Source organism: Haemorhous mexicanus, chromosome 3 (genome assembly GCF_027477595.1).
Source record: "Haemorhous mexicanus isolate bHaeMex1 chromosome 3, bHaeMex1.pri, whole genome shotgun sequence".
Classification (NCBI taxonomy): Eukaryota; Metazoa; Chordata; class Aves; order Passeriformes; family Fringillidae; genus Haemorhous; species Haemorhous mexicanus.
Window position 1 is genome coordinate 72,743,687 of NC_082343.1, and position 130,460 is coordinate 72,874,146.

At 42.6% G+C, this 130,460-nt stretch overlaps 1 protein-coding gene across 2 annotated transcripts; it reads right to left on the reverse strand.

Annotated features, from left to right (window-relative positions):
- Positions 1 to 4,670: 4,670 nt before the first annotated feature.
- On the reverse strand, positions 4,671 to 115,693 carry SOBP (sine oculis binding protein homolog). 2 transcript variants are annotated; one of them, XM_059842338.1, is made up of 7 exons: positions 115,526 to 115,693; positions 106,184 to 106,322; positions 104,162 to 104,347; positions 91,909 to 92,060; positions 52,510 to 52,605; positions 17,213 to 19,167; positions 4,671 to 4,810 (listed from the first exon to the last, which is right to left on the reverse strand). In XM_059842338.1, the coding sequence occupies exons 1-6, from the start codon at positions 115,619 to 115,621 to the stop codon at positions 17,215 to 17,217; spliced, it is 2,622 nt and encodes an 873-aa protein (XP_059698321.1). In that variant the 5' UTR covers positions 115,622 to 115,693; the 3' UTR covers positions 4,671 to 4,810; positions 17,213 to 17,214. The 2 variants fall into 2 exon arrangements, with proteins under 2 accessions (XP_059698321.1, XP_059698322.1); XM_059842339.1 differs by lacking the exon at positions 52,510 to 52,605.
- Positions 115,694 to 130,460: the final 14,767 nt, after the last annotated feature.

Below are 130,460 nucleotides of genomic sequence, written 5' to 3' on the forward strand. Positions count from 1 at the left end.
ATATTGAGTATCCTTGGAAAACTTATTTCAGTAGGACAGTGGGTGAAGTGGCTGGGACACATCTGCTCCAACAGATAGGTGATACTTTAGAGATCTGAGAACAGCTTGGAGAAAAGAGAGTGTCAGGGGCCTAAGTTACTATTTCTTCTTCTTCCTTGTGGCCACGTCTGTTCTTTACATTGTCACAGAACTTCAGATACCAGCAGGTCTTGACTGGCCAACATGCCAGGCAGAGGGGCACTCCTGTACGAGATACCCTGTGCCCCTCGGGGGGGCTGCAGTGCCCTGCAGTCAGCATCCATTGCGCCTCTGAGGAGCCATGCTCCCACCATTCCTGGAAGCCAGCAGCCAGAAGCTGCTGTTCTGCTGTGCTTTTTCACACCTCTCTGTGTTTTGCTGGTGCTTCCCATGTTTTGAGCAAAATGCCCCAGTATTGCTCAAGGTAGCAATGCATTTCTTTGCTCAATACCATATAAATGACAACTAAAATGTATGTAAGCCTATGAAAAGCTGTTTTCCCCATTTAAAAACATTTCAGCTGTTATGTTCAGTGTGAAGCAGGTTCAACTCAATTCTGGATTCTCTCTCCTTCTGCTTCACATGTGTGGATACTGAGTACCACCTTTCCTTACTCAGAGATCCCAAATATCAAGTCAACTTCCAGTGAGAGTGGAAGGCAAAACAACTTAAGAGACTGCTTCTTTTCCGAGTTACACCTCCTTAAATCCAGAGCAATTCCAGGGGAATCAACCTGAACCAGCATCAGCAAATTTGCTCTTAGTTTGCACGCAGAATGTTTGTCATAGTTGTTATTATTAAATGATGTCTTTATATTCCAGGTCTATTTTTAAAACAAAGGCAATGAAGTTTGGGCATCCAGTTCTATATATGGACACTCCAAATGGCATTGAAATGCCTCATGCATGTGTTTGGCTGAGTGTTGATTTGAGTGTCCAAATATGGACCTCAGAATGGGATATCTCACTTGGATAAGCATCCTTGCAGATTTGGCTCACAGCACTTATTTGAACGAAGCAAATTTATTTCTATAATTTAGCACGGAAAAAGCACAAATTGTTTTCATTTTGAGGGACATCCGTATACACGGAATCGGGCCACTCAAAAAACTGTCATGTGTAGTAGCTCTGAAAAAAATAAACCTCTCAAAATCATCTAAGACAACAGGAGAGGAAATTAATGCAGAGTCCTTGCAGTACACAGACCCCCTTTTATCACAAGGGCAAAATTCTCGCTGACAGCAAGAATTCAGTGCTAGCAGAAGGCCCCATGCAGCTTGATCACAGCAAACTCCCCTCTGCCCCGGCAGTGTGAAGGGATGCACGCACGGCCAGCTGCTCTGAGACCCGAGGCAAAGCCGCCTCGCTCTGCTGATGGAGACTGTCTCTGCATCCCAAAATTGCATGTAAGAGCTGGAGCCGTGGCTGCTGCACCCAGGAACCTTCCCCTGTATCTCCCAGTGCACAGGATTTTCTTTGTCTGGCTGGTTGATGGCAAGTTCCCCAGGAAAGAGCTTGGCTTGGCTATTAGGTCTTAGTGCTCAATAAATAATGTCAGCAGCAGGAGAGCACCGATCCGCAAGTGTTTGCTGGGTTCCCGTTAATTGCAAAGGACCTCTACATCCTTTGTGTAATTCCATTCATTTTGTTGGCATCGTACAAGGGATGGATTTGGCCTCAGAAATAAAGCAGGTTTCTCTTGAATAATGTATTGTACCATTTGGTCTGCATTTTCCTCAAGGTTTATGTATACTTGGATATTCCTCCCCATATATGCAGCTGGAGATATTTTTTCAATAGCAAACAATGAACTGATTCAGCTGTTCAAAGCAGTTGTTCACATTCTGAATTTTGGGGCAAGATGTTAAGAAAGTATAAGGTGAGCAAATTCTCAGGAAAGCTAAGGCAAGTTTGTGATCACTGGAAACATGTGAAACAAACTCTAGCCTAGATCACTTTCTCTACCTCTGCTGTCCTGATGATTTTTGACAAGCTGATTCCATTTCTGGAAAAGAAAACCAGTTCACCAGAGAGAAAGATTTCTCTAAAGAGTCTGTTGTTTTTCAGAAGAGTGAAAATGTGTGCTAACAATTCTGGACCACTGACAAAAGCAAAATCAATACACACGGCCTTCGTTTTACAGCCAAGTTCAGATGAATAAATAGAGATGCAGCAAGCTGTTTACTAGGGAGACAGGCTTTACTCTACATGCCCTTCCAAACAGGCATGCTTAGGCTGTTGTTGTTTGCCTTACATGGCTGGTTAATGAAATCAGTCAAATAGTTCCAGAGCTCACCGGACATTTCCAAGCCCTCCATCAGCAGCGCTGTCTGTGCCGGCCAAGAGCTGGGAAGCAAATGCTGTTGTGTGAGATAGCTGTGGCAGAGGTCTGGGAGCACTTGGGAGGAGTTTGGTCCTTTGAAGAACCTCTGATTTCAGGGGGAGTTCATGCACAGAAAAGCCCCATCCTCACAAAAGGCAGGCAGAATACTCCCTGTACATTGCCCCAGAGGCAGCATGAGAAAAATGTGCTTGCACAGATCCTCCTGAAATCAATGAAGCTGCAGCCACTGCATCTATCCAGGGATCTTCTCCAAGATCAGGACCCAACTCTGCACTGTGCTAAGTGCAGGGGTTTTTTTCTCCCCATGCCTTAAACACTGCAGAAAGTGAGAAGTGTCAAGGGAGGCATGAAGATGGAAGGGACGTGGATACAGCTTTCAAGAACAACTTACACATATTTTTCTGTGGCTGCAGACTCAGGGGTCTTCTTGACTGTGACCAGGCAGGTATAGGAATGAATAACTGCATGCACAAAGAGGGGGGGGGAGAAAAAAAAGAAAAATAAAACAACAGCACATTTAAGTGCATTTTTTTTCTTGGAGATTTATTTTGTTTTAATAAATCTGACACCAGTCAGGGAGAGAGAAAAGCGCTGCAAGACCGAAAGGAAAGCAGAGCACGCTGAGGGTGCTTCAGATTCTTGCTCTCTTGAAGATGTTGCATCAAAATGTCTTTGAGCTCTCTCCCTAGACTCAGGAGTTGTTGGTTTCCCCTCCCCACCCACCCCTTTTTTTTTTTTGTTGATTTTTTTTTCGTTTGTTTGTTTGTTTTTTTAAAAAGCGAGCTTACTCGCCCGGTGTGATTTCCAAGCTTTCACAGCTCTAATAAATAAGGAGCACCTGTAAAACAGTAGCTTGACTTAAGTGAATCTGTACAAAGGAAAATATAGAAATACAGTATATACATAGTGCTCATAGTGCACCATCACTACAAGGCTCTGGTTCAACTGCCTCTGCTGCCCTGCTCCCAACACCACTGACACAGAGACTCTGCTCCCTCCTCTCTTCCCCGCAGCAGCCTTATAGAAAAGGTGTACTCTGAACACTCAAGAGTGAACAATTGCTTTATTCGAGTTAGTAAACAGTTACACTGAATCACAAGGTGATCTGAAATTTTTTTTTAAGTTTTTTTTCTTTCTTTTTGATTTTTTGTGGGGTTTTTATGCGTTTTTGTATTTTTTTTCTTTTCTTTTTTTTTTCTTTTTTATTTGTCAGAATGGGATACTCCACAACTCTCTTACCAATTCAGTGCCAGTATAACATGCTCTAGTGTACTTTTGGACTCTTGGCTACAACTGTACAAGTGCACACAAGTAAATTCTACCCTGTTATCCTCCACCCACTGATTGAGGATCAAATTGCACATTTCTCTTAACCATGACAGGAGAAAGCAAACAGTGAAACAGAATCATGGGGGATCTTTCTCACTTTACCCTTGTTTTCATTGGTTTGTCCATACCATTCTAATTATCATGAAAGGGCTATGCATATGGAGAGATTGTCTCACTGCCTTCCTGGATCACTGAAAACCATCAGGGTTGAAATTTCATCCAAGTCTTTCGTGACGCCCAGCAAATATTCCCCTCAGATTATTTTACACCTTGAGGGAATTTTGGTCTTTAGTTCAACACTCTTGCTCTGTTCCCAAATGGGGCGCTATTTAGGGGAATTTAAAGAGAAAGCTGAGAAGAATAAACATTTACTGAGTTCTCTTGGCATTCAGTCTCTGAAAAACCACAGTATAAACTATTCATGCTGCTTCTTACATCTGTCAAATCAAAAATTAAAAGCCATAAAAGTGTAACACTGAAAATATGGCATTAGAAAGGATAAAGGTGGCCTTTGTAAAAATAACAAGGAAAGTATATTAGCCAATAAAATATTCTAACTCTTCATTTAAAAGTGCATCATGGGTAGGACAGAGATGACTCTGAAGTGTTGCTACTCCAGTATTACCCCTTTCCCCCATCAAAACTTGAATAGGTCCAAAACCATACAATGCAAATCACGATTCTTAGTGTAGCAGCAAAACCACAGCAGTTTTTCAAAGGAAAAAAAAAATTTAAAAAAATCCGTATCATTGTCCAGTCTCAAATATCTGAACTTCGAAGTCAGTGAGGGAAAAGTACCTATGTTGGTCCATGTGGTTTTTGAAACCCGGGTGAAAAATCCCCCCCAGCAAGAAACGAAGAGGAAAAAGCGTTCCGAGAGGAGAAGAAGGGTGGTCGCAGGAATGCTGAGCACACTGTGTGGATCTATGATGTGCTGTCTTCTGGGTCAAAGGCACCCGTGGGACCGAGACTTCCTTGGGGGCTTCATGACAGGAAGCTCTTTCTTTGCTGGACTTTCAGCCAGAGGGGTGGTGAGCGGACCAGCTGGTGTCATTCGGTGCAGTGACGTGGTTTGCTCTGCTCCCTTTCTCCATGCAAGGTACCCTGTCAGTGAGCGATCCTGCAAAGCAGACAAGCAGAGGGGGTCAGGGAGAGCAGCAGGAGGCTCACTGCAGGCAGGCTGGGCACTGCCTGAGCTCACATCCCACACAGCCTCTTGCTGGGCAGGCAGCCAGGCCGTGGCACAAGCCCACTGCTCTGGCCTTGCTGGCCCCTGGTGCCTCAAGGGCCATTGGGACACGCAGCCTCCAAGGTTCCTGGAAAGGAAGGTGGAGGAACTCCTGTGATTTAAAGCTGGAAGCTGATATAATTATAGTTAATTCTGAACAACACCCTGGCAGCTCCTGAGTCTTGGTGTTTCTAGTGGATATGGGAGATACACCATTGATTTCCCTTGTCAGCTGGCCACATAAGCTACCTAGCAGCAATTATCCCCTCTGTCTCCCTGCACAGTGAGCTTTGGACTTTATCTCCTTGGACGGGATCTGCTGTCCCCTAGAGATTTGGACTAAAACTCTGCAGTACTTATCAGCCTTAGTTTTGGTGCTGGGGCACTCAGTCTGCTCCACGATCTCCCCTTCACAATGGCTCCTCTGCAATCCCTCTCAACAACGTGCCTGTATCCCCTTGCCAAACCTCCACCCTCCTTACAGCAGAGACTGGAAGGCACATGGAATATGTTGACCAGCATAAACTTCCATGGCATGGAGACCATGATATCTAGGTTAAGGGGTAACGTTTGTGCTTTCAGGCAATGTGCCCAGTGAGATGAGCTTCTTTGTGTGTACAGAGATCTGTGAACAAGAACTAGACTGAGAATTGGGATCTATCCACCTACTAAGGTGAAGTACACAACTGCTTTCTGTCACATTTTTTGGCTTGAAGTCTTGGTGTAAAAAGAGAAGCCGAGAAAATTAAAACTGTAATGTCTGAAGCCTTACACTGCTCTCTATTTCCATACATCAACAGAAATGAATTTCCAGCCCTCACTAACCAGTCTCACAGTACATGGTACAGCACAGACCAATAAGGGATTTGGGAGGGAAGGCATAAAGATGTTCAGTGGCTCTTGATGCTTTCTGCCTGGAGCAGAGCTGTGTAAGTTCTGTCTATTTTCCCCTGGTGCAGATGGACTCAGTGTAACAGGGTGTGCAGAAGGGCGAGAAGGACCTTCCCTGTTGACTGGCTCATATGGCAGTAATCACTTTTGATGAATGCATCTTTGTAGCAATCAAGTTACAAAATAAAAATCCGTATCAGGCATCGAAGGCAAAGTTCTGTAAAGAAATGAGAACACACCAGTCATCGCTGCTTCGGAGCTCAATGCTACGCACCTCGTGCCAGCGCTAGCGTGCATGACCAGCACAATAAAGTCAGCTATTTATATCTCCCCCCAAAAAAACCCCAAATTACTTTTTAGGAGAGAGACATATGCTCTTCACCCTAGCTGAACCTGCCTTCCACACACATCAAATATTGCTGATCAGATAGAAAAATTGCATCAACCACAGAAGAATTTTCATTAGGGTAAAGCCATGGAGCTGAACTTATGTGAGCTGTGCTGAGGTAAGCACACTGGGTTTTGCTTGCTTTCCAAAGTCAAGTAGGGCTGGGCTGATCCTGGGTTGGAAGACCACCTAGAAGTTAGAGGCAGGCTGTAGTTCAAACCCAGGAAGCAGTATGGAAAAGATGAGGGAAAGAGAACAAGTAGGAAGGCTCTTTTCTGCCCTCTTGTTAATGTGGGGGGAAGGAGGATAACTCAACTGGATGATGACCCAGCTCAAGCAGGTGGCTTGGAGGTTCCTCTGTGTGGGCTCAGATAGTGATGCAGTGCTTCCATGCAACAGGAGAGAGCTGCACTGGTGCCCTGCATGGCTGTTAGTCAAAACCTGAGCAATTGGCAACTGTGACACAGGCTGCACTCACCCACACAGAGCTTCCTCTTTGGCTGATGCCCGACATGTGAGGATTTAAGTCCTTGCTCAGAGCAGCACAGAATTAGAGCATGGCAGGTCAATTTGGCAGCTCAGGCAAAGCCTCCCCACTCTTTGTTCCCTGCAGTTACCTAGCTATTTGCAGGTGCTGTTGCAGAGCTACAGCCCTTTTGTTCTGTGGTAGGAATCTTGGTCCTCCCTCGTAGAGCCAAATGCTGGAAGTGTTCCTCACTTCCCTGCCCTCCATGCTGAGGAGCTGGGTGGCTCAGCTGTGGGGAGATGTCCTTCTTCTGCTCCCCCACATCCAAGCACTGATCCCAGTGTATCTGCTCCCAGCACTGCCCAGCAGCCGAGCCCGGCAGCATGCTCCTGATGGCCTCCAGAAAGAGCTGTTTTTCCACAGTGTCCTCCCCAGTCATGTCCTGCTCCCTCAGAGGGGCCATGTCATTGACATGGCTTTGGACTCATTCACACATCCAGATGCACACACAGTTTTTTCCATGGTTGCTTCCCTGTCATTCTATGCCCCATTGAACATTTCTGTCTCCAGATTCACATCTTATTGTTCAGGAAAAATCAGAGACTGGGTGGGGAAGGCTGAAACAACCGTTGATGTGGACTGGCATGGCAGAGTTTCCATGATTTAGCACAGCACTTAATTCACCCAGACAATGAATGCTGATGTGCTAAAAGAGGCCTGGTTCATCTGGGACATGCATGGCCCTAGAGTAAAGGCACTGCAATTATTTTCTCAGGGAAACTGCTCTGAAGATAAACCACAAGAGTGCAGCTAAAGTCAGCATGGGAGCAAGCTCAGCCCTGGAAACACTCGGGAATCATCTGTTACTTGTAATAGTTCTGTAATTTTTTAATTTTTTTTTTTTTTTTACAATTCTTAAAGCAGTTCAAGCTTCTTCATTAAAACCTTCCCCTTTGAATACTCTATGATTTATCTTTCCATGAGCTAACGGAAGGGATGCCACATTGCAAAAGACAGGGAGGGCTTTTAGCTCAAATGGGAGAACAAGCTGAGTCCTTAAGCATCAATGCTGGATTTCAAAGATAGTGATTTCCTTCTGCTCTGACCTTGTAAGCTAAAGATCATCCTCAGCTTTGGGTCACCTGTGGAACACACGATCTCCCTTCTACTGAAACATGAGCTGCAAGCTGAGCAAATGTTGTGACTTTAGGGAATGCATTGGGGAAGAGCCCTGGGATTTGCCTTCTATGCCTAGGGAGAAGAAGTGGTAAAGACACCCCCAACTCTATGAATTGTTGCACCATTTTCTCCAGGCAATTACTGACAGGGGGAACCCTGGTTTATATTTTGGGGCATTCTGAGGTATGTACATGGATCATGCAAAGAGGAAAATGCCATCAGGGTTTTGGACTTCTAATCTCTAGCAATTAAGGAAGCAATCCCTATGGCAGACCACAGAGCTGGCCAGGGCCAGTCCTGATTGTAATTGGGTGTATCTCCACAACAGCAAGGCAGCCCAGTCTCCCCCAGTTAGTGCAGCACCAGTGTGTGTGCCAGCCTTGTGAGTAGTGTGCTTTGCCCCACTGGTGTGCAGATGTGGCAGAAGATATGATTTTCCTCTGGAAAAAAAAAACAGACAAATTTTAAACAAATTCTCCCATTCTAAGTTGGGATAAAATTGAAATTTTGCAAGGTACTTTAAAAAAAAAAAACAAAAAAGCAACACCCTCCCAACCCCCCAAACAAACAAACAAAAAAAAATCCAAACCAAACTGAACCAAACAAAAAAAAAAAAAAAAAAAAAAAACCAAACTGAAAAACTGAAATAGAAGATCAACCAAATCCAGACAGTTTCTACTCTCCTTTCCTGAAAACAGGCAACAACTGTGATGCGATAACCCTTCTTTAAACCTCCGATTTTGTCTGAATCAGAACAGTAACTTCAACTTGCATTTCAGCAGTCTCCTGTGAGCCTAAACCACTATTCCAAGGTGCTTCCCAGTTTTGTTATTCAACCTGATCTCTCCAGTAAAACCAGTAAAATAGCCAGAGAAAGGCAGTTTAACTGTTGGTGGTGGTAAGGAGGAAGGTGAGGACGGGTGTCTTGCTGAGCCACAGCCTGTACCTCCCTGAGAGAGTTCCCCTTCTCACCTGGGCTACACCTGGGCCTGGCTTTTTAACCTGAAACATTATTGTGGGCCACAAAATTATAACAATTACAATTACAAAACTTTCTGAAGCAGCAATGAACCTTCTTAGTGAAAAGTTTCAGCATCCAGTATCAGGAAGCAATCAACATTTTCCCATTTTCCCATGAACAACTCCACTGTCCACAACCATCCAGGACTTCATGCCTGGCACTGTCCTCAAGGGGTTTCTCCCTGGTTTTCACTGCCCTTGTTCTCGTTCATTTCAAGTCTAAACAAGAGCAGATGCAGACTCATCCAATAGCAAGGGGGCACACACAGGTGGCAAAAATGTCACGTGGATTATCTTGTGGGAGAAAGAAGAAGAAAAGCTCATCCAGAGCACATAAGGAGCAAGTGGGTGAGACCTGGCATAGACCTCAGTACAGTGTCAGGCACCTTAGGGCATCTCCCTTATCCTCAGCACTGAAGTGGGTGCTAAAAAACCTGGATTGGGCCCAAACACTGCTTTAGATTTTCTCTATTTCTCACCCCAAGAAAACAGGAACAATGTTTTTACCACCAAGATAACCATTTCAGCAATAATTGGCAAACTGCTTCAAATAAAAATGAACTGGCATTTTAGCTGATCTTTCAAAATTAGGGTCACAATTCAAATTTTCAGTGACTTCGTCATGTATTCTTTCTAGTCATGTTCAAGGTTCTCTCAGTTGGAGAATTCCTGTGGGGAAGGGCTTTTTTTTTCTCCTCTTTTTGGATAAGGAACTTAGAAGTTGCAGCACAAGTAGTTCATGAAACCTTATAAATATTTGGAGCATAAGCAGACGACACAAAGTTTTGCATTTAACCACGTGGGCTCCAAATAAATAGCTGAAAATTGCCTTAACCATAGGTTTCAATATCAATCACCTGATGATGGGATGCAGATCTTTCCAGAGAGGTCAGAATTCCGTAGTTATGTCACTCAACACTACCCAATCCGGAAACCCCCTATTTCTTAATTTTATTTTTTTTTTTTATATCTGCCTTAATAGAAGATGATTACATTATACTGCATGAAAGCCCAAAACTGGGACTGGGAGATGGAGCACAGCAGGGAGTAGGGGTGTCCTCTCAGCAAATGCACTTCAGCCTCTTTGCCTTTTGATAATTTGTTATTGAAGGTTGGCTCGAATTTAAGACAGCACTGTTTCAGAAACACTTGGAAAAGCAAGCCAGCTGCAGGGCGGATATCATTACAAATTGAGACACATGTTGTACAGGAATACCATTCTTCTCAAATACCAAAGTTGTGTCTGGGGAAGCAAAGCCACGCAAAGGAGTCGGAGGCAGGACCTCGATCTGTAACGTGCCGAGGGCCTTCAACTTGCATTAGAGGCACCAAGCACTGAGTGCACACAGTACTGAGCAGGATCAAGCCCAGATATTCAATCAGCTGTAATTTTCATGGTAGAAGCAAACATTAAATAGTTGAGGGTTCTGCAGAATGTTAGAGGTTACTCCAATTCATGGCTCTCACGAGATGATCACACACGTTTCCAAAGACAACTTTCAGTCCTGCGCGTGCACTGCAGCTCATTATCAAAATAATGTCAATAAGGTCATCATTAGGAGGTCACAGCTGTGAGGCTTTGACTGGTGGAGGGACTCAGAAACGTGCTTACCTTTATGGGACCAACAGGAGAGACTCAGCAGGTAAACTGGAAACAAAATTGCTTCAGAAAGTCTTGCTCGCCACTGTCTGATTTCCGCCTGATTTCTTGCTCAAAGGGCTTTGTTTCTACTTTTCTTCAATCTTCCACTGTGTTTTCTTAAGCAATAATTTAATTTTATCTTAAAACCTATACCTCACTGCTTGAGTATGTCTAACCAAAGTCCTCAGAAATGTTTTGCTCCTTTCTCTGCCACTTTCAGGTACTGCTTATAATTCTGTTAAATAGTTTATAATCTTCTCACAGTAGTTCAGAGCTCACTGCTCCGCACTGAGGTTGGCCATGGTGTTTCAGGGTCAAGCTTCACAAAGGCTGTGAGGTGCTTAGCTCCTCATCAGATTTCAGTGGCAATCAGGCACATACCATCCAGCATCTTGGCCCCTACATGTCAAGGCAATCGATGTCCAGATGATGTTTTTACAAGTGTTTTTACAAGAGTCTGCTTTACTATGGTCTTTGTTGTTAGGGACTCTGTATTTAATTATGAGTTGTGCTTTCCTTCCCACCCCCATAAAATTTCCCTGTACCACTGACTTGGGTAGCTCGACAGCACAAGGACAGGCTGATGAAGAGCTCAAGTCTCCCCACAGGGCTGTTTCACACTTAACACTTTTCAGTGCAGCCAAACCCGCTTTGAACCAATTTAAATAAGAGAAGCATTTTAGACCTTATAAGCATGAAAGTGCCTGACCAGTCTTTAAAGCCTGGCAAAGAATTATGAGCAAGCCATTGTTTCAATATGAATGTGGGTTGCACCAGCTTAGGGAATGCATGGTGCTTATTTCAGTTCAAATTATTTTAATTTCATAAGACAATTAAAACAATTAATGGCAAGTAAGCACCAAAATTATCTCTGAAATTGGTGGTCTGAGGTCCTGGGAGCTGTCAGGTAGGCTACAGTCCATAGGTGTCACAGGTTCTTCAGGTTTCTCTGGGTGTGTCACTGGAGCTATGCCTTTTTTGGCTGTCAAGTTCTGGCCGTGTGTGTTGTTTGCCAACAGCCCTAGATGATTATTACCTTTACAAATCAGACTAGGTGTAGTTATTTTCTAAACTGAGTTCAAGAATCAGATTTCATATTTGAAACATGTGCCCTAGGAGGTTTTATAGAAAAGCAGGAGGAGCCCATCAGAAATCAGCACTTGCTCCTTTGATTCAAAGAGTGTGCAGTGATCTATGGCAGCGTACCACGAGCCTGCTATTTACTGCCACTGAGACGGAAGTTAGCACTCCCACACCCCGGCAGCAAGATGTGGGAGCTGAAAGCTACCCTGGAAGTATGTCATTTTATACTTCACTATTTTGAGAACCTTTTTTTTTTCTTTTCTTTCTTTTTTTTTTTTTTTCGCTGTGAAATCCTTTTTCTGATTTAATATACCTGAGAAGGTATACCGGCAATTTTGAAACATAAGATCACACTGCTAGAGTCGGGCAGCTCTCAAAGCTTCAGTTCCAAGCAAATGTGTTTAAGGTTTTGTGGTGTTAAAAGTCTCTCCTCTCCCCCTTTGGATAAATGGAAAATTTCTGTAGGCTCATAAGAAGCCAGGTGAAGGAAAACTTCTGAAGCAGAAGAGTAGGTGTTAAATGTATGAGTCCAATTACTCTGATGATTTAAATTAGTTTGGCACCAGTGGAACTATATCCAGTTAAAATTAGCTAAAGCTCTGGGCTGTAGTACCATGTCAACAAAGATGACTAACACAGAAACGTGTTCACATACAGAAAAACTGTTTTCAACTACATCTTTAAGGTCAAATTTTGTCAGAGCAAGCTGGGCAGAGGTAAGAAAGATGTTGGTAGATAGATACCACAGTGACAGAGGAGATGTAAAATCTCTAAGGCTAAAAAAAAGGAGGTTAATAGCTATGCTCCTTGCCTCAGGAATCCAGACCAGAGTAGGAAATCTCGTGCTGGATTATGGACAGAGGAGCTCAAAGTGGGATATATACTACTTCTGCTCTGAACTGGGTGCTCTGCATGCTGTATATTTTTACAAGTACAGTGCATGGACTAGACAGCTAAAGGTCTGGGTCTTTCACACAGCAGATGCTGACCCTGGGACGTACAGGTTGGCTCTGTAGGTGGCCATACACCTACTATTTCCATTACTTCTGAAAGAAATTCTGCTGTCACAAGCAGGAAAACTCCTTCCTTTCCTGACCCCTCTGTCCACAACACAGGATTACCCAACACACACACATACACACACACACAGAAGCTAGTTGTGAGTTTAGCATGTGCCACTTCATTTTCTCATTTAGTTTAACATAACTATCATGTTAAATCCAAGCAGACCTTAGTGTTTTCGTTTCTTTGCTTTAGGAAACATTGACATCAAAGCTGGCGGGTTAAAACTGATCCCGCCAGGGCATAAAGCATGTAGGCAGGCAACACTAACACTGCTAATTTTAGAAACTCACATTGCTCAAACTTGAAAATATAACACTCAACAGAGTACTCTTCCTAGCTTCATTCCTTTATCATAGCAGGACTTTGGCACTGAGACATCTTTTGATAGTTTTTCAAATTGCATCAAGTTAAAACAGCTTGACAGTCCACATCCTGATGGAGAAACTAAACTTTAACATCAAGGATTATGTTGCTGATTAGCACTTTCAATAATCAAGTAATTGGTACATTAAATAATCCAGAAATTGGCAACTTGCCCAAAAAGGTCACGCTTGCACTGATTCCTTTTTAGAGAGTCCATGTTGCTGTTACACGAATTCAATCTGTCTGTCCAGAACTCTAGCGTAAAAATATTTGGCTAATTTCCTTCTTGTCACACAATTTGATGGGAAATAAAATCCAGGAAAAGTTGCACATTAGAGCAATATGTTCAGATTTTCCAATTCAAGTAGGTGAGAAGCAAAAGGGAAAAAGACAACTGACTGGACTTTTTTTCTCCCAGGTTAGTGTGGCCTATGCTATCAATACAAACCTCCAAGGGCCCAAACCAACCCACTTGTTAGTGCAGCTTCTATCCTCCTTCTAATTTATTAGAATTTCTATGAGGTTGGAGTCTCTCTTAAGGTATCCTCCCCACAACTGGACTGTGGAAGAAGGGTTTTATCTCTCTGCTTCCTGAGGCCTGGGCAGGAGGAACTAACCCATGGGCATGGCAGAGGTCAGGGCTGCGGGGGCAAGAGGCTATACTGATGTTCTCCTCTCTCTATTGTCCCCTCTGCACAGACACAGACAGGCTCTGAGCTCTGCTCAGTCCTCACAGGCAGAAATCCCTCAGAGGGGAGGGCAGAAATCTAAGGCAGAGCCCTTCGGCTCTCCCAGACTGGCTATGACCAGCAATGCTGAAATAGCAAAAGGGCTCTGCATGAAACCACAGAGTCCTCACCTCAAATCAATCATCAGAGCTGCACAAATCACTTGTGCGTGCCTTGAGACGCTCAAAACCCACCCGCATTTCACTGAGGTACCCACTGGAATGAGATGGTTACCATGCTGTTTACTTCTGTAGAGTATTTGGAGCATCCTATTTCCCTTGGAGCACATAAGGACCCTGGTCTCCCATATCTTCTGCACAGAGGCTACTACTTTTCTTTTCCTGGAGGAATGAGGGGATGGACACAGACTAATAACCATCACCATGCCGTGCTACGCTGCTGCACAAGCCCCAGGGGTACGGCAGACACCTAGGCTGGGCTTCTTAACTTCCAGAGTCTATGTGGACATCTAGGTCTGTGCCAGTCACCCCAAGTTTACCTCATTGCAGGCAGAAATAGGCACTCCTAGGGCACAATTCATCTGAGCTGTCGTGGTTGTTGACTCTGGGATGAGCTCAGCTGTCTCTTTGTAGTGCCTGCTTCTCTAGGTTAAAGAGAGTTTAGACAATTAGCTCAGCTGCATCTTTGTTACAGATGTCTGTATTGGGTGAGATTAATCTTGCTTGGCAACCTGAAAACTTTCCTGTAAGACAGCCCTTACAGTGAGGCAAAGAAACATGAAAAACTCAGGACGAAAGGGAAAATCGCTATTGCTGAGGATAACCACAATGGCAGTTATTGACATTTAGAGAATGCAAAGGGCTGAGGACAGTAACTGAATGATAAAGAATCCTTGTCTTTACAACGCAGCTTGTTCAGTTTGCCAACTTTCTCTCTCAAATACTGTCTGTGATGTCATGAATAATCTTGTCAACAGGCAAAAATACACACCTCACTAAAGCCAGAAGTCTCTCTGAGGGTTTAGGCTCTGGCTTTGACTGACACTAAACTCTTCTTGGGACTGGGACCTTGAAGAGCCAGCACTGCTGCAGCCTGGATGGTCCAGGCAAGCAGAAATAGATGCTAAGAAGCAGCCTGTCTTTGACTACAGAGTAAGCACACAAATGTGCAAGTGTTCTAGCACTGTCTTGAAATAAGCAGCTATGAGGAGCTTCAATGAGGTGGGAAAGGAAGGGTTAACCATGGCTCTCCTAAGATTTAATAAAAAGGATACAGCCAAATAGCGGCCTTCTCACGAGATCAAATCACTACCCCTAGGTAGAGGCATGCATACATTTATGAAGGGAATCTTTCAAGCTCCAAAGGTAACACAGGGGTTTGCAATAAAGACATGGGTGCTGAGGGACATACATTCCATACCTCAGGGGTGGGTAGGAGGATCCCCACTAATAGGACCTAGGAGCGTGTAAAGATTTTAAATATTAATTTGACTTTCAAGTTCCTGTATATGCTGATTACTAGTCCAAGAATGTGATAGTTGTCCTCTCTTCTTATTAGTGTATCTTTTATATGTGTCAGCACATGCTGAGAGCAAAGAATAATGGTTGTATTCCACCGAAGAAAGTAAATAAATACTGTTGGTGATCAAGGGAAGAAATGTTTCCAGCCCGGCAACTAGCACAGGGAAGGCTGTATTAACAAATGAGAAGGCAGTCCTGGCTATACTATATATCTTTGATGGTGCAATTAGCCCACACTGATGGAGCAGGGAGATACTGCAATGGCCCAGATTACACAGCCTGCTGCTGCTATCTGTGGCTGTAGGTGCCAAACACCACTGCAGTCATTATTTGTGCTACCAGGAACAGGGATTTACTGTAGGCTACAGAATATTCCACGGATTGTAATGAAATCTGGCATGTCACCAAGCCACATCCGGCAAAGCATCAGTATTTTACTGCTGAACAGATTTCTTGCAACACCCACCATTTCCCCTTTTCCTGAAAGAAAAGGGGAAAAGCACATTCTCCGTGCTTGTGAATCTAAATAAATTCCATTACATTAGTTTTGTTAAGGAATATATTCAGTGCAGGTAGCACAGTGTGCAGCTGCAGTGGCAGCTGCAGGTTGAGCTCTGGGGGGGGCAGAGCCCAAGCCTGAGCACCAGGCAAGAGGGTGGGAATGGGCACTGATCCTTTCTACAACAAAGGACACAGGGTGACCAGACACCCCCAACAACTCCCCTGTGCTTAGACTGTGAGGGTATACAAGGCAAAAAACCCCAGGGGTTCCTTTGTTCTGGATCCCTACTCAAAGGCATCAACTCGAGCTGTTGTTTTGTTATTTATTTATTGCACCATGATGAAATTATTCTAATGATTGGGATATCTGAGAACTCTGCTATGGCAAGCCTGGGGTTGAGCCAGCGAGGAAACCTGGTCTGATTGTGTGAGTGTGGGGTGTGTAGCTGTGGAGGGGCTTTGTCCCAGCTCAGGTGGTACAAGAGTGACTGCCAGAGCTGTTCTTGGATGGTCAGACAGGGAAGATTCGTTATAAAGTTTCTCACTCGCAGGTTTGAAGCATCAGACACATACTAAACAAAGAGTTTTACAAAGGTGCTACGCTACCAGAGGGATTCAGTAGGCTGGAAATTGGAAACAAAGGATGAGAGGTTTCTGCATCTGGAGCACTGCCCTTGGACAAGCCATGGGGGTTGGTGGAGTTACCCATATCTCTGCCTTGCTTTGCAGCCCTACCAGGAGCCACAAACATACACCAAGCACAGGGCTGGGGTAAATCTCAGCTGTTTTTCTAAGGGGGAGGCCTGCACCAAAGGCAGATACATCAGGAAGGGCAGTAAGGCCCCATGGCAGTGGTTTTGCTGCAATAAGCTATAGTGGGCAGGTCCCAAACAGCAGGCAGTCCCTAAGCACCAATACATGAGAAAGGAAAGCCCATGGAGAGGAGTTCAGTCTCTCGAGAACAGCTCAGTGGAAACCCAGGATGCAGTCTGGAGGCAGACCAACGTGAGATGGTTGGAGGTGACCACTTGCTAAGTCCATTGGATCTGAGCTAGCAGGAAGCTGCTGGGTCATCCGGCTCTATGCTACGCTGCAGGGCAATTTCAGTCATTGTGAAGGCTTGAGCTGCTGTGTAACTCTGCTGGAATAAGTAAGCAGATTAATGGCCCAGACCTGTACCATATTCTAGGCAGAAAACCACTGATTTTGACACACACAGCACAATAACTTCACAGCCAGAACCATCAAGATATGTTCTGTGAGCAAAAGTGTAATGAGGCTGCTGATGAATGGAGTACTGACAAGTACAGATGCAATACAACACAAAAAACAGTACTACAACACAAATACCAGTAGTTTTCTGAAAGTGCTCATAAACTGGAATTTGTATCTTTCCGTTTCATAAAGGCCACATCCACACGAGTTTGCCCTCATACCTGAAAATACCGAATTCTATTCACACAGAAGGCAGTAGTGATTACACGAACCTTTACTTATTCTGATTTCGAATTCGGAGACACCTCCTTTTCAATGGTGGCTCCAGATCCTCTGGCCCTGTGCTGAGCATTGGCGTTGAGATAATGCACGGCGCAATAGCAGTCTTTTCTGCTGGTTTTGGCACAGGCTGGATCACGCAACCTGTCTTGGGCAGCATCCTCAAAGCATACGCATGGTCCTCGTCTGCTGGATTGTTAAGGTTCGGGTCCTGTTTGTCTCCCCCAGCCAGGGGCTCCTCCCCAGCCTTCTTGCCAGCCTCTCCCTCAAGGTGGCAGTTCGAGGCGCAGTTGTTCTCCTTCACGGACTCCAGCTCGCTCACCGCCAGCTCCTCCGGGGACTGGGGCTTTTTCGGCTCCTGGGGCGGCTCCGGGTTCTTGGAACCCTCTGTGCTCTTTGTGCCATTCACAATGACGTTGCACACCGCTGCGCCAGCTTCCAGTCCTGGCGTGCCAGAGGCCAAGGAGACGGGACAGCAGTGAGCTCCGTCACTGCACGGTAACGTTTTTGAGTCAACCGGGCTGCAGTTGTCCCTGCAGTCACTGCAGTTCCTTTTGTCTGAGCTACCAAAAGCCAAATTTACAACACTGTTGGGTTCACGTTCAACTTTCACTTGGGCGTGTAGAGCCCTGTGGATGACATTGTGCAGCCTAGACCGGTGGCCTACTGTTAGGTCTATCACACCGTCCTGTGGACCCTGTAGCACACTGGGGAAACCAAATTTACTGTTCGCTGGACTACAAGGTCTGACAGTCAAATCAACAACTTCATTTTTACTGTGCTCCTGAAGCACTTTAGCTTGATTAAGGGACTGGCCTGAGCAGCTCGGTGATGAGTCAGAGGATTTGGATGATCCTTGCTTTGACTCTCGAGGGGATGAAGAGCTATTGGTTGGCTTTGCCCCAGGCGTCTCGCTGGAGGTACTCGGAATGAAGCTTTCGCCGTTGCTGGAGAAGCCGTTGGGGGGTTTGGAGTCGTTGATGTGAGGGATGGGGATGGGAATGGGGATGGGAACGGGCAAAGGGACAATGACAGGATATGGCACTAGTAGAGTTGGGGGTGGCACCAGTGGGGCAAGGGATGGCAATCCAAAGTTCATCATCTGTGGCATAGGCATAGGACCATTTGGCATCATGCTGACAGGGGGGAAGGGAAGACTGGGCAAAGGAGCTCCGGGAGGGGGAGGCGGCAGCAAGCCAGGAGGATTCCCAGGCATGGTAGGTGTTGTGGGGGGATGGATATGGGGGGAAAGCATTGGCCTGTGCATGGGGCTAGAGGTGGGACCCATATTTCTGGGACCACCTGGTGGGGGACCAATTCCAGGAATCATTGGATTTGACAGAGGGCTGTTAGGATTTGAGGCATGGTGAGGTGGCCCACGAATAAACGGTGGACGGATTTGCTGCATAATTTGCTGTTCCATGAATATGGGCAGAGGAACTGGCCCACGGTTTGTCATCACCATGGGAGGACTGCGAGGAGGGACACCAATTGGAGGCACAATGCTAGCAGGTGGCTGGACAGAAACTGGTGGAATATTTGGATTCTCACTGATGGGAATAGGTTTGGGAACTGGAGTGGGGATTTTAGTGACAGAGCAGTTGGCAGTGTCAGACGGAGAGGCAGTGGTAGACGCTGATGGTCCAGGGCCTTGAATTTGGCCAGCTGCAGACGCTGGGGATGGGGCTTTTCTCCGAGCATCTGCTAGCGGTAGATTCCAAGAATCTGGAGTCAGCAGCTGCACCCCAGTGCCTTCTGCTTTATTTTCGACTGGAGGATGTAATGTACTGCACAGTCCAGCTGGAAGATTGGCCTGTGTCTCTTTGTAGAAAATGTCCATTTTGTACTGATTGAGACATTTTGCACTGCAGAACTGAAGCCTTCTTTCCCCGTCCCCAAAATCGAGATACTCTTTTGTGTGTCTTATGTGCTTACACCAGTCACATACCTACAACACAGTAATAAAATCAAATCAGGTAAGAAAAGCAATCTTCTCTTCATAGTGTTATTTTAAAAGCCATTTTTCAGTTGCTAAACACATTATTTTTCTAACAGGAAAAAAGAAGTCACATTTGTGAAAACTGTACCTTTTTTTCCCCCCCCACATATTAATGAATTGAATGCCACTCCCTTTCCTGGCTCCCATCATCTCAGCTCTACCTTATACGATGCTTTATATGTCTTAAACCCTAAGCACAGAGAAGAATCCTCAGCTGGCATAAACTGTTATAACACACATATGTAAGCATGCAAAGTCCATATGAGTGTGGCTGTGATCACTGCTTGGTGGTAATCTAAGCATGCCTGTGCCATCTGAGATGCAATGCTACACAAGGAGTGTGAGAACTGGAAAAGGACTCAGAGAATTGCTGGAAATGAACGCAAACCATTCTCTGCTGAACTGCAGCACACAGTAACATTTAGTATTCTACCAAGGGTATCAAATAATAGGTTAGAAAGAGTGTGATATTTCAAAATGGCATCACAAAGCAAAAAGTATCATTGATTCTTTGCCCTTCGTTCCAAGGAGAAACTTGGAAAAAGTTGGGATATTTGCGTAAGGTTCGAATAGTCCCAATTTGTGATGTTTCAGCAAGCTGGAATTATTTTCTGAGCTGCTTGCCCACTCTTGTGTACAAGTCACTTTGAGTAAAACTTCTTGGCAAGCAAGGACCTGTTTAGCAACTTCTCAAATACTACGGCAAAAAGTTTGCATTGCAGGCTCAATTTTATTTTGTTTCTCTGCTTTCCATTTAATCCTTTTTTGTGTTGCTATTGGTGTGGTAAAGGCACAGCCAATTTTTTTTAAAAATAAGGCTGCAGAACTAATTAAGCTGTGAAAGGTTTTCCCAGTTGTAAACCACTAGACACCAAAGTTCAAAAAATAGTCATTCTAGGCTTCAGAATCCATTACTTCAGAGAAATTATTGTGATTTCATTAACACATTAATTTTGCAACACCAACAGCTCTCACAGATGGTGAAGACATGATCTACAATTCAAATATGACTCTTGTTTGCACAAATGCCTTTCCTTCATATGGCATTTTAAACAAGAATTAATATGAGTAATCTTGCCATAGCTATAAACAGATAAACAGATGTCAGATTTTTCAGTGCCTCACTTTTTTGACAGAATTTTACACACACAAAACCCCCCCAATTTTGTCATTTACATTAGTTCTCAAAATACTCCACTGACAGGGATTTTTGGTGCTTTCTATCAGCATGTTGAGCCTATGACCATGTCATAATATATCCTGGTATTGTTTGCTCTGCCTTTTCCAAATAGCCCATATTAGCTTGTTTTGAAATGACTCTATCTTTTGTACAAAGGAAAAAAATACACTAAAGACCCAAAGAAGACTATGATTGTGAAAAGACTGCATTAAAAGGATAATTAATTTTAATAACTATTGGCCATATAAACAATTCAAAACAACATATGCTGGGCATCTGATTACCCATCTCATTTAACTCTCAGCTTTCCTTTAATATAAACAGTGGCAACATTCTTGAGTTTTCAGTAATATATCTTTAATGTATATAGACACACACACACACACACACACACACTATATGCTATGGCTATTAGCCCATTTAACTCCTCCACCTTTTGGCTGTCCTGCCAGGTCACTGTTTGTTTCCCTCCTGCTTCCCTCCCCATTCACACACAAAGGCACACGCTCCGTCTCTTTTATCCCAACATTTAAACCAAGCTAAACAATAAGTTGAGAAGCAGCAACCCCTAAGTCAGCCCTGAAGTTTGCAAATGCAGGACACAGATTTTTAGCTTGGGCATGCAGACACTGTGCCCTGTAAGATAAAGCAGAGGGGCTGCTGGTGCTGCTTGACGCATGTGGCATCAGCAAGGCTGTATTTCCAGCATGGTGCCCCATGGCAAAAAAGGAAATTTCCTGGCGCAAACAAGTTCAGCTCTGCATTGAACACAGAGTGACGCTGTGTCACCCAGTAGAGCTGCTGCATTTACCTTAAAGTCATTTCTGAGTAAGAGCTCACTGCTGTAGCCACAAAATGCTACCTGTTTTGCATCTATGGAGTCAGGATGTACTCCACCACACTCCTCCTGCTGCTCTTGCCCCAAGGGCTGGCAAAGATGCAGAGGGTCTCTACATGTACCCCAGGAGCTGTAGAAAGAGATACTAGGAGCTCCCAGACAGCTCCTGAGGCAGGCTGGGGCAGGATGAAGCCCACCCTGGCCCATCACCATCTATTTGCAGTGGAAAGACAAGGAGGAGAGTGGCCTCAGAGGTGTCTGCAGAAAGGGATGGAGCAGGACTTCAGGAGCACCTGCAGTGAAGACTTGCCCTTCCCCTGGGACAAGGAAATAAACCTCCTTGTAAGCTCGCTGCCAAAGAAGAGCCTGAGAAATATGAGAGAGTAAACCCAGCCTCCTTATCTTTCTAGGAAGAGCCCCATCTGTGACCTTAATTAAAGGGACTGAAAGAGAAATACAGCCCCGCAAAAACTTGTGACATCTTGTCTTATAATTTAGTTTTATTAGTTAGCATTTGAAAAATTCACTGAAACACTCCACTGTATTATTGCTGCATTGATTTGTTTATCTCCAGTGGGCTCCTGTGTCTCTCCTGGCTAAACAAATATTTTCTCTTCTTCAGTAAAATATTTAGAAATCCTGCTTACAAATTCTCTACAGATTTCTCCAGTTTTCAATAATTTGGTAAGGAACAAGAAACTCTGCCTCACTCACATATTGATCACAGACCCTTCTGTATATTTTACCACTAAATAAAATTAATTAAAGCCAGAGAAATTAAAGGCAGCAAATCTATTCCTCTGAATACCCTGCATAGACAAAATATTCAATAATTATCTCACTGATTTCATGCAATATCTCAAAGTGTTGAAGCTACAACATCAGTGAAAAATGTCCATCTTCTGCATTCATGTATTTCAAAATTTTCTTTTGTTTTTTTTCCTTTCATTCTTTCTATTTACATAAGCAATCAGTCTGTGCTTAGTTAAGATAAAAAGTATAAAAATGTGGGACTCATATGCAGGTAATATGCAGATAATATGACACCTCACAATACCATACTAAAAGGCAGAAAAACAGTCTCTACAACAATGAGGAAATTAGTAGAGGAGAAAAAAAATATCACTTAAGAATTAATGAATCAAGTCTGTCTTACAGAATTGATCATTTAAGATGAGGTCAATGAATTTATGATACAAATGGCTATATCACTAAAGGTGATAAAATGCAGCAATATCATTCATTTTACATCTAACTAATGATGTGCTCAGAGTAATTACAGATTTCTTCTAAAAGCCTGCACTGATTAGTTCAGATGTGATAGGTAAAACATATATATCTCTCCATTCAATAAAATAACTTTTTTTTATCTGTAGAACACACAGCTGATGTCTTATCTTTTTAAGCAGTTGCATTTTGTACAGAACATCACTGTTCTTCACAACCAGCTCAGAATTTCTCTGCTCATGTATTCCTTTTCCTTCCCTTTTCCAGCCTCATCCCTTCCTTTCGTTGTACAACCAAGAGAAGAGCTAATGAACTGTTGCAGAGTGCTTATTATTGACACTGCCCATTGGATTTGGTAGTGCTTACACATGGCAGGAGCTCCCTAGGTTTCAGTGGGATTAGTCACAAGCATTAATGCTGTAGGATCACATTTGGAGGGCCTGACCCAGCACCAGTGGAAAACAATGAAGCTCCTCTTTAATGCAATCCATCAGCTTTGGGTCTCTTGCTTAACACTGGCCCTGCTCACCCCGGAGTCATCAAGAGCTTTGCTCCCAACCTCAACAGCAGCAGAGGCACAGACAGGGGTTTTGGAAGGAGCTGCAGGAGAACTACCCAGGAAGAAATAAATGCTGTGAGATTGAGTTACAGACATTTCCTAACAAACATAGGCACAGCCACCATTTTGTACATTTCTACCAACAGGAGGTTGGACCAGTGGTGGTGTCACTGACAAGGAGCATGAACATTTTCAAGATAGAGGGTGAAAACTTGCTAACAGATCTCCTATGCACCTTCATCTCCCTTGGAAAACACTTCTAGGACTGCTCTGCGAGAAGCACACTTCACACCATGAATGCCAGAACAGGAATCCTGAATGACAGAAAGATCAGTATTAAGATAATGGCCTATCTCATTCAGCTGCAACGCAACAACCCTCAAGAAGATTAAATTTACCTAACTGGGGCATATCCAAGGCTAAACAACAGAATGAACATTCCTTCAGTACATTTAATGTATTTATATTTTGGTGGCGGGTTGCCAGCATGCTACTTATAAGCTCAATGACTGGGTATCATTTATCTGCTTTCCTGTGAAACACACAGCAAGCTACACCAGGAGACAACTCAGAAGACACTGCATCAGCAGAAACACAACTCGTGCCCGATATGGGAACACTGAGGAAGCCAGGACTGAGGGATCCTGTAACGCTCAGATGTCTCTAATACAGAGCGGGAATAAAGCCATTCCTGTTGGCATCCATATCTTTATTTTGATAGAAACACCCAAAGTGGAGTCCAGACATGGCTACGAGGCTGCCTCGCAGGCACAACACAGGATCCTGCTGTGCCCGAAAGGGCCTGGACTTCGGGCACCAGGTAATTAACACTTAAATCAACTGCCTGTCAAATGCAGGCACAAAGTTCACACATTGGTGCAGTCCACCACTAACTTTTGAAGAATAATCTAGTATCAGACACTACTTCATCACAAAATACACTTGGCAAAACCTGTGTGCAGAGGTATTTACATCAGCCCTAGAGAAACCAGGAACAAGTAGCAATGGAAAAACCCCTGCGGTGATGAAAGAGACCCTGTGCCTCTTACACAATGCTTTGGACAACTACCAGCTCTATGGCAAAGCTTAGCAAGAGGACAGAAAGTGGTCACTAGGGCAAAGACGTGCCATTTTCTGCTTCTCCAGAACCAGAGGGTGACTGACAAAGCTCCTCTCCTTGTTCAGGACAATGCCACTGGGGTATGCCTTGCACAAGTGAGGGCTGAATCACATCTGAGGACCAGGCTTTTATCAAAGATGCTGAACAGATGCTGAAGATTATCAAAGATTCGCTTCTTGGCATAAAATCCATGTATTCTACTTTGCTGAGTAGTTCCTATTTCCTTTTCTCACTGTGGTATCCAAGTGCTGTCTCTTTATATACATTCAGGCATATGTTCTGACTCCAGGAACACCACTGCACATTTCCTATATCCTGTTCTGGCCCTGGTTGCCTTTCCTTTTAGCCCAGACTGGTCCTGGAAGGGTCTGGGAAGATGCCTGAAGTTTCCAGTACTGCCACCCAGCCAGGATGTGTGAGGCATGGAGGCAGAGGCTCCCACCCCATCCCAAAAGCCACAAGGTGAGGACACAACGCCTCTCCCCTCCTGCCTTGCAGCCCAGTGAGAGCCTGACACACCAGCCATATCTTATTCCGCAAGGGCTCAAGATTTTTGAAGTCTGCCAAACATTGGACACAGCAAACATTTAGAAATTAGGAAGTGGCTAGAAACACACATACAGAGGTTTCTAGCATACAAGCCAAATGAGTCACAGCTAGTGTTCTAGCACACAGCTCAGTCACGCCCTTTGCAGAACACCCAGCAGCACAGACACCAAGGCACCCTGAGACCCAGGCCCCCTCGCAAGGCTGTGAGCACTCCCAGCAGAACACCAGGGGAAAATTCAGTCAATCAGAAGGAAAGAAACCTAGGTCTGTGTGTCCTGCAGGACTATGTACCTAACTGTCTCTAAAGGAGTGTGAAACCTCTCTCTGCTATCCTTGACAGCTCCCCAAGCTTATTGGGCAATGTGGCTATCTGCAGCCTCCCTTCTTTTCTCCATTCATCCACCAACAAGGCTTCTCTTCAGAGTAGATCGCCTAAAAGGTGATCCCCTCATAGATCCCACCTGCAATGCTAATTCTGCAAATGGCCCTGTTTCTGCAGTCTGTTGCCTGATTAAGAACAGAAAAACTTCAGGGCAAGAGCTGTACCTCAAGTGTCAATGTATCCAACACTTGTGAACACAGAGAAGCTCTGGAGCTTCCCAGTGGAGCTTTGGGTCAGACTAAGACTTCCTGTAAACATCAGTTTGGGTCTGTATCAATCTTCACCTCCTCTTCTGCTCACCTTCTGAGGATAACCTGCTGCAGAACAGCCCCTCAGGAGCCAAAGCCCCCATCAGGCTCTGAGGGCACTGCTCAGTTCTTAGCACACGCAACAATTTGTTTGACACAAAGATTGTTCCAAGGTATTATTTAGCATTTCCTGGCTCAGAAAAAGACAATTATGAAGAAGAGCAAGGTAGGCACACTGCCATGCCAGTTGAGAGGGTGGGCAGGTGAAGATCTGCAGAAGGACACGACCATGCTCAGAAGAAAGGAGTCAGAGTGAGGAAGAGGGGGATAATGTGCTCCACCCAGAGATGATGGAGAATGGCAAACTCCTTGGAGAGGTAAGTAATAATCAGCACAATATCCTAATGCTGTTGTGCTTTTTTCACAGCTAATTGAGTTATCATAAAAGGTATTCAGCTGCCAGCACCCAGCGCCAAGAGATAGAGTGGGTGCAGCCTTGCCAGAAGCTGCTGTCGCTCACCAGCATGTCCCACATTTCTCTACTTGATCCTCCTCCAAAACACCCACGCTCAGGCTTCCTCCTGACACGGACCAGGTAGCCTGGGGCACAGCCAGGTCCTGGGCAGGGCGTGCAGGGTCTGCCTGCACAGCACTGCAGCCGCTGCGTGCCGGCCCATGGGGCTGGGGGCTCTGTCTGGGGGTCCCTGGCAGGCATGCAGACTGCCCCTGAAGGGGGAGGGCAGTTCACAGTGTCTGCTTTGAAGACAACTATGACTAAGTCCCAGCTGTCATGACTGGGAATTGATGCTCTTTCACTACCAAATGTCAAACAATACTGTAACAGGCATAATTCTAAGTGTGGCTCTAAGCAGTTATCCAGCCTCGATCACCATTTTTGATGTCTTATTGTAAAACATTCAGCATGTTTATTGTGGCAAGATTTTTCTATCCAAGATGGCTTGTGATAATTTTTTTATACTGATTGTTCCATTTGAATTGAGTGATTATTATAAAAAACAAAAAGAATCATTCCAGCTGAAACCTGCTGCGAAGGAACCCCGAGGCAGGCTCTAACACACTGTGAATGTGGTTACAATATAGCTCATAGCGATGCTAGGTGTGAAGGAAAACAGATTTTTACAATGTTTGGAGCTTTGTGTAAAAACAGTTGACAAAACAGAACACTGCAGTTGCCTACAACTTAAAACTGTCCTGTGACAAGTTTCTCTCTGTTAAAAAGATAGCAAAGCTTGCCTGCCTGATTGTTTTTTCTTTCCCTGATGTTACCCTCCTGAACATCTTGTCCTTTCAAAAATCTTTACCAGTTTTCTGAGTGAATACTGATTTTATGTCATTTAAATGCAAGACTCACTCTGTCTCCATTTTTCATCCTAATTATGCAAAAGTCTAAGCTACGTGAAGCATAAGGAGAAAAAAGAGTTATTTGGTAATTAATGGCTAATGATAAATTGATTCCATTTTTTGAATCATTGCAGTTGTCATCTGTGGTATTTAAAACATAGGGCTTTTCAAAGCCCTTGGGTTCCTTTGTGTTGGGGGGCTTTTTAATGTTCCCAGTCAAGAAGAATGAATGTGAGTTATGCTAATGCCCGATGGAAATCCAGGTTGGGTCTTATTTCATCAGAGTGACTACATATTTGATTTTGTATATAAGCAGCTGAGCTCTGTGTTTTCACCTTCAGTCTGAGGCTTTGAAACCACAGAAGGAACTTTGGATCTAAAAGCACTGGTGAAGCCCAAAATATGATGGGCGAAACTTCAGGGAAAATGACTGTACTGTGAGGTGGGGCTTGCCAAGAGGGAAGTTCTTCTCCCCAGAAACGTTCCTGGCTAAAATAACACAGAATGGGACAATAGCAGCATTTAAATCTAAATCTAATCTTTAATGTAAGGTTTTTACAGGGGTACTATACAAGAGCAGATTAAAGGGCATGTCTGTATGGCTGTTCCAGTACTGGCTAAGTCCACCACTGCAGCAGTGACAAAAGTCCTAAATAAAATGAATGTGATGCATAAGATAAATGGAGGGTAAGAACAGGAGAGAGAGCTGGGGGTTGAATGCCCTCAATAGGTCAGACAGTCTGTCTCACACATTTCAGAAACATCTAAAGAACGCCTCAGTCTGAATGCCCTTTCCAAAAGGGCATACCATGCGTTTCCCATGCCTTGGAAACCTCATCCCACACCAAGTTCATTGGACTTTGAGCATGCAAGAGTCTGTGGGACAGAGCAAACCACAGTTCAGGCCATCAAGTCCTACACTCAGATCCTGAGCTCTCATCAAGCCTCATCACACAGAAAGGCCAAGAAACAGTTCCTCTTCCAGACTTAATCTAGTCTGACAGGAGACCATGCAACTGTGTCTGTAGCCCTCTTCCTTGTGAGCATAATTTGAGGGATCTGTGGAGTCAACTGACTGTCTCCACCAAGCTGCCCATGGCCCTTAGTTCTTGGGTGGCAGCATGAGAAGCCAGCTTGGCAGAGAAGTGGTGCAAACATCTGCTGGTCGGTCAAGAAGTTTAATTTGGATTAGGTAGGCATTGATCTCCTTGATGTCCAACACTTGATTTCCAGGCCAACACTTCTCATGATGTGCATTCCCAAATTCCCCTGCTCCTGAGATGATGGTGGGAAACAACTCAGCAGCCAGAAACCAGAACTACATCAAGTAGGTGAAGGTGGGGTCTTGGTGAACTACAGCCTGTGCCTTTCCACAACAGGAGGTTTTGCTTTATCATCCTTAAGCTGTTAGTGCCCCAGCAGGAGCTTCACTTCTTCCTAAAGATGATACAAATGAACTTCATCAAACTGCTGTCACTAAAGCTGTGCAAGGTATCAGCATGGAGAAGCATTGCAAACACCCTGAGAGCAGGACAAGAAACGTTGGCTTTGAATACTCAGGAAGTCATTAGAAAGAAATTAGAGCTAGCATCTGGAAAAGCATTTCTGGGGCTTAGAAATACTTCCTCAGAGTGTCCAGGCCCTGTTGTCTCTTTGGGGCAGCAGGGGAAGGTTGCACTAGGAAATACCCTCCTTCCTCTTCCTCAGAGAGTGGAAATGCATTTCTTTCCTCAGAAGGACATTCACCTCCATGACTTTGGAGAACTTTCTGTATAATCTACATTCCCACACGTTCAGCTACAGGAGGCAGCAGAGCAGCTTCTCCATCCTTGGGATGGCCAAGCTGCAGAGTCCCACCCAGGCTGACAACAGGGCCAGCACTTCTGTCATGCCAGGAGCTCCTCACTCCTACACAGGGTCTGCTCCTTTGGAGAACTGGACTAAACAACCACAGAAGGTTTCTTCTGCAGAGCAGCTGCCAACAAGTGCAGTGAGAAAGAGAGCCTGTATGCACTAGGCACTGCAGCATTCCCTGCATCCAGCCCCAGCAACTGGGAAAAGAAAGGGATCAACTGACACTGCAAAGTCTTCTATCAAATTTTTCTGAGAAATAAAGATGTGGTTAAGCAAAAAAAAGCTTAAGGGTAAAAATGAAAGGTGTACTTCCCTAGGCTCCATCAGTATTGACCAAAATCTTTCCAAATGAAAAATCTGCACCCTTAGGAATCTCATGCAACCAAGTCTGCAGATGACTTCAGAAGCCAGATGAAGATTTACTTCTCAAATTAATTCACTTTTTTATTCAGCATCTGAATAAACATGTTCACTCATCTTGTTTTCTGATCAAAACTTTATTCTGATAATATGGCAGACATTGTAAGGTGGAAAATTACCCATCTGGCTAGAATTTATATCTAGTAATATCTTATATGTATTTTTTCCCAGTATATTTTCTTTTTTATATTCAAGAGGATATAAAAATAACAATAAAACCCCCTGTTACTACTCCAGTTGCTCATAGATTGGTTGACAGAACTATAAATGTAATAATGAGGAGGTTTGAGGAGCAGGTTAATGTTTTTTGCTAACATATAATGCTTTTAGCCTAAGGCATTGCTGGGGGCCAATACCACTTCACCTGAAACCAAAATCACCACTGAACAGTCATTAAATCACTCAGAGTTCAATGTAATATTACTGGGTCTAGAGAATAGTACTGTAATCCAGATTTTAAATTTCATTAGTCCATAGAATAGGAAGCAGAAGTGCAATCTGAAACCTTGGGAAATCTTTATTTATTACCCCTTATTTGTAATGAAGGGTTCTAAGTCCAATTTCTCCCTCTCACCTATTGCCATTTTACAGTGGCGTAACTCTCTCAGACTGGTGGGCTGTTTCTTCTGATTCATGCCTGTACAGGCAAGAAACTTACAGAATTCAAGTCCCTGGGTGCTTTGAAATATATATACATATATATATATGTGTGTGTGTGTGTGTGTGTATGCGTTTGGTTTCCCCCTATCTACATAACTCAGAGATCTTCAATTTTTATTATTACATGGTAATCTTTCTCATGCAATAATTTTCACAAACCAGGACCCACTACGCTGTAGGAGGTGCTGTAACATATACATAACTGTGGCACAGGCTGCAGCTGAACTAGCTGGGTCTCACAGTCTACCTGACACAGATTCCCTGCATGTTTCCCCACCTTTCCCAAACATATGAAAATCCTAGAGGGACTGCATCCACCACTAACTTGACAAAATAACATTAGGAAAAGATTGACTTGATTAGGGAAAGACTGACTTGACCATTAGTAAAAATGGATGAAAAAACCCCACAAAACTTCCCAGGAGAGGTGTTGCTGGGTTTAGGCTACAGAACTCTGAAAGGAGTCAAAGCTGTTTGAGATTTGAATGCGTGTGATTCACACTTTGAGAACTGCTGGTAATGGTACACACCACCCTGGGTCTCGGAGTATGTTCAGTTTGAAAAGCAGCCCTCTCTCTCTGGAAACCACATTTGATTAGAACAGCCCTGGGCCAGATCCAAAACCTGCCTGGATCAGGGAAACATGTGTCACATCAGTTTCAGCCCAGGACTGAGACATGTCACATCTCTTGCAGATTGGGCACAGAGAGTGGAATTCATTTTCCCATTTCCTCTGGAGTTGGGGGCTGGAGAAGACGAAGCCAAGTAAGGGAAATTGCTCTGCCGCACACAGAGGAAACATTCTGAGTCCTCTACTTTCTCTTGCTGCAAGGCACTGATCCTGGCTGAAACCCAGAGCCCATTGGTACAGACCCAGCTTCCCTTCCCCCTCCTAATTAGCACAAAATCACCAGTGGAGAGAGCAGATTCTGAGCAACTGTTGGTATTACTCTTGGTCACTCCCATACAGAGCAAGGAAGGATGAAATAATGGCCAGGGAATAGAAGAGAGGGAGATTGTAACAGTCTGCACATCCCTCAAACAGGGAAAAGAGGGAGAGGGAGAGGGAGAGGGAGAGAGGAGAGGAGAGGAGATTACACTGTTTCTGGTAGGTAGGATTTGCTATGAATATTATGGTCCCTAACTATCTGAAACCACGGGTTTTCAGGATTTTAACCTTGAAAATAATAAATGAGGAGTTACAAAGCCTAGAGCCAAACATATGGTGAACTAATGTGTGTGAAAACTTCCTTGTCGTCTTCTTCTGCTAATGCCTCTCTTGTTTTACTAAGAACATTCCTGCAGAGAAGCCAGGCTTCTTTTGACAGGAGCCAACAGCTGTGAGGGTGATGGGCAGCAACCAGCTTAACTTATGTGCAACACCTGAGGAAGGGAGGGCCAGCCCTTCAGACACCCTGCTTGCCCACTGTGATGCTCTTCTCAGGCCCGAAACATTTGCTGGTTCTCAAGAAATGCAAAATGTGTCTTCTTCCTTGCTGATTGACACCTCTTTCTTTCTAAGGAAGGCATGGAAGTGAAAAAATTATCTTTCCTATTCCAATGAAAAGGTCTTACTTATCCCTCTGTTTGGAAAGTGTTTAGCACTAGAACATACCTAACACTAAGCTATTTACATAAATCAAACCTATTCTTAGCAATCCTGGGATCCATCTGGGACAACTCCACTGAAGCTAGCGTTGATTTTCAATCTGAATCATGTAATTGAGAGTTGAATTTGGCACAAAGGATTAATTTCTCACCAAGGAGGGTACATTACAGCAGAAGGCATCAGATGCACTGCTCAGTGGAGAACACAATCAGAGGACCCTTTAGCAATGCATTGTGTTACTGTAGATGGCACTCCTTCCTTGCCTGGGTGCACGATGCACACTGCCACTGCACAGATTCTATTATGTAAATGCATCATGCCAAAGCCTTTCATACTTACAAGACCATGCAGATGATTTTCTCCTTGCATGACATGCATGACAAAGCAGCTATGTGGAAGCAGCACACCAGGACAAAAGAAATCAACATATTTAAACCATCACCCTGCAAAGCTCTCAAGAATGCTTTGCTCTTTAGATTCTTCCTCAAAGAAGACCCAGTCTGTCTTTCTCCAGCCTTTTTCCTCTCCTGGGTCTTCCCACAAAACTACTTCTGACAACAATTTCACAGGGTAGAGCACCACTCGATATATTCATCGGACCTGCTGAGACCTGGCTGGCAAATGAAGATCTGCAGCCACCACACACAAAGACTCCTAACTGTGCATTTGTTCAATGCAACTCAAGTGTTTGTTTTTCTTTAAAGAGCTTTCCTTTACATTTATTTTAGCACCCATCCTGGGTCAAGTGCTCCTCGTCCAGTGACTTAGAGGAGTAGGAGAAGGAAGGTTACATAGCTACGGCATGTAACTGGCATTAGTCATTCACTGCAAAGATAAAACTGCTGAGCAACTTTGGACAAGGAGAAAGGCAGCCAATGAAATAATGCAAATAGCACAATTTTAGACATTAACTTTGATTGCCCATCTCAGGTCTGTGAATAGACTTTGGCATCTCGGGAGGGTGGATCACAGCAGGAACCTAACTAAGGCTCTGAACTGGTCCCAGCAGAACTCTGTGTCCATCCATTGTCAGAGGAATGAAGGGAGACCAAGCAAGTCTCTACAGCTGGGAGACTTCTGTGTTCTTTATTTCCAGTATGTATCTTTGATTCTCCTTTTACACTGGGAGAAGGCTTCCCCAGATCTGTCTAACCTGCTTGGAGCAGGAGGGTTTTGAAATGTGAATCAGGTCCTCTCACAGGTGTGTACGACACCCAGTACAGTCATTCACACAGAGCCCGTGCCTTGATCCACCACCATCATGCAACCAAAGTGCAGCATCCCTGTGGGGCTCTTTCCACCCTTTGGGATCAGAAATCAAGCAGGGCTTTGCTCACACTCTGACTTTAGGATTTGGTTCCCTGTGGCTCATTACAACTGCACACTCGTACACATGCTGTTATACGGGATGGTATATGGAGCGGCTTATTGCAGGATGCACCACGGTAGGGGGGAAAGGAAGATGGAGTTAAGTACAATGTATTTACCATTAGACATGACTGAGAATATTGGCTGTTCTTCACACGTACCAGGCACATTTGTCACCCTGTGCTATAGGAGGGGATGTGACTAAGAGGTGGGGACATGCCAGTTAACCTCAGGCACTTGTCCAAGCATGGCGAGAGATCTGAGGTATGCACGAGGGTTGAAATTCCATTACAGGTTTTAAATAATTAAACACTACATGTTTGGAAGCTCATTCATTCCTATTACTTTTTAAATAATTAATCTGTATTTACATCTAGTGAACTTCACGGAGCTATACACATAACAAATTTGAGTCAAGTTGCAGAAGAGAGATTGTTCCTGTCTGACAGCATTACAAATGTTTCTGTTGTACACAGTAACTTCAGCTATTAGGGATCAGTCAAAAGCCAAATCCAACCTAGATGCTGTACACCACTGGGGTTTTTTATCAAATTATTCACAAGTAATCAAAACACTAAGAGCAACTGTAAATCCCCAGAGGATAAAAATGTGCTTCTTACATCTTAGAATAGTAAAAACCAATTCAAGACAGTGAAATGAAAAACTGCATTTTTTTTTCCTATTGAACATAATCACTATGTTCAAGACAATGCTGCCAGTTCCCTGTAACCTGTAGTAAAAAAAGTCTGATTAAAAAATACTGATCTCAAAACCTAGAATAATATGTATAACAGAGTAACAGGCTCTTATAGGGAAAAAAATCTTTATCCAAAATCCTTGTCTTCCTCAACATATTATTTCCTTCTATTTGCTTGTAGTTCAAGCTGAACCAGACATTAAACACCCAGCAGGTTTCACCTAACTGAACTACATGTGATGCACCAAAATGAATAACCAACACTGTTGAAACCTCCAAAACAATAGCACTGAAATAGATGCTTGAAACCATAGCTCTGCTGTGGGAAATGAATTTGTAGCAATGGCATCAGGATTACATGTTTATTACACGTGTGATTTCCAGCTCCATTAGCCTCTGTTTGCAAGTAAACAGATATATATGCATTCACTTATGCAATTCTAGCTGGTATTCCTACAAATTCAGCCCAAAACAAAGTTATTGCCTTTTCAAATAGCATTACTACTAATAGAAATGCTGCTGGCCAAACAGTTCCTTCAATTATAATAAGTGGAGCAAAGCTGCCATCAAACTGAGATCTCTGTTACACCTGCACAGTTATTCTGTAAGTTAATTAGATTGCACAGGGCTAAATATGGACTTAATGTGCTCTTCAGAGGCCTCATAATGGCAGAAGACATATTAGGGAGAGAAGAAAGAATCCAACTTGACTTTCAAATCCCAGGCTGGCTTTGCAAGGAAGGGAGCAAAAACATCTGTACTGTAGGTGAAGCAGTCATGCATTAGAGATCACGGAAAGCCCATGTCACCTTGGAGAAGAAAGGTTTGCTTAAAAAGTACCTTGCAACCTTCTTACTTAGTTATTGTTATTAAAAAAAAAAAAAAAACCAATGCAAGGACCTAAATCAAGGGCAGGTGTTGGATCCAATAATGACAAGTCTCCTGTTTGCGCCTTTGACCTGTGCAGCTCTAATTCAGAGTCCTGAGGACAGAAGCTGCACATTTCTGAATGGCAGAAGACAAACAGGGCTGCAGAAGAAGGGACCACGAGGTCAGGTTTCAGTGAAAGCCAGGCTTGTGTGCCAGGCACAGAGATCAAGGAGTGACTAACTCAAAGCACAGGAAGAATCAGTGCTTCAGATGTCAGCTGTTTCAAGGATTACAAGTCCTCCTGTTTCCAGTGTCAAGGTAATAATCGAGCAGTGGATGTGCGAGGATCCTCGCAGCGATAGCTGAATGTGCAGCCCTCGATTTGGATTCGGTTTGGAGGATTTTGTTTCGTTCTCAGACAAAGCCAACAGTGCCAAGTATTCATATTTCAATGCTGTTTTAAGGATCAAAACCCATCTTAATAAAAAGATGAGCAAGATTCAAAGCAGAAAATTATATGGGAGCTTCACATACAGTAGGTGGAGAGGCAGGATTCTGCGACTTTTTGTCAGGGGTATTCATTTAAAGATTGGTGCTAACAACAGCTTCTTTAAAATGTTGTTGTGTGTGTCCCTTCCTGTCCCATCCCCCCATATTCATGTTTTCACATAAATCCTGAATTTGGCATATTACTTTATTGTGGAGACATGTTCTGTGTACTGGATGGCTTATGCAAATTAGCCAAATGTCCTATAAATTAGTCTTGAAATGCCTGGGATAATGAGCTGCTTGCATGGTGAGCCGTGCACAGTATTCAAGGAAGGACTTTACAGGTTGGGAGAGTAGGAAAACATTATAAATGTGTCCAGACTGCACAGCAAGGCAGGATGCCTCCCTGGCACTGTGCTGCTCACCTCAAAATGTAAGGCTGACTGACTAGAACTGAAAAATGCAATACTAGGAAGCAACAAAAAATTGAAACACCCCACCCCCCACTGCCACCCCACTTATATCATGGTAGGCAGGTATGCCCCCAGCTACTGAAACCCAAGCTTGCAGATCTTATTAGTTGACTTGGACAACATATTTAAACTTTTGCAGACTGGGTTTTCTGCCCTGCCTAGTTTGGATTCTCATTGAAGGTCTTTTGACATATGTTACGTATGTGAATTGTATTGTATTCACTGCTTTCTTTTGGAGATAGGCATTGTCTACCAAAACTCATACCTCCCTTGTGTTCCTTGCCTGAGATGGAGAGAATGCTTCAAAACTACACTCCCAGTTGTATTTTAAAAACAGATGTTTTATGTCACTTGCTGCTATCTTGTGAAGTGTAGATTTAAGAGCAAGCTTTGCACACAGAGGGCTGGTTGTCTACTCCTGACTCAGGTGATGCTCTCTGAGGCATGTGAGGTAAATGGCAATAAATTAGATGACAAATCCAAAATACCCCACTTGCCAGTGGTGGCAATTGCCAGTGTGGTGTGTGTTCAATTGGCATTCCATATTGAATTTGTGTGTGGGCACCTTCATTTGCAACATCACAATAATTAAATTATATTAGCATTCAGAGGCAGGTGTGTGAGAGAAAGTGCTGTTAGGATGCCTTTACTTTGCATTCCTTTATTTTATTGTTATCACAGAACTAAAGTGGGGAGGGTAAGAGAAAGAGGCTGGACAGGGGGGAGGAAAACCGGAGATGGGTTTTACAAATGGAGAGCTCACCTTGCCTCCCTCCCTCTCCTTCTGGTTCTTCTAAGGCCCCACATTTTCTGCTAAGGATCCTGTGGAGCAATCCCTCAAAGGGAGCCATTTTATCCCTTTGTCCTGCAACAACCACTGTGCCCTCCTGAGCACCCTGCCTTGGAAACATCTCTTTTCACTATTCAGAGAGAGCATAGGAAGCTCCTCAAAGCACTCAAGAGTGCAGTAACAAATCTGGCTCTCTGCTGTCAGTGCTATTGGGATATGGCGAGTGGCCGGGCCAGCTGCTTGGAGCTTTGTGCTAACCATGGCTAACCCTGATTCGGGGGCATTTTATCCCCTCTGACAATTGTGCAGACAAAAGGGATGAGGTAAAGGCAAAGCAAGCAGGAGGAATTCATCGCCGCAATTCCACGTGAGCTTCAGAAGTGCAATTATGTTCATTTTATGAATGGAAGCAGAGACAAAGAGAGATAAAGTGACTTGGCTGGGGTCACAGGGAATATCTGGAACAGAGCTGAGGAAAGAACAGGCATCTCATTAAGGACTGATCTAATACCATGCACTGGGGCAATCTTCCTTGCAAAGAACTCAGGGCTTGGTAATTCTGAGAAATCAAGCTGTGAGCAGTGGCAGGTAACTGACAGGCTTTTAGAGAGCAAAGATCACATTTAGCAACATCTGGGCCTTACAACATTTAGGGATGGGGACTTTCTACAGCTAACAGCACTTACAAGCCAAAGACTACAGGAACGAGCAGGGGCTTAAAAAAAAGTTACATGATTTATCATGGACCTGAGGAAGATAGTTAAATTGAAAGAAACAAAATAAAGTAATGGAGGAAGAGAGATATTCAGTGGAGGAAGAGAAGCCTAAGAAAAGAATTGCAAGTAGCAGGAAACTAAAATCAAAGGTCAAAATAATTTTAAATAGAAAAATAGCAGGTATACTTCAGTGAAAACAGCTCAGCTGACAGGGACAATCCCTGCCTCACTGCACTTTCAAAAAAATTGTACCAGCTTGCATGAACCTTGGGCAGAGGAGCTGTTTGTGCTGGAGACAGTCACAAGAGGAGCTGCCCAGGAGGCAGAATCCCAGTGCAAGGGTACCCAGGCAGGGAAGGGGCAGCAGCTGTGCCCACCGACGAGCTCCACCTGTTCCCTGCTCAGCATCTGCAGCGAGTGTAACACCAGCAGGAGCTGTTCCAATAATGTTTTAAACCTTCCTGCCCTCCTTTTCAGAGCTCCAACATGTAAATTCAAATCCCTGGACATTCACAAGCAATTATTTTCTAACAATGCTAGAAGAAAAGCTTCCAGTTCTACAGCTTCAAAAGCCCCTGCCCAGACATGCTCTGTGGTTGACCTTTTTCAAGACCTAAATATATATGAGATACCTAAATAGGATAATTGGCCAAGCATAATGTTGGTGTGAGCAGGAGGCCTTATACCAGAGGTGACAGAGGCCCCCTCTAAGCAGGAGAGAAACTGCAGGAACTCCATCCTTGCTGGTTTGCCCCCTGCGTTCAAAAGCGTCTCTGATGCTTGCTCCTCTCCTGCTTTTGTGGGATTTTATTCATGTGCATCCCAGTGTCAGGTCTCACAGAGGATGTACTTAGCTGTACAAACTGTGCCAAGTGAGCTTACCAGAATAGCAGTGCTGTGCAGGAGATGGTACTTTTGCAAGGGCAGCCCCAAATTTCTGTTTTCCACTGCTGCATAAGAACAGCCTATCATGCCATAAAAGATATAAATGTTTTGTGGCCTTGCAGATAAACTAGACAGATGATCCATCATCATGGCTCTGCATCACCACCATGGTGAAGGATAAGGAGTGAAAGCTGATGGCTTCTGCACAACAAACAAACAAGCACAGAGACAGTGTTTGCTCATTTCAATGTGCAAAGCTGACTTGTTTAAATATGAATATGTTGCTTATAGACAAATTTTAGTGACAGCAGCCCCGTGGCATCTATCACTGTTTGCACTTCTGCTAAAAATAGTTTGTGTTGTCTTTGGATTTATTTAGATGCCACATCTGCAGGTAGTTCTCACTCCTTCCACCACATCTCTACCTGTTACCATTTCCTCCATCCCCCAGGGTACATCATACTTAGGAAGAAGCTAACCACACAAGGTTCATGTGCTGTTACCAACACCTGAAATCACTTCCCTGACCTCACCAAAAGGTTGTGCCTTTTTCTCTCTCATCTCCTCTCAGTTGTTCTCCTTCTCTGTCATGCTTACAGGCGAGGGACACCAAGGCACAGCTTCAAAATTCCCCCACTGAAATGCCTTCACTGAGGAGTGAGGTGGTCTAAAAGGCAGCACAAACTACAGAGACTGCAGAGTGGTTTCTCTCAGACCAGATCATGATAATCATTGCTTCTCCATTTACAGAAAAGTGAGCGATTTTCTCTTCCCCCTGTGCCAGCCTACAGCACGATACAGATGCGCTTTAGAATCAAAGCACTGTCTGGAGGAACTAACAGAACCTTTTCATTTCTAGGTTTACACTGTATATTTACTCAGATGAAGCACCTGTCTCAAATTCAGGGTGATCTGCCTTAACTCAGGCTCCTCCCAGAACTTATTTGGGCACTGTCTCAACACCTACGAAAAGGAGCAAATCCCACCCAGGAAATAAACAGCAGAGAGAAAACATAAAATGTGAAGTCTAAACACTACTGGTTTCCTCCAAGAGCCACAATCCAGGCACTCTCTAAACCCCTCTTTTAAGACAGAGCTACATGGAGTTCCTGAAGGTTCAACAAGGTCCAGGCTATTTTTGATTTGCCTTCTTTCCAGTTTTTGAACCCTAAGAGCACAGGGGTCCATGCCACAGCAACCCCATGCCCACAGCACCTCATCCCTCTGCTGCATCTGCCTTCATGGATGGATTTTGGTCCAAGACCAGGGCATTGCACATCAGGAATGTGGCACCTCCTGCTGTGTCAGTGCACCATGATACTGATGTGCTGTCACTCTGCCAGTCTGAAAATAAAAAGTGTGTTCCCCATACCATGCACCATTTTGGTAGCTGGGCACCTAGGAACCAAAACAAGCCAGCAGACCATGAACTGCAGCTCCTATTGGTCCAAAAACCTTCAAAAAGCCATTTTGCCTTCTGCACACAACCTGCCCTAGTGGCAATCCTCAACATTTTACAGCTGAATTATTTTCTCTGCTGTGTTAATCAGATTTGTTTCCAGCAGGTTTTTCTAACAACACAGGGGGAAAATCGGGCCAAACTCCTCTACACAGGAGCTTCTCCAAAACTCACACTGACACAGCTGAAATGGAGGCAAAGAGTAGTGGGATCATAGTAAATTCCATGGAGACAAGCACAACCTGCTTTCCAAATACATGAGCAAGGTACTGCAGCTCTCCCAAGCGGGCTGCTGTGGTCTTCCTAGCCCCTGCCTCAGCTCCAAGCAGCAGTTCAGAGATACCAAAGGAATACATCTCACCAGGGTGGGATTGGAGAGAAAAGCCATCAGACAGAGGTCACTGCAGCTGTGTGGTGACTTAGGGCAACTGAGATTTCAGCAAGATCCCAGCAGAAGGATTTTGATAACGAATATAGACAAATATTTCCATTTATGCAAGGAGCAAATCAGCAGCCTTCCCTTTCACTGACCACAGTGGTCTTGAGCTAATATCATTTGAACTTTGGACAGCTTGCACTCATCTGGTCCTTGGCCATGCCTTTCTGCTGGGGAGAGTTTCAGCTCTTGTTTGTGCTGGAGGAAAAAGGGAACTAAAGCTGGACTGCTGGACTGCGCAAGCACACGAGCTATAACCCCTCATTAAATGTGCATGATGTGGTGACAAAGAAGGAACACAGTGCAGTGGCAATTGCCAGAGCCCTGTGGCAATACAGCAAGCATAGCCACTGGGGAGAGCAGCGCTTGCTCAACACAGTCCCCTGCAATCTCTCGGAAAGGAAGAAATAGGATATGCATAAGATAAAACTGAACATGTTTTCCTGGCCCTGTGCAAGCCCTGTGCCTGTAAGGGTGTGCCTGTCCCTGCCGAGGGCCCCATTCCTCTCTGGGCACATGCTCTGGGAAAAGCCCTGTGGGCTGCAGGTGCAAGCACACCTGAGAGTCTCACCTGCTTGCTTTGCTCAAGGTGCTTCCAGTTTAAGCAAGAGACTGGATCCTGAAGGATCCAGTGAAGGATCCAGTGATTTTACATGAGATACCATCCCAGAGATTTATTAATACAAAGTGAAAAATAACAGATAAGAGAAGCATTTACCATTTCTATCTAAAGAGTCAATCTCTTGGCTCTTTAATATTTCAGTTTCCAGCACCCTTTGGCCCTGATGGCTTGGTAAAATGATACACCAGCACAATGTCCCTAGCGCTATCTTCCAGCACTACATAATCTTATGTTTGGGATAGATTCTCATCTACCTTGCCACTCCTTTATACCACTCGGGCAGCTGAAAGGGGCCACCTAAGTGCATTTCATATGCACCAACTTTTGAGGCTTCTTTCTATTGCCAGAATGATGAAAAGGCATCCCTAGCTTGGGCCAAAACCTGGTCCTTTGCTTCAAGTTTTGAACAAATGAAGCTGCTGTTTGAATGCCTAAGACATAGAGAGAGAGGGGGGCAGTAGCCAGGTGAACACCAAGTGCTTCTACCCTTGGCAGTCAGGAATTTATGTTGTTATGAAGCAGAAATGTATTGGGATGTGTTACCTTCCTCAACCACTAAAAAACTCACAGAAAATGACTGCTTTCGCATGTTGACTACGGAGGCATTAATTTCAGTGTCATGTGCAGTAATGTTCATTTGGGACAGGCCACAGGTGGTCAATTATTCCTCTGCCTGTCTAGAAGAAGTATGTTTATTCCTCATAATAAAGTGTATTAGTACAATATAGAGCTTATCGCTCAATTAGGAAAGTGACATGCAAAGAGTCAAAGCTTCTTGTGGAGAATAGAGCTAAAACCAAATTTCTAAAACTGAGTGAAATACTACCCTCCTCCCCGTCAGACACACAGAAAATATACAGCTGGAGAGGCAACTGACAGGTACTTTAGGTTGAATATTTAACCAGCCTGTACAATTGAATATTGTATTGTATATTAAAGCTCTAGACTATAACTATGTTCCTTTCTCTGTTTGAAACATTTTTAGCTGATTATTCAGGCACTGGTTAAAAAAAAACCAAACCCAAAACAAAACAAAACAAAACAAAAAAACAAAAAAAACCCCCACAAAATTTAATTTTGGTCCAAGCATAAACAAAGCTGTGCATTGAGCAGAATTTGAGAACACTGTGCACATGCACACTTTGATCACTTTTTGGGATCCATACACAGCTCTGCTTACTTCAGATGTCTGGCAGTCAAGTTGTTTTTAAATACCTGTAAGTAAATCTTGGAACCTGTTTACTCCTGTGTCAGATAATAATTCATAACAAATGAACTTTTCAAATACCAAGGACGCAGTTGTTCACTATTTGGAGTATAACACAACATTAAATAAGAGATATCATTTTGCACTTCTAACATTTTAACTCAAATTGCATGCAAAGCCAATTAAATAACAGCATCCCCATTTCAAAGATGGAGACTAGACATCTAAACATAAAGTTATCAGATACCTAACTTCCAAGCATACAAGCAGTCCCTCTGAATGGCTCTATGTGCAAGACTGATGTTGGACACATGCAGGAATATGCAGATCAGCCAATGACTGCAGTACCTAAAATGTCCCATGGAAGGTTTTATCTAGTTAATGAGCAGATACAGGCACATCTAAACATTGGCTTAACCAATCCTAAATCAACACATAATTCCCACTCTACAAATGCTTGCCTTCCTCTATTAATCACAGGATCTAGAAAGAGACTCCAGCCTGGATGTCAAATACTGAGATGCCCCAGCCAGGCATGTGAATGGAACCATGTCCTAAACCAAAGGGTGCAGTGGAACTGGGAAGAAATGTGGCACTGGTGAAAACCAGAGCAAAATGTTGACCTAGCTGAAGCTCAGACTGAAACATCCATCACCTTACTGTGAATGCAACTGAGAACAACCTCTGATACCTGAATCCCACAGGATTATCCTGCTATCCTGAAAGACATCAAGCACATGGGGATGTGCACAGTTTTCAAACAGGGAAGCAACCTCGGGCGTAATGAAGATTTTACTGAACTTGTTAGGGCTAGACTGGAGAAAGGTGTACAGCATAGGAATATTTCAGATTAATACAAGCAAAAAGCTGTGCTCAAAATACTGATGTGCTTTTATCTGCGAGTACACCCACCTGAAAGACCCCGGCCTGCAAATGAAAGCAAGAACATGAAAACTTCTTGTAGGGAAACAGACACTTTTTCCCAGGGTGAGAAACAACAGCATATCAAAATCACACTGTGCAAGACAACATTTATAAAAACGCTGATGGATATCATCCCCCTTTTGACTTATGGAGCCATCAAAAACTCACTTCCACAGAGCATTTTTGGACCCTTTAGTTGACTGAATCACCAATTTAGAATCTGTCAGACTCCATTATGCAGATTAAGAGTCTCTCCTTGGTTTCATTTGTTATGCATTAATAAGAGAGCACTGGTGCCTGTATCCTCTCACACAACCAAAGCCTTTCTGCCATTACATAGTAAATTTTGTTCTTTCTCATATTCGGAAAAAAAACCCAACACAACAGCAACACGGCTTAGTTGCTATGCAAAGACTTAGGAGCCACTGCATAGGGATCAGTTCTAGAGTTCAGTTTGATTCCAACCAAGACAGGAAAATTATGCCTGGAAGTGATCTGATGAGACCTTCCTGCTTGCCTTGTTTCTCTTGTCTAGAGGTGCAGCATGTGCTCAGAACGAACCTAGGATCCCCACAACCCTTTACAATCCTGATGCACATTTACTGCCTTGCAGCCTGATGCCTAGTACAGTTAAAATTCTGAGTACCAACAGACAGATTTATTATGAATGCTGGTAGGGATCTTTTTTCTCTCTCATTGACTAGATGTGACTCAAAAAGTTAATGGTAATTGCTTTCATCTTCATTTAGCAACAAGAGAGAGAGAGAGAGAAATGGGAGCAATTTGCAGATATGAGAACAGGTCATTACAGGTGTGTTATATTAGTGTATTCATGAGCCCCCTGGGACAGCCATGCTGTGATATCCAATAACTTTTTTAATGTGTAATTACACACCATTGGACTATAATTGATTAATTGAAAAGAGAATGTAGGCAGATGCTAGGCCAAGGCTGCTGCTGCTTGTTAAATGAATATGTCCTTGCTTCTTTATAATAAGTTAAGTGAACTACTCAGAAGCAATTAAGTGAGAACTGAAATTCATTAGATTTTATGTAATTGTTGGTATTAACTTCTATAATAAAATGCAGGATTTATATTTTGGGTTTTTCTTCCCATCCCAAAAGCAATATAATACACGTCACTGCTGAGATGTAAAAAAAGTGTCTGCCACAGACAGTGAGATATGTGCTCCCAGCATTCAGATCTTCCCCAGACAACTGTGTAGCACTAATCTTCCTTCTTGGGATGTCATTCCTGGAAGCTCTGCACAGCCCCAGGGATTCCCAAGGAGATGGAGTCAGACAATGTCCCAGAGCAGCCCCAAACCTCCCTGCAGTCTACTTGAATGGTGGCCAAGCTCTTCTCAACCCTCCTTCCCACTAGCTGGATCTTAACTTTGAAAAATAAAAAGAGTACAGTCTTCTGATTTTCAAAACCCTACTCTCTTATGCTGTATGTTGGCTCTACAAGGGATCAAAATCTCCAAACACTTTTCAGTGGGGAAGACAACACATGAGCAAGATGAGATGTAAGCCAACTGCACCCTTACAAAGAGCGACACTTGTTAAGGTAGGCACCTGTTCAGACCCAATAGAACCCATTCCAATTAACACCTTGCATGACTGAGAGCCAGGCTCAGAGGGGAAAAAGGACCTGAGCCCCTGGATACCAAAGAGATGTGGTGCAAGGGATGGTTCCCCCCAGGTAGCTGCCAGGGTATCCCACAGGCCCTACTGAACCATCTGCATCTCCTGCACAGACCCCAAGAAGACATATTTATAGCTTTGGGTGATGACTTGGGAAATTTTATTTCCAATTTATATGGAAGGAAGTCTAGTGAATTTTAATTTCTCACACTTCACCTCCTTTAAAACAAGATATATCTTTATTCTTTAACATTCTATAAAAACTGACTGAATTTTATTTCACAGAATCACAGAATAAGATTAGTTGGCAGATCCCCACCAGGAATATCAAGTCCGACTCAGGTCCTGCACAGGACCACTCCAAAAAACACACCCTGTGCCTGAGAGTGCTGTCCAAATGATTCTTGAACTCTCTCAGGCTTGGTGCTGTGATCACTTCCCTGGGGAGCCTGTTCCAGTGCCCAACCACACTCTGGGGGAAGAAACTTTACCTGATATCCAACCTAACCCTCCCCTGGCACAACTTCAGGCTATTCCCTCAGGCCCTGTCACTGGGCACCATAGAGAAGAGATCAGTGTCTGCTGTTCCTCTTCCCCTCATGAGGATGTTGAAGACTGCAAGGAGGTCTCCTCTCAGTCTCCTCCAGGCTGAACAGACCAAGTGACCTCAGCTGTTCTTGCCCCCAGCACTGGAGGTGAGGCTGCACCAAAGCAGAGCAGAGCAGGACAATCCCCTCCTCTGCCTGGCTGGTGATGCTGAGCCTGACACAGGTTATGAATGCCAGTTTCCTAAAGCTCAGCCACAATTCCCAACTGGTTTTCTTTCTTATAGAGGTTTGGGTGGAGGAATGGCTGACAATTTTTTCCAGGATTTTTTACTTCAAAATTTATTGAAATCATTATTAAGAAGCAGTCTGCTAATAAACAAATGTATTTTCATCTAGTAATTTCTTAACTTTTTATATGTTTAAATTTGTGGTAAAAAAATAGAGGCTTTTTTTAATATTAAAGAAAAATCAATTTTTTAATGACAACAGGTTTAATATGAAAATTATAACTTCAGTAAACATATCAAATAAGGAAAGTAAAGAGTAAAACTGCAATGCAACACAGTATTGCAGTAAGGATAAATTAAGGTTAGAGAAATTATTCAGAGGTCATCAGTAAGTGCAGATTATTAATGAAAATTTTAATGCTTGTCCTGGGAAGGAAGATGGCAGATTTGGAGCTGTAATGGGATTTTAATTGTTTTCCTTTTTAACAAATGCATTTTGTTTCTCTTTCGAAATAATAATAAGAGTGGTGCTAAAAGTTAAAAACATGCTTCCTTTTGAGGAAAGGCAGGCTTGTGCTCACAAAGTGTCAAATGCCACATCCTAAAATAAAGCTCCTGTATTAGAATGAAGGGAAATGATAATTAGAGGCACTGGGGCAAAGTTGCTTCCTATATGTAAGTGGGTGCAGTGGGAAAGGGGATATGTCTCAGTCTTGGCTCCAAAAGACTAAACACTCACTGCCTGTAGCAATAGTGTTTCCCAAATCTGTCCCATTGCTATTGCCCCTCTTCCCATGCTGCCCACCCCTCTCACTGTCACACCTTTTAGTCCATCTCTTTAGGGCCCTGAATCACCCTCCTTAATTTGAATCATTCTCCTTAATTTGGTTCACTGGATTGAAAAAATGAGGATTATGTAGAGCTCTTGGAGGTACCAGACTGCTTGGGGAGAAATCTGCATCCCTGGCCAATGGGGGAGATTTTATCCTTTCCTTCCCTTCCTTGTACCCTTTCCTGATGCTCCTGTGACTTTTATACCTTGCATTTTGTGTGTTGCTGGGCACTGGCTCTCCTTGACACTCCCAAGGTGACTGGAGCTCCCCTGCCCACTTCTGTGGGAGCTGTGGGGAATCCCTCTCCCTCCTTAGTGCTGTCAGTCCTGGTCACTCACTAACACTGGGTGCAAAAGGAGGGAGGTTTGGGTCTTTTTTACAGCGGAAGATCTGCTACCTCAGACTTTGGGGCTTTGTTTTCTATTAGTTCCTACAACAGGCCTCTGATGTCAGCCTTTGGCTTAGATATTACTAATAAAGATCATGTTTTCTGCACTTCAAATTAGCTGTTAGCTGGCCTGAGGTTTTTGGTCAGACAGGAGGAAGATGTCTCAAAGCAGTCATTCATTTTTTTTTTGTTTACAGAACATAGGGTGTCATTCAGAACCCACCTAAAGTGAACAAGAGGGATCCTATTGATTTCACTAGGCTTTGGATCAGAGGTTGTGGAGTCCTAAGCACGGTGTGAGTTAAGAAATAAAAGCTTAATACTTTAAGTAGCATGGTAGTGCAGGACAGGGGAAGGGTAGCAAAAGGCCTAAAAGACCAAGGAAATCTCTCAGGACCCCCTAGAAAGTCTCTTGCAGCCCAGAAAACCTCCCAGGTCCAGTCCATGCTGCCATAATGTGAGGAATGGCTTTGCTTCCATTGTGGGATAGAAAAACATATCATTAAAAAGCAGGGCCAAGAAGGACACAGCCTGTGTGCCGGGCAAGACAGTGGCTGCATTTGTTCTAAACCAGTAAATAGATGTGTGCAGACAGGCCCAGGGACTATAATTTCCTGGGGACAGCATGTGGCAGGGTGGCTGGCAGGCTGCAGCTCTGTGTTTGGTCCCATGTTATCCCAGCAGGATGCTGATGGTGGCACACACGCCAAGGCACCCAGTGCCCCATGGTGCCTACCTGTGCCAGCAGGCAGGGAGGGTCAGCTGGAGCTGGGTGTCAGAGCTCTCTCTCCCCAGGGCTGCAAACATGGTCTGAGTGCTGCTTTTTTTCAGTGCACTTACACAGCACCCAAGAGGAACGTGCACATAAAGCAAGCGCCACTTAGCCCTTCACTCAGACTGGCGGCAATCAAGGACAAAAAACCATTTAGAATAATTTTTCCTGGTTTGTTGCCCTTACTTGAAGAGAAACAGAGTGCAAGGTTTTCAGTGGGGTTTTGGGGAGTTTAGTTTCAAAATATTCTGCCATTGCTCACGGACAATTTACTTTTTGAAAATGAAACACTACAGGCGATTAATCTGCCGTATGACCTAAGCGTCACTGTTATTTCAGTCACAAGAAAGGTTGAATTTCATGTGGCCAAGATTACTGAGGTTTTAAGAGCATCAGTATCAATTCACTGCTGCAATTGCTTTCCTCCATATTTTTGTTCCAGGGCCATAACCACCACTCTGACAGCTCTCTGTGCCTGATCCAAAGACCCTGAAACCAACAGTGGGCTCTCCAGTGACGGCTGCTGGGGGTTTTGCACAGTCATCTGCTCGAATCACTGGTGTGCCACAGGGCAACTGATGCAGGACTACCAGTCGCCCTCAGACAAACTGAGGCAAGAAACTGATGAAATCCATCAGAAAACCACCAAAAAACTGTACCAGCAGTGAGACAAACATCGATTGATGCAGAAGCAGCTTTTAAACATGGCTGTGGAAGTTTTAAATTCTCAGCAGGCTCAGTAGCTCTATGATCTGGAACTCCACAAGGCGTCACAGGTCTCTCCCCCCTCTCCTCTCCTGCCCCTCCAAGGTGACAGAATCTCCTCCTGACCACAGGACTGTACCTGACAGGCTAGATGTGGCCCTGCACCCCTCAGAGCTGCTAGGCAGCACTCCTGCTCCAGCTTTCAGGCCAAAAGCCCTGCACATCTCCAATCCTTGGCCAGAATGAAGGAAGTGCTCTCCCTTTCCCTCCGCTGCTTTGCACCCAAGAGGGAAGAGCCAGGAAAAGCACAGGGGGAAGTGCACTTCTTCCTCTCTCTCCACTCTGCCAGGAATAAGGAGACAGCAGGAGACACAAAATGGGTGTAAAGGCAAGAGATGGAATAAGCAAAGCTATTTCTCCCTAATTCAGTCCTTTTTTGGAGGCACTGTGATTTTAAATGGACTGAGAGGTATTTTCTGCTGCTGCTCAGGCACTAACAGGGAGCAATTTTGCTTGACACTGGGGCACCGTAAGCAGGTCAGGCACCTTAAAAAAAAAAATGAATTTAAGCCTCACTTTCTGAAACCAAAACTCTCACGGCCTTCAAAGGATACCAATACATATATTTACATTTAACTCATCTACAATAGCAAAACCCATCAGCCTCATCTGATCACAAACACTCTCAGTACTTTCCAATATCAGTCTAGCAGGTACGAAATCTTTCCCACATGCCAGTGCCATAATTCTGAAGTTAACCTGCCCGCATCCCCACTGCCCTGTCTGGGTGCCCCTTATCCTGACTCTGCCTCTAGCGCTGGAACAGCAGAGCACAGTGACACGACTTCAAGCAAAGCATCAGCGGTAGCTCTGGCTCACCACAGCTTTGCCATAGCCTCCCCAAAAGCCTTTTGCTCATAAGAGAACATTTTGCATTTCATGTTTCATTGTAGATGTGTTTTCAGAGTTTTCTCTGCTTCTTTTTGTCAATGATTAAAGATAACTAGCCGTAGGTGAGTTTGCATTAAATCCAATAGCAAGCATGTTTTATTTTGAGTCTTTTACATAATAGCTTCCAAGCACCAGGATTTATAATTCATCTCATACTGCATTCACAAATTTATCCTCCCAGAGCAGAACTACTAGGAACAGACTTTTTTTATTTCAAAGATGAAAAGATGAGGATTTTTCTGCAGGAAAAGCATGGATTCAACTGGGTATAGGACTGGAAATGAATTTTTTTCCCAGGATATTTATGTTTTGTTTGGTTATTTGTTTGCTTTACATATAATCCCACAGCAGTGGGTGGTACTCACATCATCTCCATAAACAAATTATCTGGAAAGCAACCTGATGTTTAATTTCTTTAACCCATCAAACCCTCCTTGCCTCATACAGCAGCATGCCAGTCTGAAACCCTGACTCAATATTTGAGTAAATGGGGGGAGGAAGAACGAACTTCTGGTTTTTCTTTCCCACTTTTGTTAAAAGCCAACCAAGCATGACTCTTCCTACCCTGACTAACCTGGGTAGGTGCCAGATGGATTTTTCCTTTCTCTAGGCAATGGCTCAGGAATTTCATCCGGCTAGAGCTGGGGCTGTGGGCTCCTTGCTGGCCTTTTCACTCCAGCCTCCCCTTTCTCGGCAGTTAATCCCATCTTTCTCCCCAAATCCACTATTAGCTGGACTGTACTGTTTCTTGACAATCAGCTTACAGCAGGGACTAAATTCTGCCTTTTCCTTCTGGAAACAAAGAGATGTGTCTGAAAGAAAAGCTTCCAGCCACTCATGGAATAAGAAATTGAAATCCCGAGGCAGTGCCTATGGGAGAAGAATGGATGGCTGGCCAAGATATCATGCTGACCTGGCTCTTTAAAAATAGATTTCTTTTATGTCGTTCCCGATATTTAGCATGGATAGCTAAACTTTAGACATCATGATTCTCAAAAATACTGGAAGTCCACAAGGAAAATCTGATCTGCTCATTGATTAGAGCATCTTAACCACTTTGGGTTTTGTGCCCTACAACAAATCCCAGGACACAACATATATGGATTTAGTTTGGGAAATGAGTTCCCTGTTCTAATCCCATAACTGCAAAATGGCTTCTTATACTAACCAAAATATTTAACTGTCACTGCTTTTCTTAATGAGCAGAACTACTGAACACACTTCTGAGGTTTCCTCTGCCTAAATTATACCTTTCTTCCTTCTATTTCTGATCAAACTTACTCACATTCAAAAAAGACAAAAACCGAATAGAAAAGCTGGGTTCTACCTCATCAAATTATCTGCTCTTGTGGTGTGTAAGCAATGAAGAAAGCATACAGTTTGTAATACTCCATGTTACTTTCGCAATACCCTATGTTACCATGCTTTAAAATCTCTCCAAGTATTGAAGAGTTAAAGCTTGCTGTGTGTGCCCGTGACCTGGGATGTTAAGATTCAGCCAGTGTAGCCTGGCTCCTGAGGGAGAGCCCTGGCATGCAGACCCAGCAGCAGCAACCCAGCCCTGGATCCTGGCTGGCAGCACTCTCCCAGCATGAGCATTTCCCAAACTGAGGAGCCTGCCTTTGCCGAAACAAACCTCACTGGAAAACGGCAGCTAAACCCTAAAGCAAAGAAAGCATTTTTGAGCTGAAGCCTCCAATTTTACCTGACAGCCTATTACTCTATTTACTCTGAACTGCCCTCAGAAAACTCCAAGGATTCCCTCATTCTCAAAAGCATAAACAAGTCTCAGTTTCTCTTTGATTTAAAAAATCTCGTCTTTTCACTCAGCCGGCATCTGACTTTTGCTGTTAGATTCTGGGTAAGTTTTCACCATTGGGAAAATATTTTCTAGAGGATCTGCTGTCCCCACTCCTTTCTTTTATGTTTGTTTTGGTTTTTTTCTCCTCTCTCAAGGAATACGGAGTACCCTTCAAGAGAAAGAAGGTTTCTTGATGGCCAGTTCTGGTGAAATTAACTTTTGAAATTTGAGCATATTTTAATAAAGCATTGTTTCCATAAAGTAAAATGTAGAAGGAATAACACTACCTCTCTGTGAAACACATAGAACCTCCAACAAATAACACTAGCTCCCCCACCACCCCCACCTAGGCTCAACATCATATTTTCACTGAAAGTTCCTAAAATACATCTTTAAAGATAGCAGAGGTACATATTCATTATTTGCCTACTATTTTTTCCACATACAAATTGAGTGCAGATTACATCCCTGCCAATTTTGTTTCCAATAGCATAGGAAAAATAAAACTATAACAAATTGCTTTTATTACTTCCTTAAACAAGAACTGAAACTTGTCCAAAAAAGCACATGAAAGACTAACTTTGATGACTTGAGCTTTTGCCAGACACAGTGGTGATACAATAAAGCAAAAACTTAAATGCGTATTAATAGAGGAATAAGCAACTGGGCATTAAAAGAATGCTTGATTTTAATAGCACAAAGCGGGTTAATTGGTTCATTGATGGCTTGCAGTAAATATAAAGCAGATTTTCAATGGAAATATTACAGGACTTGTATCCATCTTGTCTCTATTACTAAGTTTCTCCAGCACCAAGAAGCCCTACTGACTTTGGGAGCATCTTGGTGCTGTGATGGTTTGTCAGGCCTGATTAGCAGCAGAGTAATTAAGCATGGCCTTGAAGAAAGAGCTTCATTTATTTGGCACAGGAATTATGAGTACACCAGGGAACCACTCTTTGTGTTTGTCTACTCCCCTCTCCTTAGGATGTAACACTGCTAACCCTGAAACCACCAGGAACTTCGCAAAGGGTTTAAGAGGAACCAAGACCAGAGCTCCTGGGTCACCTTGCTTCTGGCTGGGTAGAATTATACTGGTAACAAACTGAAGCTTCCAAGTGACACCCGTGGCTGTAAAAAGCATTGTCTTTACCTAACCAAGGGTTGGCTTAGCACAGGGAACTTGTGGGGTAGGAGAGCACAGGCCCAGTAGTGCAGGTGTGGCCAAGATGCTCTGCGCTCTGGCCAGCATGGGGAGCAGGGACTGGCCACCAGCCCTGAGCTGCTGCTTCCTGCTGTGGGCTTCTCTGGCCTGCTGACTGAACCTGGAGGCCAACTTCATCACTGGGTTATCGCCTCATCAGCTCGACTTTCACTGCCTGTTGCACCTGGGGCACCCAGAGTAGCGCTTGGCCTTGCATCCTGGGGGAGCAGGCACGGGCTCTAATGCAGATAAAACACAGCTCGCTCCTGCACTGCCTCTTCTCTGGTTACAACGAGAAAAAAAGAATTGTTGTTTCAAAGTAAAGCCCAGTGTACTGACTCTCCATAAACACTTCCATTTAGGCAAATGATACATTTTACTTAAGTACAGATGAGAAGAAAGGGGAATGCAAGGGAGAGATCTACGGATGTATCTAAACCTCCCTTTTCGAAAGCCATGCATGAATCTCTTTTAAATGTATGACAATTCATCCTCTGTTTACTTTAGGCAAACAGAAAAACTCATGGTGGAGCACTAATTTTCGCAAGCTAATCAAGAACATTAGGTCCCAACAGATTCATTTAATAGAAATATAATAGGCATTCCTGCTTGCTTTTAATCTCGTCTAGCTGCAAACGCTAAAATGAACAGCGAATTAACCCTGCCTTGGAACAGAGATTCTTTCACAGCTGATATCATCTCTCTTATGGCTTGTAAACACTCCAGGCTCCCTGTAAGTGCTTTCCTGGCTTTCGCTCTTTCCCCACAGCAGAGGAGAGGAATGGAGAGGAGAGAAGTGGAGAGGAAAGGAAAGGATGCTCTGGGTTGCATGCAGTAATGAAGGGGAGGAACAGGCGAGCTCTGAAGGGAGGACTGCCTGCCGGCAGAACAGAATGCAGCGCTGCCACCCGAAAACAAGGCAGAGCTAAAGGTGGTTGGGAGAGTGAGTTTTGGGGTGCTTTGAGGGAAGGGGTGGGGGGCTTTCCGTGCATCACCAGCCACTCCCTGCATGGCTCTCCCTGATTTACCAGCGCAAGACAAGGTAGTAAGACAAGGCCATTCACGTGCTGACATCAAATATATGATATTTTTCAAGCAATTTGAGATCTTAAACTGTTCACGGATAGCAGAACTAGCATTAGAACGCTAAAACAGTAAAAAAAAAACCTGTCATATTTCATAATGTATGTCATAATGAACAAAAGCCTTTAAAAAAACGGTTTTCACTGTGCTAAAGTAACAATCTAGACTTGTTGTAAGTATGTTATTCTTACAAGTAGTTCGCAGTTATTCTTGAAGGCAAGTCTTGGAGTTTCCTTAGCATAGTGCTGCTGGGGAAAATTTTCAGCATGTCCATCTTCATCTCTAGCCTGAAGGGAAATATAATGGCCTATTTAGGGACTTACAAATAATGGAAGGAAAAAAAATAGCTAAAAGCATAACAGCTTAGATCATTAAAACAGACGGGAATCCCAAAATACAACATTATTAAAAAGCTTCTTTAAATAGTCAGTACACCTTTTAGATATGAGAACCTGGGATGCTGTTTTCTTACATAGCTTAGATTGAACATGCAAATTCATTGTGGAGTAATAATTAGAACAACAAAAGACAAAACCAAAATAAAATATTTGAGCTGGAAACTGAGTAACTCAGGGTTTCAATTTACTCCATGGCATTTTTCAGGATTACATTACATATGTACTCGTTTAAACTTTTTGACATGCTTAAGCAATCCCCAGATGATGTACTTGTATTTTCAGTTTAACAGTAAGGCCAAAATAAAAAAAATAAAAGCTTTCATACTCATAATTTACATGTAATACTATTACAAATAAATGGATTCCCCCTCCATGTTTAAGCGAAGCTTTGAAAGGAGCAATCATTGAGTGAGAACAATGATCCTTCAGTCAAATGCGGTCAAAATATTTAATGACAAAGATGCATTAAAAGTTACTGGTTATTTGTAACTACACTGTTAATTAAGAAAGCTGAAGTTTAAATGGAGACATTACCAGAGCCCATTAGCAATCCTGCTTGCATATAGTATTTTTCCCTTCTCATCTCGAGCATTTTCTGCTTTTTGAGTTAAAGCAAAAGGGAGAAGCAGGTGAAAGGAGGAGTGTCAGCAATACGCTCATTACACTGTTCATTTGAGTGACACTTGCACTCCGTTCCGCTCCATCTCATCTGATTCCTGACTGTTCACTCTCTCCCTCTCACAGCCTCCCAAAATTCACAGCTGAGCTGTCTCCCTCACATATGGCTTGCATATAATTATGCACATTCCATTTTACACTGCATTAAAATGATGAGCTCCTGGCTCCCTGCCAACCTATTTAAATCAGCCCCTGCCCAAAGAAGCCGGGGAGAGGAGGAGGGCAGAGGCAGGGTGACCGGATTGGGGGTGAGGGGTGCGGGCAGGGGCAGTGGGGCCAGGAGCAGCGGCTCCATGCCCATCTCTGCTGCTGCCCCGTGTGTGCTCCCGGGGCAGGGGTGCCCAGGGATGCCCAGGTGCGATCCGGGCACACCTCAGTGCCTGTGGCAGCGAGAGCTGGCACATCGCTGTCCCCCCGCGCGGCGAGAGCTGCCTGTCACCGGGCGTCACGCGCCCGGCACTCCGGCTTTTCAGCGTTGGCATTTATGAAAGATATTTACACCTTGCAGGCTCTGCAACTTGTTTGTCTTCAAACAGGCTTCTGCCTGTCCCCGAGGAGACAGGCTGGGGAAGGGGAGACCTGGGCTAACAGCACTGGCGATTTTTAGGAAAACATGCAGGGTCTGCACCTCAGCGAAAGCCCCTTGACTCCAGCAGGCTATGACTCGGGCCTCTGCTTGTCAGCCATGGGGCATGAGCACAGTTTGCCCAACAGAAAATGCCATTTTTAACAGTGCAAAATTTGTACAAAGGTGTATTTTGGGAAGTACCTAAAATTGATGATGATTACAAGAACAAGGGAAGTAGAAAAAAAGTTTATTCTGTATGATTCCTAACTGTTCATAGATATTTTCTTTCAATGCCCTCAATAGTTGTGGGGTGAAAAATGTTTAAAATTTTCCTTTAAAACCACAAGAAAGAGGATTCCTGAGCATCTGAAGTCACTTTTATATTGGCAAAGTATTAAACGTATTCTTCCAATTATTAGTTTGAAACTAAAAGCTCTCTTACACAGTAAATCTACCTCCATGCTGCATGGAATATAAAGTTCAAATCTAACTGGATTTTCTAAAAAAAAAAAACACACCTCAAAATTCTCAAAATTTTGAAAATAAATTTTGTCCTTTCCTCCTTGAAGGAATATGGGCAACTCACTGAAGCTCTTCCAGGTCATCTAGAAGACATCTAGGGGATGAATGCCTTAAAAATGTCTTGCACAAATAGAAACAGACCTGCCAGCCTGGGAAAACAATGCCAATGGGATGCTCAGTGAGGGACAGCCAGGGAGATACTGGTGGGGCACAGGTGTTGTGTGGGGCTCTGAATGCTGTTGGTGCCCCCAGACCCCTGAAATTTTATCTTGGCACCATGCAATACATTGTGCATGTGATGGCTGGCACATTGTAACCTGCCAGTGACCCTCTGGAGCTTTGTCTTGGTGCACGCACACACCTTGTAAAATGAAATGGATATCAGGGTGTTTGGAGTGCCTCTGTCAAAATACAGAGACAAACCCCACTGAACTTGACCTGCTCACCAAAATTGCCAGCTACACAAAGGTTATTCACCCCTGCTGACAGAAACATGCTCCTGCTCCTACTGGTCTAAACCTTGCTTTATTTAATTTTGAATGTTGCTAAAATTTCCTAGTCTCAAAATCTGTTTAGCTAAATACTGCCAAAATTTGCTCAGACAGAAGAAATACACCTAATTTAGCTAGCTGGTTTCCATTATAAAAAACATCTATTCTGAGCAGTCAGGCCTAATTTTCCAGTATCTTTCCATTAATTCATTACTACTATCTTCCAGTTGTAAATACTTTGCAGAAGGAAACACTCTTACAATGTTCATCACTGTTCTAAGCATATTAAAAAAGTGGCTCAGAATTTATCTTGCAATGGTAATATTGTGATGCATCTGTGCCTACACTGACCCACTCTCAATCACTGCTGCACACCTCGTGACTGCCTCGGTTCCCCAGCATCTCACTCACAGCAAGCTGGCATCTACAGCTTTGCCATCAGGCCTGGCTGCCGTGGGATGCTATTGTTGAAAAGAAAACAACTGCAAAAAAAACCCCAAGCCAAATCTGTGATCACTCTGATTTTTTTTTTTTTAATGCTTTAATACTGCTAAAATCATTATAGGAATGCACACATCAAAAAATGTATGTACTAACTGCTAGATGTGATAGATTGCATATATGTAAAATATAGGACAACTGCTCTCACAGCACATTTTGTTCCAGGACAAGAAAAGACATCAGCTCATGTTCTGAGGCCTGGAACCATGGTTAGCACTGCTAGTTTTATCAGTGCAAAACTGCTGCAACTTCACTGTGGCAGTGCCTCTCCTGGGATTTACTGATTCTCCTAATTCAATACCCTCTACTGGCAGTCAGCCGCCTTCCCGTCAGCTGCATGGGATCCGAGAGGGAAACCGGCCCATCGCCAGCCCCTGGGACACCAGGCTGGACACTTGACAAGACCAGTGGCACACAGACACACACACAGACACACAGACACACACAGACACACAGACACCCCCACCCCACCTCACTGCTACTGCCAGAGCAGAGCACACTGCCCAGGGAGCGATGCTGGCAAAGACGATCTATCTAGTGAGGAAACTGCAGTTGACTAGGTGGAGGTGGTTGGGCTGTAAGGTCAGCCTGATGATGGGTTGTGTGGGAAATCATGGCCTTTAATTGCAGGTTAGATATCAGGAAGTCCTTCTTAATGACAGGTAGAGCAAAGCACTGGAGCAGATTGCCTAAGGAGACTGTCAAAGTCCCATCACTGGAGTTTTTTAAGAGCAGATTAGGCAAACATCTGCCAGGAATGACACACAAGAAGTAGCTCCTGATGTGGGGAAGCTGGTCAGATGAGACCATCTCCTTTCCTAGGTCCCTTTTTTCTCTGCTTTCTACCACTGAGCTTTGAAAGAAAATGGCAGGAGGCTAAGGGAAAAAAAAAATCTAAAAAACCAAATCAGAAAACAGGATCTGAAAGGATCTCTGAAAATAGCACAGCATTTGATGTTCAGAGATATGTGTACTCATTAATAAGAGCATGATGACAACTATCTTTGGCTACAGAAACTGTGCTATTTGTTCGTAAGCCAGCCAGCCTATATTTGTGAAAGATGCCAATAGTTTGGAAACAGACTATATATTCAGTCAAGATTCCTTTTTTTAACACAACGGAGGAAGAACAATCTACAGCAGAATTTCCTCCTCTCCAAAGAGTGTGGATATTTGCTTCTCCTTATTCTCAGAGAAAAATTATCTTGATCCAGACAGAGGATTCCTTAGCTTCAGTGCAAGTCTTTTTATGCAGCTTTAGCCTTGGGAGAGGAAATCTGTGCTTACATTTTAATATTAAGGGCAGGATCTTAGGATAGTATAAGTCACAAGGCAGGTTGAACCAAATAATTTATTAAGATGGAACTTGTTAATGCAAAGCTTCCACTAAAACGGGACAATGCATTTGCAACAAAATCCTACTGCTTAGCCCACAAAACTCTAATGCCACTTAACCAAAACCACCTAACATTAAGAGCAACAGTCACTTGAATAAGGCAGAGTGACAGAATATTAGTCTGCTTACTTGGGATAAAATTGCCACCTAATTTCCATAAATGTCCTTTGAAATAGATGAAACATGGCAATGTTACCCCCAGACACGTTCAAGGCAGCAGGCATTAGCTGAATGTCTCTGCTAGGACAGAGAATAAGCTGCAAGGAGCTGAATAGTGTTGCTATAGAAGTGCAGATAATTGCGTCGGGGCTCCTGTCCCGTGGTGATGAACAGAGGAAATTCACATCACCCTTAATGCTATTGTCTCCAGAGGCTGGCTGCAGATGGGAACTGAAAGCTCTGTTTCCGTTTCCACCACAAAGGTTATCTCTCCTTTCACTGAAACTGGAAGGAAATCCTCGGGGAGACCCTAATCCTTGAAATTCTAGTTCCTGTGCATTTCTGTTGTCCCAGATAATCAATTATCATGCTCTTTACATTCACTGTACCAGCAATAGTAAAAATAGTACTGAACTTCCACCTGCTGGGTATATTTTTCCCAGAAATATGAACGTGCTTGCTGTGGACTGGGTGGCTGGGGAGCCCAACATGAGGGTCCTGGGTGGGGGTGCTATACTGGGAATGGAGCAGGCCCAGGGAAGACGGTCCAGAGAGGATGTTCCTTGGTTTAGCAACCATGCAGTTACAGGAAAGAGCAAGCCCTCAGCTCAGAGAAAGTCTTCCCTCAGGAAAAGCTCCCACTAATGTTTGATGAGAGGTTTGCTCTTCACAAGGATTTCAAGATTTTCCTGAATCACAGAGTGATGGAATAAGCAGTATTTATTTGCTTGTTGCCTCCCTCAGCTGCACTCTATTCACTAATCTCTACAGCTGGAATATTTAGCCACTCCAAACCTCTAAAATCTTCTCAAGATTTTTGAAAAAGTCATAGGTATTTTGAAAACATATCAAAACAAGATTTCGTAAAATCTTCCAAGACTCAGATCAGTGAAAAGAAAGGACCTAGTCACGGTGGTTGTTTATCAAGTTGTTATCATTTACATCCCACAAAAATTGAGGTAATCCCTTGAGCCTGACCTCTGGTGACCATATAGGTTAGAGATGACCACCCTACCCACCATTTTCCAGCCTGGGGTCTCTTTACCAGCAGAGACGTTCTGCACACTTGGTGGTGGTCTATGGAGAGCTTGCAGGTCACGTGCTACTAACTCCCCTTGTTTCCAGCTGCTAAAATGCATTTAAAGACAGCTAAAAATACATTAAATACTTTCCTAATGTTATTTTTCCATGTAAGCAACTGCTGTAGTCACCACAGGAATGTTATTTGATCGCCAAGGGGAGGGGAAGTGGTCTGCGAGACAATCTGTCTACTGGAGGTGATCTACAAAGTTGAAAAGAAATTGGGAATATGCCCTCTTGTAACTTCTTTATTAAGCATGCAAAAGAAAACCTGAAGGGCTTTTGCTGACTTGTTGCCTCCTCTCTCCCCAAACATGCCATACAAACACATGTACCAACACACACGTGCACATCCCCACCCATTACTCAAGTTAGGAACCGAGACCTTGTTTATGCTGGAAGAAGGCACCAGTGGAGAGAAAGCAGCAGAACAGCATCACCGTGACAAGCCAGACCTTGGCACTGCACGTGCAGCTCTCCCCAGCCCCTGGGGAAGAAGAGGGCACACTGCAGGAGACGGCTTTTGTTGCCATTTTGTGGCCTGGGGTCTCTCCATAGAGAGAGACTTCCTTGAAACCTCTCTCTGGCACTCAGCTGCTCCTGGCACCCATACATTACAGTAGAGACTCCAGAACTGTGGAGTCCCTTTCCCAGAGGGAAGTTATATGGTCCCCAAGAAGGAGCAAAGATGTCCCTGCAAAGTCCCTAAGCAGAGCCCGAGGTTCAATCCCCTGCAGGTATCCTCAGCCAGAGGGTCCCTGTTGCTGTCACAGCTCTTGCTCACAGCTGCTCTTGCCTTACTGTGACATGTTCAGTGCAGACAGTGATGAATCTGGACCCAAACTCCAACCTTTGTTCAAATTTTAGTTGCTATTTCAAAAGCAAATAAAAACCTGAATGCAAAACCACTAATGGTCAACTGGATTAGAAAAACATCTCGAGTCCTCATGTTTAGGAGAAGGTTAGGTGTGGAAGCAGCTTCAGGAGGCAGCAATCTGGCCAGTGTGATTAAGCCCTGAGAAAATATCTAATTCTGAATATCCTGCAAACTTCTCCACTGTGCTGACAGACGAAATACTCCCTGACTTCAAAAATAAATAGTCACCAGGTCAAACCTGCTATTCTAACCAAACCCAGCCCACACCACTTCATCATCCCTTTCTGAACACATGTAAAATCTCCTGACAAACAGGCAGTTTTGCTGAGAAAAGCCAACTCAGAAAAAATGCATTACAACAAAGAAGGAGAAGGTGCCAAACTGTGGAATGATGGGGCAGTGTTTCTGAAATTATCCTTGTCAAAGCAACTGAGGACTGTCACGTTCATTTTCTTGCATAACTGAAGCACACTAAAAAATCCAAACAAATGTGCCTGCAAATCTGAAAAACAGTTATTTAAGGATCTTTTCTTCTTTTTTTTTTTTAATGCTTGTCTTCCACAGGCTATGGCTCTGAATGGTCCAGCTTTATGTATTCATTTTATCTCTCAGGATTTCATGGTATAAAATTCTCCACAGTTTATGTTTAAAATGCAAGCTGCAAACTCTATTATAATGTAAGGAATATTATAAGTGGATCAAAAGGAAATACTAATAACAGTACTACTATAGTGCCTGCTAAAGTAATAACTTCCATCCTACTGCACTTAAACCTTACACCAAAAAATGCATTCAGCTTTCTGGATTCTATAAAACTTTTCCTCTCCTTCCCCCAGTTTTGTTTCATATACTTTGTAGAAGAACCCTGATCTCCTGCTGGACTTTTCATCCTTCCAGGCAAAACCAGGGTATTTCTTTTTATACATTTTGCAATGCTGTATATTTATGGCCCTTTCTACAAGGGTCATAATATACCTAGAAAAAACTGGGGATCACTTTCAGTCTCCCAGTACATCCAGAAAGAGCAAATGAATTAAAAATAGCAATGTCTACTGCCCTGGATTGCTTTTCTAATTTTTGTAGGAAGAGGAGTAGAAGGTTTGAGATGTTAAATGACTCAAGCCCACATGCAAGATAAGGTGGTACAGCCTCAATCCAATGCTCAAGCAGGGAACTACCTAAAGCTCTCAAGTGAAAACTCTGCATTAAGCCTCATATTCCCACTGCATTCCAGACTTATGGCTTTTTCCTTTCTCTATCAGCCAATATCCAGGCAGCATTCCTGCCTTCCCCAGGACTGCACTACCTTTTCTCTGACAGTTCATGGCACGGTGATACGTGAGAAGTGTTCAGGTGGCTGCCTCAAAAGCTAATTTTTCAAACTGCACAAACCTTTAACCACGTCATAAGTTCTTTATAACCACTTCCAAATTGTCAAAGAATAAATATAATAACAAACACATAACATTGAAATAATTTGAAATAAATTTTGTTTATTGCCCCTTTGAACATTTTTTCAACAAGTCACTGCTGTGTGGGATCTTCACAAACGTGAGCCTGTCCTGCTAATCTCCCTCCTGATTCACAACAGGCCTGATCCAGAGACACTAATGGACCATGCCTGACAGTTATTGCAACATATCCAACACCCAGGCCAGAAAAGAAATGAAAATATACGGCAGACTTGCCGGTAGCTTCCATTTGTGTAACGGGTAGCTCACACCAGCTCTCTCTTCACATGTCTTGATTATTATCATTTATGAGATAAAATCAATTTCCAAAGTGTTCTGTGTGTTTCACTGTCAGGTAGCTCAAGTGTCCCTTGTCACTGCTGCCATTTCTACATGGGTTCCCCTGTCCAGGTGACAGATTTGGGCACAGGGCAAGCACACATTTCCCATGAGCCTGCCACAGAAGCAGGGAGATGGAACACAACACTAAGGAGGGGGAAAAAAAAAAGAAAAAAAAACCCCAAAACAAACACCAGGAAAAAAAAGCCCCGTCAGATGTTAGTAAGGGTTACCTAAGGCTCACAGACCAAACAGATAGCTGTGCCTAGTGAATTTGTTTTAATGCATTTGTGTATTTCAAGCTTTTGCATTGTAAATACCAGAGCAACAATGCAGATTTTCTCTGATTGCAGTGTCACATATATGATTAATCATCTTGACTCAGAGCATATTTTTTTAAGCAATTGCAGGCTGGTTTAATGAACTCCTCTCCCACTGGCTTTTATAGACTAGTCATGATCAACATACCATTAAGATAAACCTCATGCCCCATCCCTCCCCCCTCTGACAGCTTGCCTTATTTGCCTCTCAACAGTCAATATCCAATTAAGAGGCAAGGGATTTGATCAATACAGAAGGCAACAATAAGACTTAAACAGCTGGTAAATTCTAGATGTACTCTTTTTCTTCAATTCCCATCTTCATGGTGTATACACAGTTTAGAGCTTTGAATAAATGCAGAGAAGGAAAAACAATGGCCAGGTCTGGCTGGTAAAGCTTTCCCTCAAATGGGCAGTGTCTGCAAACTACTGCACAGCCATAAATGCTAATCTGGGGCCACTGCAAAACAGGCAGGATTCTATTATCTGTATTTTCTGTGGCCTTTTAAAGGGTGAAAATAGAAATCTCTTCCTGGTCTGGTTATAAGCCACATGTCACTTGGGTCATTCACACATGAAAATTTAATATTATTAAAGCAATCATTTATGAGCTGGGCCAAGGGATGACTGGTCTGGAGAGGGGGGCAAAACCCATCAGGAATGGAATGGAGGCAAGAGAACAGGCAAGTAGAGGGTGAAAAGAAACGAGGGGAAGCTTTGATACAAATGACATATTCTACAACCTTAATATCATCTCCCAGTCTTTCTGCCAATGATTAATGGCTGCAATAAAAGGTGGGATAGTGGCACATACAAGCAGGAAAAAAGCAAAACCTGCCTAGTGGTGAGGACCATTCATTTTAATTCCCAGCAGCCCAGGCAGAGGTCAGGGTCTGAGGTCACAATATCTCCACTGCCTTTAGGTCTTACACCAGGTACCGCACTTCTTCCTCATCTCCTGCCTTTTTAAAACCTTTTTTCAAGGTTTTAATTCAAAGTTTAACTTTCAAAGACATTTCACAGAGTACTAGGTTGAGACAGTCCAAATGAGGTAGCCCTCCTTTTCCAGGATTCCCACTCTATTTTAAATAAGAAGTCATGACCATGTGGGATGCCACGCTCCCACTGACAAATGGGACCTAACCCAAACCCCTCTGAGCTTGCTCCCAACACTGGCAGAAAGTTATTCCTAAATCACAGTGGCATGCCTGCGTTCTCTACTGCCCACTGCAACCCTCTGTCATTTGGAGGGATTCCAACAACATATATCATGTCTAAAACCAGGAAACTGTCTGTTCAAACTCACAAGAAAGCTCAGAGCACACAGATCTTTTTAGGCACTGGGAGGCAACCGACTATAATTTATTTTCCCAACTTGCCTTGGGATTTGAGAAGTCCCATTCTGAGCTCTCCTTTCTGTCACAATAAGATAAAATGTGCTGAAAAACACCTCCATCCTCCCAGCTCCCTTCACTACCATCTTCCATGGGGAGCGGTTGCAAGTAGATCTTTGGCCAGGTTTCTGAATCTAAAGTAATCCACTTCTAACTGTTCCCAGCAGCTTACTTCAGGCCCCAAGTTTTATCAGATTACACCTTTTTTTGCAATTCTGTGCATTGCTATTACAGAAAAAAAAAAAATACTAGTTTGACTCTTAAAGATAGACTTAAAAAATAGGTGTGCTTCCACTCAAAAAAGGAACAGAAAGAAACGCAATTTTCTGTCCTCTGCATTCACTCAAATGGCTCTGCCCCTGACTCACCTGGCCCCTTACCAGACAGCAAAAGTCTGCCCGTTTTGCCATGTAATCCTGAAATCCTGATTTTGATGGTTGGACTTGATGATCAATTTTGACAGTTCGACTTGACGGCATTAAAGGTCTTTTCCAACCTTAATGATTCGATGATTCTCTTTTCAACTTCTCATTCTCAGCTCCTGTCTTGAAAAGCATCCCTTAGGGCTTCACCAGACTCTGCAAACTCCCGGTTAGCACTGATGTCTCGTCAGGCATATGCATGAGTATTCACATGCCACCGCTACCATTTCATGGTGGCACTGTCAGCTTTTCAAAACTTCCACGTGTTTATTCCAGGCTCTTATGTGATTGCCCCTTAGATAGCTCTTAATTGACTATATCTATATAAATACTTAGCCAAAAGCCTTGCTTACAGCCCTGACTTTCTTTATTCTGTGGACTATTCAGTGTCACCTCTAATGTGTCACCCATTATATTTCTGGGCCAGCTGAAATCCAGCTGCTGGCCTATGCAATAGGTCTGCTGCCACAGGTGTGTCTCATTTTCCTCAAAAACCAAGGTACTGCTTCAACAGGGAAGAAAAAAGATGCAGACAGGCACTCCTCTGCAAAACTAGTACCACAGCTGAAGAGCTGGGAACTGCCAAAATCACACCCTCACACCATTAGTGCCACGGGTGTTCCATTCAAGGGCTGGAGTTTAGGCAGCCTGGTAGGCTTTGCAATATTTGGAGAGCAAAACACTCCTGCTGTTTCTGCACTCCCAGGCTGTGAATCAAATGCTTGCCTCTTCTGTCTCCAGCACAGGAGGCAGTTTAGGGCTCAGCTGAAAGGACATTCCTGTCTAAGAAGAGTTTGGAGAAACCTGCAGAACTGTGGCCTTTGGTCTATCTTCCACTGGCACAGCTCCACAAGTTCCCCATTGTTTGACTGAGATGTGGAGTCTCTGTCTTGGTCACAGTGTATATTGCAGTAGGAGGCAGCAAGGCTTGGAGGAAACTGGTACTCTAATTATAACCTCTACATGGATTTCCATCAAATGCATCAAGCAAAGAACCAGCTCTAAATGAACACTTTAAGCACGCTCTTACTCTACTAAATATTGCTGCTATCTGAAAAACTTCACATAATTTTCTATTCCCTAATTTATTTCATCAAATTTCAAGGCCCAATTCTCTTGCCTGCATCCAGACCCCTTTGTATCGGTTTTGTAAAGCACAGGAATGGGCTTCACCTCTGCTGCTCCTAGTACACTTTTTCCATCTGTGCCTACAGATACTCTAAAGTGAAGAAAGCACCTACTTGCCCTTCACATGAGTGAAGTTAAGCTTAGGCCAAGGCCATCACTAGCAAGATAACCACTGGGGTAGTGACAGATGTTCAGCCTAACATAAGATTGAGGCCAGTAGACAGGAAAATCCGTCTATGTTTCCCGTACTAACTAGCAGGAGGAGGACTGTGGTGGTAGCCATCATCTTTTCATTAGCAACAGCCTGGTCAGACAGAAAAGAAGCAGAGGAATCGTCTTTTCATATTCAGAGTGTGAGTTCCAGGAACAGAATTACCATCTAAATTACTTACATCTAACTATGTAATTGATGTTTGTGTCAGTTTATTACAGACATCTTCACCATCAATGCTGTGAAATGCAACTTAGTGACTTTTTTTGTGGGGAAGGAGCTGGAACAACCATTTGTCTCCCATTGTTTATATATTAATCGTTAAATTGTTACTAATATTATTAATCTCATTATCCTAATTATATGTGTTCTGTCTTTTTAGAGTAGCATTCCTTCCAGAATTAGAGTGTTTTGCACATCTCCATTGTTCCCCTCTCTCGGTTTAGAAACTTGATGGGCAATCACTGGCATCGAAGAAAGGTGCAATGAGTATTGAGCACAAAAAGCCACAACATCGGCTGCTTAGCAGGAAGGGGAAATCTGTGAGCGCTCTTTCACAACCTGCATACACTGGCAGAACATTTCACACGGCGGGAGGTGAGGCTTGGAAAAACTGGTGCACCATAATCCTTTGAAAGCAGCCTGGGTCTCTTTCTGGAAGTCTAGGTCATGTGCCTGGCGCTGCCTCATATGGTGTCTCTCTTCCGCCATTTGTTTATTTGCTTCTGGCAGTTTTGGCAGTGAGGTATCGGAGTGAAATGCACACCACTCCATACATATGGTGGGAAGAATCTAGTGCATCAGTTGAATGCATACTGTACTGTATACACATTCTGTTTTATCTCTGAGCACAGCTGTGCTGTAAAAGCTTACAAAATGTGAAGCCTTCTGTGCAGCAAAAACATCGACAGGAGAAGCTGGCCTATAACTTATTAGGTTGTGACACAAGCCAAAAAAAGACGGAGTTACAGCTGACAACTCCTGGCATCGTGATGAAAAGCACAGTGGCTCAAGTTAGGGAGGGAGTGTTAGCCCTAACTTCATGTTTTGGACTTTCACTGCCACGGGTCACAAATAGCATCGCTGGTTTGTTCTAGGACAATGATTCCCAATCCCAGTGCACAGCTTCAGATAGTGACTGAAGCAAACAGGCAAATCATCCCCCCGGTGCCCCACTGTGCTTGCAGGCAGCCTGCACTAGGAAGGGATTCAAAGAGGGGGTGGGCAGGAGCCAAAAAGCAATTGTGCCTCTCTTCCTCACCCAGCACAGCAGCTTTCAAGCTGGGATCAGTCCTGCCCCCCCAGAAAATTGGGCTGAAGGTAGTGGAAACACCTGGCAGGAAACGCAGGTGCTGGTTCAAGCAGATGTCTGGTAGGCTTTTTTTCAGCACAACCTTGAAACAGGGACTCTCTAAATCTGAGAAAGAATGGCCACTCTGGGTCAAATCTAAGCTACCTGAGCTCAGGCTTGTCTCCTTCCCTACCTACTGAGAGACTCCATATGTGCATGTAGGCAGAGGAAGTGTGGTGAGTAAGCAAAACAGAGAAGGGAAATGCAGGTGAGATGGCACTTTTAGGACACAGAGGAACTGCCCTGATAAAAAAGCCATGACTGAAGACATCACACTTCCTTCCTGATCCCATAGGAATGAACTCCTTACGGGGCTGAGTGCTGGACTTCTCAGGGCTGACGGGTGCTGCTTCCCACTGATGCTGTGAGGGCTCCCCAGCCAGAGAAGAAAATCCCTCCTGTCCAGCCCCTCCACTGCCTGGGGTGATACACACTCTCAAGGCAGGCCTTTGGCTCCAGCAGCCTCCTTGACAGACACAGGATGTGGAGAGCACCTCATGGTGGGAGAGCATTCCACAGGCACTGGCATTCCATGGACACTGACCAGGGGAATCACACCCTTTTCTGCTCCTCACAGAAACTTCTTTTTCTCAGGCAGTGCCCCACCTGCTCCCAAGGGAAAAGGGGAGCTAAACCCTCCTGAGGGAGCTGAGGGAGAGTCATCCCACAAGGAAGCTTTTATCCAGCTGCTACCACATCCCTCAGCTGTGAGGAGACTTCCTTCCTCTAGCACAGGCATCTCATGACTCAGCTGCCCCTGGGGGCTGCCCAAATGTCACTGCAGGAGTCCTGCAGCCAGGTGCTGACCCTGCAGGGGATGAAATACAACCCCCAGCCAGGTTTAGCCAGTCTGCCTCCGCTCGTGGGAGCACAGCTCCGTGGCTTTTACACTGCACTGTGCCCACTGCCTTCTTCCCTAGCCCTGACACCCTGGCTACTCCACAGTGAAGGGGGACACGACTGTCACACTCTGGGGGGAAGACAGACAAGAAGGAGCAACTTAAGGCCCTTAATATTACAGCAAACACCCCTCCTCCTATCAAATATATGAAAATAAAAGAGAAGCAAGGGAAGGGAAAAATAACAAACTCTTGCCTCAAGCTCTAATTGCTGCTGATGTTAGTTCATTTTCAACAATTGACTTTAATTGCATGTCCACACTGGGTAAACTTTCTTTTTCAAAAGTTATTTTAAATACATGGCATGCTGCTCCTTAAAACCTGGCTATGGTCTGCACCAGAGGAAATAGTATCAGTGAAAGGCAATCAGAGTTTTGGAACAGCTCTTAGATGACATATTCAATAACAAGGACCTATCCACTTAAAATAAAGAGAGACAATTAATGTGATAGTGCTTATGTAGTATGCTATATTTTTATGATACCAAAAAAGCCTCCCTATTTCTGTTACCCAAGCAAAAGTAGCAAAAGTAGCTATCCATTAACTATCCACTGTCTCTCACAATGTAAAAAGCTAGAGGTTCAATAAATGTGCAAAATTTTTTTAAAAAAAATAACTCCTTTCAGAACAAGTCACCAGGCTGGGTGATGTACAGGTCAAAACCATGCACTATTCCAGGAGGAGTGTAATGCCTTTTGGAAGGACACATTCATCAGCTATTAACAGCAGCAGCACAAGCACTCCCACTCCAAGGAACCAGCAGACATGGCCTCGATGCAAGCAGCCACGAGTCTGGCCCGCAGTGTGACCTCAGCTGGAGTTTTCAGGCACCCAGGCCTCCCTGCAGTCAAACTCAAGGAACTGATTTTGGAAATGGGAGCTCTGGATCTGTTTTCAAACCTTGAAAGTAACCCACGGAAATTAGTTGGGGCTATAATTTCTGCCTCCAGAAAAGGGTAATTAAATTGCTTCTGAGACTGGTAAGAAACTTCAGAGATGGGAGCTGCCCTTTTAAGCAAACACAGCCACACTTTGGCTGAGAGGGGGAAGGGTAAAACACAGGTGTGTCTCTCCTGATAGTACTGGACACAGATTAGCTTTTCTTCTTATACATGCTCTAGGAAAGGTTTGTCATTGAAGGGCTTTTGAAAGCCAGAAGGTCACAGCTTTTCTGGCCTTCCAGCTGTCTGTTCATACCACCAAAAAAATTCTAGGAATCTATGCCTGTTGTGAGAAAGTTCAGCACTCTTGAAATTCAACAACTTTGAATATCCTGACTTGAGCCAAAAAGAGACAACTAGATTTGAAACACACAAATATCCACAGGAAAACATGCACATATAATGAGTACAACAGAAATATATTTCACTCTGACTCCTAGTTTTCTTTTCTTCAGTTTTACCTGCATCTCTGAGTTCAATTACATGGTCATCCAGGAAATCAACTTAGATTGCACTCCTAGAGATATGTGAAGCAACCAGAAATGTCATCACTCTTGTGATGGCTTTCAGCAGGGGTTTAAATCTTTCTCTCTCAATCTAAGGAACACGGTGCTGCTCAGAGGAATTCAGACAATTACAAATGAGCATCCTAGAAAACACCACTTGTGGAATAAGAGCTTGCTAGAATATTACCAGCTACTAAGAGACTTTCCCTAAAGCATATGAACAGGAAGGGAAAGGGCAACTGGAGATTCTAGGAAATTTATTTGTCTAGACCCTGAGCAGGACCTTAAAAACATGCTTCATCAAAAATGGGATGAAAAAAAAATACTAGGCTTAAACATATCTTTTATAAACTTTAATATCACAGTCTTTACTAGTTGCAAAGGACTTTCAAAATTACCTTCAATAATACAATAATATAATATACCCAAAACCACAGTCTCTTGCTACTGTCAGTCACTTGCCTGGTAACAGGTGGAATGTGGCAACATTTATGTAGTTCTGGGACATGGAAAGTAGAATGTAGTAATGGAAAATAAGAAAAACCCTTGGCTGTGCCAAGATATGCCATTTCTTTTTAGCTGGTTCTGAGGAAAAGATACAACAGCCTCACTATGTGCATAAATGCATGTATGAACATGAATCTCTAGGTTTAGTTCCATCACTTACAGGAAGTAATAAGAAACTTTAAAGTTAATTAACATCCTTAACATCCTGAAACTACAACTGTTGTCAAGCAGCTACAACAGTCGCTTCACAAACGGGTGGAGCTGCCACATGTAGCTGTGGCTGGCAGGTGCTTGTTGCTGTAGACAGATCACTGCAGGAAGCAGTAGTTCTACAGAAAAGGAGTTTCTAAACCACCTTTTTTGGATCAACTAGATCAGATGAACTTGCTTTTTTTTTTTTTTTTTTTTTTCCCTCACATCCTTGCTCATCCCCACACACACCAGGAAAACCTGTGTTATTCTAGATTGACTTAAATGTAAAGCAGACAAATAGGAGACCAGTATCTAGGCTGTGGCAGGGAACAGACCTGGAATTCTGACAATAAAATTGACAGGCTTGATGGCTGAAAGGATTTAAGCAACAGCTGGAATCTGATGAGTCTAAAATCACAAGTAAGCTGATCAGGAGAATAAATCTTTCATGGATTACATTCAATTAAGTGTTCCCACATCACTGAGAGGCAGCTAGACATCCATACACAATATATGCTAAAACTAACTAGGTTCCAGATTCACCCACTGAGGCTGAAAGCACAGAAATCTGGAGTTTGTCTGCCAGGCTGGGTATTGAACAGTGGCAATTAATGTGAAAAAGTGACCAACACTTTTGTAAACTCTAAACATCCCTCCAAGGGTATCCCCTCTCCATATGCAAAGAGGGGTTGTCTTTAAACTGAAAGAGGGTAGGTTTATATTGGATATTAGGAAGAAATTCTTTATTATGAGAGTGATGAGACACTGGCACACGTGTAGCTTCTCTAACAGTGCCAGAGAAGCTACACATGCCACCTCACTGTTTGAGTGTTCAAGGCCAGGTTGGAGTTGGACCCTGAGCAACCTGGTCTAGTGGGAGGTGTCCCTGCCTATGGCAGAGGAGCTGGAACTGGCTGTTCTTGAAATTTCTTTCCAAAACAAACCACACAATTCTCTGATAACAAAGCACCCAGCTCCTTTATGTTTGCTATATGTAACATGCAGGAGATGGGCTGATTTCTAAAAGCTGCCACTCAATAAGAAAGGCAGCAAATGTTTATGCCAGCTACTTTTAGCTGCGGAGCAGAAAGTGGCAGAGCCAAGCCCATCGCACACTCAAAGGCTTTCATTCCACAGGCTCCCAGGGCACTGAAGCAGTGGGGTTCTCAGCAAATCTGAAATAGCTTTCATGGTTGGAGATCAAGTCTCTGCAGTAAAACGTCATCCAACACTAAAGACAGAGAGGCAAAGAACTGAACTGAAAACAAACCAACAACCAGAAAGACAGCATGTCGCTTGGGAAAAGTGTCTAATTGTGACTGATTTTACAATGCTAATATTTTTCATTCATTCCTTTCATTGATTTCTCATTTTTCATTAGAGGAAAGTTTTAAGAGGAACTGAAATTTCTTGCTGAAATTTCCCTTACTGTATGTCACAACAGTAATTAAGACATGACAGAAGGAAATTTTGGTGTGATTCTGGATTTATACAAGAGTGTTGGAGTCAAGAGCCCATGCAATTCCCTCTAACAAAGTCACTTTGGCTTGGATTTTCAAAAGACCTGGTATAAGTTAAGCAAACAAGGTCCATTTCTTTTTTTCCCAGGGAAATCAGTTGCTTAATTTTGTCCTGTGTTTTCAGAAATTTCAGGCTTGGCAAGAGGAGCAAAGGAAACACTTTCCCTCATTCCAGAGCTGTGATGATGACAGGTTACAAATGCCCAGCTGCATCAGAGCTGCCCAGATGTGCTATTCCTTTAGGGTGGCTCCTTTCATGGGTGCTCTGGGGAGGAGGGGGCTCATGTGGTGCAGGACCACCCACCTGGCTTTCATGTGCCTCTGTGGGTGTCTTTCCTCTCCTGATGAGAGCATGCACCTCTCTGACTGCTACAGCTGTCCATCAGAAAGGAAAACAAAGTGGCAGAAGCCCACCTCTGCTTGATATGCAGTGAATTGTTGGTGGGAGAGGCTCCTCCCTGTGAAACTGTCCAAGCTGCAAATTCACTGCGGATCTTCAGCTGTCAGCTGGCCAGTTCACAACTACCTTTAACACTTTGACCCCTACTGTGTCCTGAGTATCCATCAGGCAGTGTCTGCTGTCTCAGACCAGTTCCAAGACTCCCCCTTTTGACAGTTACTACATCAGATATGCTCAGCTTTGTTTTCCATTATAGCAGCGGCTTTCTGAGGCCAGACAGGGTTGTGCTTTGCTGTCTATTTTACAAAATCAACCTGTAACTCGAAAATTAAGCTGTGTCCTTTCAAAGGTTTTCACTCCTGGTAATAAAAAACCTGCATGTCAGGCTTTCTTGACCATTACCCTGATGATTCTTACTGAGGTGGGAAGGCATCTGGTCATTCTCCAGGCACACTGACAGGGACAAGATCCATCTGGGTCAACCAGGAAGCACACAGAGCATGCAGAATTTCTTTGTTAAACAAGAAGGCGCTGTTTTTCTAAATAACCACTTTCTTAACTACAATCTCATTTTAAGCAGAGGTCACTGGCCTCTATTCTTCAAGGAATAAGAGTACTGTGATAAAATCAGCACCAGGAAGGACAGAGGATTAGAAACCGGGGTCAGGGAACAAGGATTTAGGAAGTTGAGAAGGTGTCCCTAAATCTCAGAATATGCTCACTTTCCCCAAACAAAAATCTACTATTTGGGTGTTGAAATCTGAGACTCACAATAGGAACACGAGCTCCGTCAAACCAGCCGGGTTTTCTGCAACTCTGACAAGGAATTTGGTGCAACAGCTCGTGAAAACAGGTGGTGAGTGTCCAGTTCAGACTGGGAAGTAGTGTACTACTGTAAAATTCCCATCTTCCCACCCCTTGATTTAAGAATTTCCATGTCAAAAAAATTGGTCAGTTCAGCAAAGAGACTAAACTATCTTGTAAAAGCCTTGTCCTTTTAATTGCAATAGCTGTGGTGAACACAATGCATCTCTAAGATTTTACAGTGCTGGTAATATAAAAGAACTGAAATATTTGCCATTATCTTATCAAAATATCACTCCTGCAACTTATAGGAATATTTTATGAATGGTAAGCCAGAAAGACTTGATTTTTCTTTCTTTCTTGGGTCACATTCACAGCAATGCACGAGCAAAGAATAAGGCCTTCTCTCTTTTGCAGAATTTATTTGCTTCATTAAAAGCCAAAAGCCTCTCTCTGTTGCCAGCTGAAATAGCTGCCTTCGTATCCTTAAGTGAAATCATTAGGAAACATGTCAGACAGAGAGAGATGTGTTTTTCCCAGGTATTCCTAAAGCCATCAAGTACTACAAGACAGAGCTATGAAATTGTACTGCACCACTCCAAGCATTTGTTCCTCTTCCCAAACAGAGCATCATTGTTCTTATTTAAAGAAATAATCCTCACAAAGCTGAAATAATTATTCAGCCCAAACAGCCCATAGCAAGAGAAACAGTCTTTAGACAGCTGTCATGGCTCAGTCTTCCGGAAGCTTTGATTTTAATGAAACTCATTAAGGAAAGAAATTAACAGAAATTAACAGGGAAATATCATAATTTGTCTTGTTTCAGAAAGCTTGAATAGAGACAAAAGGCTCTTAACATGGCACGTAATGTGACCAGTCAAAACTCTGTGTGTCGCTGAATATCGCAGGCTGAGTAAGTCCGAAGCTGCTTATGCTGCAGCTCCACAGCTTGGTGCAGTGAAATGAAAACAGTAAATGAAAATACCCTGTCTTTGGGCACTAAGGAGACTCTCTCCTAAGCATCTGTGCACTGTGTGCCCGTACAAGCATGCAGGAATCCTCAAGGTAATGAAGATGCTACCTGTAAATATCTTAGGATGATGAAAGATGAAGGGTAATAAACTCTCTTGAGAAAGAAACAGTTTTATAGAGAGTTCATGACAACTGCTTCTTTTTGCAATACTCTTCAAAGGAGGGGAAAAAAAACCCACTTATCTTTTCAGATACCTATTAGGTGTCTAAGTAATCTCTGATTTCCCATTCAGAAGCACAAAAAGGAACATTCCATCATGGTTTTTAATCTGAGTGGAATTGACAGAGGAGCATGCGGTGTTGTAAGCAGCTCAGAAAAGCAGCAATAACAACATTGACATGTCTTGGTTTAGTGTCCTCAGCCTCTCCTGTGGCTCTTGCTGACAAGCTCTCCCTTAACTCAGCCTGCTATGCTGCTGCTTCACCCCAGGAGAGAGCCACACACACCCTCTACAAGGTGGGGCTGGCATCTGCTCAGTGGCTGGGCTAAAATCCTGCCCTTATGCAACCAACGGAGTTTCACCTTTGACTTTCAAAGGGGCCAGGATTTAGACTGGAGGAGTTGTGAAAAGGACAGCCATAGTGCTTGGGACCAGAAGGAAGCAAAAGGGACAGCTGGAAAGCAAAAGGGGACAATCCACAGACCACATTCATAAAATAATATTTTCCCATGAATCACTATTTGTTGCTCATGGGGACCAGTTGTCTTTCTACAGAAAGCAATAACACCACTAAGAATCTGTTGAAAGCACATACATAAAAGCATTACCTATTTGGCATTTGCTCCTTGCCACCTGCAGTGGCAGTCATCTCCTGAGGCACAGCCACGTTGTGCTGCTATCGTATTATGAATCTACTGGCAATATCAGGGCAATAGCAGGCACACAGTTACTACAGCTTCCTAGCACAAGGAATTTGTATAAATATAGGTTAAAAGACAAGGTAGTGCTTCCAGCGGGGGGAAAAAGCCTTAGTTATATGGAATTTAGAAATAGTTTTCCTGTGGAATTCACAGTAGGTGTCACTGGCATGTAGGAAGAGCTGGGGTCCATAAGGGCAGGTACAGAGAGCAGGTATGACAGGCATGGAAAGTCAAGGGAGTCATCAGAAGCTGTTGGCAGGAGGGAGACAAGGATGGGCACAGGAAAACAAGACTAAGGGAAATGCTTCTGAGAGAAGTTAAAAGTGTTGGGCCTTCAGACAAAGCAAATCTTGAGGAGCAGAATGACTCCTCCTCCAATTCAAATAAAGCCTGAATGATAATACAAGACGTAGAGGATATAGAAACTGGATCCTATCCAAATGGCCTCAGAACAAGCTGAATATGTCTAAACTGGAATCACCTGGACCTTCCTTTATCCCAGCTGACTGGGAATCTATTCCCAGCTGTTAGTTAGATAGTTCTCACCTGATATTTATCCAAAATTGTATACTGTTTCTAATCAAGAACATAAGCAACATCCTTCATACTAACATGCTTAAAGCAATGGTCCACTTGTGAATACAGCTGCTCAAAAAAAAAAAAAAAAAAAAAAAAAATCAAACTTACTCTATTGAAATCACTGGAGACAAACTGATTAGAATGACCAGAATTCAACCCCACAATTCTATACACAATCTGGGAAAGTTTGCGAACTTTTCATTATTCTTTTAAACTTTCTGAACTTCAAGGAGTTGAGGAAAGCTATTGAAATATACCAAAAAAGAAGTACCTCCTTACAGTCTCTCAGACTATTTTTTATATGCTTTTATCTAGTAACACTATGACCATAGACTACAATTAACTTAAACAAACCCTCTTGCATTGTAGGGAAATGCCTGGATGACTTCCAGGAGGTTATTTCTGCCCTAACTTGTTCAATGTCAGAGCCAATTTAGGAATACAAATGAGTGGAGAGATTAGGAATAGATGAATCCTGGATATTGGACTGCTGTGGGCTCACCAGCTCTTTCTGAACTAGCAGCAGTGATTTCTTTCGGAAAGGAAGCCCCCAAAATTAACCTATCACCTAGATTACCTTCTTCCTGACTGAGAGAACACTGAATTTGTCTTTTTTCACTGGCACTCCTTCTCATGCAATGCATTAGACTATTTACTTAGGCCCTGAAGACTACCTTAAGTGTCCTCTACCACACCAAAAAAAATCCATACATAAATGATTCAGGAGTACATGCTTTCTCCATTCCTCCTGTTTAAAAACATGCAAGCCAAATGCTTATCACTTACTGCCACTCAGCTCAAGCTTCCTACTCGCTTCAGCCTGCCTTCAAACTAAAGGCTAAAGATGACCTGACTTTCCCAGGTGTGGATGTCTAGCTGTAAGCCCCATCACACTTTTTGGAAGATGAGGTGTTTACAACATCTAGGAAAATCAAATTGTTATGATACAGCTCTTTATTCTTTGTTTTGCTTATTGTGGTAAGCAGAAAATATTCCACCAAAATTATTTTGCTATCTTGATTTGCTCTTATTTATTTTCACATGCAATTCACCGTCTGTTTGGACCACTCACTCACAAGAGTTATTTCAAAATTGCTTGCACTTTATCAAGTTTCCTTTTCTATCCTCCTTTTTTCTTACTTCAAGGAGGCCAAATATAATTTTTTTCACCTTTTTACAAAGGAAGCCTGAAATCCTGCTGATCTTGCCTGATACCTCCACAATCAAAACATTATGTCCTTTAGCCTCCAGTGCTTCTGTTTTTCTGCAATCCCTACTTCTAATCTGTCCGTCCCTGGGCATTCCAGTGCCTCAGAAGGGTCCCTATGAACTGCTCCACTCCTGGTTCAGGAAGAGGTCAGGATATCCCTCCCAAATGCAGCTGTGGCACAGAGATGTGTGCTGACCCACTGCAGTCCCTGCTCTCTCATTTATGAACCCCACTCCAAGGACAGCTGGGAGAGGGACCCATATTTCCATCACTACTCACTCCTCCATAATACTCAGATAAGAAGGCCTGTCTGTTCCCTGAGAGAAGCCAGAAACCATAGCAAGAAAATTGTATCAAGAACACAGAGCTCCTGCACACCAAAGAAAACCCCTTCCCTTCCTATTTATATTGGAGACTTCAAAACAGCCACCTCAGCTTCTGCTGTCACTTTAGCTGTTACAGAAGAGCCTGTTCTCTGCTTTCAGACACGTGTATTTTATGTAGCATGACAAGAAAACACAGTCAAAACTTCTCTTCACTCTAGTCTGAAAAAAAACCTTTTCTTCTGTATTATAAAGGAAGAAAAGCTTTGAGAACTTCACAGGCAGATTTGTTGAAACAGTACTTTAAATACAGAGCAGAAAGCTTTCTTATTATGATTCTTTTCATGAGTTTATTCATGGGACATTTTTTTAATTCTGGAAACAAGAGAACATGGCTGCTGCACCTACAATCTTTAAAGCAGATTTGCCTCTAGCTAACCTCAGTTTTAAGGGAACATAATTAAACCAATTTCTGTGGGACTACTACAGTGTAAAACAGGGTGATCCCATGGAGAATTTCTTTCCCAGTGTTCCTATTGTCACTTACTGCAAAAATAGAAAGATTAAACACAGCGAGACAGTCAACTTTTCCACCAGCATTGTGCACACTGCAGCAGCCCACGATGCATGCTATAAACAATGACAAGAAAACACAAAGAAAATGGAAACACTCAGACCACTGATGTCACTTATGCCTGGTAATTTGTGTGTGTGCATGCATGTGTCCGGGATGCAAGGGACATTGGCCAGCTGGGGATAATGTCTTTAAAGCCACAGACCCACATTATACCTGGCACAAGACTTGTTTCACCTTGGGAAGTGTGCTATAACTCAGTGGGGGCTCACTTTTGCCACTGACATTACTTTGGTAGGCAGAGACCTCATCTCACAACCAGGCCTTATCTCATATTGAGCATCTGTGCCTGAGCCCTGCCAAACGTGCACATCCTTCCTGACAGGCTACTCAGAGCCAGTTAAGCCTGGCAAATGTGTTTGTGCACGGCACTTTAGCAATACAGCACACGCAAAACCTGCTAGTTTTCTTCCATAATATTTGCAAATTCCGTAACAGTTGATTATTTATACATTAACCCACAGACTTCTTTTCTTCCATCTTATACCCACCCATTGTAGATGTAGTGTTGTTGCCACTTGCTCTGTTAGGCACCAATTAATGCATCAGGGCCATGTAATTTATGCATGCTATTTTGTCAAGTCTGTTTGTATGGAATCTGCTTTGGAGAGGCAAGCTGCTCTCTACTCAGGGGCCAGAAATAGTATTAATTTTTCTTTTCTTTTGGTGCTATGGATCAAGGTAGCTTTAGAGCAGTCACCAGCAAATCTCTGATGAGATGGAAATTGCAATGTTCTGTGTTTTATGCCGCTTCAGGTACAGATGATTTGTGTGCATGCTGAAGTATGACACTGACACAATAGAGGAAAACCCTAGCTGACATGGATATTTGGGGATGCCATTACCAGGGCAGCCAAACGGCCAAGGACAAAGCACTGATTTACTAAGTTAGAATATGACTGTGCTCTTCTAGGTTTCAAAAGCGAGGGAGGAAACCAAACTGCCTGCCTTTCCCAGGAAGAAGTATTACAAGGCAGACAGCTTGTTCCACTTAAATGCGCCCCACTGCAGTAACAGTATTACTTGTGAAATGAAGACACAACATACAGTCTTTTCTTAGTCCTTTACAATTCTCAGGTCAAGTGCTAATACATATTACAGAGCTCTCCCTGGCAAGTATTGTTAGAGCTGTCATTAAAGACCTCCAAAAGTCTTAGCTGTGCAATTCAAAATGTTTCCAAATCCTCTTATCCCAAACATAACAAATCTTGCTGTTGTTAAATCTGATGTTTTGTAAATTCGATACTACTTGGCTTATTGAGGGGGCTGGAGAATTTTTTTTTGTGTAATAGCACAGATCTCCAGAAAACGAATAAAGCGTCTCTGCAGCAGGGGAATAAGACGGATCTCTGGGAGGGGATTTATGCAGACCCGTGGAAAAGGAAAAATCAAAGACCACCTACAGTACAGTACGAAGATGATTCTAGGATTAAAAGGCACAATAATGCTACACAATTACATCTCTGCCTGGGTCATGTGCTATGCATAGCAGAAAGAAGCAAGATGGCAGATACCCTGGGTTATTTTAATTAATTTAATCATGTGACTAATTGGTCTCTGCTGGGTTTCTGTGGTAACTGCTTCCTAAGTGCTGATGGGCAATTGTGTTAAATGTAGCTTGGAAACTGCACGTAGGGTGCAGTGCCTTCTAGGGAGCAAAGGGAATTGTACAGCTGTGTGGAGAAGGTGCTCCTGCTGGGGCACTGATTATCTCCGTGCAGAATGTCTACAGCTGTACTGTCCTCTTTGCTCGCCTGCTTCCCGAAGGAACATGCAGCAAACACGCTAGACTTTTCCCCTCCTGGGCGTGAAAGTAGATTTCCTGTAGGAATATGGGAGGGCACATGTATGCGGCAGAGCACGCGCGATTTGGAAACAAAGGGAGAGCAGCTAGAGCGCCGTGCGTGCAAAACTGAAACGACTCCTGCGTGCACAGTGTGAGGCCCTGAAAGCCAGAATGTCTTCTTAGTGCTGACTCTGTTCGAGGGTAAATCCATTACCAAGCCCTGACACAAACAACGTGTGAAACCGGGTGGTTTTTTTTTTTCCCCCAACTGCTCCTGCTTCTCTTGTATTATTCATGAAATCCCTAAATCCACACGGGTCATAATTAGCATGGAGTACTGCAAAATGGCACAGAGCTGCCTTCAAAACTGGCAAACATGAAAATGACTTGTAAAAGTCATTCTTAGCTTCACGGGTTGAATTTCAGACCACCACGAACAAGAAGTTGTCATCCTGTTGGATCCAAACTTACGCCCGTGTCTCCTCACATGATTAATGTAACAGCAAGAATGGAAAGATGATTAATAATAGCAACCTACATTCTAGCAATCACAATTGCACATAAATGACTGTTTAATGGGGTGGTAAGTTAAACCCCATTAAGGGCACAGAGAAAAAACAACTGAGAATCTCCTCTCCTTGGTACCTTTCGATGAAAAAAAGCAACCTAAGAAAATATCCTTAAGACAATATAAGACATGCTGCAAATACAGAACACAATAGGGAACAGAAAATGCCATACCTTATCCTAACCTCGCCAATGAAAATGCAGAAAGAGGACAGGAAATGTAGGAAGACATAGCCAAAGAGAGGTTAAAAGTTTGGTAGCTGTGTTGTGAAGGCTAGAAAGGCCCCATATTATAAAGCAAGGGAAAGGATAAGACAGAATGGTAAAGGAGCAAAAACGTGCATTACCTCCCTGCCCTGGGCTACTGGAGGATAAAGAGCTATCCAGCCTAACTGCAGCAGACCTAAGCTTTATTTTATTTAGTATAAATTAGGTTAAATTTAAAATACCTTTTACAGCTTTATCAGCAAAAAGTTATAGTTGTAGAGCGCAAATATCACGTCCCTCGTTTTTCCTGTCATAATGCCACCACTGGCATGAAGTTTGTGATTCAGTTAGCCTACTGACATCAGTGGAAATATTGCCCCTGACACTCAGAAGACCAAAATACTTCCTTTGTTTTGAAACTGGTGGTCAGCATGCTACTGCATATTCTGTTCTGCAATTTGTATTGAGTTATTCACGCCTAAATTCAAGGCTGAAGAAATAAAATGCTCAAAATAATCGCATTTGCTGTTAGCTGTCTTTAGGAAAAAAATTTTAGGAAACAACTTACAAACTAGGTGAAATGCTGTAATATCTCTACTGTGTTCTTTGGAAAAGTTAGGCATAGTGAAGCTGCTACACATTACATTTTTTGCTGAAATGTCCAGATATAATGAATTAGAGCTCTACATGACCCTTCTTTAAAAACAGCCCTTATTGTGTGAGATTGAACACAACCTCACATACTGCTTTAGTCTTTTTATAAGAAGTCTTTTACACTTTCCATATTTTCACCAACAGCAAATACTAGAAAATATTGACATTTTCAAAATGCTCCAAAAGAGCAGTGTGGCAACCCTGACAACTGCATTATGAAGGCTGAAAATTTTTAAGAGAGACTTGAGAATAACTGAAAGCGAGACAAAACATTTTCATTTGAGTGATATTAACAAAAAAATCCCCAGTAAGACGATACCAAACCTACTGCTCCTGCAGACTCAATAAGAACTAAATGGAGCCATTACAGCTCCTACACTGGGCCAAAATTACTGCTGATCCAAGAAGCCCCGTGCATTTTAATAAAGCTACGCCTGTTTACACCAGCTATGTATTTGCCCAACCAAATGGGACACGTCAATCTGGATCTGGATTATGTCACAGAGCCCTTCATGCTTGCTATGCCAGCAGTGCAACCCCTCTGATTAGGAAGATGGGTCTCACCATCTTCACCATGGGTGATCAGCCCATTTGTTCATCTCATCTGGCAAATTGCAGCTGACAACAGCCAATACCTGAAGGAAGGAATGAAAAATATCTATCCTATAGTCTACACAGTTATAGGATGCATCTGGGGCTGACACAGAGGGCAACATCTCTCATGGATTATATTTGGTTTCTATTGCTCTTTCACTTGGTTTAGCTATACACTTTGCTAATAGTAATCAGTTTTATCAAACCTCTGCAACCACACCATTTAATTTTAGTACCAGTTCAACTGCTACTCCAAACAGAACACTCCTGTTTATTTCAGGGGCTTGTCACTCAGGCCTTTAACTATTTGTAACAGTTGAGTCTAAAAGTGGGTGGTATACTTTTGGGAATTAATAACTCCTGCTGAATCCGAGCATGCTATCCTTTCATTTCTGCAGGAGACAGAAAATACACAGGACAGTGTATGTATCCCCCTGCCAGTGCCAGCCACTGTGTTTACTAGTGTTTGCTTTTCCCAGCTTAGTCAGTCCCAAGGAAACCAGCTCATTTCAGGCCCCAGCTACAAGTGTTAACACCTCAGAGTACCATACATTAAAACTGCAAAAGATGAACCTCTGGTCCAGCCCTCTCCTCCTTCTCCATAGGCTTAACATTTTCATATTCCCTAAAGCATCTTTGATTTATCTCATCACTGAAGTCTGCATATCCAAACTCTCTCCAAATCTTGCCACCCCTTGTTCTATCCACATTGCAGCAACCACCCAACTGTCCTCCCCAACACTCCACCACCCCAGATCCTTGCCCATTTAACAACCATTATAAATGCATCATGCAACTTATTGCCCTTCTCCTACCTTCAGCTTCAGGTTATTGTCTAGCTTCACTCATTCCCTAGGATTTTTTTTTCAGGTTGCTTTTTTGTACCCCCTAGACATGGTATCTCGCTTTTGGAAAAGTACAAGTTGGATTTTTTCATTATTTCTAATTCCTCTAGAGAATTATTTTCTGTCCTGTCTGGTATCTGCAACTCCTCCTAGTTCAGTATCAGCTGCAGAGTTTGTGAACTTGCTCTCTGTTCTGTCCTGGAGATCATTAATGAAATATGAAACAAGACCAACCTCACGAAAGTCCCCCTGGCACTTCTCTATCCACAACCTGATATGCTGCTCTTTATCACCACCCTTTACTTTATTCCTTGAGCCTGTTTTCAGACCACTTGACAGTGTTCATATCCAAAGCAATTTGAATTAATCTGAGGGTAAGATTTCATGAGATGCCATTTCAAGTGCTTTACTAAATTTCAAATCCATTAGAACTTCTAATTTGCGTCCCTCAGCTGATTTCCGTGCGTGCGTACACACTAGCCGTGGTCGCTGGGCAAAACCTCTGTACTCATCTCTTACTCCTTGCCCACGAGGTACAACTGCAGAAAACAGGATTGTGGTTGAGTGGGTTTATGCACCGAATATCTGCCTTTTGTTGGAAAATCCCATTTTTTTTCTAAAAAACAATGCATTTTTCTCAAGAAAATTGAATTAAAATTTTGCGTAGCGCATACAAAACCACTCCTCAGAATTATAAAGTAATTTTTCTTTTGGCAGGAAATTTGAGCCCTTTTCAATGCAAGCAGTTTCTTATTTAAATGTCCAGCTTCCTATGAAAACGTGGACTGAGGTATGCTGCATTCACTGCTTCCATGGAGGGCATCAAACTATCCATAGACATCAAAACCAACTAATCTTATCCAGCAAACATAATCCTAAATCCAAATAACTACCTTAATATCTCTGTCTAAAAGCTGTTATGTATAAAAATTATATCCCAGCTGTTCTTTACAGTGTTACTACCAGCCAGGTCAAGCCTACTGAAGTTACTTTATTCTGCTGTTAAGCAAATTAAATAAAAATTATTTAGGAACTCTCAAGAAGAAAGTAACCTTATGTCTCCTTTTCTGTTTTTGTTTTTTTTTAAGCACCATACAAAAGACTTCCAAATTTTCAGGAACAGTTGCTGGTTTTAATGATATATTGCAGATCCTTGTCAATATTTCTGCTGCTTCACACTTTTATTTCCTTAGGAACACTCGGCTGAGCACCATCTGCTCCTGGTGATTTACTGCTCTCGAGTTGCTGAAGTTGCTCCATAACTTCATCCTAAGAGACTTCAATTTCTGTTATAAGGCCACACTCTGATTTCCTGTGGATAGTGTCCCTGGGACAGGAATTTCCTCATCATCCTCTGTGGTGAAGATGGACACAGGAAATTTAATTTCGTTTCTTTGCTGTTCCACTTTTTCAGAAGAGGTCAGAGCCACGGCTGGATGGCCTGCAGGCACAGGGGACTTAGAGGTGGCTTTTTGTTTTCTACAGAGCCACTATTTGTATACTTCCTAAACTGCCTGGTACCTGCACCTTTCAGATAACTTCTGCACTCCACCTCAGGAACCTTTAGCTATAACTGATTGATCATGTTTTCAAATGTTTTGAAGGAAGTGTTTTGTCTTAAAAAGGCAAAACACTTGATATTTCTGCTACATGTATGCCTAGGACCCTAGTGGCATTTCCATCACTTAACAACCATACTTCCAATTTGGAAAAAAATGGTTTTTTCCTCTCTTGCTCTGTGAAAAACCACAGAAACAATAGGAAAACAGACCAGATGCAAAATAATTGAATTGCATGTACACAATGTACAGGGCAAATATGCACAGGGCCTGATCTAAAGCTAATTGCAAGCAGTGGGATGTCACCCGCTGATGCCAATGGAATCTGGATCAGGCCCAAAGAAAGTACACAAAAAAGCAGAGGGAGTTTTTTGTCTCATCTTTCAGTTACAGCAATCATAGGTGTTGTTTGTAACAGTAGTAGGTAACAAATTTTCCAGTAAAAGTGTGATTTTTAAGTTGACAGTGTCCCTTTAAGCTTATGCACTTCTTCACTTGACTATGCCAGATTTACTCTCCCCTTTCTACTTTTCCTTGCTCAGAGGTATACATACCATCTGTGCATCTAATATGGTGTTCTTAAATAGCCTCCAGAGAGATTCAATGCTTCTTTTTCCGCCCTTTTTAAACCTTCTCTTGTTTAACTCTTTTCCTTGGTATTTTAGAACCACCTCTTTCAGAGCTCCTGGTCCTTCTTCCTCAGGATGAAGTTATCACCTTCACACACTGAAGTCAGTAGTACAGCTACTTGCTCTTTTAATGCTTGTGCATTAGTCAAAACTCACAGGGAATTGCCTTATCAAGGCAGTGATATTGATAAATTGCTTCTGCAAAAGGAGGCATGAGACTGGACCATTCAACAATAGCCAAAGTCAACCATTATTTTAATACTACACAATGAAATAATTCAAACCTTTCTCCCCATAAATATTTAAATGTCAGTGCACTGCTTTAATCTCTAGATTAATATTTTAAGACTTATGTTTCTAGTTCTAGGAGGTCTCTCCCACCTAATTTCTATAGCACTGTGCACCACAACTGTGAAAGCCAGGGGGCTAAATTAAAAATAATAAGAGTTATTGAGGCTGAGTTGTTTGATTTCTAACTCAACAGGTTCCCCTTTTCATTTGAGACTCCGTGTTTCAAGGGAAAGAAGGGCCACAGGCATGCAGGACACTGCAGTGCTGCATCCATCCATGTGGCAAGAGGAGAATCGCTGCACTTGGCCAGTCTAATGGAGATGCTGAGTCCTCGGTGGCTCCCCAGGCTCCCCAGCAAAGCTGCACCAGGCTGCCGTGCCCCACTAAAGGCCCTTTCCCTTGCAAAGCCCAGAGAAGGGCTGGAGAGATGCTCTGCTCTCCTTCTGAAGTAAATGGGCAGCAACAGAGCCACGTCTCCCCCTCACCCCGTGTGTGCCAGCCTAAGGACTGGCTCCTGCCTGAGCATCTCTGCCAGCCCCTCTGTGTGACAGAGGCAGAGATTGCCTCCTGCTTCTTAGGCTGGAGAGTAAATAAACCCAAAACATCTGAAGACACATGCTCCCCACCTCCAAACCCATCAAATGGCTGTTTCTAAGTATTACTAAGCAGATGAGTACATTTATTTTAGATACAAAATTGCATCAAGTCTGACAACTCACAACATATGTTTACTTTCAACTTAAATTCAAATAGGTGAGCTGTAAATGCTTGGGGTTTTGACAGAGTAGAGCCAGACACTGAATTTATCTGGTCACCAAGTGATCAAATAATATTGGAGAAATGATTTTCTACTGGAAAGACATTTTACATTTTCAGACTTTTGGTCTATAAAACCCACCTCGTTTTTCCATCAAGTTTAACGCCTGCACAGTGAGCATGGCTTGATTTATAGCAAGAAACTGACTTCAACTAACAATCCCCAGTAGAACATTTTCCTGTTCATCCAGCAGATTATAAGTTATATCCATTTGGCCTCTCCTAGCCTCATTTAAACTCACAAGGCCAGACTCAAGGTTAATGGGTGTAAGGGTTTCTTCAGTCTTCCCATAAACCAGCAGATGTTTCCAAACAAACCTAAAAGGATGAAACTTTCCCAGCTAGAAGGGGCCAAAAAGATGGACAATGTGATTTACTTCCTTGGTCTGACTCAGTTTCATCCTTGAATTTATTGCAAGATTTCTACGGCTGATGGAGAGGAAAGTCACCACACTGGGAGCGTAATAGAGTGATTAAATACAGACTGTCAGCTGACAAGAAATGTCGCAACACCACTGAATTGCTGCCTCACCTGCACAAATTACTTTGCCACTTGCGAAATGTGACAGCAATGTCATCTCCTGAGACACTTTAGGACTAGAAATTACCTTCCACCTTCAGCTGAGCCCCTCAAGTTTTTTACTTCTGCCCACCGTGCTACCCTGACTGGGTGGAATTTTGCCTCGTTAAACTATGCCATTAATTCCAATTTCTGTATTCCACACACCCTTTCAGAAGTGTGCACGAATGGTGTTGCTCACAACATTGTTCCTAATCCAAACACATTTTTGAAAACCATATTTGCTTAATTTTGGTTTTCAAATAAAAATATATAGAGTGAAAAAAATACTCAACCTCCTTTTCAATATTTCCCTAAGTTAATGAGCTGACTGATAAATGAACAGATGCCATTAAGGCAATAATTTATTCAAATGTCATGATATTTTTGAACAAACATTTAATATGCATTTCTTTATTTGCCCAGCTCATATTAGTATTAATGATTGATGTGTTCATTAGGAAAAGGAAGAGTGGCACCAAATATAGTCTGTGCAAATTAGATTCACTTTGGAGATCTACCCTAAGCTTTTGTCAGAACAAGGACTGTTCTTGATGCTCATTCTGTGTTGAGCATGTGAAAACGAAGCTGAAAGGTGCCTAATTTCATACAAAGGCATGGTTAATCTAAGGCAACCTGAGCTGAGACATGAAACAGAGGAGAGCAATATTTTTTTGAGCAATTGGCTAGCTCACATAGGTTGGAACCAAAGGGGTTCAGAGGTAAAGTAAGCACCAGTGTGTATTATATCTGCTCATTTTCTGAATGCATCATTGTTACTGATTTAAACTCTTTAATCAAAAATCCCTTGGTGAAGTAAAAATGTCATGGATGCAGACCATGAAGTCTATCTTGCCAAACTTTTTAAAGGAGCAAAATGTCTGTTATCCTCTAGTGTCTCCCTCTCTCCTTCAAAAATTCACCCTAAGTGATTTAAGACCTCAGTAAAGCTCTTTAGTAACCTCCAGAAAAATGGCTATTGGCCATATTTCTCCCTCAGTCACTCTGCAGGTAGCAACTTCTTTCACTTCTCCAATACCAAGGTGTCAGAACATCTATTTAAATCCAAATCATTGCTCTAAACTGCATTCACCTGGTGTGAAAGAAACTTAAAAAGCATTTCCAGTCAAGTCCTAACACAATTAGTGATTTTTGTTGCACCATCTGTATGTAAACAAAACACGCTTCTGGGAAAAAGGAAAAGCGCAATCGTTGAAGCTGTCCAAAACTGATGTGAGGACACCTTACATAAACTGGTAGCTTTGTTTGAATCAAATGCCTGCCCCCCAAGAGGCAGCTGTAATTAGCATATTCATCTTGATAGAACCAAAGCAGCCAGAATGCAACACAACTGATGTAATGTGACACGGTGGTTAAAATTAAAAGTGAACACGCCTTTTAATTGGATTGGATACCTGCTAGTAATTCAGACAATGGGAATTTGATTCAAATTTATAGTATTAAATGGCAGCAGATGGACATTAAAATGTCCATTGAGTTTGCAAACTGACAAGCATGCTGGGTTTGCCAGATCCCTTCATTAAGTCACTGGTGGCATCAGTAAGGTGCTGCTGCCCATTTCATTGTTAGCAATGGCAATACATTTTGCTTTGTTGTGGGTGAGCGGCAAGATATTCTGACTGATGGCCTCAGTAGGTTCATTTGGAATTTCATTTGCCTCTTCTAATCATGAAAAATCCTAGCTCTGGTTAGGGAAGCAGTTCTATGAGATCTTTGGGGTTAGCATCCTGTAAATAACAAGGCCAGCTGATGACAGCAAGACAACGATGCCAATCTTCTTTTTGACCAATGCCACCCATTTTTTTCACAGCTCGGGATTTTCTTAATATTTCAGTCTGTGTTCCAGATTCTTGGTCACTATCTGCAGCCTTCAACCCTCCATAAACTTTAAAAACATCTTCTGAATGAGGTTATTTTCCTTATCCCTCCTTCTCCAGCCAGTTCCTCAAAGAAGTTTGCAATTGTGCCCCACACGCGAGCTGCTTCCCCTGCAGACTCAGCATCTCATCTGCATTCACTCATCAGCGCTCATTTATGTCTCAACAAAGCAATCACAGCTATGGAGATGTTTGTTGTCTTTTTCCCCTCTACCTTCAAGCATTTGCAGGAAACCTTTTCAGTTGGCTGCTGTGGCAGATAGGCGCACACACACACGCAGATGTGCACACACAAATACACGCACGCACGTTCTACGCAAACCCGCGGCGGCAGAAGCCACTTTGTGAAGCCATTTATTGAATCCTGCTTTTCTCTACAGCTCCACAGAACCAAATATGGGCAACTGCATGCAAAGATGGTGGGACACCTGCTCTGCACTGACCTTTCTGAACACCTGATTAACGCAAGTTAAATCTCTAGGAGAAATAGATTTTCTATTCAGAGCCCCGTGTTTTTCAACTATAGAAAGAGAGTCTAAAGGAACAGCTAAGCTTTCTTTTTTTTGGCATTATTTGCATCAAGTTGCTCCAAGCAATTTTCCAAATTTCAATGAATAATGTTCACTTTACAAATTAAATTTTGTAGATGCATAAGAAAGAGATAAAAGTAGCTCTTTTTTTTGCCATTACTCATTGACTTAACAGTGCGATTGTTAAATATCTCTCATGCGCTGTTAGGCCGCACAATTAAGCTTGAAATCAAGAGAACTTTCTCTGACAATCCTCAGTAATAATTCTGGGGAATGATAGCTGCTGTTTACTCCCAGTTTATAGTATGTGTTTGTATCTAAACGTCCATATTATCACTTAGTGATAGATATTAATTAACCAAAAAATTATGCAGGCAAGAGTGCTAAAGCTATATGATGTTGCACGCTCTTTATCATCTTTAAATATAGCTTGAAAATGTGAGGAGTTGCCTAACGCAACAGAACTCAGAACTAAATAAATGTGTATGACTTCTTACAGCTCCATTTGATAGTTCACATTCATTTTTGCCACACAGATGAGATAAAGGACCCTAAACCACACTCCCTGTCTGCCTACTAACACACAGTGTTGCCCACCACTATACTTTACAGGGAGAAAAGGGTCATCCTTGTTGACATCTTCATGGTGCTACAGAGTAGCTTACTTTTACTTTTTGATTTATGCCTTTTTGTTTATTAGCATGAATGAAATTGGACTGCTCTGTAAACAAAAACATCTTTCTTCCTAATTGTGAGGCAGCGTGAAGCAGGGACAAGGTCAAGTATAAAATACTGCCCGAGAACCTTGCAGTCACTATGTCTCCAAAGTCTTAGTCAAATCAAGTAAATTACTCTTTAATATATCTGTGAACCGAGTTTATAGCCTCTTTGAAGTCAGTTCTAGTTCTATGTTTGGCTATTTGGTCATAATAAATTTGTTTTCTGACCCATTGAGTCAAACAACTTAATTTCAAAATTAATCTTTTCAAGCTTCAGACTCACTGGATCAAATTATGAGTCCAACCATTCCCTTTAAATTTCATATTCTGAAACTTGGTGGTCTAGTGCTTTTTGCCCTTACCTCTTTGGTACTTAACTTTGTATTAGTTGGTCTCTAAAATTAAATCTGAGAAGGAAGCACCCAAATCTTATATCTTTGGGTAGTAACATTAGTCCCAAATGCTCACTTTTCCAGCAATGGTTCCTTTTAAACTGTATTATTATACACAACAGGTTGTCATTGTACAATATTCATCGTGTGCGTTTGACTGGGCAAACTGGACAAACAGGAGCAGGAATGCAGTTTTGGGTTATCTTTGTTTTGGGGTGGCAGTGGTGTTATTTTTAGGTTTCTTTCTAAATTGGATCTTGTCTAAATACTTTGGCTTTTGCTTAACGGGGTAAAAGCCTCAATTTTTTGTTCATTTATCACTAATAATTTAGATAAGCTTATTCTGTTGGGGGAGCCTTTATAATTTCAAAACATATATATTTCTATTCTTGCAAGGCATGGCTGCTGGCTGATACAATTCTAAATGGTCATGACTTTAAAATACCTGGAGCAAAATTTCCTATAAGAAAAGCAACTTAAGGTTGCACCAGACTTCTTCCTTACAAACTTCCCGTTCCAGGCATGAAGCTCCCTGACAACCCTGACTATGCACGGATGCAGAGGATACAGGGGCCCAGCTTCCAGAGCACAAATAGACAAGACTCCAGCAGGACAAAAAGCAGGAAAGCCTGATGGGCACCTCGGACTCAACTCCTTGGGTTCAAAGCTCCCAAGGCCAAGAAGGTCCAGCTTATTCCAGTGTGTTGCTACTCTTGCCAAACCCAGTGAAGGAAAGGGCTGAGAAGGAGTTAGAAGTTGGGAGCAGCCAGTGCCCAGCTGACCTGGGGCTTTGTGAAGCCCTATCAGGGCACTTCAGGGTGGGCTCATGCCAAGCCTTCTCTGAGTTGGGAATCTGTGGCATGCAGCACTGTGATGTGCATTTGCCCTGTGTATGGGAAAAGATTTTTATTTTTATTAGAATTACAAAAGTCCTCATTCTGAACACAGCAATTGTCATTCAGGGATGGCTAATTCACAGCATTACTTAGTGCTGTTTTGAGGCATTAGTGATGACTAATTCTTTACTGCTTACACAGTCCCATCATCCGAGGCAAGCACTTGTTACAGCACTTCTTATCTAGGGGAGGGAGGGAAGACTGCTTAACACGATCCATTAGGAAACTCAAGCTTTAAATAAAGTGACCACAAAGTCCTATCAGCTCCCAGAAATGCAGCAGCTGTACATATTTAATGTAATACAACACTATATTGTGGCAGAGATCCCTGTTTAAAACATGCATAAGGCAGGTGAAACGTGACTGTTTTGCTCCTCTGTTTGAAAAATGAGAAAGTGCAGAGTGGCATAACTCCTTAAAATACATAAATAAGCATTAGAGTGATGGAGAAGACAGGTACGCTGTTGGAATAGCAGTAACAGAGCAAAGGTCAGCAGTTAAATCTGAAACTATTGCATCCTGGTTCTTTTGATCTTATTCCTCAAGACTCCACTCTGTTACTAACAGGTGAAGTGCAAAACCAGAATTCTGCAGTGAGGGTCTGCAGAATTCTACTGTGCTTGTCTTCATTTAACAACAGCACTTCCTAAATATTCTGTCCCCAGATTATCTAATGCCATAAATACTTGCAAGGGGCAGCTACAGATTTCCTCTGCTCAGTCAAATCCTGTGACATTCCAGATTTCACAGGTCCAAAGAAAAAGAAAATTTAACTCACTGGCTTAGCTTTGAAGCAGAGCCAATCAACATGATAATGTTTTCTCACCATGTTTTGCCAAGTCCTCCCACACGGCATTTTGTTAGTTTGAAACCTCTTTAGTGAATAATAGGACATTTCACTGGGATATGCTGGTATATGAAAATATTAGGAACATCTATTGTGTTTATATATGTATATGTGTATACGTATATGTGTATATTTTTTATATGTGTGTGTCTGTCTGTATATACACACATACAAAATAATGAATACAGAGAGCTTTCTGGATGGAAATATTTGGCATCTTCCAGAAGAAGTTAACAGAGGTATAGGAAAGGGAACCAAGGACAATGTGAAGCTCTAATTCATCCTTTGTCATAATACAAGGACAAGGAAGCTTCCAATAAAGCATAAGGATAATAAATAGTAAGTCAGGTAAAAGGGAATTTTTCCATATATACTGTCTCACTGATTGAATTCATGGTCATAAACTATTACTGAATTCTACTACTAATGGGTTACTAGAAGGTCGAAGTACACCTATGCATTTTGTTAACGTGCATTTATTTTCATTTAGTGGAGACCTCTTAGTTCAGGATCTAAGCTGTAGGCAAGAAAGAATCCACCAAGTCCTTTCATCTGCCTCTCCAAGGTTTCCAAAATTATCTGGTACTCATCAGTTCTGGTCACACAGGAGCACCTAACCAGGATCACTGACAATGCCTCCATTACTAGGAAGTATCTTATCCACATAAATTTGTGACTGGAAGTCACAGGAGCATCAGCTGACAGAGATCTGCATCCTGTCAGCCCAGAGTGTCTGGACTGTGCCCTGCACACTGCAAGGCACACAGAACTGCATGTGATAGAAATGCACATGTGCACATGCATCCGTGTCCATTTATTTTCAAATGAGGAGCATCTAAGGAGCACATATTTCCCTCCTCTACACTTCTTCTAGATAAAATGAATGTAAACAACACTCTTTACAGAATACTCATGTGACTTTTACTTGCCTGTCTGCTCCAGTAGACACTATGAGCTTAATTCTCCAAGACTGCCACTAAAATTCCACTCTACTGATTTTTGAAACCTAATTCTTCAGGCTTTTTTTTTTTCTTGGCAGGATGATGTGACCCAAATTTATAAAGGAGGTTAATTTGCTATAACATTGCATCTTGAGTCTAGAACCCATATGTGCTTATTTGTTATTATGACAAATGTAAAAGACCAGATTTAGAGATCTGAAGTCAGTTTGAATTTGACAGGCTTGGAATGTCCTGAAGCATGAGGGTAAATGGCATCATTTAGGAAGCCAAAATGTAAAGAGTTTTATGAATGATAAACATTTCTAAGACGAGAAATTTACACAGAGGCTCACACTATTGAGCACCAAAAGGACACATTATTTTTTTAACAACTACAAATTTGAGGGGTTTCTTCTCTATTTTTCTTTAAATGACATGTTACAAATTCTGCTGCAGAAAAACAGCTGCTGAAGTAACCTAGAGGGCATTTTCAGGCACTGTGCTTCAGTGATTACAGCAATTTTTGTAGACATTCAATATTAGGATTGCTTCTAATTTTAGATGGAGTTAAATTTAAATTGAGTAGGAGGGGCATTCACGTTACTCTAGATGTTCTAACATTGCTTACCCCAACCCAAAAACTGAATAGTGTCTGAATTTTGTAGCAATGATAAGTTATTAAAAATTATATAGTTTTAAAGAATGAAACTACAGCTCACTAGCAGCAGTGAAAAGATGTCCAGTGTTATGATGGGACTGAGCCTTAGGCCCTAAAAGCATTTACCCACTGGCCATGATCCCAATGCCATGGGACTTGGTGGCACTGTCCTACACAACCCTCTCTATTTCTCTGATACTTCCTCTTAGTTGTGTATGTGTAGGAAGTATCCTGAGACTCTAAGGCCAAATTTGGAGTCTTATGTCATTAGTATTTAAATTTCCTGACCCTCACAAAAATCCCAAGTATCAAGCTGAGAGAAACTGAAAGAAAGAAGGTTAGTAAAGGGCTGACAGTCCAACAGACAATACAGATGGAAAGTGGTGGGTCTAGGTGAAACAGAGAAAAAAAAAAGAAAAGAGTTTCTATTAGATGCTAAATGAGACTCAGGCTGGGCCTGATTAAAGCCATGTCTATGTAGGTTACATCTTTCCTTATTTCTCTTACCTTGTTTCTCTTGAAATATGCTCTTCGGCAAGCTGCAAAGCACTTCTCGCTGCAGAAGCATTTCACTTCACTTCCCATACTCAGGGAATAGCGCTTGATTCCAACTTTCTGGCACCAGGCACACATTATTTGTACATTTGACACATCATCTTCTACAACAAAAATATAAGAACAATGTTTACATGAGATGCAAACACCTTCCTCAGACATCTGCACACTTACTCTTAGATACAAGCAGCACCAGCTCATCTTATTGCTAACTCCCTCACTGTCAGAGAGCAGAACTGTGCCTGCCTGGGATCACCAGCTTCACCCTCAGGCAGCCAGTGACCTGTGCCAGCCAGACTCAGCAGCCTGGCAAAGCTTTCAAAATAGCTGGAAAAGATGATTAGCTTCAAAAATTGTGCACTGCTGAAAATGTCTGGAAATCTCGAGAACTTTTTAGCACGCTTAAGAGCGCACAACTTTTTATTAAATGAGTAACCAAGACTGAAGGTTCAGTGGGTATTGCTGTTTTGCTCTTGTTACTTACAGTCTGCTGTAGTGAGTCCCTGAGATGCTCTGCTCAGCAAGCTGGTGATAAAACACAGCCAGAAGGTGCTGCACCAAGGCAGGTCTCTAACACGAGCCCTCTTCTAAATAAGAAGGAACATAAAACACCCCTTTTCTGTATTATTTTGAAATGACTAGCATACAAAACAGGGAGCTTTTGTGAAAGAAACATAGACTTAAACAAGGCAGAAGTTGCCACACTGTGGCAAAATCTGCCAGGTTACTTTTCAGTAATTATGCTCATTGGTCAAATTTTAATTCGGGCAGAGTTCGCAAGCCTCTTTCAAGCTCTTCTCTAACATGCGTTACAAATGTGGCATGTGTGCCTTCTGCCATGTAAAAATACCACAGAGCTTATTTACTAATGTAAATATCCTTTTGCAATATCCTTTTGTAGTCATCATTCCCACCTCAGGTTCACAGACAACAGCAGTGAATAGTTAAGCCTACTAAACAGATCAAGTCAAGAAGTTAGCAGGAATCTTTCTGACTTAAAACTCAGAATTCTTCAGTTCTTATGTCCAGTTTGTGATACTGAATGACCTTTCAGTTACAGACAGCAGCCATTGTCTAACTTCTGGGAAAAAATATCCCTGGAGACTAATTGTTAAAGCCGTTCCTGGTCCATGAGCTGTAGAGAATTCATAGCTTAGAGATTCTGTCATGCAGCCATCCTATTTCCCTATAAAGGATTTGTTTTTGAAGCTACGCTGTCATCGTTCTGTAAAATTATTGGCAAACTAATTTTTAGCAGAGTGATTTGGCTCTTTTCCCTGACTATCATAACTCAGAACTACGTGCTGCGTTTTACTCACCTTATTGAAATAAATACTGCCACTTTAATAACTTTTTTCCTTCCACAAATTGTGTTATGATTTACAGCTACAAATAAAATTCTACAATGTAAAATAATGACCTTTTAGTTTTAATCAGACTGTCTACCTTTAAACCTACATTTAAGACCAAGTTATAGCACAGATTTGTGTTTAATGTATTGCATCACTTACCCTTTAGAGTGGGATTTGCCAGTATTATAAGCACCTTCATATAATGAACACGAAGGGAAATGAAAACAATTTGGCCAAAATTATCACTAGCCATCTCTAGGGTGAAAAAGCCTGCCCTGAGCTGGCTGTAACATCAGCCAGGCACACAGGGTGCTGCGTGGTGATTTTTGTATGCCACTTTCTCTGCAGACTGGTCTTGTCCAGGGTGCCAACTACTCCAGCACAGACCTAGAGCTCTTCCCCCCATTCTTGTCCTGAGCCATTTGAACCACTTATCTTTTACAAAGGCACCCTGATTCAGCTACTTTTGCTCCGTAATAAACCAATTCCTTACAGACTGAACCTGCCCCTTTGAATGTACCAGGACAACAGAAGATCCTCTGAATCAAAGGAACCAGACAGCAGACTCCTGTTTCAGATAACAGTAACATATATTCACCTACTGATAAGAAGCATTTTATCTCTGGAAAAGAGAAGATCTACTAGTGATACCTTTCTAATAGCCTTCATTTCTGATGAGAGGAACTCTCATAAATGAAAAAAGAACATTACAGAGCTGAAAGAGAGTTCACTGGCAAAGTAGGTGCTGAAATAGCTCTTTTTGAAGCAGGTTAGCTTGTCTGGGGCACAGTTTTTAAGGGGAAACACAGACGCACTACTGGGATTCTCAGGGGCTTTCATGAGTGATTTGATAGGGGGAACACCTCAGCTGTCAATTCCTGTTCACTAATTCACATGAACATGAAGTCTCCCATAGATGATGAGAAAGAGTCACACAATTGTTTATTTCTAATTACACAGGCTACCAGCAGCAGCTGTTTACATGGAAAAGCCATGTTATTCACTTCTCTGCACCTCCCTCTACCAAAGACCCTATAAGATACATCCTGGCAAGGGAAGGGGAGGGGAGGAGAGGAGAGGGACCTTTTGTGTCAGGTTGTTGTCTTGCCACATCCCGTCCATCAGAGCTTCACTACCACCTCACAAAGAATCCTTTGAAGCAGCACAGCTTCACTTGTAGTCCATGGTTCTGATGGTCAAAAAAATAGCAGAGAATGGTCTACAAACTACTACTTCCAGCCATTGTATGCACTTCCAGGAAGTGATATGTGATATCAGGAGGCATCACCAATATTAGTCAAAATGGTCATCATTTTGAAAGAAGGAAGGGGGAAAGGGAAGGAAATAATCTAGATATACAAAAAGAACACAAATTATTTCTCTATTCTACTGCTTTCCCACAACAGTCATCAAACAATATAATCCCTTTCATTTCATGGTAAGAGCAATAGAAGAACTAGATGCCTCTTCAATTTAATAGACTCAGGAACAATGCTACAGAAGAATTAACTGAGTATGGCCATGTGAAGCAGCCAGGAAATAGCAGTATTTCAGAAGAGGGTTCAGAGTACACACTTCCTGGGACAGGACACTAATACATCACTTTTCAAGTCATCTTTGCTCCCTCAAGTGTACATTTGCCCAAGACCATTTTTGATGCAACTGGAACTTTTTGTAATGCAGTTCATCAAGTGAAATAGAAAACATCCATGATCACATGTCTATGGACCATCAGTCGGGTCCAGCCCAGCAGGAGGAAAACTTGGTCTAAAGACAAATCCTCTCTTTCAGCTACAAGTGATGCTAAGAAAAGCAGAGAAAGGAAGCCATGCTTGGTACCTGGGAGAGTACAGAGCTGTGCCCTATGGGTGTGGGTGACAGCTGGGGACAATAATAAAGGTCCAAACATGACTGTGTGCTTTCCTTCTTCACACCAGTTGTGGTAAAGATCTGAGCAGACCTTGTGAAAAGAACTAATAGACATGTTTTGTTACAGTGTATTAAGCTTAGTGACCAAAATTCAGGACTGCAACACTGGCAGAAAGTACTCCTTCATGTATTTCTACCAGCAGTGAGAAGCAATAACATAGCCTCAAGACATTAAGACTGTGTGAAATAAGAAAAGACAGAGTCTCGGGATTTAAGTGCTGTCATCTGCTAAACACAAGCTGGAATAATCTGAATCCAGAAATTCATATCTTGCATTCCATTCAAGATAAAATTCCTCTCACTTTTTCACAGACCTTTGTTTTTCAAGGCCAAATTCTTTGAAAATCACTTTACCAGATTCCTGCCCTGCTTTCAGGAAAATGTATCAAATCCCTGTTCCTAGAGCACTCAGCTAGAAGAACTTGCTGCTAGGAGATCACAGGGAAGTAGGAAATTTTCAAATCCAGTAGTTTAAGACTGGTTATCTGTCTTCAATCTTTATTCTAATCTTTTCCTGATTAGAACTGCACTAAGAAAGCTTCTCCACAATAATTATCCCAGTTTACTACACTGGCAACGGTCTCCTTTGTTCATAGTCAATCTTTTGCTGGTAGTCTAGCTTAGCATATCTGCTTAAAGTAACATGAGCTCATCCTGACACCATGCCTACATCCATCATGTGAGCTCCCACTGGAGCAGCTCTTCTGATGAAGATCATTTACCATCACTTTTAGGACACATATAGCTATGCTGACACGTTTGTAAATTACAAAAATATCATTTGCAAGTCCTGGCACAGATAATATTGAAGTGAAAGAAAATACTTAATAACTGCTTTTTTTTTTTTTCCCCTCCATCTGGGCCTGCAACTTTAGGACCTGCTTTTGCAAAATGTTCAGCACGCTCTCAAATTTGTCACACTTATGACAGGTAGCATGGGCACTCTTACAGGTGAGACAAAGAGGAGATGGGACTGACAAACTGAATTGTAACAGGAGGGCTTTCAGCAGAACATACATATTGCTGTCCTCTCTAATTAGGCCAGGTAATAGAAAGATAAATTCTTTCTACACACTGCACAAGATCTGAATTTCCAGCCTCTACTTTCCTGAGTTCTCAGCTCTTCACAGGGAGAGATATTGTGGGAGTTACAATATTGTGATTTTCTGCCTCTGGGTTGTGTCATTACAGGTGGAAGGAGTACTCCCTGCACCCACCACACAGATACTGTTCAGTTACATCTCCTTGTGGTTTTTATCCTGTGTATTCTTCATAATGAACAATGCAATAAACACGGAGTGTTTGCAGTGTTAAATCATGTTCCCAAAGGGAGTAGTTTGTATAACAAGATAAAATTATCACATTATAATAACTAAATATGCATCAGTCTAAAGCATGCTTCAATTAATCATCAAAAGTTTGCACCGCCTCTTTAGATCTTAATTAAGCAGAATGTTTGGAATTTTTTTCCTTTCAAACCCATGTGAAGGAGCTGCAGAAAATTGTTCCTCTTAAACCCAATGAGCAGCAGTTTACACTAATCGATCTTATATGGAGCCATAATTTAAACGGGTGGGGGGAAGTGAAGGAATGCAATGAGTACAATGCAGTAAATCCATCATGAACAGCTCTGTCCCTTTATCTAAGCAAACCAGCATGATCTGTGGTGTTTAGTGCAATGTTCCTAAAATCCCTACAATTCTGGAGTTAAAGCCAGATCAGTTTACTAAGTTTTAGGTTGCAACACTCCACTAATACTGTTTTGAACTGAGATGTAATTTCAATTTTAACTCCAGCTTCAAAAAGTTGGGTGAAACTAAATGCAGCTACAGCTCTGATCCTGCATATTATGATGATTCAACAGCAGGTACTTCAAAACCTTATTTTCCATATTTCCTTGCAAGAAATTCAGTAGGAGATAGTCAACTCTTCTGGCAAGAAAATACCATCTCTCCCAAAGGTGCCCAACCACAGTACTGCTATGCAGAAGGAAGACCAGGAGGATGGAGTGCTTGGGATTGAGATCTCAAGTATGGCACCCGGACTGAGTGAGCCTCTGTGAAACCTGTACCTTGACTGTGGTTGTATCCATGATCTGCTAAAAAAAATATTTTGGAATCCCATCCCTCCTCCATGTCTTCCAGCCAACCAACTCATCTCTGGCATGAGTTTCTTTCCATCACACTATCAGAAGCCATGTTTCTGCACTACTACTTTCCTCTCTTCTTCTCTTTGCTGCATCCTACCCCCTCACGCAGGCAGCTTGGATCTTAGGTTTTTTGGATAGGGAGCTATAATAGCCCATTTACTTTGAGCTGGGAACTGCACTCAATCCACTGGCGTATATATAACTTTAAATATTTTAACTGCTTTCACTATTACTTTCTAATGAAAAGCTGCAAGACTTCCTTTTAAAAGACTTAAGATCTTAACTTGACTTGAGCATCTGCAGCAATAACAGTAAGGGCTCACTGTTTCCACTGGGACCTGCCAGGATTTCAGAATTGGATAATTCCAAGTTACTCTCCTGCTGCTCCTGAAATCCCAGATCGCCATTGAAGAAAACCAAGTAGCATGTCTTCAGATTTTTCATCCCCAAGTAGTTCCTAAGTTGTTGATCCCAAGCAAGGCAGAAAGAAGCACCATTACAGTCAATTTTCTTACACCTGAAATGCTTTACCAAATTAATCTCAAACTAAAAAAGGTGAAGCAACAAAACTCCTGAGACATTGCTGCAGATCCCCTTGTGATATCACCTTAAGCACTGATCCCCTAAGCAGATGGGGCATGTGACAAACTTAGGGTACAAAAAGCACCTTAAAAAAGTCACTACCAGAGGAAGATTAAAATATTGGCCTGACAATAGAAAGCTTGCTGCAGCCATTGCTATGGAAATATCAGAGCCTCTACAATGCATTTCCTTTTAAGGACCAGTCTCTTCAAGTTCACTACTCTGCCAATAAAGCAAAATGTCCCAGCCCCTTTTGAAAAGTCATTTTGGGGAACCACGGCCTGCCTATGTTTTCTATGCATGAGCTGAGGCACGTTCTTATGCATAGTTCAGAAGGGACTGAATTCACAACACAAAAGCTGGCATTTAGGCAGGTTTTAAACATGCAAACAAAAAAAGCACCTATTTCAGCTAACAGAGAGGGAACTCCCTGTATACTTGAATACATGCTATTAAGGTGCATACATGGACTTTATAATTTTCTTTTTAGCACAAAGGAAACACTTGGCCCTCCACAGAGAGCAAAAGACATCAACAGCGGGCTAGATAGGGCAGGCATCCTGGCAACCACTGGCATTTAAAAACCCAGGCAGTAATAACCCTACAATCATTGGAAATTTGATGATGTTTCAAACTGAAAACAAGAGAAATAATTTGAAGAGTAGTGACTAGAGGATTTGTTGCAGTGGTCTTTACCAGAGGGAAAAACCTACAGTCAGAGAAATTGTAACGCTGTTCAGCAACCTTCAGATATCTTCTGAAGAGGGATCCAGAGCACATTAAAATGAGCACAGAGCACAGAAGAATACTGAAGAGGGATCCAGAGCACAGTAAAATGGAAGTCTCCTCCATATACAGACCTAACTAGATCTGATAATGTGGTCTTTACTTAAGGAAAACTGCTACTCAGTTTTGCCTAGAATCAAACTTCTTGCTACTGTAGTCATAGATCCAATTAGTCAGTGAATTTTGACAGATGATCTTGCAATTCATTTTTAGTAGCCTGCTAAATATCATTTAAAACATCATTTATGCTTCCAAATTCTTCCAATGCAATTTAAATATTGAGAGATGTTACAGCAGGCTGTTCCAGAATGTTTGTAGGGCAGGAACTCTGCTTATTCCCATATGTTGCACAAAGTTACTCATCTGCACTTGTATTTACAAAATCTCCTATAAATTTTAATTCTAAAGCAATGCTAAACCATAACACAGAAAATTACTGATTTCTTTCTATAAAATAACTAAATACTTACTTTAGTATTTGAATCTGATATTTCTTTGCCAGCCTAGGTCACAGGCTGATTTTACAAGTCAGCTCAGGAAATGCTTCTCCTTTAAGACATTTTGCCTCATCAGATACCATTCCTCCAGCCTAGTCCTCCTTCACCTTCACAAGTTTCTGATAACTTCTGGTACAACTCCAGCCATAATTCAGAAACTAATATTATGTTGAGACACTCATCTGTGGGTTGTGGGATCTACATCCCTTTTCCTTCTCCAAATGTACTCAGTATCTTGCAAAAACCTTGGGGGAGAGCATTATTTCCCCCTTGTACCTTTTTCCCCCGTGGAAAGCTCAGTCCACTGCATGACATCATGCTTTCTGCCTCCCCTTCTCCTGTGTCCCTTGGCAGTGACCTCCTCTCGCAGCACAGCATCGCAGGAAGCTTGTTTGGGATGCTCAGAGCAGCCAGCACACTCTGTGCATCACTTGTACACAGAAGGAAGCAGGAAAGGGAAGGATTTTGTCGACCATCATGCTCAAAGGACAGACCAACCAGCAGCTGTACCCCCCACCAAGGCATTGCCATGGGGATCACGAGATAAAACAAATCAAAGAGCACGCAAAGAAATGGGAAAACTGAGACACCATAGCCTCCAGCAGGTGCCAGGGGAAGGAGGCAGCTTGTTCTCACCCGCATTGAAAGAATTTTTTGCATTCTTCTTTGACTATTCTTGATTTCAGCCTTCCTTCATCCCAGCTAACAAGAGTTGTCCGGGCTTGCCTGAGCAAAAGGGCAGAGTCACCCTAAGTGCTCTCTCCAATTTACTCTGTCATTAAAGGCTGCAGAATAACAGAAGGTTTGCACACTACATACTAAGGCCATATACCCCACACAACTGGGGTGAGATTTATAGTTCTGGGTCATCCCAGGCTATTGCATTTCTGTTCCTCGCTATTTCTATGGGATTTTTAAAATGGGAAAAAACCCAACCAAACAAACAAGCAAATTGAAAAAAAAAAAAACCCAACAGCCTTCTTTACATTGCTGTGCAGGAAATAAGAACCTTCTAACAGCAAGCAGAATTAATCTTAGGATCACTTTGTTGCAATAGGTTGTACTCAAGACTAACCCTGAAGATCACTCAGAATCGGCAGCCAGGTCTAAACGTAGTTGCCAACCAGCTGGGCAAGATGGACTCTTACTAGCCACAAGGAGACTCCTACAGCAGCTCTCTGAAGGCTGCATTGACTACTCATATGCTTCTAGATGCAGGTTGGATGGCTGACGCTGACTTACAAAGTGATGTTTGATTTGGGCACTGTTCCAGTGTGGTCTATGTGCCTGGTGCTGCAGATCAGGGGAGTGCTCTCGCAGATAGCCTCCACATCTGAGTAACTTGCATTCTCCTGGTGGAGGCTTCCCGTGACTGGATTTAGCATCCCCCACTAACACACCATAACCTGAGTCTGTAGATACTCAGTGCACCACACAGGGCCCATGTAACCTTCTTTGGGTTTAATTATGAGGGACAGCAAGGAGAGCGTGCCTTTATTGGAGCTGTTTCTATTTGGTTAGTAGCACCCTAATGCTTTCCAGAATCATACAAGCAAATTGGGACCTAACATTTCATTTGATTAAAACAGAAATCTGAACAGCTTGAAGATAAAATTTTAGTCAGACTGCTCAAAATTATTTGGTTTTCAAATTTAAAAAAAAACCCAAACAGAAAAGAAAAATAGACCACCAAAACAAAAACCACTTTACTGCAAAATAGGCACGAGGGGAAAAAAAGGTAATTTTGTTAACTCTTCAAGCTTTTAGCCTGGTCATACAAAATATGAATGCTAGCAGGACACTTGTTCAAAGCTTTCCAGCATGCTCAAGGAAAACCTAGTCTGCTGAAATCTTCAATGACAGCTTCCTAGACAGCTTAGGATCAGCACTCCTTCCTCCTTTTTTTCAAAGTGATAGCTGTTTCTGACAAAGAATCGTATTTGCCTTCCTAGAAATCCTGCTTCCCTTGGTTTCCTGACTGTATCTTTTCTACCTCTGCAATTGCTATGTCAGTGCACTTTGCAGAGTATCCTTCTTGTTTCTCTTGAGGTTTGTGAGCATCCCCCATGCTCTGCTCTCCCTTCCTCTTACCTGTATTGAATCTTATCAGCAAAACTATTCAACTAATAATTCAATGGATGTGCTTATCCTCTTCAGACCATTACACTCCTGCCCAAATGAATACCTCAGCCTGTCTCTCTGACACCTCTTTACTCATGCTGACCCTTCTGCTCAAGATCAATACAGCAAGAATTAAAGTCTTAATAATTTCTCCCTGAGTGCTCACTCCACATTATTCGCTCAATAAGGATGGACTGCACCATTTTTCCCGTCCTTCAGGTTCATGATTTAGGTATCATTTTCACCCGTGGGCACTCCCTTTTGAGCTGTAGTGAAGTCTTGTAGATTTTTCTACTGTACAATATCTAAAAGCTTTTCTCACCATTCACAAACTCTGGACACATCCTAATTCTTAGCCTCCCAGTCACTACAGTGCATCACTACCTGATGTTCTCTCTGGCCTGTAATATAGCTTGGCCCTCTGTGTGTCCACACCAAACATGCTGCAAAGATCCCTTTTTCTGCCCAGCATTTTAACCTTGAAACTTGCTCTTGGCCTCTTTCTGTCTCTCCCTCCTGTCCCCTTACTTCATTTATCCACTCAAACATGGATAAATGCTTTTGTGGCAGGTCAGTCATAGCCTGGCTGTCCCCCATGCTGAAAATGTCAACCTTCACCTTATTAATTAACAATGTGAGTCTAATCATTTGCCTGCTCAACTCAAAGAAGCACCTTTGTGCTGCTGCCAAAGTCATACCCCCTATGCTTGCGAGGGACTCCAAGAAAACATCCCCAGAGTTACTCTTGTCTGGCCTTGTATCACTCTGAAGTTTTCTGCTTTGATGTAGTGCCCACAAAACGGTGTCAAAGTGCAGTGCCAAGACCACTGCCTTGCACACTGGCTCTCCTGGAGCCTTTGTACTCCCTTTCCTACCAGTTGCTTCTTGCCAGGCTCTTCAGGGTGATCATGGCTAGGGCACCTACACCCTAAGATAAAACAAAACCATTACTACCCATCCTTGCTGCAAATCCCACAAAGGGGGTGATTCTCCTCCCCCTCCAATCCTCCCAAGCTTTGGTCTCTAAAACAAAGATGAGATAAATACATTCATCTGCTCAGAAGTCATGGTAATCTAGTGCTCATTACCGATAATGGGATAAAGTCAGAGGAGGCAGAGATTATGCATTCATATCTCCTGTGCAGATACAACAACATTATTCATTGTTAAAGAATTAATTAAAAACCTAAAGGTGGGAAAGACTTACGAAAAGCTCTCTCTAAACATTAGAGGTACATTTGAACACAGGATCATATGTTGTAGGTGGACAGGCAAAGAACAGAAGGCAGTTGACTTGGCCAAGATTCCCTTGTGTCCACTTAACTACTGTTGCAGTAATTTGTTTTTCTACTTCATAGTTCAATCTCCTCCTGCTTATTTGGTGTCATAAAAATCCAGCAACTCTGGCAATTTGCACAATGCATGCTATAGCCTTGTGTTCACATACCACAAATTCAGCATTCTGGATTCATTCGTGACTCAGATTGGAGGGGAAAATAGCTTGGGATGGCACAAGCCCTTGATTAAAGCTTTAGGGCCAAATCAACAACAGCTGAGGATCCAGCCCATATGGCCTGAGATCTTTAGCTCTGTAAAGGCTGCAGGAATGGGCCCAAATAGCAAATTTGCTATTTAATTAGCAAATACCTTATAAAATAGATTGAAAGTCTTTGGCAAGGAGCACGTATTGAGTAATATTTGAAAATTATTCATAGCACATTATATATACTTCTTTAGAGATAAAACTCAATGGCATAACAATAATTTAGGAGGGGAAATTGTAGTCTATTACATGACCAACAACAGCAAACACTTTCTGGGATCAATCAGTATTTTACAGCTACCTTTAGACAATGTTACAAAGGGCAGAGGTGACATATGACCTGATCCTACAAGAAGTTCTGCCTCTGCAGAAGCACCCTGGCACCTGCTGGCATCTCTTTGGCCCTGTGTATGGAGAGATGATGTTCTTGGGTAGGAGTTGCATGTCACCCTATATTCCTCAATGCCTTGGTCACGCAAGAACAACAACAACACCACCCAGGGACATCCACGGAAGCAGGACTCAGCCTGCTCCTATCTGGATTCACCAATTTTCACACCATGTGGAGCAGTAAACAATAACACAACAATTAATCACCCTGGTGTAGCTGTAAGAGCTCTTTCCACAGATTACAGTAAGCAGCATGCAGAGGGGAATAAATAATTTTTCATGCAAACTCTGAGGAATGGCATGTTAGAAAACCACTCCTGATAAAAATCTAATGAAAATGTAAAACGTCTCAGTGCAGTCTCCTGGGTAGAGTCAAAATCATATTAAACCCTTGAGAGACAGCGGTCAGGGATTTCAATAGGAATCAAGAGACAGTTTTCCCAGTATGAGCTTGTTAACCTGATATAAAGACATGATACTGATTTGATGGCTTTGTCTCTTTCACTGTTTCCTTCATGCAGCCTATTTTTAATTTAATAATCTTCCATTAATTTAGTTAAAGGCTTTATTCACGAGAACAATTTTTTTTTTCTAAAAGCAAATACTGTTAAAGTGCTGAGAGCATAATCCAGCATGAGGAGTGTCACAAGCAATGCAAGTTTGATGTCATTACTTTTGCAGGAGTTTTTCAAGAATACTAAAGTGATTAAAGCCACTCTCCCATCCATTTTTAAAGTACCCTGTGACTGGATTTTAATAATTTTGAAATCAGCCCTCTTGCTAAGACACTGGGATTCAGTAATCTCAGAACGTTGTCAATAACAGTAACCATTTTTACATGTTCATTAGGATTTACCTGCTGGTGGCTTTATGAAAGGTGGTGGAATTAATGGGACAATAATAGGTACATTCCCATGATCCTTCGACCCTGCTGGTGAGTCTGATAGTCCATTTCCTGTGGCAAGCCCTGGGTAGCTTGGGTTTATATTGTACGGTGAAATAACACTGTCCTCAGGTAATTTTGGTTTTGGCAAAGAATTTTCTGAAAAACACAAAGAACACATTGTACAGTATGACACATAAATTTCTTAAATAGCCCTACATACTTTCACCAATCTCTTCATTAAATTACTTACCCTAATACAAGAATAGTGCACAAAAATCCAAGGTATTTTCCCTTTTAAAGAAATTGATACTTTCCAGTAATCTTCAGAAGTGCTCCATTCTTTTTTCAAAATCAAACTCACACTTTCTTTTTGCAGAAGGTAAAAGATGGGATTATTTTATCATGTATAGCCTTAGTATGCCTGATTTAGTCAATGGCATCCTATTCTTGTACTTCGTTTCTACTGTTTGCATGGTGATCACACTCGGCTTGCTGTGATTTCACCAGTACAAGGAGCATGAACTGAAGAATAAAAGAATTCCTATTCTCTATAAATAATATGAGAAGTAATAATAAAAGGAATTTAAAGAAAGGAACAAAATATTGAAATCACAGCAAAGCATGCATAAAGTGATGACAGCTATTATTCTAATTCTTTAATCCCAAATCACCTCTGTATTCTTATTTCTAAGAATTTCTCTAATATCTCCCAGCCATGGGACTCCCTCTTTTCCCATCTCTCAGAACAAGAAATATGCGTTATCCCCTCCCAAAAACTGCATACGCCAAAAATTTCTACCTGTCACAGGCATTCAACATCTATGGTATATAAAATATGATTTGTATCATGTGCCTGTTAAAAAAGTATTTCACAAATTTGATCAAGCATAGACTGGAGCCAGTAATCATTTAGTAAAATATATATTTATTAAAACAGAAATAAATTAATTGCATTACTACACAGGCACAAGTTTCTTCAAAGGTAGCTTAACAACATAACGTTTTCAATGAAAAATAAATATTGATCACCAGTGTTGTTATAGTACCAACAAGCTGCAAACATTCAATTTTAACACAATTAGGTTGTTTCCCCTTACCTCTAATTTCTTCCCCTTTTTTCTAGCCACCTGTCCCTCAGCACTGGTCTCTCTGGTGTCACTGCAACACTCACTGAATACAGTGCTGCTGCTGGCTATCAGAAAGAAAACCCAGACACTGCTGTCCACAAACACAGTGAAAAGTAGCGCTCCAAGTGGGTAAAAGCTGCTGGAATCTCCTCTCTTTACCTCACCTTTGAGGAACTCCTGTTGGATAAGTCAAGATGCAGCAATTTTCTACTCTTCTCCTTACCCCAATGACAAGCCCCTATCCATTCCCTGCGACTGAGGAGTCAGAAGGCAAGAACTGAATGACCAAACAAACCAACAGGCTCTCATCCTTTACATTTTGAACCCCAAAGATTCAGCCATGTCTCAAATAAATTTCATCCACGGAAAATTTCTAACACAGTGCAGAAGACAGTATAGTACAAACATAGATGAGAAGCTTTTTGTGAACATTCACACTTGTTCCTACATGTGTGAATATTCCAGTTTAAAATCTTTCAATATTTTAAAAAGTTGTAGGCCAACCAGCCTTAGTATAGGTAGCCAAAGGATTCCTTAAGGCCACCCTGCTAAGAAAGTACTCCTTCCTTTCTCCAGTTGTGAGTAGTTTATTGATACCACAGACACATGGCTTTCAATTGACACATGAAAGACATTATTGGTGAAGATATATATCAATATATAACAACATATCAATACACCAACAGCAAATTTGTTAAGTGACTTTCTTCATAGCCTATCAGCTTCCCTGTGCCACAAGGTACTCTCAGGTCTTTTTATGCAAAGCAACCAAGACAGAAGCAGCAGAACATGCTTCACAATCAATCAGACAGGTTGAGCTATTAATCCTTCTTTACATGAGCACAGAAACATGAAGTCTCGTTACCTTTGAGAACAGAAATGTGCTGGCGGCTTTCCCCATCTGCTGAGTAGTTTCTGAATTCAATATCTTCTCCATCTTTCAGTTCTACCTTATCATAACCATACCAGCCAAGAAGCTCATTCATAGTGTTTTCAGCAAAGTTCTGAAAGAGAAAAATTACCTACTTATTTATGTAATCAATAACCATTTGGAAGGAAGGGAGGACTGCATAAATCGAACCATATCTGTGCTACATGAGGAAGTGTCAGGTTTGGCCCACCTCCTCAAAGACTAATGTTCATTTCATAACTCAAGTGCATAAAGTGAAACGCATTTAAATCTCCAACTGGCACATGTAATTATGACAGAGACTCATACGTCTGTAATTTAAAGAAAATGAAAAGGAGAGTTATTTATGACTTTTGCTCAGACATTCAATGTCAGAAATATTTTAACACACATTCCTCACGCAAACTTGTCTGTGTTGCCATAAAATATTTAAGACTGCAGCAAGAGAATAACAGAAAACCAAGATTTTTTTTCCAGTCAGCAGTTAATCAATCTTACTGCGTTACAGTCTTTTCAGCTGGAGCAGGTCACTGACACAATTACAGTTCCTTGAGGTGCCCATGAACCAAATCAAATAAAATCACAGCAGACCTTTTTTTCCCAGTTATAAGCCCTTGCATAGTCAAAGCACCTAAAGATTCTTCACTGTGAAAGCATTCTACCATCATTTTTCATACAAATGTTTCTTATATTTGTTTAAGAAAACCTTTCTCAATTTTGCCATATTTATTTTCAAACCAATTTCCAAGTGGCTCAGTGGTTACATTTTATGTTTGTATGGAAATGTAAAGTATGGAACATGACTGTCATAGCCCTCAATTTCTATTAAAAATATGTCCTCTAGGTCATAAGGCAAAAATATTTCTGTAGAAAATGCTCATTACTGGGCCAGGAGATTTAGTGGAGTAGGTTAAAAAATCTGCAGCCAGGCAACAAAGCTTTCTGAAACCAAATAGCGCCACAGAGCTCCACAGCTTATGGATTTAGGAAACTACCAAAGGAAACCAGCTAACAAATTATTGCAATGCAAAGATCAGTTTAAAGTAGTATGACAACTATAAGTTGAAACAAAAAAGCCACACACAGAGCCTTTCTATTTGGTTTTTACAATTTTTTTCAATTTTTTTTTTTTTATTAACACTCTTCTAGAACAAATTCCAAACTTCATATTCCTCCAAGATCTTGACATCTAAATTAATGCTCTGATAAGCACTGCCTCCCAGGACTCTGGCAAAGGAATAAGGAGAATACAACACCAATTCAAAACAAATGGTGAATGTCAAATTTGCAGGTTGCCAGATTTTGTCTAGTAACTGCTCTAGCTTAATTTTTGAGTGGGAGAAAGTCTAATGATAGAACACAGCAATTCTCCAGTCATTTAAACAAATAAATAAAATTAATCAGATGATAATTGCCTTTGAATTCAAAGCTACAGCAGGCGCTGTGTCCCAGAACCTCGGAGCGCTGCGCTGCTCCTGGCTCATTCATCACACCAGATTACATAGGTGTTCCTGTCACTCAAGGAGCACTGTAAAGCAGCTATAAGCAATAAACACAAGCAATTTGTACTCTTCCAAGATTATCATCTGTGCAATTATGCTACAAACACATTTCAGGAAAAGAAAACCCAAAACAAAACCCCAGAGCAGACTCCTAAAGCACACATTTCCTTTGGTTTTTTCCCCTATGCATTTTCACCTTACCATCTGATGGAAGTCACAATTCTGTGGCTGTCCTGTGCAGCCCAAGATTGCTGGAAAATATTCCATCATCCCACCTCTGCTTCTAGACTCAGCATTATAAGTATAATATGTGAATTATGCCACTGCTACAGTTTTCAATGGGTACAATGCAGTGCAAATGTGGCTAACAACTACCTAAATCAATTGAATGATGCAGTGTTGTGTTTTAAATACTAGCAAAATTTAAAATTTTTCTAAAAGTTGTTTTTCATTGGGTTTTTTTGTTTGGTTTTTTTTGTTTTTTTAGCTTTTTAGAAAACTTTTCTCTTAGCATTAAAGAGGCCCAATGCACTAAGCCTGTTTGTAACCCAGGGGAAACAAATAACAAAATGACCTGGACCTGAGGAGTCAAATCTCACCACTGCAGCTCACCCAAAATGACCTGAAAGGGCCCATGGAGGCCCAAAGGCAAGATCTGCCAGCTTCCCTTGCTTTGCTAAATTTCAACTATGGAAACACAGCCCTAGAGACTAATCTAGCAAGGTAGAGACCAATAGACAAAGTCTTACCAATTTAAACCCCATGCAACCAAATTAATTGAGTAGCTCTAAATTTGCCTCCTGTGGATGCTTTGTGTTTTATTTGCACTGCTGATCAACTCAGACAATGAATAATTTCTAATTACTTGTCAAGGAATACATAAGCAAGGTTGTACATATGTTTGTTTTTTCCTGAAAATTCATACATGCATCTGTCCCTTTCAAATGTAGTCAAAATGACGGTTGGGTTTGTAATGGCACGAAATTTAAGTACCTTTCACATCTCATTTAAACTATCCATGATAAGTGATGCACCAAAATGAACACTCATAGTGACAAAAAATACATCGGATTTCAAAATCATTCATCATAGAGAGGTGAGCCTTTTATAAATAGTAAATCAAGGGGGTCTTTTCTACTAACTTCAGTGGGAGTACAATGAGGTTGCATGCCAGCAATAACAAAAGTAAGCACCTTTTTACACTGGTTTCCCAAAAAGAGTGGCTTGGACTTAAAAAAAAAAAAAAAGGAAGAAAACAATTAAGCCATTCTCCTTCATAATTTATGTTACCTACTCCAACGATGCAAGTCACCCTTAATACCATTCTCTCAGTGACTAACAGCCAGAGCTCCATTACACCACACTCTATTCACAGCAAATGGAAAGCATGACCCCATCCTCAGCAAGCTGAGTGTCAAACCTGAGAAGTGTATTTTTCCACACTGACTCTATTGCATAGATGGGTATCCAAAGAACAACATCACCTCCCCTCAGTCTCCTGACTACACCACCCATTTGCAGAGATGTCTAACACCCTGATAATTATGCTAAGATCACGGTGAAGCCACTGCCCTTAAGCTGACCACTATTAATTCATTGTTTTCATGTATTTACCCTTCTTCCATTTCAATGACAGACACAAAACACATGGATTCAAGACATGGTAACAAGATGGGATTTGTAAAGACCAGTGTGGTGGCAATAGTCAATACACAAATGATTGGGTAATTTTTCTCTGTGTGAATGTAGGGAAGGGGCAAAGAAGAAAAAGAAAAAAATAAGAGAGACAAAGACCAGTTCTTGGTGAGGCTAAGGAAAGGAAGAAAGCATATTAATACACAACCTGTACATGCAGAGCAGAACATCTCTGAAAGATACACAAGTGTCAAAGGCTTAGTGAAAGGAAGGGTGATAACTGTAACACTGAGGCTTGAGAAAAGCAAGAATGTGGACTCAATATTGAAGCAGGAAAGCAGAAACAGCAATGATCAAGCAGGCTAGACAGGAGCCAGAGGAATTGCAAGATCATAGACCTGCCAAAGACCAGGGAGGAGATGCGAAGGCAGGTGTGGATGACCAATGGAAGATGTGCAAGGAGCTGCAATTCAAAGCTTTGGCAGCAACAAGACAGCAGCGGCATTAAGGTAGCCCGTGCTTACTTTCAGACTCATTCCCCAAAAGGATGTGGAGTGTCTGCAGGATGAGGCTGCCACCCCACTCCCACAGCTGTGCCAAAGGGCTGGGATGATGTGACAGACTAGTGTAGAGAGAAAACTTTACTCATAATCATTAAAATCTCAGGTCAGCAATCACACTGCTAAGCTGGGACCCTTAGATCCACTCAGCCCAAAAGGAGCCCCCCTGCAGGGACACACAGATTTCATTGCAAATGTACAGCACAGAGCCTAACTTCAGCCAGGTGTGGAGGCAATGCTCAGTCCCCTGTGCAAAAACAGAGACCGAGCCCTGGTGCCACCCACAGTGCGGGTCAGCATCAGAGCTGAGAAGAAAACCACAGAAATCCTGTCCCACATCCTTCTGTGCTCATTCTGCCACGCCATGCACCAAGCACACAAGCTTTTGAGACCACAGTCAAAACACCAGTCCCCTCTGCAGCTGCCAGTGCACCCAGGCAGTTGGTTAACATCCCACAGGAGCCAAACCTCCTGCTCTTCCCTAGCTGACAGAGCACCATTGCAGCTGCTGACTGCCCAAGCATTCACTACGGCTGTGGCATAACCAGCTCATGCCTGCCAAAGAAACCGGCCCGAAAACGCTCCGGGGGCCCCAGTCACACACCACAGCCAAAGCCCTTCCTTCCCAAAGGATGGCAATCCAGCTTTTGCCCACTGCTAAGTCCCAAAGCACTTATCACCACTGTGGGGCAATGTGCAATTTGCGTGTTTTAACTGTATGATTTCTCTACTCTTGTACTACACAGAAACACCTTCCCTCCTGAAGAGCCAGGATAACTGACTGTCATGCTCATTGGCATTTCTACTTGAATTTGCTCCCTATTCCCCTGAAAGATGAAGAAGAGTGTGTTGACTCACTAGACTGTAGTTTCCCTCCTTTCTGAGTCTGACTTATATGCTAGGCAGTAAAAATATAATCACATTTATTCCCACTTTAGGATTCATTTCATCGTAACAATACACCTACAGTTTGATTTTTTACATTACAACGCATCATTTCCCCAAGTCTTTGCTAATTAATACATTCTCAATCTATGCCATGCATGTCTTTCCAGCTCAGATCTCTTGACTTTCCTTCTCTGTGAACCCTATTCACAGGGGACAAGGCCTGGCTTCACCGAATGAGGCCTGGCAAACATGGAGGCAGGAAACACTGGGGAGCATGAGTCTGTCAGACTCATTTTCTTCTAGGTTTTACTGCTGTTGAATGTTTATTTCAGATCTGGGAGGAAGCATAGTGGCTCCACTCCATTTCCTTGCCTGCATAACCCACTCAGTTCAGAGCCCCACAAATTCACTTTTCACTTTCACTGCATCAAGGAAATAAAAATGTTTTTAGGGGCACTATACAAACTTGGATCTTTTTTCCCAGCCCTCACATTCTTTGCTTGTTTATGTTGCCGCCATACTGAATTCTGTGATTAGAGCTTTACACTATCAGAAAGCCAATTCCATTATGCTTTACTTTCCTTTGTCCTCCCATGTACGTTTGGTTCTGTATAACCCACCTTGTTTGGGGAAGCACTACTTCTGCAGTGCCCTGCCATGTGAGGCTCCCTGTGCAGACAGGCAACCCCTCTGCAGCCATCCCACAAAACTTCCATGCATACTCCACAGAAAAACCTTGGTCTCCTGAAATAACGCAATTGATAAAGTCTGTCTGCTTTTCCACTTTCCCAAAGATATATTTTGCTTTTCAGGAGAGAAGGGAGGAGTTTCCTTGGAACCTTCCGAGAGCTCTGAGCAAACTGGCTCGCTCCAGGCGCAGGGCTGCTACGCCTGCTTCACCACTTTCCTCCTTCTGACAGTAGTACTTTCAAATGCCAAATAGGGACTATTTAAACACTAAACTGAAAGATATTCTGATGAGTTTACCATTAAATGATAACAGATGGGGCTGCCCTAAGCTCTAGGCACCAGGAACAAAGCCCAATTTTAGATACAAATTAGTTTTTGAGAATATTTATGGACAGCAAACTCCTTGGGCACACGGAGCAGCCCTGTGAAATTACAACGCAAATTAATTGCTTACCTTTCAACTGCTAGAGACACATGGATACATCGCCTCATCCGTGCAAGAGAACTTCCAGTGCAATTCAGTACTGGATGTAACCTCACCTCACAGCATTGCAGAGCACCTAGCTATTCCTCCTGAGAAGCACTGCTTCCTGACAGCAGGATGGCAAATGGAAATAGGGTGAGGGGAGATGGATGGGGGATCCACCACCGTGCCTAGACAAGTGCCTTCATCAATTTAACTTTTACAGATACTTTGGTCTTAAAAGAGTAGTGGGTTCCCAGATGACAACAGGTTTGGATCTATGAGGTGTTCTGTTATTCACCAGCAAGTGAAAATGGCACCAAATTGAATTTCAGAATAAGCATCTGCTTTTCCTCCAGAGCATGAGGTGAATGCTACCTCTGGAAGAAAAACTGGAAAGTCTCATCTGAAGGAAGAAGGAGGACAAAAGAAAAAACAACTAGAAAATATAAAAGAGTGGCTGTAAAGGTCACAGTGTAACAAAACAGTTTCTCGTGAATATAGTTTTCATTGAAACATAATATCAGAAAACTGTGCAGAGTCATGTACTTTTTGCACACAACATTGTATCAAATTAAAATTTGTTATAACCATCGTGTACATTAGGTAAGCGATAACAAAAACGTAACTCAATATCTGGCATAAGGAAAGAGCGAGCAACCTGAATATCCATCCAGTCATGCTAAAACCAAGCTGTGACACTACTGTTGGAAAACACTAAAGCAAGCAGTTAGGTGTTGTGATCCTTCTCGAGTAAATATCTGACGGTATCAAACAGCAAATCTCAAAGGAAGTCTCTGTGATGAGGTAATATTATTGCTCATTCATAGTGCCTTGAATTTACTGTACTTAAAATAGACACTTGTACCAATGGCCTTTTTATTATCCAAAGGGGGGGAAAAAGAAATCACATATACACCAGTCCTTTTTCTTTTTGCTAGCAAAGGGAGGCAATCTGATCCAACGTGGGCTGAAACCTGAGTAGGTCACTGTACACCATGATAAAATTCCCTAACCCCTGAGCCAAATTTCCCTGAGGGGGCCCTCCTACTTCTCCTTTACTTTCCAAGCTGACTTTTCCATTCCCTCTCTCGTCTTTTCCTCCCCTTCATCTCTTTCATTTCCCCTACCTTAAAGCCTTGATATCTGATCTGCTGCTGATACTCAGGTTACAGTTTTTACAGCTTAGGCTGTCTATTGCTGTATACATTCCTTTCTTTCTGCTCTGCTGTGATTACTTACCAGAGCTTATTTTACACTGGTCCAGATGAAAGCAGTTCAGATGAAGGGAAACAGCCAGCCTGTTTGAACATTACAGATACAAACCTACACAAGGGCACATTGTGCTCCCTCTGTCATTTCACTGCAAACATTTTGCACACTGTAACCAATTTGTTACATGATTGTGTTCCCCGGGTTTATTAAGAACAACTAGACGTCAGTTCATCAGTAAAGAAAAAGGGTAAACGATCACCACAGGATTTTAACTTTCTCAACCAGTCAAAAATTCAAACTACTTTTTCCTCACCCCTCTTTTTCCCTTCTTACATGATAGCAGCCAACAGCCCTACTAAAAATGAATAGCACATATAGCATAGTTTATGCTGAAAGGTGGGCTATGGAAGGTTCTGCCATCAGCTGTCTCACTCTCAACAAGAAATTACATGGGTTCAAAATGTCCTTTCTACACACCTTTAGTTTTTAAGTCAGCTGAAATATTGAGGTTCCTTGACCTTAAGCAGTTAGCCATGATTAAAAAAGAGAAACTCTCTACATGAAGGTTAATGCCAGTGCTTAATACCAAAGCATTAGTTTAAAATTGTGTAATTTTTCTCCTTCACACAATGTTGTTTTTGTTTCTTCCTCACCCTTTCAGACAAACATCTGTTATACTGTAGAAGAACAACTATCTCCCAAACCGCTGAGTGTGCCTGCAGCCAAAGTAAACAAAACAAACCCAGAGGATCCAGCACAGTCAGCCTTTATATCCAGCCAGGATAACATTTCACATGTTTTGATTAAAATTAGCTAATTTGTAATTCTAGAACCTATGAAACTTAAAAGCTGCAATCCATATAGATCGCATTAGGCGATGCTCTGAGGGGCCAATGCCCTGTACTACAGACCTCTGCAGTCCTCAAAACTATGTGGGATTACAATGAGCAGTGACTCTTCAGTGGCTGCACAGAGCCCTCTCCGAAAATAGGATGTGTCACATATCTCACAAAGAAAGATCCCGCTCCTCTGGACTTGAAGCTACTACAGTTTGTTTCCAAAGAGATGCACCAACACACTATGTTCTTCGTGCCCCTAGTACTACTCTTGTCCACATTTACACTTGAAGTGCACACAGAACCGTGTACACGCTCATTACATAGGCAGCAAGAACAAGAACGCCTGCCTTGGGCAGGAAAGGGCACCTAACCGAAATTAGTGGTGTGCAAAAGAGGGGACAGGGGAGGGGACGGCGCATTCCCGTTTAATTTTATATGGGGAGATCAATGTTCCGGAAAGCAAAGATATTTTCACTAGGCATCATGCATATTTATACACTCGCCTATATAGTATACATACTATGTGAACGAGTGACATTTTCCAGGCAGTCTTCCACTTATAATCAGCCTTTTAATAAACGACATACTCAAATTAAATCTCAGCAGCTTTATCTCGTAGCCAGACTATGCTGTTTTAGTCACTTTATCAGCGCATTTAACAACAAGTTCAGCTAAAGTCTAGCAATACATTGTTACCAACTTTGGGGAATTAGAGACATCAAACAGGCAGGGAACAGACATAAAAAACAGGCGCAGAAAATAGGACCGGTCTAGCCTGGAACAGCGACCTAATGATAAAAGAAGTTCCAAAATAGCGGGTTTGTGCCATCGCAGCCATCCCAACATCTGGAGCGGCCGCCAGAGCACAGCTGGAGTGGCACCGGTTCCTATCAAGCAGGACAGCCCTCCGCGCGGTAAATACACTTCCATCAAAAGCAGCCTTTGGACAAGCCACCTTCCAGCGACACCTCTGAGCTGCTGCGAACCGCGGAGCCGGGCGGTGCAGCAGAGGAGGAGGCGAAAGGGGCAAGGGGAGAAAAGGGGTCTCCGCGCTCAAGTGCCAGACTGATGCACGGCTCAGACCGCAACGTTTCACTTTGACAATTTAATTACACAGTTGCAGCTGGCGACTGAAAAAAGGACAGAAATACAGTGTTTAAAAGAGATCCCTTTCTTTCCTAACTTTAAGGGCTTCGCAGCTACCTGAGGGGATGGCTATAGAAAGAAAGAGGGAAAAAAAAAAAAAGGCTCATCATTGGCACCCGAGGAGCTTAAAAGCCCAACGAGAGAGTTATTTTTAAAAAATAAATAAAGCTGGTCAATGAAAAGGATTTGCAGCCTGTGAATTCGTCTCTGTTTGCAGCCCAGGAGGCGGAGTTGAGACACATTCAGTGCATCCTACAAAAAAAAAAAATGACAAGAGATCCTTTCTTATTTCATCTCCATGCTCGGAGGCGAGGGGTGCGGGGGGAGACCCCGCTCCCGTCCCCATCACAGGCACCTACCTTCATCTCCTCGTTGATCTCCCGCTTCACCGGGTGAGCCGGCTTCCTGCTCCTTTTATTTTCGGGAGGTCTCCCTTCTTTCTCCATTTCTGCCATTTTTTGCGCCTACTTGGTGGTGGTGGTGGTGGAGATGAAATGGCTGCTGGTGCTCTGGGGGGGCCGGGAGGGGCGCGGGGGGGCGGCGGCGGCGGCTCTCAGTGGTGGCAGGCGGCGCCGCGGAGGGCCCGGGGGGAGCGCGGCGGCGGCGGCGGCGGCGGCGGGCGGGCGGGGGGCGCGGGCGGGCAGGGGCGCGGGTGCCCCGGCGAGTCAGCCATCTTCTGCCTCGCCGCCGGCCCGCATGGGAGCGGCGGGGCGGGCGGGCGGGAGGCAGCGCGGAGCGAGCCGGCCCCGCGCCTGCTGTGGCGCTGCTGGCGGGCTGCCGCGGAGGGGGCGGCGGAGGGAAGGGGGAGGCCGGCCCCGGACCGCCGGCGGGCGGGGCTTGCCGGCACCGAATCGGCCGCCGCTGCCCGCCATGGGAGCCGGGGAGGGGGGAGGCGCCGAGCACCGGGCGGAGCGCGGCGGAGAGGAGGGGGCGGTGCGCACCCGCCCCCGCCCACAGCCCGGGATGGGGAGGGGGGCCGGTGCCCCCTACGAACACCAAGGGGTCCACCCGGTCTGTGCCCCCAACGCAGCCAACCCGACCCGACCCGCTCCGACCCGTCCCGTCCCGTCCCGACGGCTCCTGTCCCGTCCGCTCACGTCCCGTCCCGTCCCTGCCGCTTTCAGCCGAGGCTCTTCCCCGATCACTCCTGGTTTTCCCTTTATCTGCGGCGGGGAGGTGCGGATGAATGGTTTGGTGGGACGCGCTTCAGCGAGGAGGTGCCGGATTACAGCACACACTGTGGGCGATACATTGATTATTCCTAGGCTCTGCTTTCCCGCTTTCCCTGGCAGTCCCTGATTACCCGATACAACACATTACGGCACGGGGGTGTCCATTGTTCCGATAGTCAAAATTGCAATCGTACGGGGTTTCTCATTACGACTGCGGTGCACCTTAAAATGATACGGTTTTCTATAAAAACACCCAAACCCACAGTCGAGAGATGAACTGTGTTCCGTGTGGGCATGAGTAGGCTCCCCATAAAAATCTCTGTTTAGCCTGTCAAAAACAAGTTCGGTTTGTGTGCAACAATGTTTAATTTACGTTCTCTGTTTCCGAAGCTTCAAATCACAGGCACTTTTTAGCATGAAAAGTTGAGCACAACTTTGTTCGTTTCGTTACTAAAATGAGCCTTGCCTGCCTGCCTGTCAGAGCGATTTCTAGAGACACGGGGCACATTTCTCCCCCATGACTTTGAGAATAAGAAACGGGGATTTTGCACAGTCTCAGCTGTTAGAGCATCGAGCATCAAAAGATGAGATAGCAACCAGACTGAACCTATAAAATCCTAGAGCACATCCGCAGTGGTAGGGTCACGGCCGCTGCGAGGCGAAGGTGCTGCCACTCCCCTCGCTGCCTGAAAGAATCAGGCAGATGTTGGAAAAAACCCAGCTCTGATCGTTTGTTTTTCCCAAAGCAGCAGGACCTCGCAGAGACCCTCGAGAAGGCTCTGCTGACAGCAAAGAGTTGCAGGAGTTCAGCCGCAGCAGGACTCGTGCTATGGGCTTGGTCCGTTCCGCACACCCCAGGAACACAAGGTCTGGGCTCAAACCCACCAAGCAGCAAGCATGAGAAAGAAACAAGGTTTATTTTTTTCTTGCTTGTAGTATTATAAAATACAGTGGTTTCTCAAACTTGTGGAAACTAACTTGACTAAAGGTAACCTTCGAAGGACAGTGCTTAGTAGGGAGGTTTCCCTCCTCCTGTGCCCCACCACCACCACCAACCTCACCTCTATGTTTTGCTTACCATATTCTATTACAAACAAATGGGTACAGTTAAGCTCTCATTAAGTACAGGAGATATTCCTAGAATCTCAGTGTATTCTTTCACACAATAAGAATAAGACAGACAGCACAAGGGAAAGTTGCTTTTAAACACAAACTCACATGACTGACTCTTTGAGACCTTTGGCTGGAAAAGGCCAGTCAACCTCAGATGACTATTGTGCTTCAAACAGCCACCACCTTGCTGATACAGTGTCATTCTAAGGAAAAGGACAAAACTAGTTCTTGTATTAGACATACGGCTAGTTTCTCTGTAGAGTGGATGGAAGAGTTTTAAGGAAAACCTTAAAATTTCTTGCTAAACATAGTATTGCCTCAAATGGTTCTTGTTCAGTGAAACATCAGAGGACTGCTTCTCAACACCTACTATGTGTATTGTAATAAAGCCCTGACACTGTTTCATTAAGCACTGCATAAATTTAACAGGTTCGAGTTGACAATCTGACAAAAAGATTAATCTCAAACTCCCAGCATAAACAGAACTTCCTTTAATGTTGGAAGGTACTGTACAGAAGGTATTTGCAAGCCTAGGTGATGTGACTACAGCAGGTTACAGAAAGTAGACCAGAATGAATTTTCTTCAGGATCAAGTCTGTCATTCCAGTTTTCCTGACTAGCATCTGAAGGTTTGGCTGCAAACTGAAGCACTTCCCACCCCTTTTGCTACCAGTTCTGAATGCTGATTCTCACTTCTTGATCACCAAAAGTAACGACATTCAGCTGGGGTTTTTTCACAGTATTTTTCTGCATACTTTTGAATGGAGATGTGAACTTATTTCTCCTGACAGTAGGCTCGATTTCTCAGCTACTTCTGGTAAGCTCTTTAAAAAGAACCTCCAGTCCCCCAGTACCTTGTCAACCACCAGATGAAAGCCACAGTCTTAAAGCATACCCTGTTTATTCCAGTATTTAACGTAGGACTGGGACGCATACAAAAGTTCTACCTCTCTGTGTCCTAATAATAATATCTCCATCTCACAGCAGGTTATTTCCGCAACTGTCACTATTCCTACTTTTCTAGAGTTGTTATTACCTTTATGTATTGCATATTATTACACTGCATATTCTTGGGAAGTTGTTCTTCTAGTGGCAGCATATGGAGGACCATCAACTGTCAACACAGAAGTTCATGAATTTAGAGTGCTCAGACGTTATCTGACACACATTGGAGGTACCAAAATAAGTTTTGGAAACCATCTAGTTATTCCACTTGTTACTAAGTGTGAGGGAATGACTAACAAAAAGGAACACTTTCAGGTTTTAGTGGTAACTCGTGAATTCATAAGGGGAGGCAGAATATCAGAATCTATGGAAGCCACACATTTGTCAGCCATACAATGGCATTGATCTGAACATCTCCAAAAAGTTATGAGAAAATAAATCTGCTATTTACATTACAGACACCCTAACATTAAACACATTTACTGAACTGTGGCAGCACCATATATTTTTTGTATAAAAACCTGTATTTTTGGTAAAGAATCCTGTTTCTGTAGTTCTCAAGATGGATTCTGCAAGCATCTGAAACAGGTGAATGAAGGTGACATATTGGATCAATAGAACTGCTCAGACTTATTTCAGGAGATAGAGATACTGGGGTATGTGGTATCAGTAAGCAGTCTGCAGCCAAAGATGAAACCCCGATCGTGTGAGAATCAGTGAAGATTTTACTCCTGAGTTTAATGAGACCAAATTCCTTGTGAAATTTCAAAGGTGTTTTAAAATCAGTCTATTAGAGAGTGTGCTCTAACTACCGTGCAGTAGAGAAAGTCTCTTGCTATCATAATGGTTCAAGGGTTTGAGGCTGGTTGGCTTTTCAGTCACTTTTAAAACTGGGAAGAAACTATGGGATTCTGCCTTCTGGTGGTCTCTAAGCCGTGGCAAGGACCTGAGCTTTTCCTTCCATTGCTCAAGCACATGCTCTACACCCAATGTTTTACCAAGCTCCTTATTTTTGTTCTATCACAGATTTGTTTCCAGCTCTGAATTTGCACTTGGGTGTTTTGCAACCACAGTAATTTGGACTTCTGAAAAATAAGAATCATTCATAAAATTACATGCGGAAATGAGTTGCCAAAAATAAATCACCCCGGGTTTAATTTATATTCTATTGCTCATAGTCCTATTTATTAATGTTTAAATGTTTTAAAAGGGGACCTATCCACATACCAGAGCTGCTTTTCAAGTAACACAAAAGAAACACTTTGCTCCAAGTTCTTTATTTTGGCCTTTATTAATGCAAAAGTCTCTTTAATATTATTAATGAGCTGTTTCTTCTTGGTTTTTTCCTGCTGGGGAGGACGAGATAAACAAGCAGGCCTGATTTTTCCAGCTGCTAAATATGTAAGCAGCACGACGGCTTTAAAGCAAAAGGTTTTTAGAAGGCAACAGCAACAAAGCAACAATCGAGCGGTGCTCTGGGGGCATCTGGAAACAACGTGCCGGTTTTCAGAGGCAAAATCGGGACAAGTGGGACCATCCCCGGAGTGGCGGCGCTGCCCGGCGGGAGGCGGGGGCGGCGGGCGGGCGGAGGGGCCGTGGCCCCGCCGGCCCCGGCCCGAGGAGCAGCATCCCCGCCCGGCGGCTGCGGCGAGAGCTCCCCCTCCTGTCCCGCTCCTTCCCGGCGCGGTGGGAAACGCATCATGGAGCCTCGGACACCGAAACGTGTTTAAGCACCAGTCTGCGTGCGATTATGCACGTATAAACCCACACGTCCACCCACACACGCAGGGGGAAAGCTGAAGGTAAAAAGGGAGGCAGTTGTCTATTTTTTTTTTTCCCCCCAAGTAACAGACCCAGACGACGCAGGCCAAAGTAAAGGTGAGGCTCGTAACTGGGTTCTCTTAATATTGCTGATAATTTGCCTTATTATTCCCTGCTTGCCAAGGTGTTGTCAGCTCTCCATCAGGTTGCTTGGTAATGCCAGTCACCGTGGAAAACATATGTCTATGCAGTCTTTCACCTGTATCCGAGGGGAAGCCATAATAAACAGCAATTTAAATTCAGGTATTTGGTTTGCTGAAGTGTTTAATTAAACAAAGAAATTCATTATGTGAGTTCACAGAAAAGTTCCATTACGTTGGTTTATTTTTTTTTTTTGTTTGACTTGAAGTGGAAATGTTCCTCTGACTTTTTGTTTGGCACGCTAAGATGATAGATTATTTATGCCATCAGAAGTAAATAAATGCAGTGAAAAATTAAAATATTGGCTCTCAATATATTTTTTTAATAAGTAGACAGTCATTTTCGTAAATGTGGAAAACATATATATGAGCTTCTCTTTTGCTTCAGTTCCACCCAAACCCCACTTCCACTTCAGTGATGTTTTTTCGCCCATACCTTGGAGAAGGGGTACATTCCACTCGTTCCTGAGCTTGGACGAACGCCCACAGCATTACTCGTACACAGTAGTGTCTGTAGATTCCTTTCTGCTGTGGATACTAATCTCAATCCAGAGCTTCCTCAGACGATTAGAGGCGGTTCTGCAAAATGTCAAGAGGTAGCTTTTGCGACGCAGACTCAGTATGGCAGTTGAAATGGGAGTAGTGGTGGCTTTCCAAATACAAAGGTCTGGAAATGTTTGGAGATATTTTAATATTGATAAATTTTTCTTTTTTTCTTTTTTTTTTTTTTGGTGCTGCTTTAGGGTATCAGTGTCAAATCTGTATGAATTAATGGCAAGACAGTGCCTTAACACCATTAATGCTTTTTGAAACTTCTGGAAAAAAGGGAGAAACTTTATTTACATTATTAAATTATTAATAAAAATTGCTCTTTTGGCCTGAATCCTCACATAATTTGATAAACATAAAGAAAAGTTAACTTCTTTCTATGATTCTTTGTTAAATGCTTCTAAGCATCCTGTTAAAATCCTTTTTGTTTCTTGTTTATTTTCTCATGTTCCTTATAACAAAAGTAAGCAAGGACAAGTCTTTAGCACAAGAGAACACCCATGCTATTAAAAATCAATCAATATTAAACCTTTTTATAAGGTAGCAATGCATTAAAAAACAAATTAGTAAAAATATGTCCCGGACACCAGTATTGACTGTGGGGAAAAATCTTTATCATCTGTCTACTGCTACACTCTGCCTATCCACTCTGGTTATCCAGTGACTCTTCTGTGATGCTTTCATATTGAATACAATGCTAAAAATCAGGTAGAGAAAAATAAAGGACCTATGGATGAGCAAAAAACTTAGACACATTATACCAGATTTGAACTTGGCTGTGACAATCTATGGGTTCGCAGCTTCATCACAGCTAAGGTCTGTACCTCAGAAAGAAATGAATCTTTTAAAAAGAGATTTTGTGAATTTTTGAAGTTTCATTTGGTCCAAAATGGTGCTCTACTTGGTCTGTCACACAGGTTGGTAGGAGCAAATACTAAGCCCTACTTTCTTGAGGGTTCCGTCTTTCATTGGGGCTGACACCTAAAATGCTGATCTCCAAAGGCTGCTTTGGAGAAGGTCTGAGGTACTGAGGCACCCTCCTCACCCCATGTGTGCTGTACCCCTGTTTTTTCACACACATCAAAATCAGGGAACTGTCAAAGTCGGAAGCAAAACCGGTGAGGGGTGGAGACTTGTGCTCCCTGCAACAGTCCTAAGCTGCAAACCTCCCTCTAAGGTGAACTGAGAATGTTTGTAGACAAGGCATATTCATTTCTTCACCTACCATTTCTTAAAAATGACAGTTTCCTCCCTTTTCGATTATTTTACTTCTCTGTACAGAAGAAGACAGGAGAGAGTCTTCTTGGTTTTGTTTTTAAAAAATAGGCAAGTCTTCCAGATGCTACAATGCTACAATGGCAGGAGAAAGCGGAGGAAAGATTGTGTGGGATTGAGATATAGCAAAAAGTTCTCCCTTCTTTTTAACTTCAGTCTTTTTTTTTTTTTTAATAGATTAATTTTGCTAATTCCTGAAAATACTGATACAATACACTACATCAAATTCTTCCTAAAAAGTATCCCTACTCTTTTTGTCTCTCTGTGTAGAATAAAAGAATTTTTTACAATAATAATGGTGGTTTATACATTTTCTCATAATCTTGTATTTCCCTCATAAGCTTTGTTGCATGATATAGTATGTCAGTTTAAGTAACATCTGTCAAGGGATGGAAAGCAATTGCAGGTTCTTTTCATTCATAAAGTCATTCTGGAGTTTCTTCATCCTTAATTTTCTTGTCATGTTTTCAAAAACATTACAACATTTTGTCCAAATTACCCCCTGCATTGCATATACACGATACAGTGGGTTATTCATTTCTTTCCAGGACCCAAAGAAACATGTCAAGGGAACTACACTGATCTATACCAAATGATTTAGAGTTGGTAAAAGTTGAGCTTTGACATGTCATTATTTGACAATTACTCTTCTACAGCAATGCTTGTTTTCCTGCCAGCATCCCCCAGAATCCTACATGACATGTGATTCAATCTCTTGATCTTCTCAGTTATATTTACATTAATTTTACACATCCTAATATACAACGGCAATACCTTCACATTGACGTGGTGAAAAGTCTGTCAAACAATCCAAACGTATCTTGGGCATGCATAACAGAGATATATTCAGGACTAGAATGGGACACGTATTTAGCAAATCAAAGAATTGCTGGGATTGGAAAAGACCTCTGGAGATCATACAGTCCAGCCTCCCTGATCAAAGCAGGGCAGCTGGTTCTGTGTCCAGTCATGTCTTGAGTAAGTATGAAGGTTCCATAGCATCTCTGGGTTGTCTCTTCCAGTGTTTGACCATATTCATAGTAAAAAACCTTTTCTTCTGTTTACATGGAATTTGGTATACTTGGATTTGTGCCCATGTGCCTCTTGTCCTATCACTGAGAAAAGCCTGGATCTGCCTTTTCAACTTGCTTCCACCTATTTGGGTGCTTATACACATTGATCATACATTCCCTAGACCGTCTCTTCTCCTTGCTAAACAATCCCAAACCTCTCAGCCTCTCAAATGTCAGATGCTTCAGTCCCTTTATCATCTCCATGGCCTTCCACTGTCCTTGTTCCAGTGTGTCCATGTCTCTCTGACATGGTGGAGCTCAGATCTTGACCCAGCAGTCCAGGTGTGTCTCACCTGGACTGAGACTAGAGAAGAAAGATCTGAGACTAGACTAGAGAAGAAAGAGCTGAGACTAGAGAAGAAAGATCACATCCATTAACCTGCCAGCAGTGCTCTTCCTAATGCACCCCAGCAATCTTTGCTGCAAGGTTGCACTGCTGGCTCCTGTTCAGATTGTTGAATACCAGGGTCCCCAGGGCCTTCCCTGCAAGGCTACTTTTTAGCTGCTTCCCCAGCTTTGTTACCACAAATATTGGTCTGATCTGTGTGCAGGATTTCACATTTCTTTGCTGAAATTCATGAGATTCTTGTCAGCCTTTTCTCCTGCATCTTATTAAATTTGTTTTGATTCATGATCTTTTAGGTAATTAGTAATACTATTAGCTGGAAATATTTTGTTTTCATGAACTGTGTGGCTTTTCCTAATTAAATCATGCATGTAACATTAATGATAATAATCTATGTCTCTTACCATAAGTAGATTTTGCTCAAAGACAGTCCTGAGAATCTTTCTCTACACAGGCAAGGTCTTTCGCCTTAAAAGATGATCATCCTTCTCCATCCAAGATTCTTGAAGTCCAGTGTGGTTATCGATTTCCTTTCACAGTGCTACTGGTTGAAGCAGAATTGACATGTTCTCACCACTTGTTTTCAGGTCACCAGAGAGTATAGATGGGAGACAGACACATACAGCTTCCATCCACCCAGATGGCTCAGCAAAGGCTTCTCATGAGACTTCAGCTTTGGACAGCTTCTGGGAGTAGAGCGTCAGGAACACCATGCTTATTTTCATTAGCATGCACTGAAATCCTGCTCATGCACATGGCAAACCCTGCCATGCTGGTGTTTATTCTGAGTATCACTACAGGTCCCCAGATGCACCACAGTTCCTGCAAGCTCAGGTCTCAGTGGCTTGCAAAGCCAAGGCTGTGTATTACATCTTCCTCTCGGCCCTCGGGACAAGGTGAGAAGTTGCCTGCTGCACGCTGTGTGCCACAGCTCGTGTCTCTTGAGCCACAGTGAGAGGAGCTGCAAACTGAGGTTCACTGGCCTTGCCCAAACTGCCAACACTAAAACCAGGTCCAAGGCCAACTCCAAAACCTTGCCACCCATATGATGAGTTGAGGTCTTCTTGTCTGCTGTTAACTAATATTACAGCTGTTTCACAGATGAGAAATCATCAGGCGAGAGATAAAGTGACAAAACACATGTACTGGAAGAGACTCATGGCCTCAACTAGAACTCAGCTCTTATGTCTTGTAAGACAGTCCTGTCACCATTAGGACGTGTAAGCTACCCTTCTTGGAAAAAAATGAAATGTGAGCCTCCCTTTGAACCAGCTTGACTTTGAGCTTCCTTATGAAACACCAACAACCTTTAAAAGAACACAAGGATGGCACCATTTTACCTTTGACGGATTTTACCTCAGCTGGCTGCAAATAAAGTTATTTGAAATAACTGCCAAAGCTGTAATTTATCAGACTTTTTCACAGATTCCACAAAAGCAAGGAAATTCAAAGCTGAAAGGCTTTCTCCAGGCAGCACATGCCAGGCATTTGTGCATGAATTGCAGGAGGGGAAACGATATGTTTCCTTTAGAGCTGTTGTTGCCATCATGGAAAGCGAACAAGCATCTGTGCTTTGGAAATCAGTGGATGGAAGGTGTTCCGTGAAAGGCAGCATGTGGGAAAGCAGCTTAAAATGGTGAGAGTGTATGAAAGTAGCAGGAGTTCTGAATGCCACTGGGGAGAAGAAATGGAACAAGGCTGACACATAGAAAGGTGGCGAGAAAGCAAAAAGAAATGCAAAGAGGAATACACTGAAGGGAAAGAAACCCACCCATTTTTGGCTAGAGAACAGGTCTGAACAAGTTCCAAGAGAGGAACAGAGAAAGAGAAAAAATTATAGGGTAGATGGAAAGTGTATCTATTAGATGATTGTGCAGGTGAAAATGTAAGTCGAAGTTTTGGTGGTTTACTGTGAAAACAGATACAAAGCTGAAAATCAGATGTTCCAGCAGCACTCCTGATATAGCAAATCTGTACATTTATAGTATGTGAAACTTGTAGGATGATTCTCCTCTGTAGCATTTTCCACTGATCCTGAAAAAAAGAATGGGAAGATTCACATTTAGGAATATTTAATTAAAGAGTACTACTTACCTTAAATCACCATAAGTAAGGGTTGTGCTGCCAGTCCTAAGGCTCTTAATTTCACTCCAGGGCTGACGATTTCCTGTGTCACTACACTGTGAAGCTGAATCCAGAGTAACAATTTAATACCTGAGTGCCCAGAGTCAGGCAGATGCTTTGCATAAAAGTGTTCTCTTGTGCTTGTGGAGTGCCTGCAGCTCCCTCGGAGACCTGGTGGGTGCTAAGCACCTCTGAAAATCAGGTCACTGTCATTCAAGAGCTCAGAAAGCAACTGAGGTGCCAAAGTTTAAGACTAAACTTACAAGTAAGTGACATCATTGCAGAAGACTCTGTCCCTGAAGGACTGCTGTGCTTTCAATCATTTGAATTTTGCTATGTGATAGACATGCATTTGTAAGTTAGATGCCTTTGGAGCTCACGACAGCCTCCAGAAATTAGGAAAAAAGAAAGAGGGCATTACAGAGGAAAAAAGGAAGACGAGGAGAATTAATAAAACAGAAACGGATGGAGATGTTGTTCAAGATTATTTTAGACTAGTTTGGGCATTCCTCATTGGTTCTGGCTGCAGATAAGAAGCTTAAAATAAATTACATGAAGTGGGGTTCTTCCACATAACACATTAAAAAAAAAGCTGGGGAACACTGTGTCCACAGGATGTTTGGAGGGAAATAGGTCCAAACAGATTCAAAGAAGAGCTTGGAAAAGCCAGACTTGGAAGACCTGAGAAATCACTCCATGTTCATTTATAAAACATGATAGACTTGACAGAGCATCTGGCTCAAGAAGTCTCCAAAGTGCAGTCAGGTGGAAGTTGGGTGGACATACCACGGAACTCATTTCTCCCTATTTGCATCATTTCTCATCTATTGCCTGAATCATTTCATTGTGGCTCTTAAGGGAGACAGGCTGTACTACTTTAAATGTTCCTTTCATCTGACTCAATGCTCCCATATTCTATTTTGCATTAGTACCTTATGTTTTCCTTTGCAAAGGTACTTAACTGTGTGGCCTAAGTCAATTGTTCTTCCTCTTGTCCTTCTGCAGCAGTAACCATGATTGTTGTGATGTCCAAATATGAACTATTTTAGAGTGTGTACTGAAGAGGTAGGTAGGCATTTTAATTACAGGGATTAAAAGGAGAACAGATGCAAGTGAGTCAAGCGCTAGGTAAATATAAATGCATCACCCCTTGTACCCTGAGAGTCATCACTTTTGTTTCCAACAGATTGACATCAGGATAAATTCAAAAGCAGAGGGAATAGTACTGGAAAAATACCTATTTTTAACAGAAGCATTTACCTAGACTGAGGTAAAGTATATAGATAGCACAGTATATTATAGATGGATAGCTTTTTAATTTCTTCAAATCCATTTAGTCAATGCAACTTAAAATACATTATTTTGTTCAGAATTACAAGGATGGATTCAAATGGTTTTAACTTGAGTTTTCCAACTCAAATTGAAAAAACATTTTCTGTATCATCCATGTTCACTTTCATATATTGAGCTTGGTTCCCAGACAGGCATTTCTCTCCACGTGGTAGCAAGGCAGTGAGTGGGCACAGGGGCAGAGAAGTCCCTTAGAAAACTGTTTCCTCCAGTGCTCTGGGCTTTAAAGTTGATCAGTAAACAGTAAGCCAGTGCTGAGTCTTTGGTGTGGAGTGCTCGTGCTGTGCAGCTCTGCTCAGGGAGTGGGTAGTGGCTTTCTCGGGAACTGGATCTTTCAGGCATGTTTCAAAGGGGACTCACAAATAGTAAGGTACAGAAACCCAGGTGGAGGTAACAAAGACAGTGATTTCTTCTACAAAATTTACTTCAGAGGAAATGTGCAGCCAGCCTTAGCTTCCAGTCTAAGTAATAAAAAGAGAAAGAAAGAAAAAGGTGTCCAAACCCAGGACTACCAGCAGAAAAAAAAAACTCATTTAGAATTGTATCTATGTTTTGATTATGCGTGTGAATAGAAACCAGCAAAATCTAACACTTCATAAATTACATATATTTAATCCCCAAGAAGTAAGCATTTTAACTGAGAAATCAATTTCCATTTATTTAAGTCCACATAAAATGTGCATGTTGTGTATGTTTGCCAGTTTCCTTTGTCTATAATCCCTAGTTTCTATCACTACCTGATAACTGTTCCATGATTTAGGTATAGTTTTTCAAACCATTTTTCACCTAGCACAAAAACCACCATTTTTTTCTTGCAGAACCCTCCCAAATCACATCATCTTCTCTGATTTTAAGGGATAAGGACATGGAACTCATTGAAAAAAAAATCATAAAAAATCTAGAAATTTGTGGGGTGGGGAATTTAATAGAGGGTCCATGGGTAAGCCTTTGTTCAGCATGGCTGTCGCTTCCTCTTTGCTGCATTCTACTCTTGTCCAAAACATTAATTCCTCAGGCAGGGGACTATCTCCTTTGTTCTGGTTCTGAAATGTGTCTGGTTGGAGTTTTCTACTGCTACTGATGTTCAATTAAATACAAATAATAAATAGTTAATGGTTTGCTGAGCTGCAGAGGTGGGGCTAATCAGCTGAGACTTCATGGGGTGGTTAATGATGGATTAGGAATGGGGAACTGATAAAGCTGAATATTTAAAGACTAATATTGTACAGGATGATGGATGTTTTGTCTGCTTTGATTGTGTATGAGCAGAAACTAACAATGTGCTTATCTTCCTCTTCCTTCTATTGTAGATTACTCATCTCCAAAACGTTGCTGTTCTGAGTGTCTGTCCAAATTCCCCTGAGTGTAGCACTGCCCATCAGAAGAGATGGCCTGAGAGGCTCTCACAATGGAAATTGGGTGGGGAGGTGAACAAACAGTGACTCTACGAAGGGGGCGCGTTATCAAGCTGCACACTGGCCTACTCATGCTCATACTCAGCTCGCTGAAATGGGGGGATTTCAATTGATTTTGCTTTCTTTTGCAGTGCTGACTGATGAGCCAGTGAGGAGGCAGCTGCATTCTGAGGGCATGTGGCACAGGAGGGGTTTGTCCCACTGTCTCCTGCTGAGACCCAGCGGGATCTTTGGCTTTCCAGCTGTGCCATGTACCGATGAGCTGCTGTATCCCTGATGAGCTACTGTATCCCTGAGCCTGGTGTGCAGAGTGAAAAGAGTTACATACACCTTCTCTGTCAAAGCACCCCTATGTATCACAGCTATATTTACTTGTTTTGAAAAAATCTTTTGCATTTGTTTTCATTTATTAACCAGCAACGTATCAAGTTCTGATATTGGTATTACAATAGGTATACTTAGACGTAAAAATTAATACTTCTAAGTGTCAAATTCTGTCCAAGGGACATGACTCCTACTGAAAACAACTGATGCTAAATGATGGTGTTTTTTCAGTGTCTAACTACAGGATCAATATGGCCTTCGCCCTTGTCAGTAGTTCTGTCAGCTGCTAGGAAGACAGGCAGCCTTGCAGACAAGGCACAGACAAGGAGGTCAAGAGAAGTGGAGTCTTTTCTCAGTTTGCCTTAGGGCTTTTGCAATGCCTTGGACAAATCACACAACCTCTCCGTTAAACCTCCTGACTTCCAAAATGGAAATGATCATAACTCTCTGCTTTCCCAGGATGCCATGGAATAAATCAGTTCTTGGGAGGAGGGAAAGGTGAGGGGGGGAATAGGTGTTTGTGGGAACAACAACTAAATGAGTGCTTTGGAAAGAACAGACATATTTCTGTTCACTTTTATTTTTGTAAACAGTCTTAGAGTGCACCTGGGATTTACCATATTAAAAAATTAAGCAGCATCTAGAAGATTTGGTCATGTAGAGAGGTTACAGTTACTACAATATATAACATCGCTAGTCTCATTCTCCTATAGACATCATTTATTTTGGATAAGGCCAGGGTAACTATGAAAAATTGGAAGTTCAAATGTTCCAAATCAAACGAGAGTGCTTTGCAATTGTTTTATTTTAGATGACAGTCAGGAAAATATTTCCATGTTTCATTTGCTAGAAAAGAGATCCAGAGCTGGCATTAGTAGTGGTTTTGATGTATTCTCTGGTACATTGGTCCAGAGCATGCTGATGTAAACAGAAGTGTCTCTTGACCTGTCATCTTTGTTCTTCAACTTTGATACTGGCCCCCTCCAGTGGCTCCTTTCTCCTCCTGGGGAGGCTTTAAAAAGTCAATTGATACAGAAAAAAAAAAGAGTTTCAGTTTTCTTCTTTGCTTAAGACTCTAAAGAAATAGACATATCTATTGTACAGTCACTGAAGTTCTTGAAATAGTGCACATTTTTCTCTCCAATCCTGAGGGGAAATGAACAAAGAAAAAAAAGGAAAAAAGCATGTGGTTTTGTACACAACTTATGATATGGTAAGTACATCATACTTTTGCTTCTGATGGGGTTTTTTTTTGAGAGGAAAACTGAGAAGTTCTGTTTCAGAAACAGGCAGTGCAAACAGCAATGCCTACGGGTAAGTTGGTCCATCATTGTCTATTATAGGGCCCTGGCTTTTGATGCCTGCAACTGTCAAATATTAACTAATTCGTAATGATTTATTCCTGTGATTAGTGTGCCAGCCTGAAGCTGATCTTTAAAATAGTCCACTCAGTTTGAAAAATGAGGTTAGCAAAAAAATACATTCTCCTTGTGTTAAAAAACATCATTAGGTTGCATGACTGAGAAACTCTCCATGCTCTAAACCTGAAATTTGGCAAAAGGTTTGCCAAGGATTTGGAAGGTCTCACCCACAAACACATTTGATAAGAAGACCCTATGATTAGGACACAGGCTATGCAGACAAGAG

Coding starts and splice junctions, on each gene's coding strand:
- SOBP (XM_059842338.1), bottom strand. CDS start 115,621: ATGGCAGAAATGGAGAAAGAAGGGAGACCTCCCGAAAATAAAAGGAGC. Junction 106,323..115,525: donor AGATCAACGAGGAGATGAAG/GTAGGTGCCTGT, acceptor TTTCTCTTTCAG/AACTTTGCTGAAAACACTAT. Junction 19,168..52,509: donor AGAATAACTGCGAACTACTT/GTAAGAATAACA, acceptor ACTGTGTTGTAG/GTATGTGACTGGTGTAAGCA.